Below are 101,157 nucleotides of genomic sequence, written 5' to 3' on the forward strand. Positions count from 1 at the left end.
AGTCTATTTGGTTCGTCTTCTATGACGTTTGTTAGAAAAACTGGATGTGCTATAACTTGGTTCAAGAAATGTAATTTCAGTCTTTTGAAGCCATGTCAAATATGTTGGGACGCCATGACTCCCATTAACGATCTGTTTGACGTCATTGTATAATATTTACTTTCTCTTGTACCTTGACCACAATTTAACATTTTTTGTTTCAATGCTTCTATCATATTTTAAATATTCATATAGTGTTTAGTTAATAAATATTTTAAATTAATAATAAAAGGTGTTGTAAGATTTTTAATTAACTAATGCATTTTTTAATAATTTATTATTTATTAAATAAGGTCATAAAAAGTATACAAATAAATTGTATTTTTAAACTCAAAAATATATTTGTTGTATTTTTTTATTTTTAAATATTTTAAATCCATAGTAAATGGGAAAGAGTTAGATTTTTTCAATTTATAAATATTTTAAATTTCTAAATATTATTATTTTTTAAATAAGGTGATAAAAGTATACAAATAATTTTTATTTTTAAACTCTAAAATAAATTTTTTGCATATTTTTTTAGTTTATAAATATTTTAAATCGATAATATATGGGTAAAACTTAAGAGTAAGATTTTTTAAATTTATAAATATTTTAAATCCATAATAAATGGGTAAGAGCTAGATTTTTTCTATTTATAAATATTTAAATTTGTAAATATTATTATTTTTTAAATAAGGTGATAAAAATATAAAAATAAATTGTATTTTTAAACTCTAAAATAAATTTTTTTATTTTTTTTAATTTATGAATATTTTAAATCGATAATATGTCTATAAGACTTAAGAGTAAGATTTTTTCTCTTTATAAATATTTTAAATATAATTATTTTACTTATTTTATTTTATTTTTAAAATATAAAGCAATAAAAAGTGTAACAATTATTTTTAATTAATAAATATTTTAATTGATATTAAATGGTGTTAAATAAGTAAGAGTTATTTTTTAATTGTTTATTAAAAAAAAAATTTTTTTTATTTTAGATATAAGGTAATAAAAAGTGTATTTGATTTTTTTATTTTTTTTAAATTATTCAAAATTTTATCATGTAATGACGTGTCAGATGATGTGGCAACCTTTGTGTTCATATGCAGTTTCGCACTGATGATGGGGTGACACATAAGCAGTCAAAGCTTACGTGTCACCATTGACTGTCTACATTTACAATGGACCGGTCAAAGTTCAGTAATTTTGCAAATAAGTTGAGGTGGTTGTTTTTATAAATAAATTTTTGAAACTGGTATTTTGGTAAAAAAACCCTCCATTTTACCCATCGGATTGTTTTGATCTCCTTGCTCTAACGAACTACTTTGAATCAAACAGGAAGCATTACCCATTCTATCTGTCGATGAGAATGGTTACAGAAAAAGTAAGGACCAAGAGAAAGGGATTACAGGGATCTAACTTAACAACAGAAACTTCGTAACCCAGATTTGTTGAGAACAAGCAGCCACCAAATTTTCTTCACATATGCATGGGTACTCCCCCTTGTCTTGAACAGCAGCAAAAAAGAATTCAAGGTAGAGAGGACCTGAAACTCCCTTCCTTTTCACCTCAAGTTGAAGAAAACGAAAAGCCCGATTCGCACAACGCTCACACCCACTTTTAATCCCTTTCGTCTTCTCTCGATTCAAGCAGTCGTTCATGTCATCTGGACCTCTCCCCTGCCTGTCTTCGGCATTGTCGAAGGGAACTCCTCCACGTCGAACACGGAATTGTGCTTCGAGTTCTCGAACCTCTCCCCATCTCCCCAAAGAGCGTACGCCTCCTCGCCGTGGATGGCATCGTCTCCGACTTGCATGTCCTCGTCAGAGAGGCGGAGGGGCACTATCAATCTAATCAGAAGGCAGATCAAGCTGGTCATGACGACGTTGACCGTGACAATGAAGAGAATCCCACCGAGTTGGAGACCCATTTGGCGGAATCCTGCCGAGGTCCTGCCGGTTTGTAGCCCGTAAGCCAAGCCAATGTACTTGGGGCTGTCGCCGAAAAAGAGGTGGTTGAGCCTTGGCTCGGCGAAGAATCCGGTGAGAATGCCGCCTAGGCTGCCGGCGACGGCGTGGGTGTGAAACACCGCCATGGTGTCGTCCACCTGCATCAGGAACTTGATATTCTTGTGTAGGACCATCATGGTGTACCATGGGATGCTTCCGGACATCACGCCCATGATTATAGCTGCCCAACCTTGCACCAGTCCTGATCTCACGGATAACCCATTTTTCCAATCCGTCAATCTCAACTTGAAGACTATAAAAGTCGTTTAAAAGGCTCATTAACTTTTTCAGTTTACCTGCTGCTGGAGTGATGCAAACGAGGCCGGTGATCATGCCCTGTACTGCACCGATGACGGACGGCTTGCCGAAGAAGAGGATGTCGAGAAAGAGCCAGACAAGGAGGCTGGTGGCGGCGCAGACGTGAGTGTTGATAACGGCTAGAGAGGCGTCAATATTGGCAAAATAAGGATCTCCGCCATTGAATCCTGTCCAACCCATCCAAAGCAGGCCGGCGCCGGCAAGCATGAGAATGATATTGTTCGGCGGGAATCTCTCCCTGTCCTTGGTCAGCCTCGGACCTACCTGTTTGTTTTGGTATTCAACAAGTATTAGAGAGTAATAAATAATTCGCGGAGTTTATTTGAACCGGACCCATCTGGCCCTAGACCGGACCTAATCCGTCTCTCACCATGCATGCAGCTTGAAGCTTGTGAGGTTCTTACCCAGTATGCAGCCGTGAATCCGGCAATGCCAGACGAGAGGTGGATGACGTATCCACCGGAGTAATCCATGACTCCGGCCTTGTAGAGGAACCCGTCCGGACACCAGAGACTGAAAGCTCCAATGGTGTAAGAGAAAGTAAGCCACAACGGAACAAATAGCATCCAAGCATGGAAGTTCATCCTCCCCAGGAGAGCGCCGGCGATGAGGATCAACGTGATGGCCGCAAAACAGAACTGGAAAAACACCATGGTGGCAGTGGGGAACATACCAGCGAAAGCCTGGCCGAGGAGGAATTTCTGGTCAAGGGCGACATCGGGGCGGCCCCAAAAGTGGACCAGCTTCTTTCCGAAGGACATCTGGTAGCCCCACCCCACCCAGCAGACGAGGACGGCAGCGAAGGCGTAAAGAGCCATGAACGCCGAATTGACGGCCCATTTCTTCTTCACGATGGAGCCGTAGAGGATGACCAACCCTGGCACGCTCTGTAGACCTACTAGCGTCGCTGCCACCATCTGCCATGCGTTGTCTCCCTTGTTCATCCATTCGGGGCTTGCCTCGGACGGGGCGAGGTTGGAAGGAAGGTGGAAGACGGGCGTAGCCATTGTTACAGAGACAGACAGAAAACAGATCGGAGGTGATGGTGGTGGCGCCTGCTGGCTCAATGTTCTTGATATATAAATCTTCTCTAATGAAAGTAGTCATGGTCTGCTTGCAGTTGTATATATAGTATAAACTTGGGACATTTACCAAAATTTATTTAGCTTAAATTTAATTTGACAATTAAATTTGAAAGCTGGGTATTTATTTAATTAATTTTTTTTCGAATATTTTGATAAATGTGATATCGTCTACGTTATTTCTTTTCTCGCCGGAGAGCTGAGTTGCCGTTGGCCAATTCCACCAAATTTGGCCCTTACTGTGCGGTCATCGAACATTTTTGAGCAACAGGATCTAATCCGTGTAAATTTCTCGACGGCCTAGGACTCACTGAGCTGCCAATTTTGTCTTCTTCACAGTTTTGGCGGAATCTTCAACGTTTAAATCGATGGAATCCAAAATTGTCTTCGGTTTGCCACCCCAATTGATACCAACAATGCTTCTTTCTCTTCTCCAAATGCGGAAACTGTTTCAGTAACTGTTCACAGCTTGGCCGTACTGATCTGTGACCATGCTTTCTTTCTAAGCAAATTCCTAGAGATTGGAGTTCTATAATACTGAAAAAGGTGTCTTCTTTGATCGTTTCATTCATCATATCATAATCGAACAGTTGTTCTAAAAGGCGAGGATGACTATGTCATTAAATAATAAATTATGAAATACTCTGGAGGATTGAGCAATATTCATATTAGAGCTTCTTGAGAAGGCGCTGACTTTCATTTAATAATTCGGGAAGATCGATCGAAAGCTTTAAGGATGAGCAATCCTTTCTGGGCGACGTTTCTCTCTCTGGTCAGAACAGTTCAGTTTCATTGCTGTCCTCAGCTGACCCTTTAAATTTTCAGATATTTCCACAAGAACCATCTAAAAAAACAAAAACATCTTATTCAGTATAGTTCTTGATTGGAATCATGAGGTTTCGATTACATCCTGATACTTCTACTATGCGTTCTTCTCCTAATTACAGAATAGCTAACAACTCGCGTTAACGCTATGCAAACCACCTCATGAGCGGCCCCGGAGGAGGCATAATCTTCCCGGCGGCTCGGGAGGACAAATATCAGGCGGGTTCTTGGGGGCAGAATTTCTGGTGTCTCTGGCGGCACGACATCTGGTGGAGGTTTGGGTCTGGCAGGAGCCGGCCGTAAAGGAATAGGCGGTTCAGGAGACTCCGGTCCATGGCCCGGAAACGGAGTTCGAGGTACGGTGTTAGGGACATTTTCCGGCGAGACAGATCTGACTTCTGGCTCTGTTTGAATACCTGTGATCTCATCTGGGGCAGTTTCGGGTATGGACGGCCGTATCTCCGGTGGCATTCAAATTCCAGGAACCTCCGGCGGACTCGTCGCTATTCGGAGTGGGTACGACGGTCTACCGGAACGGGAGAGCGAGAGGAACTTGGCGCTTCGGTGGTGACCATTGTTCTTGCGTGATGAAACTGGCAGCCATTTTGAGGAGCGAGACTGTGAAATCGAACACAGAGATATTGATCTCTTCAGATGATTGAGGGTGGAGAAAGAGAAAGCCATTTTCATTTCACGGTCACTCTTTCGATTCTTTTTTCCCGGCATTCTGTGCCGTTTTGATCTTAAAATTCTTGTTGTTGGTAATGGAAAGAGAAAGGATTCCTTAGCTCGACACGTGTTCAACTCGTCATCTTAATATACCGCGTGGCTGTAAGTTGGGAGCGGTAAGAGTCGTAAGACCATTTGTTTGTTTATTATCATTTTGAAATATTTTAAAATATAATTTTTTCGAAAATTTAAACTTTAGAAAACATTAAAACTTAAAAAATAAGTTTTTCATTATTTAATAAAAATTAAGTTCTTATTGTTTACTTCTTATTTTTAATCTTATTTTAATATTTATAAAAATTAATATATTTCTATGCAGGCCAAAATAAAATTCATAAATAATTTTTATTTTATTTTCTTATTTTTTTAATATTTTAAAAAATTTACCTATTTTAGGAGGTTATTAGTTTTTTGTTTTTTCCAATTTTTAGGAGACAAAACGAGGTACTAGTCATGAGCAGGGTCCCACAATGTCACATTGGTGGGATTCTCGGGTCCCACACAATGTTTCCTTCGCAAATCGCAGCTCCTTGTTTGCTTCCGTGGAAGGGTACTGATTGAGCAGCAGACTGCTGCTAGCAACCACAAGTCCTTCCCCGCTTTGTTAGCCACATTTCCTCTCATCTTCTCTATTTTCTGCTGCTCTTGTTCTCTTTCAATCTTCATCTTCTGTACTTGAGTTGCATTTCATAGACTTCTCAGTCGTTCTAGGGAAAAAGGATTCAACTGGTAAGTTCAGTTCACTTGTTTTTGTATTTTTTGCGGGATGTGGAATCATTTCTCTGTGGATTTAGAAAGTTTGGGCTTTCAGCTCCTGTTTCCGTCTTGTTTTTTCTCAGTGATCTCGGTTGGGGTGGAAAAATCTTTGAATTTCGCTTATCCTGTTTCAGCTCGCATTTCAAGTTCTACTGATTGTAGAATATGCTTTAACGTTTTTTTTTGTTTCATCTCTTATTTTCACTTACTGCTGCTACGGAACTGCTCGCTAAACTCTGGTTTCAGTGTACTGTTTTGCTCGCTCCATTTTTGGGTAATTGGGTTTATTTAGGCAGCAGAGTTCAGAACAAGTGCTCTAGCCCCTAAGTTTATGCTCTAGAAATACTGGCTTTGGGGTTCGCCCATTATGTAGACTGCCTTCTGGTGTTGATCATGAAGAAACCCTTGACCCCAATTGCAGAGATGAAATGAGTTCGCCTATAACTTTTTGTTTTGTCGATCCTTCTTCAACATATTTCTTACTAATTCTTCGGTCGAGTAACAAAAAGAATCGTTTATGCGCTCGTGACCACTTTTTTCCATTTGTGGGTGCTTGTAGATGTTCAGAAATGTAAGTGGAGTTACTAGCTAAAATTTTCCATTTCTTTTTTTCGCTCGCTCACCAAACAGTTGAAAGAAGACAACGTATTGCTTTTCTGATTTTCCCCCTCCGTCACTAAATGGCGTCATCCGTGTTCAATGGTGCTGAGACTCTCACTCTTATCCGCGGGAAGCATTCGAACAAGCTTGGTTTTTTGCAGTCTGATTTCCAAGGAAGATGTTTTTCCCAGATGGGTTTGGTTTCCTACGGTGGGTATTCTAGGGGGAGGACCCTAGCTCCCAAATGCAGTTTGTCATCCTCGAGGCCAGCTTCTCAGCCTAGGTTCATACAACATAAAAAGGAAGCCTTTTGGTTTTATAGGTTTCTCTCCATAGTTTATGACCATATAATAAATCCCGGACACTGGACTGAGGACATGAGAGACGACGCTCTTGAGCCAGCTGATCTCAGTGATCGAGATATGATAGTGGTTGATGTAGGAGGTGGGACTGGCTTCACTACTTTGGGAATTGTCAAGCATGTTGATGCAAAGAATGTCACTATTCTTGACCAATCCCCCCACCAGCTTGCCAAGGCCAAGCGGAAGGAGGAACTCAAGGACTGCAAATTTATTGAAGGTGATGCTGAAGATCTTCCTTTCCCAACTGACTATGCAGATAGATACGTATCCGCTGGAAGGTAATTTATGTGTTACTTGATTTCTGAATTTGGTAGGATTCTTTACCATGTTTATCTGTTTAGTGGATCTTGATGCCAATTTTTCCTCAATGATCTGTTTGTTGGCGAGGTTCAGGTTCAGTTATTTGTAGTTTAAGATATGACTATATCATTCATTTTACCTTTGGTTATGAGCAAATAACCTAAGTATTTGAAAGTGAAAGAGACCTCCTTTTCCAGAGGCAGTCTTACCCTTTTTCTCTCCCCTGATTAATTCCAATAAACATTTTTTGAACTGCTATTGTCTAGTTGTTCAGGTTACTATGTGATTATTCGTTTTACTCATTTTAATTTTAGGTTAATTTCTCTTATCCCCCTGAATTTCACAAATCATTGCACCCAACCACTCTCTTATTTGATTATTTGACAAAGAGATGACAAATCTACTCTCACTTTAATTTATTTTACAATGATTTTTTTCAAAATTTTAAAATTAAAATAAGAAGGGGGTGGACCTCTTCCCCTCCTTCCCTCCTGCTGTCAAGAGGAAGAGAGGAGGATGGGCCCTTTCCCCTGAACCATGGCAGGCAGCGACCCGCCACTGTGCAGGGGGAGAGGGGAGGATAGGCCCTTCCTCGTCTATATTCTCTGTAACCTTCTCTGTTTACTGAAAAGGAGGAGGACAGGACCTTCCCCCTCCCTCTGCATGGTGTGGGCAACTTTTGCTTAGTCTCCCTTGTGGTTTTGAGTCCTAAGGTATTACGAGCATATATGTTCGGTCTCCCCCCCTCAGCTTGCATGTCAGAAGGTCTGCAGACTGCTGCCATTCTGGCCGGTATCCACCCATTTCACTCCCAGATGAGGAAGTCGTGGCCTCCTCCCTTCCTCCCAGAGTAGGAGGGAGGGAGGGTTTTTTTTTTCATTTGTTGTTAATTTTTTTAATAAAATAAGTAATGATTTTATTGGTGAATATTAATAATGGTAGATTTATCAACTTTTTGAAAAAAAATCAAATAAAGGGAAAGTGTAATGATTTTTTAATCCAAGAGTGTGAGAGTAATTTACAAATTTGTGAAGGTTTTGATAATCTCAACCCTTGTTATTTCTATTATTGTGCAAGATTAACACAATTTAGGAAGACACACAAAAAGGAAATTTATTAAACTTGATTTTCATGCTTAATCCCCAAACCAGAACTTTTCTAGGCTGCGTTAACCTAGGCTGGTGGACTCATTGTATTGTCAAAACCTGAGTTTGATATATGATATCTGTTATTCTGAAGAAAGTCTTTAAAAGGAATTTCTCTTCATTTCCCACTTTAAGTTTTCCATTTTACTAAAAACCGATATGAATGTGCTTTGCAAGAAGATCAGACCATCTTTATTCTTGGAAGCAAATTCAATCAGCGAAAAGAAAATAGTAAATGTGAAAGCTAGTGAGTGTAGGGACCCCTCATTGCCCCCTTTTTTCGAGTGTAATGAGTGCTTTATTCTCACGGATGCAGTGTGCATGTACATCAGTAAGGCTTTTCAGTCATAAGCGTTCACTGAAACTTTTGTTTGGATCTGTGTTCTCAGCATTGAGTACTGGCCGGACCCTCAAAGGGGGATCAGGGAAGCTTACAGGGTCTTGAAGCTTGGTGGTAAAGCCTGTCTAATTGGTCCTGTATACCCAACATATTGGTTGTCACGCTTCTTTGCTGATGTCTGGATGCTCTTTCCAAAGGAAGAAGAATACATAGAATGGTTTGAAAAAGCTGGATTTAAAGATGTGAAGCTCAAAAGGATTGGCCCCAAATGGTATCGTGGGGCTCGTCGACATGGCCTCATCATGGGCTGCTCAGTGACAGGTGTGAAAAAGGCATCAGGGGATTCTCCTTTGCAGGTAGGCATATTTATTCGTTCAGGAGTTAATTTGCTTCATGTATTGAAAGCATTTTCTAGATGGAATTTCCTTATATGGTTTTGCTTGGTTTCTCTCATGGTTTTGAGTTCTAAGGTATTTTGAGCTTGATTGGCTTTTAAAATGTTGAAAAATAGTACATTTTCGAAGTCTATTTCTAGCAAATTTGACTAGTAAATCCCTAGTTGATGCAGATGTGACATTATCAGGTTTACTGAAACCAACTTAATAAGGGTTTGATTGCAAGTTGCTTGACATCTTGTTAGTCTCATAAGAAGAAGTTAGACTGTCTATTAGTATGATACATGACGTACAATCTACCATCGGTTTCAGCCACTTAACTTCCTAGAAATATGTAAATCTTTGGTATGGTAACCAATGCTGCATGGTGATCTTAGATGTTCTACTCTAAGGTATATATGAAGACATAGAAGAACCAATCAGTTGCAACATGAAGACATTTTTCTCCCGAAAACATTTGACAATTTACTTCTAAACCCTTGGATCTAGTATTCGGCATCCTCTTCCTTTTTGTTTTAAGGTTTACTTGTGGTGGATCATGATCTCTGCTCTCCTAGCAAAGAGGTTACTGTGATCGGATTTGGATGACATTGTCTGTGTAATCCAATTCTCTTATCATTTGAGAAAACATTTTGGAGCATCCACCTTATTGCAACATCCATCACTTGGTTAAATTATATTAAATTTAATGGCAGGAGCTCAGTAGACCGGGTAACAGTCAATCCTCGTACTACACAAATAATTAACTCATGCCAATATATTCAAAGATGTCTATCCCGATACTTGGAACAATGGTTGCTCTGTGTCCTCCAGTTTGTCTTCTTAGCAAATAGTTCACTAATGACCACAGCCATATTTATTTACAAATTCACATATTCGAATGCTGCTGCTAATGTTACTAAATCTAGCTTGCTTAACACTCCTACAACAACCATCTCTGGGTGCATTCTTACACTATTATATGAAATTTAAGATGCAGGAATTGAGAAGGCTATGACTATCAGTTTTCATAACAGAAGAATTGAACCTTACCAATACACCTCAAAAAAGGAAGAGACAAATGAAATTACTTTGATCTCCTTAACAACTGGAAACCCATGAGCTTTGAAAGGCTACCATTAGTATCTCCATGGAACATATTGAATACTGATCTAAGAAACAAATACAATGCTTACGAGGTAGAGTAGGAAGAAGGTTTATATTGGTTGATGGGTCCAAAACCAGCTAAGCAGAAGTGTAGGTATTTGTTCATTTTTTACAATGACAGTTACATTCTTCCTCCCCAATCCAAGAATTATCTGTAAGAACTGAATAAGCTCCGTGAAATTTGCATTTTTCTTCCATCAATGCTAATGATCTCTTTTTCTGGGTGCATTCACAGCTTGGTCCCAAAACTGAGGACGTGAGCAAGCCCGTGAACCCATTTGTGTTCCTCCTGCGCCTCATCCTCGGTGCCATGGCTGCTACCTATTATGTGCTGGTGCCCATTTACATGTGGCTCAAAGATCAAGTAGTTCCCAAAGGCAGGCCAATCTGAAAGCAGAAGATCAGAGAAAGCTGAATAGATGAACCAAAGCCAAAAAGGGCAGGCTCTGGTCTTCCCACCATTTTCATTCCGGTGTAACCGCAAGAAACAGCTTTTGTTAAGCCATCTCTGTAGCGTTCATCTTGTTCAAGTCACTTCTACTGATGACACTCCAGTTACATCTTCTAGGAATTATGTTTCAAGCAGCAGTATCATGTGTCTTGTGAGATATGCAATCTCAGCCCAATGTTATCTTGATCCGAAGACGGCCAAGCTCAGCTTCACCACTAAGATCAACCTTCTAAAAACACTCTTTTGTAAACATTTCTGTAGAGTCGATTTAAAAAACAAGTAAAAAAAACAAAAAAATTAAAATTTTGACTCCTTCGTCGTTCACCGACTCAGTCTATGAACTCTGTCTCCATCTCGTTCCACCAAAACCCATCGAATTCAATCCCAGCTTAATTTAAAGAGACGGAGCCACCTTGACTGGTGGCAGACGCTGTGAATTAAGTCCAGACCGGGGTTCTTAAAGAAGCAGAAGGAAAGAGATACGAGTAGGCGGATGCGCTCGTCTTACGTCCAGCTTATGTGGCTTTTCCAGATGTTGGGTCCAGGAATATACCGTATCAAGATTCTTTAATTATTTTTTTATAAAAATAATTCATTTTTTAATTTTTAATCTTATCTTGTTTGATAATTTTTAAATATATATATATATATATATTTTACCGGTTTATTAGCAAGTGATTGGGCATATAATTTATTTAAACATTTGTGAGAAGACCCTTTTTGTAGTCCGGCCCGGTTTTATAATACCAACTCCGTCAACCGGTAATTTAACTGTCCGTTGGGTCATATATATCAGCCCAGGGTCAGACCCGGTTTTACATGCGCATGTGGACGGTGAATTTTAGACCAGGCAATTGGAATTTTTTGAAAAAACGGGAAAAGCAATTCCGGTGCATCGACAGACTCAGTAGATAAAAAAAGCCAGAAATAAATAACTACAGAGACCAAAAAGAAGAACCGAAGAAGCCATCCCCTGTTCTCCTTTCCGTTTATTTATCCTTACCTTGGTTAACACGCGAGAATTAAACTCCTGGGAGCAATTCAATTGGAAAAAAGAAGCTTAAAAATGGACATTTGACTGTCGCTTTTTTCTTCCTATTTATTAGACAAATAATTCGCCCTACAAAAGGCCCTTAGAGGACAGGCTTCTGTGCATCTTCATCCTCTTTCGGAGTCTCCTCGTCTTCCTGCTCTCTTTTCCCTGCAACTCTGCGAATTCGTTTCCACTTTTCTTTTTTTCTCGTCGTTGTGCAGTCATGGCTGATGGTTTGACTAGAGAACAGACGGAGGAGTTTCAGGAAGCCTTTTGTTTGTTCGATAAGGACGGTGATGGTAATAATACTCTGCTCGGTGACTGCCTTCTATTTGTTTAGTTTTTCCTTTTTGCTTTTTGATAAAAACCGATGGGTCTGTGATCGTGGGTGGAATCGCGGAAAGATGGATTTTGTTTGTTCGAGGTTTGGAAGCACTGGGTATGTTTACTATGAAGAGATTTATGGTGTAAAATGAATTGGCTTTTGCTTGGAGATGATAAAATTCTTTTTGGGTTTGTTGGGGTTGATGGCTTTGTCATGTTTTCACCTCATCGAATTCTTTTCTTTCTTTTTTGTTGATGTTTGAGGATAGAATAGGAGTTTTTATTGGACTTCTCTTTGGAGGTTTTGATTTTTGTTACTTTGCTGATATGGGTATTTCGTTTCGTTGCAGGTCGCATCACTATTGATGAACTAGCCACTGTTATCCGTTCGTTGGGTCAGACCCCGACAGAAGAAGAGCTCCATGATATGATTCGGGAGGTCGATGTCGATGGTAATGGAACCATCGAGTTTGGAGAGTTTCTGCATCTCATGGCGAGAAAAATGAAGGTACAGAGAGAACAGAAACCCTCCGTGTGAAATATGAATGCCATAAACCAGCTCTATAAGATTATTGTCCGACAGGTAGCGTTGGTGTGCATGGAGTTTCAAAATTTTCAAACGAAACGTCCGAAGTCTTTAACTGCTGAAAACGTTGATTTGGGTTTTTCATCAAATTAGCGATCTGTTGATTGGGCAGTTGTTTGCTTCTATCCTGTCAAGGAAAAACCTACTCCTTTTGACTTTTGTTTTTTTTTTTTTAATTTCTTGCAGGAGACTGACGCGGAGGAGGAGCTGAAAGAAGCCTTCAAAGTGTTTGACAAGGATCAGAATGGTTTTATCTCTGCTAATGAGGTAAACTTACTAGTTTTTCATGACAGAAAGAAGAATCTGTTCTTCTTTGAAGGAGGGGATGAAACTCCTCCACAAAGTGCAATTATTGAGGCCTCTTATATCTATTTCTCTTAGGTGGCTGGTTGACTTCTGTGTTCAGTCATGAACAATTACAGGAATTAATCAATCTTCCTTGTTGAAAATTAAACTCATAAATGGGTTTTCGTTCAAGAGCTTTTTGAGATTGACTTGAACCATTTTATTGCAGTTGAGGCATGTGATGATCAATCTTGGGGAGAAACTGACTGATGAAGAGGTGGAGCAGATGATTAGGGAGGCTGACATGGATGGTGATGGGCAGGTCAACTATGAAGAGTTTGTGAGGATGATGATGACTGTTTAGATCAGATCCCTGCAACAAAATTCAGATAGAATCACCATTCCATTTCATTCCCTTTTTTACTTTGTAGATTGATCTAGTCACTGTATCTTTGATAGTCTGAATCCCACATTACCAGTTGAAGTTGTATTATCTTGTAATTTTGGAATCCATCAAAGAAATACACAACTAGGAAAGATATCTATATCTTTATTCATTTTCATTTCAGTTTTCAGAGGAATCATGAGCGTTCAATACTTTTCTCATCAACTTGGCAATCCGCAACTTCTGTAAACAATTGATACGATACTGATATATTTTTATATTTGATCTTTTTTTTGTAATCTGTTGTAGTAGACATTTAATATGGTACGAATTTGTAGTATATCAATATATTGTTTTGGATGATACGCGATACTGATCCGAGCACCCAAGAAGACTTCAAGCATCACCAACAGTCTTGTTCACAGCAGTGGTTTCGTGCCTCTGTAATAAGCCGACAACAGTGATGACTTCCCTAAGATTTGGTGGTTTAGACTTCACCGAGATGCTTCTTTTGATTGCAGAATCGTTGCACATGGAGGAGATTTTCTCATTCGTTACTGCCTCCTCCCGACGTTCCCTTTTTTATGCTCTGGGTGTTAGAACTTTTGTTTCTGCAATGGAGACCTTTATGACCAGTTCGTCCTCGCTAGGGTGGCTTCCTTCTTGCCCCGAGGTTTCGTTTTCACGGCAACGGGTTGAAGGAAGGTTTGACTCGGAAAGAAGTCTTCTATGGTAGGTTCCCAGGACAGTGGCATCGAAACGAAACCTGTCTGCTCTTCTGATTTTAATTTAACATGCGAGCAGGAGATTCCTGAACGAAATTGAAGTGGAGGCGTAAAATAGTATAAAAAAAGAATTGAAGGGTTCCCTTGTATAATTAATCTTCCTCTTGCACAGAATCCTTCTTCTCTGCTTCCTCGTCTTCTTCGTCTGTTTTCCCTGCACCTGCAAGTTGGGAGTCCATTTTCCCTTTTTCCCGTCTCTTAGGCAGTTATGCGGAAGTTTGACATGTGAACCACGATTATTGGATGCTCATTTGTGAACTCAGATGAGGATAGTGATGGTAACGATACTCTGCTCATTTTACATTAGATATTAGACTGTTCATCTTCTTTGTGTTTTATTTTTTCACAAGTAAAGTTTATTTACTTGTCTGTTTGTCTTCAATTATCCCAATGGTAATGTTGATAAAATTATCAAATTCTATCAGCTCTTATCTTTATCTCTATCACCCGAAACATCTTACTAGCCACGAAATCCAATTCTTGTTTCAAAAGTCTCAAAGTTTTCTCTTGATTACTTGCAATATATTTTGTAGAATTGTCGTCCCAACAACACAAGGTCCACACAATTACATACTGAAAGAGCTAACAAGCTACCCATTCAGCAACAAATTAGAATTCAGGTTTTATCACATACACTAGCTAGTTGCTGCTTGCATGTCTTCCACAACTTTGCAATCACCACATAAAGCACAGTTAGGAATAATACATGTGAAAACACTCAAGACACGATGGATTATTTAAAGACCCACGACATACCTCAATGCAGAGAAGACAATTGGTTGTGAAGTTGAGATTTCTACACAAGCCACACAAGTTATTCACCAAACAGAGAAACGAGATAGCTAATATACTACCAGTTCAGCCCTAGGCTGGAACTGGTTCACGCACAGCGCCATTGCCGGAGGAGATCAAACCCTCATAGTACTCAACCAAGACTTTCCACCCACCAGGGCACATAAATCCATCTGGAGGGTTCTCTTTGTTCTTTGCAAGGGTACGCATCTGGAGAGAAAAAAATTGTTCAACCTGACTGTCCATATCAAACATAAAGTAGCTAACAAAAAAAGAAACAACATGGACAGGAGAGGATTACCTTTGTCCCAGATATGAACAGGAAATCCTGGGGCCTGGCTGGATCAAAGAAGGCCATTTTCATTTTGGTCTTGTCATAAGCAGCTACCTGTGTTGATACGCCGATGCGAATACAATATCAATCTAAATGAGATTGTGAAAAAAAAAAATTTAAGTGCCTGGGCAAGTGAAATTACCCTGAAAGGGAGGATATTAAGCCTCTCGAGTCCTGGGGCCATACTGAGTACCATTTTCCCATGATCAGCATTATAGATGTCTCGCTTTTCAGTGGGATGGCCCATGCCAGCTGGGTCTCTGCCAACAATATAGAAGTTTGCCCCTGCGTTTATCCGTGCCTTTGCATGCCACTGAACCTCAGTAGGGCCAGCATAATGCATGGGAGATGGGAAGATTGCAACAACTGTTGTCTCTGGGTTCAGCACACCCTCTTCAAGCACCTGAAATATTTTTCAGTAGAAAACTATATGTCATGAATGGCATAAGAATCATTTGTTAATATAAGATGAGGTGAAAATTTTGTTCTGTGCAAGTTGATGAAATTCTGACAAGTTCCTGCGTAAAGGTGCCTGTTTGTCCACACCCAGTTTTTGTCGGAACACGAGCTTTCTGTTTCTAATAATTCAGTCAAACTTGTTTCAGTGTTAAGAGACTCAACATAGTCTAAGTGTGGTTACAGGAATAACTGTTTGATATCCTATTATGTGGTGCCATTTGTGGAGTTCCAGTAGACAAAAGATCTTCAAATATTATGATTTAAAAAAAAAAAAGACAAAAAGACACAGATAAATAGTTAAATTTTAACATGAAATGGTACATAACTTAAAAGGATGGCCAGGTTTTCAGTCCTACCAATACTTGGATCAAAGCCAATTCAGGGTGGACATAGTTCATGTGAACTGATATTGTTCTTTTCCCAAGTATTTGAGTAGAAGAAAATTTTCAAATGAAGTGTTCTTACCAACCTTCTCATGTTGCTTCATTCTCCAACTCAGGGGTATGTCATCTGCTTTTGTGTAGCCTCCCAAGGGGTGAAGCAAGAGGACCGGGTTCTTGTATCCCATCTCAAGAAGTCGCCTACGGGTATCAGTCATAAGCAAAGCATGCCCATTGTGCACAGGGTTGCGGAGCTGGAAAGCAAATACTGCATCAGCATTACGCCTAGTAAATTCTTCCCGGAGTTCAGCAGGAGAGAGCCGGTATTGATCGAGACCATCATTGTACTTTATTGATTCTATAACCTCTAAGTCACCGCCAATAAACCAGTCTCCAGCATGTGTTATTGTTTCTTCAACATATGGTAAGCCTGAAGCAGTGGTTCCCCATGTTCGGGCTATTCTTTCTTCTTTATTGTGCTTGTAAATCTCAATGCTGCAATGATCAAGCATAAAAAAGAAAACTACTAGATTTTTATCAAGATCTTGGTGATAAGAAAGTGCATAATTTCTTCTTTATTTGTTTGAGCTAGTTGATTATCTTGGAAAGAAGTTTAAAATTCACTACTAGAAGCTAATGACAGTGATATCAACATGTACAGGCACTCTTAAATGGAAATGAATTCCTTTCAAAGTGCAGTACCAATGACAATGTGAGCTCTTGGCGTATAGATCATCTCGATTATGGCCAACACCATTCCGCCAGACATACGTACCATTGCATTTTTCGATGATTGTCAAAGCCCTCTATCAATGCCAGGAAACAAATGGAGAGAACTATAGAAAGAACGTTGACTACAGTCTGTCTTAACAAAAAGTGTTTTGAGAAACAAAGTATTTGACGATATGTTAAAAAGAAAGTTCTTATGCAACAACAAACCATCCAACCAAGTTCTTAAAGTAGCATAATGTCCAGTAGCTAAGTAAAGTCAGGCTTCTACAGAAACACCAGGATGACATAGAAAAATTGACAACTTCTTCAAAAGAAATAAACTCATTTCACCAGGTACAGCCATCTTCAGCTAAGAAATCTACTCTTAAGAACTCTCCAGTCAAAGTTTTCACGATACAATGACTACTAAAGCCCCAAGGAGCACTGTACAACGAATACCACAGGAGAAACTCAGTTGTGCCTAGTGTTAGTCATTAAAAAAAGCATACAAAAAAATAGAAACCGAAATTCTATTCCTAAAAACAAGGGAAGTCGGAACCTTCAGCATTCCTAAAAGTTTGCCTCCATATCTCAATCTGTATAGACATATATCATGAATGAAAAGAAAATCATATAAAAGTGGCCTTTGACCTTACTCTCTCAAAATCGCGATTGGTTGATCGCGAGAATCAACAAGGGCGACTTTGCTGGCCTCCCCGATTTCCCGCTTCTGGGCATCGTCAATGGCCAGAACAATCGGCACCGACATGTTGACGCGTGAACCGTCATCCAGCAGGAGTGAGTTAAAATGAAGTGTTTGGAGGAACTCGGATTCTCTCATGAATCCGGATAGGGGACTAGCCCATCCTTCGCTGAGTACATGCACCCATTCAAGGTCGATCCTAGATAGCTTGATGCGCGGCACAGACAACGCTTCCCGGCGCTTCTGGTCCCGCAGCGGCTTGTCCACCACAAGGTCCACCAGCTTTCCCCCATCCGGCTCGATCAAACCCGCCGAAACCCAGAAGCTCTTCCCACCCCAATTTGCTTTCTTCCCCAAAACGGGAACCCTGACGGCCGAATTGAAATGGGTCTTCGAGGTCGGGTTCTGCAGAGCCGGAGCTCTGCACAGAAAGTTGCTTATGGACGCCATTATTGGCTGCGGTTAGAGCTCCTTGTGCCAAGGGATTATAAATGTCAAGCTGAGGGCCATTCCAGGAATAAAATATTTGAATTTCGGTTGGCGTGACATGGCGTCAGCAGACACAAGTCTCGCCTCTTCGAGGAGCCAAGCTTAAATCAAGAAAAAAAGACAAATACAGACCCAGATTTCTATCAGACAAACGAAGGACAAGAAGGGTATGCATCACTGGAAATCGAGAAACTCAATAGATGAACCTGGACACGTTTTCAATTTTTAGTTCCTAATAGTTTTTTATTTCTTCCGAGTAAGAATTGGACTAGTGTTTGTTGCTATCTGAATCGTCTCATGCTGTGAAGCTTCCTACCACCACTATAGAATTCAAAAATGGCGCACTCAACAGGAAAAAGGAAGTGCTGAAGAGTTTTTTTGCAACCTAACAATCGTAATGACGTCCACAATCATCGTAGTTGTCGCTGAAGCCTGATGGCAATGAAAATGGTAAAATCCTTTTGATCCAGGAGAGCTTTTCGTGTCTGCATGTCGGCCCACATCGTCTCCGAAATTCCTGTGTGTGTCAAAAGTGGACGAATTTGATTAGAAAAAGTCGAATTTAGAACTCGGAAGAGTTTTGCAGGGTAGGCTGATTAGTTTCAATAATTGCCAATCGTTCGTAATTGATTTAGGAAAGTTTTTACTTTTTATTGGTTGATTGTTAGGTGTGGATGAACGCCATGTACCTTACAGTTTTAGGTTTCCTTTGACAAGCTGCCAATGGTTCTAAGGGAAGCCCCTCTCCATAACTACAATTATATGAGCTCTGAAAAAAATCTTATTTATTGGTACACGTTTATTATCTTTTATTTATAATAAACAAATAAAATTAGTATATTAATTTACCGAGACGGGCAACCATGGTATTAACCGACACAAACCCAAAATCGTATGGAAAAGAAAAATATTTCATTGACTTCATTAACTTATTATAATAAAAGTACGTGAACCTTTATTTATAATAGAGGAACATAGTAAAGTCCAATTACAATAAAACTAACTTTGTCCCTATTACACCAAAACTCTAACACTTAAGGATAAGTATTAATATAATTAAATAACTCATATAAATAGAAGACAAACATAACTCAAACTATAACTCTTTGACGTGACCATAAGATAAAGATGTCAGCTTGTGGTTATCTTTATAAGTCCTTCTTGATCTTCCAACCGGCTTGTGGTTATTTTTTTGAGTCTTTCTTAATCTTCCAACTTATGTGATAAGGGACATCGTGATAATCATGGTGGGTTCTACTTTTTATGTGTTTGGCCAATCTTGTGGGTTCCTTGGTCGTGTGACCCATCTTATAATACTTTTAGATATGTGGGTTTTTCTTTGTCGTGTGGGCTTGAACCCATTTTCCAACAACACCGATGTGCAAAACTATCATCATATTATCTCCAATTACTCTTCATATTAATAATAGGGAATTTTACTAAATAACCATTTTCTTAACAAATATAACCATCTTTCAAACTTAATATGAAAATACCTAACTTTGATTGGTCAACTACAAGTGTATAATTTAAGATGACATGTCAGCTTTGACCGTGGTGTCATGTCATCATGCCACATCAGTACCCAAATGAATTAACACCATGTCACCTAACATGTTATCACATCGACACATCATCAAACATGTGTACGATATGCCATCATGACATATCATCACATGCCATATCAGCACTCCACGTCAACACACTTTTTTTTTCTCTTATTTTTCTTTCATTATTGATTTAAGTTTTTTTTCTAATTTTAAAATATTTTAAAAATCTTACACATTTCATTACCTTCTATTAAATATAATAAAAATATATATAATTGTTATTAATTATATAAAAATAATTTGCTTATGTAATCAATACCTTACATTATCAATTTAAGATATTATTTAATTTAATACAATATTTTGTAAAAAATAATTTAGTTTTTAAAAATCTTATTTATCGGTACTTATTTTATTATCTTCTTTTTTATAATATAAATATTATATTTGAATATTGATCAATTAAAAATCATATTCTAATTTATTTAACACATTTTATTATTGATTTAAGATATTTTTAAAATTTTAAAATATTTGAAAATTTTATTTATGTTTTTAAAAACCTGGTATGTATATATGTGTTTTATTACCTTCTATTTATTTTAATAAAACTTAAAATTTAATATTAATTAATTAAAAAGTATTCTCTAATCTATTTAACACATTTTGTTAGCGATATAAGATATTTAATTTTTTTTAAATATTTTAAATTTATTTTAGTTCTCAAAAATCTTATTTATTGGTACAGTTTTATTACTTTCTATTTATAATAAACAAATAAATTTAGTATATTAATTAATTAAAAATCATAATTTTATAATAAAAGGTAATAAAACGTGTAATGACAAATAATATTTTTGAAAACTAAAATATTTTTAAATTATAAAATATTTTAAATCGATAATAAAATGTGTTAATTACTTTAAAAATAAATAAATAATATATTTTTTATATTTGGTTACAATAAATGGAAGGTAATGAAATACGTACCAATAAATAACGTTCTTAAAAACTAAAATAAAATTTTTAACTATTTTAAAATTAAAAATATCTTGAATCAACAGTGAAAGGGTTAGATAGGTAAGAATATGATTTTAAATTAATTTATATACAAATTTATATTTTTCTGATATAAAAAGGGTTATAAAATATTAACAACAAATAAGTTTTCAAAAACTAAATTAAAAATTTGAAAAATATTTTATTAAATTAAATAATATCTTAAATCGACAATGTAAGGTATTAATTACATTAGAAAATCATTTTTAAATAATAAAAATATATATTTAATTATATTAAATAGAAGATAATGAAATATATAAGATTTTTAAAGCCATAAATTAATTTTTTAAAATATTTTAAAATGATAAAAGAACTTAAATCAATAATAAAAAGAAAATGGCAGAAAAAAAGGTATGCTAACATAGTGCATTGATGACATGTCAAAGTGACATGTTGTACACATGTTTGAATTTGTGTTGATGTGATGATGTGTCAAGTGACATGGTGTTCATCCATTTGTTTGTTGTTATAGCTTGATCATGTGGCACCACGTAAATGGTCGAAGTTGACGTGTCGTCTTCGTCTATACGCATTTGCAATTGAACGTTCAAAGTTGGGTATTTTTTATATTAAGTTTAGAATTTGGTTAATTTTATTAATATTTATTAAAAATAAGTAATTTAGTAAAATTCCCGATGCGATAATTCCAAGATTCCTAGACGACTTCACCTAGGCATACAATAGAGTAATTTTCTAATATTCTTACCTTGCAACCCCAACTTACTCTATAATGAAGTTGGTTTTTCAACTTTGTCCCAATAATCCCCATTATAGTAGTTTACTACTATAAATACATAAAATTAACAAAAAAATAATAAAAAAATAGTAAAAATTTGTAATTATACATTCTAAATCCCAACCCATCCCCACCTCAAATATGAGCAAGGTTTTATACTTCACCCACCACACCCCCACGAGATCAAACAATAATTCATCCCCACAAACAAGGAGAATTCTTGGGTTCTTCAAAATTTGGGTTGGTTTGATCAAGTGTGAATTTGTCCTATGAGTGATTTTTTTTTTACTTGACATATTTATTTAATTGGACCAATCCTGAGTTATCATGGGTTGGTTACGGGTTTATTCGCATTACTCGATTAATAAATGGGTTAGATTCGGGTTCGAAACAAAGCTCAATAAGTCTATTTTTATAAAGAGTAAAAATATAACACTTGTTTTTTAATATTTATTTATTAAAATAACTTGTTTACAATAAAATTCATTTATAAAATTTATATCCTTTGATTTTAGATAAATATATTATAATATTATATATTTTATTAATATTTGAAGAGGTTAATCTGAATAGGACCTGAACTCGGGTCAAGTTGGGTATAGGTCTACATTTTAAAGCTGTTTAATAAACGGGTCAAGGTCAATCCATTTAACAATAAGTTTTGATTGAGCTAACCTGAACCCAACCCACTGCAACCCTTTAGTTTGGCCCCTCAACTCAATTTGCCTCTTTGAAACACTGAGTGCACTCAACAGAATCACGAGTTGACTCACCTGACTTGCCTAGAATAGAAGGGTGAAGGGGAAGGACGTGACGCTGCTCAAAATTACCTCTTCCAGCTCTGGAAGTTTTAAATGCGCCTTCCACCATAGCTGGCAAAGCATGGCCACTCTTCATTGGACCTTCCAAGCAAGGAGACTCACAAAAAGTTGGCTCGAACATAGAGAAAACCATTCCCAGCTCTCCGTTTCTGAGCAAAGACAAAAACCCAAAAAAGAAAGAAGGAAAACGAAGGCCACAAAGAGAAAAACGACGTGACCAAACGTAAGGACTTTTCCTTTTAGCAGTTCTTACTCATATGTCGAAGCACCGTAAATGAAGACCCACCAGGTTATCTTTTGGGCGAGGCCTTTGTTTGGCAACTAAAATCGCCCTTTGCTAAGCAAAGGGATGAAAAGAGAATGGAATTGTTCCCCACGCGTGCTTCTGCTTGCGTTATAAAAAAACTGAAACATGAATCTCTCATCACGGAGATATATTACTATTCACACTCCACAGTGCTCACTGATAAAACTATGAGCGGAAAGTTTCCAAACCCATGATGGGTCTCAATTCCCAACATGCTCATGCTTCATCAAAACTTGTTTAATGATGTGGAATGTCTCAAAACAGGTTTTCTGAATGCACTCAGGATTCATGGATCAACTCAAAGAAAATTATTTCTTGCTTTGGCTGTTTAATATTTAGAGGAATAATGGTCTTCATGATGCTTACAGCTGAAGTGGTAGTGAGGTGATGGACCCCCCCTTACTCTCTGTTCGGATATTCGTTTTGTTTCTCTCTTGGATTAGATAATTTTTTTGGGGGGTTATGATCATTTAAACCCAATTTCAAGGTTATTATTGGATTGGAAAAAACTGAAGATCATTTGGTTGATTCCCATGATTTCATGGGGCTGCTGATGTGATAACCCAAGAGGGTAGGATTCATTCATGAAAATAATCATAGCTAATTATGAAGCACAAGAACCGCTGCTGAAGACATTCATGAAACCAAAGAGGTACATTCAAACTATAAGCATAATGCGGTTGCTTTTGAATGATAAGATTCTTCTCTGTATTACCCAATGGGAAGTACCAAAAGAGTTCTTTGATGGGTACTTCCACTCTCTCCAAGGGTAAAAGAAGGTTCTGCCTTTATAGAATTGAATTTTTGAATCTTTGGATCAATGGAAGCTGATGGGTGGAGGTAGCTGTTACTGTTGCTGGTACAAAGGAAGTGAAGAGATCCAACGAAGGGTCATTTGACCACTCAATTATTAGAAGTGTTGTCACACAGGTTGGGAGCAAAAGGGCGGTGGGGATGAAGGGTCAAACCATGAGAGCCAGCAGATTTAAGGGTAGGATTCTAAAGAAGCCTGACTACAAAGGGGATTTTGGTGGGATCAAGAAAAGAGGAACCGGAGGAAGGCTTTAATGAGAAAAGGTGGAACCTTTATATCCATTCAGTCTCCCTTTATACATGTAGAAAGTGGAGGCCACTCTCTCTCTCTCTCCCTTTCCTCTCAAATCCTCGGCTTTGGAGGCAGATGGGAATCAACAGTGTGCCCACGTCCCCACGCTTTTTCCTTTTTTTTATTTTTTGGTTTCTTTAATGTTACTCTCATGGCTCAAATATGCCTCTTCTTTGTCTTCCTGAGCGTGAACAAAACGCTAGAAAACAAAACCGGCTCATGCATCCAAGAATTCGCGATGGGTTGGGATATTGTCAGCAGCGGAGAAGATCCGAAGAGGTTATTTGATTCATGGGTTGCGCTTCGGAAGAAGTACTCGATTTATCGAAAGGAGAAATAGCAATCTCATTTCAGTCGAGTCGACCGTTACTTTTCTGGACACATGAGATTTTGCAGGGGAGAGAGAGGGAGGTCATTGAAATCTCTGCACACAAGGACTGCAAGTTCGAATTATTCTTCTTCGGTGTATGATTGCTTTTACATCTTGCAGTCCTTTTGGACGGTCTGTGTTTCTCTCTGCAATTAATTTAAGCATTATCTGTAGACGGGAGACCCTGGCTGTGCATTTATTTATTTCGCGTTTCTGGGGTTGCTGCGCAGACGGACGGGGAATGGGTAGGGAGAGAGAGGCGACAGGACCCACTCATGGCTTTGAAGAGATGTCACTAAAAAGCCCGTCTTGGAAGCCTTTTACACGTGATAAAGAAACCAACAAAGGCATTTGCATGCGTCTATGTGCTTCATCTGCTGACCCTCCGCTGTATCCATCTCCCTTCCATGCTTTTCGCCACCTCTCCCGTTGCAACTGCACTGTCTGTTGCTCAAATAAATACTTGGATTTTTTTGGCTTTTCGGTATTACTCATTTTGGTGAGCTTGGGTTATACTTATCTTGGTAAGTTATCAGGTTTTGGTATCCGTATCTATGTTTAGTTTCTTACTACCGAAGCAGTTTTTCCTCTTCTTCTTGGTTTCCGGGGAGTTCTATCTTTTCTGTGTTGTTTGAATTTCTCGGTTCACGGTCGGTGATTTTGAGCTGAATGATAGGGGAGAAATTTCGGATTTTGAGTTCTTTGTGTAGGTTGCATGGTGGGTTTTTCTGTTTCTGAGCTGCAATTTAGCCCGCAATTCTCGGTTTGGGATTTAAAATGCTATTTGTCATTTCTCCTTACCTTTTCACAAGTATCTGAGAAATTTATGGTGGACTGGAAACATGGATACTCTAGTTTCTGCGCTATACCTGAACTCTCCTTCCACGGATTCTTAGCAGATGAAACAAAGGAAAAACAAATGAGTAAAAGAGAAGTTATGGAAAGATTGGATTTTGGTTTTCGACAGGCTACGCTTCCAACTAGCTTTTTCCCGTTCCCCTTCAATGCTTTTGTTATCTTACTGTGGTTTTTGGTATTAGTAACGCGTATGAGGCCTCTGCAATGAAGTTTTCTTGCTGACATTTGTTTCTTCTCTTTTCCACGTTTTCGGTTTTCCAGTACATGCAACAGGGCCATTTGAGAAGACTGAAAGTGACGAAGCGGGTGACAAACAGAAGTATTTTATAGACACAACTTTTTCTTTTTGGTTTGAGCAGTATTTCGACCACCATGCCCATAAGGCAAATGAAAGAAAGCTCCGAGAGGCATCTTGTGATAAAATCCCCAGCTCTCAGCTCCATGAACGCAGCTGAAAAACCAAAAAAAACTGTTCAAAATGGCAAAGGTCCACCTGAAGACCCCCAAATTTCTATTCCATCTCCCGCGACAAGGAATAAAAGTAGAAGGAAGAGGAGAAATGGGGCCAAATCCAATGGCCAGGGTGACGTTTTAATGCGCCAGGATCCAGGTGTTTGCTCCAATAGTTCGATGATCCTCCCTGCAACGGTAATTCAAAATAGTTATTCGGAGGTTGGAGATACAGCGTGTCAAATGGAGATGACTTATCCTTCTTCTAGCAAGTCCCTTAGGTTTCCACCAAGGCCGGGGCAGGGACAAGCTGGAGTAAAATGTGTAGTAAAAGCTAACCATTTTTTAGCAGAACTGCCGAGCAAAGATTTAAACCAGTACGATGTAAGCCTGCATCATTTGTGTTCCATTTATGTTTTTTGTTTTTAATGTTATGTGAATTTAATTACTCGTCTGAGTTTTCATAACAAGAAGGAACTCTGTTGATGCAACTGGTGCAGTAGGATGGCAATTGGCCCTTAACTCTTAGGGTATAATTTTTCTCTCGCAGGTCACTATAACACCTGAGGTAGCGTCAAAAACTGTCAATAGAGCTATCATTTCAGAGCTCGTCAGGCTATACAGAGAGTCGGATTTGGGCATGAGATTACCTGCCTATGATGGAAGAAGGAATCTCTACACAGCTGGGGAGCTTCCTTTTGTTTCGAGGGAGTTCAACATCAAAATTGTGGATGAAGACGATGGAGTAAATGGTCCAAAGTAAGTATTTTGTAAGTTAATTACCATATTGCTGATACGCGTACTCCACCTTCTTGAGTCTTCTATATACTGTTTCTGTTGACTACTAGCAAGAATGAACGGGTTCAATCTAAATGAAGTTCTTCATATAATTATTTTGTTTCATTTTTCTGCCCCTGTTAATTCTCTAGTCCAGAAATAAACTGGTTCCATTTATTCATTATATTTTTAGGAGGGAGAGAGAATACAAAGTGTTGATCAGATTTATTGCTCGAGCAGACATGCATCACTTGAGTCAATTTCTTGCTGGAATACATGGGGAAGCCCCAGTAGAAGCTCTTAAGATTCTTGACACTGTCTTGAGAGAACTATCTGCCAAAAGGTTTGTTCTTGAAATCTGGTGTGTTCTTTGCATATTCTTCATCTTCCTAATGACTGCAATGAACACTTCAATTCTTACTTATACTGTAATCATTATAACCGTATCCAACTATGTGGAGGTCGAGTGAGTCTCACTTATACTGAATTGCTGAATTGTAAGGTATTGTCCTGTTGGGAGATCCTTCTTTTCACCTGATATTAGGACACCTCAGCGGCTTGGTGATGGTCTTGAATTATGGTGTGGGTTTTATCAGAGCATAAGGCCTACACAGATGGGCTTATCGCTTAATATAGGTAATTGCTCATCACTAAACTGTTTCAATTATAATTGTATTGCTTCTAGTGTTTAGTTTCTCTAATTGCTTGCGTCTAACCATCTAACAGATATGTCTTCAACTGCATTTATTGAGCCCCTCCCTGTCATTGATTTTGTTGCTCAACTTCTCTCCAAGGATGTTTTGTCAAGGCCACTATCTGATTCTGACCGGACAAAGGTATCACTTAATAATAATCACTAATTCATGTATACCAAGTTTGATTGGTGTGAATAATAAAAGGGATTTCTGTTATTGCACTGGAAAAATGTTGGTCAGGTAAAAAAGGCCCTCAGAGGAGTGAAGGTTGAAGTGACACACCGTGTGAATGTTAGAAGAAAATATCGAGTTGCAGGATTGACATCACAGCCCACAAGAGAGCTTGTGTAGGATTCTGTCTTGTTAATGCTAGACTTCATTGAAAGAGTTCTCAGAATGATATTGTTCATACTTCCGTTTGAATTTTCAGGTTTCCTGTTGATGATCACTCAAACCTCAAATCAGTTGTTGAATACTTCCGTGAGATGTATGGTTTCAATATCCAGTACACTCATCTTCCATGCCTTCAAGTTGGAAACCAAAAGAAGGCTAGCTATCTTCCAATGGAGGTACTAATTTGGCATTTAACATCCTCATAGAGATGATTAAATTAGGTGGATTCATATCTAAGATGCCAACCCAGAGGTTTTGATTTGCTGCTAGGCCTGCAAAATTGTGAGGGGACAGCGGTATACTAAAAGGTTGAATGAAAAACAAATTACTTCTCTCTTGAAAGTTACTTGCCAGAGGCCAAAAGATCGAGAAAATGACATTTTACAGGTTTGCAAAAGTATTTCTTAGTCTTATGTCATTTCAGTTGCTTACTCTGACATCAACTCTGTGTCCTATCCTTATGGTCGTTTATGCATTTGTATGTTTTCTTGAGTGTGCACAAGGGCTTAATTTGAAGCAAGAGTCTCACCTACTTAATTATCTTTTTAATTTACTTGACAGAAACAAAAGCAAGGGAAGCCTTTTTTTCTTCTATCTGCTACTGATACCTTTATATAGTACAAGTATTCCTTGCATCTCTTGCACTTTATTGGTGTGGCTTCTGCTGTAAAAAATTTCTACTATATAGTCCTTGACCCAAACCAACCCACATTTTAAATGCTGGATCTCACTTAACTCTCTGGAAGACTCGATGTTACATTAGTAATTATTCTTGTCTGGAGTAGGAAATACCAGATGTTACCCGCGGTTAGGTTTGTTATATGGTAAATCATGTCCTGGCAGAAAAGATTCTGGATGTCTTAATTTTTTTTCCCTGTCTTTTCTTAATTGTAGTGCTTCAGGTTCATTATCGCTATCTATTTGAAAAATGAAATTCATTAGTGTTATTTGCAAAGGGTTACATTCTCTAAATTCTTTGTATTCAAGTATTAAGCATCATTTGATCTTTTCAAGTTACTGGTCTGACGCACTGCATCATCTTCACAGCTAGTAATATAAGCATTCTAAGGGTGTTACACAAACTGTGCATGTACATTTGGATGGTTTCATACTTTATCTGCTTAAAAGTTTCAATGTTTATTAATATTGAAATTAGAATGATACAGAGATATCAGATACAATCGAGATGCTTCATCTGATGGCTCATAAGAGAGATATCATGTTAAATTTAAATGACATATAGAAGATTAGCATGATCCCTGCACAAGGACGACTCACAGATATCTGGAAATGGTTCAAATTTTTTATATTAAATAAAAAATGGTTACAAATATTAGCATTTTCCAGCTTCTGTCTCATTTAAATATTTTCATTTGAGCAGACCGTTCAGCATAACGCTTATGATCACGATCCATATGCAAAGGAGTTTGGTATCAAAATCAGTGAAAAGCTAGCATCTGTGGAGGCTAGGGTTCTTCCTGCTCCTTGGGTAACTTCAGCTTAGACTTTGATTTTATATTTTATACGTATGTATTTTTATTATTTACTCTTATGACTTTGATTTTATTATTTGACCATGTTATATCTAATATCTATTTGTGGCTCTCTTTTGTGTAGCTTAAATATCATGATACAGGGAAAGAAAAAGATTGCCTGCCTCAAGTTGGTCAGTGGAATATGAGGAACAAGGTACAGCATTAATATCTTCATTTGGAAATTCTGAAAGGACAGAGACCGTATTATATTATCATCTTGTGGACTCAAACTTCCTCATTACCTCTTACATGCAGAAAATGATCAATGGAAGCACTGTCAGTCGGTGGGCATGCATCAGTTTCTCACGTAGTGTTCAGGAGAGTGCTGCTCGTGCTTTCTGTAGTGAGCTTGTTCAGATGTGCCAAGTGTCTGGCATGGTGAAGCCTTAATATCTTCAGTGTCAATCATGGGTTCTCTTTATTATATTTTTTTATATCATTTTCCCAACCAGCACTTACTAGAATTGTAAACTTGGTATTCATGGATTATTGCTGTAGGAATTTAATACTGAACCTGTGATCCCAATCTACTCTGCAAAACCAGAACATGTGGAGAAGGCCTTGAAGCATGTTTTCAATGCGTCCCTTAATAAGTTAAAAGGAAAAGAGTTAGAGCTACTTTTGGCCATTCTGCCTGATAATAATGGGCCTCTGTATGGTAGGTTGAGTTTCTCAAGCACAGATGATGGGTTTTTTGTTTATATGATTCCTTTTAATTCAAGGGTTTCTTTTATAAAATTATTTGAGACCTTATACAATGTTTTTAAATGCATTTTCAGGTGATCTGAAACGAATTTGTGAAACTGAGCTTGGTTTAATATCTCAATGCTGTCTGACGCAACATGTCTTCAAAAAGAGAACAGAATATCTGGCTAATGTCTCCCTCAAAATCAATGTCAAGGTGAGTTAAGATTTTGGAATTGCTTATCCACTTTTCTTGTCCGAGAAGAACGGTTGATCCAATTTGTCTACTCTTTGGGCATGTTGGATGGAGATTGGTATTTTCTTTCATGAAGACAGGATGTTTGATTGCTATCACACAGCATGTCTAGGGAGCCAACTTCATTTTGGTGGTTGGACTATCCTTGTTATCTGAGAGATGAATTTCTATCTCAGTTGTTGACAACCTTGCTTAACCATTAGTCTAAATGTTACTGGTCTAAGACAAGAATTTTTATGTGCGGAGCATTGGTTCTGTTCAACAAAGCCGGATGCTTCATGGTGGTCTCAATGTTGCTTTGACATGTATCCAGTTCCCAGTCAAGAGTTCTTAGGAGAAGTCTAAAGATATCACATTAAACTCACTTCAATCACTGACATAGCCATTCATCAGTTAGTGATGAAAGCTGTCTTGTAACTTTGTTCTAAAAGCAAACCTCTGAAGTCTGCTGATGACCTTATCCACAGCTGTTAGTGACCCCGTAACTTTGATGACATTAAAGACATTTTGCAGCCATTGATGCTTGATAGCAATATATGTTTTCATGGTTTCATAAGGTAATTTTTTACTTTAGTTCATTCTGGAAACTAATAACTTGTGTGCTTTATATGATTTTTGTGTCCTTTTTGCAGATGGGAGGAAGAAACACTGTTCTTTTGGATGCTATCAGCTGGAGGATACCTGTTGTTAGTGATATGCCAACTATTATATTTGGCGCAGATGTGACCCACCCTGAGAATGGAGAAGAGTCCAGCCCTTCAATTGCAGCTGTACTTACCTTACACCACCTCAAACAATGGTGCTCCTCAGTGTCAGTGCTCCCTTTTCAGATACTTATGAAATTCGGCTTCTGATGTAGGTAGTGGCCTCCCAGGACTGGCCAGAAGTAACAAAATATGCAGGATTGGTTTGTGCTCAGGCTCACAGACAGGAACTCATACAGGATTTATTCAAGACTTGGCATGATCCAGTTCGGGGAACAATTAGCGGTGGCATGATACGGTATTAGAGATCTTCTTGTTACCTTTCATAGATTTTGAATGATAAAAAACCCATATGATTTCTCATGACTCTGAATGATTTGGCTACAGCATGCTGTCTAAGCATATAATTACTTAAATTCCTTATGTATACATATGAATTTTGTTGTCTGCTGCTTTTCTTTTCTGAAAAATGTTTATGTTAGAAGTCAGGGGTATTTCAATAATTCACGTGTGGGTAATTCAGTAATATTATTGTCAGGCTGTCCAAATTATTAGTTTATGGTTGGTGTGGTAGAAATTGTAATTTTCTGATGGCTTTAAATCTTTTTATTCATTGATGTATAAGTCCATTTCTGAAGAGCATTTCTATCCTGTACTTATGTATCACTTAAGTGAGATTAATAAAAGAGAATGGGGGTTGACTTTTCTCCTCTCTCAAGTAGGCTGCTCAACACTGTCCTCTCTTCTTCATTCTTCTTCTTCTTTCTTCTTCTTTCTTCTTAATTCTTCTTCTTCTTTCTTCTTCTTTCTTCTTAATTCTTCTTCAATCTATCTATTTTACATGGTATCAGAGTATTCCAGTCCGTAAATTGAAGCCTAAAGTTAGAGTTTCTTCCTTCCTGAAGCGTATGACCGCTCTCCAGGCTGGACTTTTCAATTGCTTTTGTTGATAGAACTCACAGGTTAGTTCTTCAAGTAGGCTGATCAACGCAGTCCTCTCTTCTTCATTCTTCTTCTTTCTTCTTCGATCTATCTGTTTTACTTGGTATCAGAGTATTCCTATTCGTAAATCGAAGCCTGAAGTCAGAGTTTCTTCCTTCTTGAAGCCTATGACCTCTCTCCAGGTTGGACTTATCAATTGCTTTTGCTGATAGAACTTAAAGGTTAATTCTTTATCAACTTTTATGCCTTAACCTAAGGGTTAATTGCTTCTGTTGATAGAACTCACAGGTTAGTTCTTCGAGTAGGCTGATCAATGCTGTCCTCTCTTCTTCATTCTTCTTCTTTCTTCTTCAATCTATCTGTTTTACATGGTATCAGAGTATTTTGTTTCGTAAAGCGATGCCTAAAGTCAGAGTTTCTTCCTTCTTGAAGTCTACGACCTCTCTCTAGGTTGGACTTACCAATTGCTTTTGCTGACAGAACTTAAAGGTTAATTCTTTATCAACTTTTATACCTTAACCTAAGGGTTAATGATGTGTGCTGCTGTCTATGCAGTTATTATGTGCTCTTTTTTATCCTATAAGGATATAAGGAAGTCGTGAAAAGCACTCTGGAGGTTTTGTGCCTGTGTCACTTAGTCTGGGACACAAGTGTCTATGCAGACCTAATTGGACTCTTATATGGTGTTGTTCTTGATTAATTACTGCAATTGGTTTTCATAGAAGATTGTTGAGTATCAAATCTGATTTTTATGGAGGTCGGCCCTCCCCAGTATGTTGTATATTTTCTTTGTTGTTTTTTTTAATTTTCACACATTTTCCCAAAAAAAAAAGTTTTTTTTTTTATAAACCCAATGGTTGGTTTTGGATATGAGAGAGGAGGCTTATACCATTTGGATGCTGTTTGAGTCAATCAATAGACACCTTTTCTATTGTGACACCTTGCTTGTGGCATCTATGACAATGACATCCATCTCTTTGAAGTTATATCAGTTCTGTCCTACCTTACCTTTTAAATTTATCTTTTCAATGACGATCGTGCCAATGTGGAAGGTACCAAAAAAGTTATTTTCCATTGAATAACAACCATAGTCAAATTCCATCTGAATTAGTACATGCAGATGTTTGAAGTCCTTGTAGGTCTTCCAATTTGTTTGACTTTCAACAATTTTTTAACATTTATCTATGATTGTAGTAGAGTCACCTGGTATATCTCCTTGGGGAGAAATTTGAAGTTTTTGATGTATTTGTCAACTTTTTCAATGAAATAAATGTAAAGGACTATGGACACTACCTATCTCCACATTGGTGTATGATATTGTCCACTTTGGGCCTAAGCCCTCGTGGATTTGCTCTTGGGTTGTATCCCCAAAAGGCTTCATACCAATAGAGATAGTGTCCACACTTATATATCCATGATCCTCCCCACTGCTAACCAATGTGGGACTTTGGTCGTATACCCAACATTCCTCCCCTCGAACAAAGGACCACCGAGCCTCCCCTCAAACAATCATCCATCCGTCCACTCTCTACCAACCCGGATTTTCCACTCCAATGTGTTGGAAGCACACGCCTTACATGGAGTACCACCTGTCTCGAGAGCATGCTCTATCCAGATCAACTCCTCTTCACTGTGTTGGGACCAGGACACGTCCATGAAGAATCCGAAGCACACCACATGTCCAATAGAGCACATCCACGGATCCTTTTGCGATCTAATTCGAGGCCCGCCACCTTCGTTCGGCATTCAGAGGATTCGTCCACCATGGCTAACTTCAGGGCATAACTCTGATACCATTTGTAAAAGACTATGGACACTACCTATCTTCACATTGGTATGATATTGTCTACTTTGGGCCTAAGCCCTCATGGATTTCCTCATACCAATAGAAATAGTGTCCACACTTATATATGCATGATCCTCCCCACACTTATATATGCATGATCCTCCCCACTTCTAACCAATGTGGGACTTTGGTCGTATACTCAACAATAAAAACTCAATTTGATGCTTCCATTTGTATTTTCTATTCACATAATGGTCTTGAGTTCATGAACCATAAGTTTTCTTCATTTTGTACTTCTCATGAGATCGTTCATTAGTCGTTATATTTGTATACCTCGCAAAAAAATGGGTGGTGGAATGTAAAAATCGACATTTGTTGGAAGATAGTGTTTTGTTCCAGATGAATGTCCCAAAGTTGTATTAGGAAGATGTTCTCACATCGTGTTTCTTGATTAACAAAATGCCCTCTTTGGTACTAGGAGGAAAAATTCCTATAAAAGTGCTTAAGTGAGGTTGTTCTTTGTTTGGTTCACTGTGTTTTTGTTCATTCTGTTGGTCGACAAAAAGATAAATTATTTCCTCGTGCTAAAAAAAACTATAAATGTTTTTATCCTATTAATAGAAGAACTTATATTTCAGCATATTTGACATTTTTTGAAACTACACCACCCCTTTTCCATGCCTCATCTGAGTCTATCTCCTCACGTAATGGTTTTTGAGTCTCCTATACTTCTTCTAGTTATGGATAGTCCCACTGTGCCCTTCCACTTCTATTCAAGATAAACCTTTTCAGGTATATCAATGCAAATAGGTACGCAAGCGACAGTCCAACAATGAGGTACAACATCTAGCTTCAAATATAGCTCCCTTTGATACGTTTGGACCATCTTCCTCCAAGCCTGTGAATCCTATCTTTTGATGATTTGGATCATCTTTTTGCTAAAAGAAAAGGTACACGCTATCCTATATCCAAATATGTATCTTTGCATTGTCTATCTCTAACATTCAGGTCATTTGCAACTTCACTGTCCGATGTTTCTATCTCTACTAAAGTGCAGCATGCCTTGTGCTTTCCTAAGTGGAAGAAAACTATGGATGATGAGACAGATGCCTTGTAGACTCCACAAACTCGGACCTTTGTTGATTTTCTCTATGGATGCCACTATTGTTGGTTATCATTGGGTGTATACCACTAAATATAATGTTGATGGGATAGTTGAAAAGTATAAGGTGCAATTGGTGGCTAAGGTTTATACCCAAACATATGGAGTGGCTCACATGAGTACTATTGTTCGTATCTTGATATTTGTTGTAGTAATTAAGGGTTGCCCTCTATTTCAGCTAGATAGTAAAAATGCATTCGTATATGGCGATTTGTAGGAGGAAGTCTTTATGGAGCAACCTTTTGGGTATGTTATTCGGGGGGAGAATAGGAGGGTTTATAAGCTACATAAATCCATTTATGGTTTGAAATGAAGTCCAAGAGCCTGGTTTGATAAAGTTACTAAACTTGTCACAACTTTTGGATTTTTAAGAAGTCATTATGATCATTCTTTATTTGTTTTTCATTAAGCATTTGCGATTGTGACTTGTGGTGTATGTAGACAATATTGTGCACTTTGGAAGTGTTACTAAGGGGATTGAAGAAGTAAAAGTATATTTAAGCAAACACTTTCAAACGAAGAATCTTGCATCCTATAAGTATTGGGGATTGAGGTGACCACAAGTAAGCGAGACGTAGTATTGTTATAAAGGAAATACATTATTGGAATGTTGCATGAGTATGAGTTATTAAGAGCTAAATCACTAGATATTTTTGTGGAGGTTGGTTAGAATTTTTAGGGTGATCCTTTACTGAAAGACCGGACTGTTTATAGAAGATTGGTTGTACAACTGATATATGGGACTGTAACAAGGCCTGACATTGTTTTTCCTATCCGTGTAGTAAGCTAGTTTATGGAGTCTCCTCGTAAAGTTCATCTTGAAGCAGCCTAGAGAATATTTTAACGGTATTTGAAGGGATCCCTGAGCAAAGGGCTATTCTATACACCTCAAGATCACCTCAATAGAGAAGGATATGCAAATGCAGATTATGCTGGATCTAAATTGGACAGAAAATTCACCACAGATTTTTGTATTTGTTAAAGGCAACCTCATTAGTTGGAAGAGTAAAAAGTAGAACTTAGTGGCACATTCTACTGAAGAGGTAGATTATCGGGCAATGGCTCATACCATGAGCGAAATTATGTGGATTCAACTAGTCTTGAAGGAATTTAAATTTGCCTTTGAAGACCCTATGGTGCGTAGATGTGACAATTAAAGAACCACCTTTATTGCCAGTAATCCTCTTTTCTATGAGAGAACAAATCATATACAAGCTGATCTTCACTTTGTGCAAGATGCATTAATAACTGGCATAGTTACCCTTATGTTAGGACCATAGAGCAGATTGGTGATATTTCTATAAAGCCTCTTGGAAGGGAGACTTCGGTAATTTTTGTACCAAGCTGGGATTACTTGACATACATGCTCCAGCTTAAAGGGTAGTATTAGAAGTCAGTGGTATTTTAGTAATTTCATGTGTAGGTAGTTCAATTATATTATAGTCAAGGCTGTCCGGATTATTAGTTTTAATTTTCTGATTGCTTTAAGTCTTTTTATTAATTGATGTATAATTCCCCTATTGAGGTGCATTTCCATCCAGTTGTAAAGTATCACTTTAGTGAGATTAATAAAAGAGAATAGGGTTCCGCCCCCCCCCCCCCCCCCCCCAAATTGAGTAGGCTACTTAATTTTCCATTCTTCTTCTCATTTCTTCTTAATTCTTCTTTAATCTATATATTTTGCAGTTTTTACATAATTTTCCACAAAAAGTTTACATTCTTTGAAATGATAAAGATGGTTGTGCCAATGATAAAGATGGTTGTGCCAAATTGAGGATTCTTGCTTCTTGGGATTTGCTAAGATTGGAAATATCTTTCAAATTCCAGTATTTTGTAATTTAGGCACCATCTACCTTACAATCGTCATGTTCCTGATTCTGTTTCCTTACTGCAGGGATCTATTGATTTCATTTCGGAAGGCGACAGGGCAAAAGCCCCTGAGAATTATATTCTACAGGTTGACATGCTTATTCAACTTGTGCTCTGTATGCACATATATATAATACATAAAATAAAGTAAAATATTAGTGTGCCCATTAAACTGTATGATTTCTCATGGGAGAACCTTGTGAACAGAGATGGTGTAAGTGAAGGGCAGTTTTATCATGTTCTACTATATGAATTGGATGCGATTCGGAAGGTAAGGCACATATTATTACAAATTTCGTTATTAATTGCTTCACTGTTACTGATGTTTCAAAATGTTTTTGGAATGTCATGAATGCGGATCTTAACTGAGAATAAGTGGTTTATACAGGCTTGTGCATCTCTTGAGCCAAATTATCAACCCCCAGTTACTTTTGTTGTGGTTCAAAAACGTCACCACACAAGACTCTTTGCTAGCAACCATAAGGACCGAAGCAGTACAGACAGGAGTGGGAACATCCTACCAGGTAAACTTTAGTCCAGTAATAATTCAATTTTTACTGTGAGCTGGTTTATGAAATATCGTTTCATAACCTGGTATGGGGATTATGTATATGTGAAAAAGGGTTTTGTTTCACAGGCACAGTGGTTGATTCTAAAATCTGTCATCCAACAGAGTTTGATTTCTATCTCTGCAGCCATGCTGGAATTCAGGTGATCTAATTTTCCTTAAGCTTTTGGGACTAGAAAGAGTCATTCCTGTCCAGTCCTATTTGTGAGTGAAATGGAGGGGAAATTTGCCTCACCTTGAGACGAACGTTTAGTAAGGACTTTTCAGTTCATAGTAATTTTTTCATACCTAAAAACTAGTATAATGGTTTAAATAATCTCAATTTTTCGTAAAGTTCATACTGAGAGATGTGCTACCTTGGACTCAGTGTTCACTGATGTAACTCAAAAATAAAAAAAATATATAAAAGAAAAAAATGAGTGTCAGATATTGGCTAGGGTTTTTTATAAGAAAACCCTTCAATAACTCTTTACAAAAAAAAAAAAAAAAAATCCCTTCACGAACTGGAGATCTGTTGCAACTATTTGGGGATTGTACTGTGCTGACCTGATAAAATAATTAGTTTTTGCTTGTAAATAATTTCCCTTTGAGTTCCTTTTCCCTCTTCTTTGAGATGTTTGTTTCTCAATTTGCAATTGTCACCTCTGTACTCTTTCGCCCTCAGGAGCTTTCTTCTTTTGTGTTTTTGTTTTGAGTGTAATAGTTTTGTGTACTGGCAACATATGTATAGCTTGTCATGATTATTGCTAGTCTTTTAATAGGTGTTTGGAGAAATGCAAGATGACACAGTTTTCCTTCAACATTATTGTCCATTGTCTTAAAAGCAAATGCACTTCGGATATTCAATTTAAGCTAGTACTAAGTTATTTCTGAAATTAATGTACATTTAATACCCTACTGATATTACATCTAATAGAACATATTTTGAGGCAATTAAAGTTTCTTTCCTGAAGATATATCTTGCTTCTTATTTTCTTTTTAAAGTAGTTTCTGTGTGCTGTGGCAGGGCACAAGTCGACCAGCTCATTACCATGTTTTATGGGATGAAAACAATTTCACTGCAGATGGAATCCAGTCTTTGACGAATAACCTCTGTTATACGTATGTATAAGTCTTCATTAATCTCTTTTTCATTTTTGTTTATATCATGAAGCCAGATGAGACAGATGAATTTGATTGATATTGGACTCAGAAATTACCCCATTAGTGGGGCAATATTTATGGTCAACAGGACTGCACATTTGATTGATAGCTGAATGACCCCTTATGTCTTCTCTTCTCCTAGTCTTTGTTCCTTTTACCGTGTTTTCACTAGGAATTGTCACTTTCATGCTTTGCTTTTCACATGCTAATTATTAATTTGCAGGTATGCGAGGTGTACGAGATCTGTCTCTGTAGGTGTGTATCAGTGCTTAATGTTTGCATCACTTAAGATTCTAGTTGAGATTGCATTATCTCATTCTAAAACTGAGCTCTGTAGGAGCCGATTACTAGAAATTTTGCTATATCATAGTGGTGGATTAACCCGTAATCATATTAGTTTCGTTTAAGAAACTTTGTTATATCGTAGATGTGGATCAACCCAGTAATCGTAGTAGTTTCGTGTAATGTCCAAGGAGTCCTAAAGTGCTGCACTTTCACAAATTCAAGCCAACCACATGAAGACTTTTTATACCACTCTTTGCAGAAAACAATACCCTATAGATAGTTTTGTTCTCAATATGGAACCGTTTTTGCAAATACTGGCTCCTTCATGCATTTATGTGCATTACCACTACAGCCAACATACTCTTAAAATTGTGATGCATTGGTTTTACTATTGTGGTGCAGTTCCTCCAGTATATTATGCGCATTTAGCAGCATTTCGAGCTCGCTTCTACATGGAACCTGATCTCCCAGAAAACAGCTCACTGGTTGGAGGCATGAATCCATCGTCACGCACCCCACATCCAGTGGAGTCAGGTGTGCGGCCTTTGCCGGCACTCAAGGAAAATGTGAAGAAAGTGATGTTTTATTGTTAAGATGATGGTGAGGCCATTATCAATTCGATTTGTTTTCTGTAATCTCTCTGTGCATGTGTTGTAGAAGCTCATAGGGGCTGGCCTCCTGTTTTTGGGTCATTGATCTCATGAGATTAGTGCATGTATAGTTTCGTTATGTGGTAGCCCATTTTTTTTCTCAATGCAGCCTCTGCCCTGTATTCTATTTTGATGTTGAGATTCACTGAGAGGGTTCACAGAATCTCCATCTGCGTTCCTTTTGTTTTGGGGAGGTACCAGGTTTTTCCGTGTACACATTAAAGGAATATGGTAAGAGGCCGTGCTGATCTTTAATGAATTAAATGTCTGTTTCTCTCTCTGTTCTTTCCTTGAAGCTAAATTTATTAAAACGACGGATGTATTGAAGAGGGAAGGCTTAAAAACATTGAGGGAAATCGGAGAAAGTCAAGTTTTTGCTTTGAATTAACTGTCATTGGAAAAGAAAAACTAGTCTTACTTTGAAAAACAGGGAGAAGAAAGCAGCCGTGTGGTGTCAGCAACGAAATAGTCAGAAACTTGGATGTTTTCTCGAGTAGTGGATGTAAGATCAGCAACCTGGATGGAGAGTTCTTTTCTCTATTAAAAAAACAGGGAGGCACTGAGCCAAATCGATTTGCGCTTAAGTTGGCATAAAAAAACTTGGTTTACTTCAGGTTTTCTTTAAGTTCAAATTTGGAATGAAGTTCGATTAGTATAATAAGTCAAACTCGAGATTCTTCAAAGATTGGTTAGTTATTATATTTTTTACCCAAATATCTCTCATTACTTCTTTCTTTAGTTGGTTCATGATTGATCTTATTTCCCTCAAACTTCGAAGATGACCAACTGTTCAACCCTTTTAGGTCGATGTTGTTGTTCGCCGGCCAATAAAATACTCTATTGATGAAGAAATTTGTTCTTCTATTAGGTTTATTAAGTTGGCTATTGTACATCGGTATGCTTCTTTACGAAGTTTTAGGTTTCTTTGCAATATAGCATGTAGTTTTCAATGTATATAATCTTGAAAATTTTGAGCTCAAATTTGAAGTTATCAAAATTAAGTCAAGCTCAAACCTGCACAAGTTCAAGTTTAGCTTGATACCACCCCCTACATGTAAGACCTCTTTGGTTCACATGTTCCTTTTTAAGTGACTTTTTTCATGTCCCTTGTGGTTGAGGTTGGAAAAACTCGTCCTTGCCCTAAATTCTCATAAGTTTTTATGTCAAACCGACTTACATATAAGTCTATACCGATAAAATAGATTAAGTATTTGTCATTATTATGGGGGTATATTTATTTATTTTAAACAAGAATTAGTGTTACTTAATGGCAATTAAAAGTATGATTATATATGTTGATAATTTCATGATATTAGAGGATTTGCAGGGCATTTACTTAATGACTCACTTCCTCCCCAAGAGCAGCTCTTCTCATTCTACAACAAGAAGGAAAAGAAAAAAAAAATCGATCTTTCTCTTCTAAGAAATCATAACCAGGTTTAGTGTCCAAATGAGAAAATTCGACGATTTTCGACTCATAATATTTGATCAAAGCAGGTTGCAAATGCCTTAAGTTGGATGAAGCTTTAATTAAGTTATCTTAAATTTCATAATAAATCTGTTCTACATTTTTTTTTTTAAATTCTTTGTGACTTCATATTTGATGTCTATTTAGTCTCTCAATTGATAATTGTATGGATTTGAATCAAACACCATGTATTAAGAGATGAAAAATTTATAAATCTGATAAAAACATATTTAAGATGACTTGATTTAAACAATCACTTGGCACTCCAAAACCTAATCTAATCACCTTCTTCAACCTTATCATTCCCATGAAGTCTAATGAACTCTTTCCTCTTTCTTGGGTTTTGTTTAAAATTGTATCTAAAATCTTCTAGGTCAAGCTGGAGACAGATAAGCACGAGTGATGACTATATTGGCAAGAGATGAAGAAATTCCTGCGCGAAAAAGACCTCCATTATGCTGTCTTCTTTCTTCTTAGATTAGACTGGTATGACAGCAGAAATTCTTCTGTGACAAAAGAGAGATTATGGCTAAATTAAGTGTTGATCTTCATAGTTAGAGACAGACAACATAAAAAATGTTTTTGGGTTTTGTTTTTCTCTTCTTTCTTTTCTGAATATCAATGGCCGCACAGGAACGAGTCCCTGAAGCTTATCACATCTGGAAAAAAATCAGATTTCAAAGAGATAGAAGACAGAAGAAAAGGACAAGGACAAAAAATTATCACATTTCCTCCTTTCAGCACCGATGTCTGTCTCCTTTATCTATTCTGCAACCAATCTAATTTTAATCCATAAAAGACCTCAACCGTATTCTACACAGCACTGCTTCTGTGTTCTGTAAAGCAGAAATGCAGAAAAATAAATCTCACCAAACTGTCTATGTCCAGTACACTGTCATCATTCTGAGTTACTTGATGCTTATTTGAAAGCAAAATTTCATCCTTACAGCTTAAAATCAACTTCACTGAGACATTTGCAAGTCAATCTAGCAGTCCTTGCCAATGGAACGCAACAAATTTCTAAGCAGCAGATACTGCAAGTAATTACAGAATTATCTGAGGAAGAAGGAATAGACAAAGAGTACGAGGACTGCACCTGTGTCTTACTTACCAAACAGATACGATCATTCAACGTCTGCAAGATGGTAGAATCCCCAGAATAGAAAACTCAGAATCTCTCCTTTTTCGTCGTCACACTTTCTTCCAAAACCCCACGTCAGTGGTTTGCTGTATCATGGTCAAGAGAGACGGAGAGCTTCCACTTCATGCGAAGGGGGGATGAAAAGCCGGACGTGACGTGCTACCTTGTATCTTTGATGAAACGATGAAACCAGATGCCACTGAATCAAACTGGGTGACGTTAGGGTTTCGTTTTTACCTGCAGAAAAAAAGGTTTTCAGAATAGAGAACGCAGAAACGATAGCGGGACCACCGGGAGGGTGGTCCTTCACCTGGTCCAAGGGCGGTGGGCAAATTCAAGAAAGAGCCACGGGAAGAGAGGAACTGCAGATTTGAGTCTTGGAGGGAAGATGAGCTTGTTCAAGCGTAGTAAAAAAACGGAGAGAAAAAAGTTGCACGAGTTTGGCCATTGCTGTTTGAGCTTCGAGAATTCAAAACCTGACTTTAAGATGCAGATTTTTTTATCAAACAGAACGTAGAATTTCTCCTTTGGAGAGAAAGAGAGAGAGAGAGAGAGATGGCTGAGCTAACTTTGTTTTAGGTGAGACCCTTTATGGATTATACTCATAGAGGCCTGAGAGAGAGATTGAAACACACAGCTGAAATGGAATAGTCCCTAGAAAAAACCATTAAAGCTGCAATTCTACTTACCAAAGCAAGAGAGAACCAACTAAGCTTTCTCCGTTCCACCGTTTTCCTTGCACTTGACACAAAAAAAAAAAAAAAAAAAAAACAACACGGAACCATCTGTCTTCACTGAGGTTTTGTAGAGAAAACTTGGCCTTCATGAGTGCGCCTTGAACATGGCATGTGGTGAAACAGTACCTATCTGATGATCGTAGCCTAGGCTGTAAAAGGAACTTAACACAGTTAGGTCAGTCAGGTTCCAGCCTGCCAGTGAACATCGATCTTTTAAACCATGACTTTTAGCCGATTCATTTGAAAAAAAATGGGGTTTACAATGGACCTTATTCAAATCTCTGTATCATCTTAGTTTATTATATATGGTAGATCTTCAGTCTATTGTATCTCTGCACCATTGATCACATCAATGGCAGGAATGTTCGACCGTTCAATGTATCTCCAAGTGGGTGTACTTCACAGCTGAAACAATTTCTTAAAGAGCACGGTTGGGTAACCTATAAGACAAAGTTATGAAATTTTGCATAACTTGAGAGAAATTGGATGAACTTACGAACTTTTCTGGGTTTACAGGAGACAGATTTAAGACCTGCACCAGACTCACAGGGAAATAGCTCTTTATCTTCAAGTAGAATTCCCTGGCATTCGATGAAAAATCTCTTGTTTCACTTAAACTTCTCTCTTTTACTTCTTCGTTTTTTCTCAAATGCAGTGAGTTTTCTTTTAGATACATCTGTTTATATATGTTTCTACCCTGATTCATAAACATTTTCCCTATCTTATTGAGTAAAAAAATTTCAGTCGCATCAGTTCTCTCTTTCTTCTGCTTCATATTTGTTATAGGAAATGGTGCATTTTCAGAAAGAAACGGGACGATTACTTACAGTGTACTCCGAATCTGCTGCCGGTCTGAAATATCTTCAATAAGACAGTTTCTGTTGTTGAGTCTGTGGCTATGACTTGTCTTAAGAAACTACAATATACGCGCTTCCTGTACATTTCTGTCTTCAGATGGCTCGATTGAATCAAAGAAATATCATAAACCAGTTCAAGGTATATTCTAGGAAGCCATGAATTTCAAACATTAGAAAGCTTTCGACAAATATATGAGTATAATCAAACCTGCAACTTAGAATCTTAAGATGCATTTCCAAAGCAAGTGTAGATTGAAACATTACTCGGAGAGAAGAAGAACTAGAGACCAAACGTTAGTTTATGCCAGTGAATGAGAAACTGGAAGATGCATGTTTAATTAACTAAGAAGTCATAGGGGTCAGATATGCATGGAAGAGAAAATGAAAAGAGGTGATTAAGAAAACTGATAAAGACGACAAAAGAAACAAAGAAAAAGAAAAAGAAAAAGAAACACTAATATTGATCATGTTCAAAAAGAGATAAACAAAGAAGAAGATGAAATCAATAGTCATGAGAAGATGTTTAGTCCGGTCAAGCAGGGTAAGCAGAAGCAAGAAGTTGAGATGGAGTGCGATGATGAGTAGGAAAAGAAATGGAAAAATTGATATCTGCAAGCAATCCATGGAGGAAAAATTAAAAACATCAAATATGAAACAGAAATCTAAAAGAAGAAGAAGAGAAGCAGATGAAGAAGAAAAAGAGGATAACACAGACATCCATGAATCTTCACGTTTATGGTATCATAAAAGATAGATATGCACCAAAGTTCAGGCGATAAGCGATTCTACAACATCGTTACAGGGCTATGGAATCAGAATTTTGCTTTCCTTCCCGTTTCATCAACAAACCAAGTCTACCCAAAGAAAGAATAAATCCGAACCCATCAAGGCAAGACAAGATCTGGAAAGCACAGAACAACGTTAACAGGCGCAGTCAACGATCTCACCAAACTAAATTTTCCCATAACAGATCAAGGAACAACACCTTAGAAATCCATGACACTTTAAAGAACAAAACCGGAAGTATAACGAAGATCAAATCGATAGAAAATCACAAACCCTTGTACCTTCTTAATCGCCATGAACCGAAACAACAACCCGCGAATCGAAATTCAATATGCTCCCATTGAACAGGTGAAACTGCCGCATGATCTGGTTTTTTTTTCTAGGCGAAGTTATACGGCCAGATCATGCTGGCAGCTTCAACTGCTAGTGGTGCAGTACCAATCAGGGAGAAAGAGCCGTCGCTGCGCTTGTCCTTCCTCCTCATCCTCCACGATCTCCTCCATCAAGAGAGGGTATAGAGAGGGAGGTGGAGATGAATAAATAGAGGTTGTTAATGAAAGCAACAGCATTGCTCTTTTTTTTTTTTTTTTTTTTTTGCAGCAGTAATATTACAAAACGATCCCTACTGTAAAAGCTGTGGTCCCAAAAGTAAGGAAAATTGAATATTGTCATACCCAGGCCACTACCATGCAGGCTCTTGAAGGTTTCCAAATTTACAAAGGGCTTTTATTAACTTTAAAGGTGGACGAAGGGACCCCTTTCATACATCTCCACTTCTCCCTCTAAACAGCATATGCTCTCTCACTCAGAAAACCAGGGGGACCATCTTTGATAACCTTTTAAGAGGTGAAGAGGTTCACAAAAAGAAAAGGGGACAGAAGGGCATCTTAACCTAACAAAGATCATGTGATCCTCTCCCTTTCTCTATCCTTCATATGTGATCAGTATTTACTCCCTTCCTTATATACCCTTTTTCCATGCACAGGGCTCAATCCCTTTTTGTTCTATCTCAACATTTACTCATCACCTGTTCTCTTCCCCATTTCTTCTGTCTCCGTCTCTGCTTAAAAAAAGGGCTCTCAGCCTGTATTGGGTAAAATGCAGAAGTTAGCTTCCCACCAACTCCCTTTTCTCTCACATTTGATTGCGAGATCTTGACTGCTTCAATGAAACTTTACTCTGATTAACTCCTTTCTTGCGCATTTCATCAAACACTGAACCATCTCTTGTTTCTTTCTCTTTTGTAAATGTTATGGTCGTTCTTAACCAGTTCAACTGGCCCCATGGAGACGAACTGATGAGCTTATTTTAGTCTCTCTCTCTTACGCAATCCATATGCCCACTACTACGTGGTCATTTTGTTGCCATATGAGATTCATTAAGAAATATAAACTTACTGCAATTAGTCAACTCGATTAGGCTCGCACAACTGGAGAACCCTTTCGGGAAGGTATTAAACAAAAATATAAATGCACAGGTTGTTTGAATTAGGTGAGGGTTGGGAGTTATTTAAAACAAGTGAAAGGATTCCATAAATGGAATCTTGAGTTAAAAAATAGGGCGAGACTCTGAGTGTCCAGTGAACTAAAAGAAGCAGTTTGAAGAACAAGTGACCTAATGTTCTTCTCAGGTTGAGGTAGGTGACGAAGACTGTTTGTTGTAGAATCACTATCTCATAGAAACTGCTGCCCTGCAATGACAGCTTTAGTTGTTTACTACGTAGACGTAAATCTCTACAACACCCAAGGTTTTCTAGAACTGGGTACATGGTATTAATCGACAGTGCTCGGATTTTATGCTCTGTTGAAGCACCTCTAATGGCGCTTTTCTATTAGTGATACAAGAAAACTACAGAAACGCAAACAAGTTAGGATTATCTAGAACTGGGTGCATGGTATTAATCGACATTCCTCGTATTTTATGCTCTGTTGAAGCACCTCTAATGGCGCTTTGCTATTAGTGATACAAGTTAGGTGCAACCAGCGCTTGGAAGAAGTATCAAGAAAACGTCCGTTGTGAAACAATGGGGAGGAGAACGGGTTCAGATATAAATAAATTGCAGAAAAATTTACGAACGAGAAGATATTAAATTATCTTAATTAAAATCATTAATCAAATTTTAGCTACTAATCAACCCATCCCCACCCAACCCGACCAGCGAGGAAACAGCGTAGTTAGCACAGAAGGCCGGCCCAATTTGATAAGATCCGACGGATATATCGTACATAAGATCCGAGTAAATAATTGTTCCCCAACCGAATCTGGTATATTGGCGGAGCAGAGTTCCGGACCCCGAAGCGTCGAAGATCCGGAGAACAATGAAGAACAGGTTGAAGAATGCCCAGATAAATGCGACGCTCCTCGGTTTGGACGCAGAGATCAGCATCTCCTGCTAGATACAGCCAAAAAGTAGAAGTGAAATAATAATAAACAAACGAGTACAAAGTAATGTCGGTGAATGTTAGCACATGCATGAGAGACAAGAACTTACAGGGATTTTGCATCTCTTTGGATCGTCTGCTGGTGATCTCCTACCGGCGAGAATATCTCTACGGTGCCATCTTTAAGGGAAAGAGTGAGGCTGTCACAGCATGACCTAGCAAAGCTTGTCCCCGTTTTTTCAGAAAGATACTACTGAATATTTTCTTTCAGGACAATGAGAGCTAGATCATGCTGGCAGCTTCACTTGTTCCCTTAGGCACTCCTTTCAAATATCCAACGTGCTGTCCTCCATGTGAAGCTGTTTTCTTCCGACGAGTAAAGGAAGAACGGGGGAGAAACACATGGTGCAGGGCTTTTTTAAGCAGGGGAGACACTTCGAGAGCAGTGATGATTTGATCCTGGGCTGCCCGCTGCCGTGAAGAAAGAACTAGAAGAGGAAGTGCTAATCCCTGCTATGGAACCTAGCAGATCGAATACAAAGACAATGACAAGAAAATCACATGAGATGAATGAGATTTCCCAACAGAGTTCTGAACTCCAGATTGAGAGATCCAAAGTGGATAAAAGATGGGTCTGAGAGGAAAACAAGAAACGAAGGAAGAGAGGCCAAAAAATCGATAAGCACCGAGAAAGAAGGAACCAATGTACTCCGCATACTTCCCACATTTGGGTGGGTGTAATTTATAAGAAGAGCAGATGCATCGTCCAAGGGAGGGCCGGTGTTCCGAAAGGGACTTGAGATGGGGAAAGCGAAGGGAGAGAGTGACACGCAGGTAGGCGTGGTAGGGGATGAAAGGGCTAAGTCTGACTAAGGCGGCACGGCAGCGGTGGGGGTCGCCAGAGATTGGTGCAGGAGAAGACCGTACACCAGGTTTCTCTCTCTTTTCCGGAGCAATTATTGGATTGTAGTATTGATACTCTCGATGCAAGGATTGAGGCAATTTAATGGCCTTAAAGCAGTCCCTCCGTCCAAAGCCCCATCGCTGGGTTTTGTTTTCTTCCTCCTAGTTACTTCCTAGGGTGGCTGGACTGCCTGCATCTGCTTCTGCTTCGTCTGCTTCTGTTGCTGCTGCATGAGCCTCCCCACCTGCTCTCTCCCCGTGCCAAAGCCAGAGTAATCCAACTGGCTGAAACTGGACAATTGGGAGGAGGGAGAGAGTAAAGTACCAGCCAGGCAATGGACTGGACCATCGACAGAGATCACTACTGAGACAACAACATGATACCGAACAACCGCACTCTGCTACTGTTCTTTTGAATTTCCATGCAACAACACTTCAAATCACATCACTGCATTTGATAGAAAATGAACAGTGACGAAGAACAGAGAGAAGAGCTACCCAAGTTCTTTGTAGCTCTATGAAACCCAACGCAAACCCAGCTCTTCACCTATGAAACCCGCCCTATGGATCTTCATGCCTGCTGTGGTGAAACAGACGCGTGTGATGATATTCTTTTAAGGGTTTTGGCCAGAAACGAGGTCAAACGTAGGCTCAAGATTGGATGTTCTAAATAGGTTTTTACCTACATTATCTTCGGTCAAGATCGCAGACTAAAAGGATTTCAAATATGCTTTGGGTTCAGGGCCTCAAAAACACACGAGAGAATCTTGTTGAAAGTTGAAAATTAAACCTCTCGAAATCCGTCCCTGGGATCTATGTAGGAGTCATAAACAGTTGATCCATCCACTCTTGATATGAATCCGATGTTGTAGATGTGGTTTTTTATACGTTTTTTTTTTGTTTGATTTGCGTTTGATTGTCAAATTTTTTATGTTTTTGAATTTTGCACGCGTCTAGGACTGTAAACCCAGAATCTAGAATAGGATTTCACCAACTTTGAGTCGATTTCTGAAAGCTTCTTAAATTCCAAAACGATTTGATCTTCCGTTATCTAAGTTTTAACCAATAAACTAGACAAAAACTCCTTTTTCTTTTGGAGATTGTATAGGTTGGGCATATGAACGATTTGCCCAGAACAGTTCTATCCCTTACGACCAACGAATGAAAGTGCGTTTCAATCGTCTTCAAATTTACGCCATTCGTACAGACCTCGCAACGGAGACGTTTTTGTTAGTTAGTGACTGGATTTTTGCTTCAACTTCTCTCAGGTCTCATCAAATGAAATCCGTTTCTTTACGTTTATATATTGAATAATTGCGGAATAAATGGTCAAGATTTCAAGATCAAGATCAAGATCATGACCGAGACTATAAAGTTGTTCACGCATCATTGTCATCAACGACTAAGAGATCGAGGCGGTGAATACCCTAGACAGCGCGGTACCAGAAAGAATGAACATGTTTTACGGAGTGGTCCTGCCTTTGGTGGTCCATTTCAGCTGCTTCACCTAGCACTCTTCACAGAATGAATACTGAAAATGCACTCTCTCTCTCTTTATGATTTTGGCATGCAGGGTTGTTGTTTTCTTCAGGTTGCAGATTCGGGGAAGTTCGGGAAATGAACAATTCACGAAGTAAAATTTCTGGAACGAAGGATTACAGCCATGGACTGAACGTTGCCATCCTACACGATAATGTGAATAATAAGATGTAATTGAAATGAATTTTCTTTCAACAATCTACTGTCAACTAGCAGACGAACAAAGATGAAAATAAATCACAATTGACTACTCGGATGCTGCTAAAGATCAGCTCTAGAATTCCTCCAATGGGTACATTACTATAGGTTACAAGGTTACAATTTTGACTGCCTCTTAGGTTAACTAAAAAATTATACAGGCCTGTGTTGGAAGATGATCTGAGCACCGTCTCCGTGCAGGAAATTGTTCTTTTTCTTCTTTTTACATTCCGTGGTCAGATCGGCCTCCAGCTCAAAAGTCTCTATACAAGGTTGGAGGTGCACCGATTCCTTTTATTATTTAATCAGAAATTAACGAATCTCTGTTTGGGGCAAACCTGCAAAATTGTGGGTCTCCTACAAACTACTGACTGATGCTAGAGCTGCTTTCGCTCTCGAAATCTGGTAGAGAAGAAACAGCATTCTGTAACTTGTCATAAATATGAATGGCTGTTGGGCGCTCTGCAGGGTTTGGCTTCGTACAGTGGTAGAAGAGATCAACCAAAATTTTAAGGGCTTCAGTGTCCGGCTCCGATAGCCCGGTTGGTGACACTGAACCAGTCATAGCTGGCTCATCGGACAACACCAATGTGTCAAGTTCAGCAGGAAGTGGAGGACGCTGCTTTGTCTGCAGACCATCCAAATTATGGTTAGAAGCACTCGAACACATTCCGGTGATGAAAAGCAACTAGAGTCACAGTGGTGAATCAAACCAGCCTGAGAGACTTGTGGTCCATGATGCCACCTCCCACTGGCAGGCTATTCCTTAAAGTCTTTCAACTTTCCAGTCTATCTAAAGTATTCGCATTTAATTTCATAAAAAACTTTGAGAAGGACTAACCTCAATGAGGTGCTTCAATTCAGCTGGAGGAAAGGAAGCATAAGGTATTTGCAGCGTTAACAACTCCAGAACGAGACAACCAAATGACCAAATATCAACTTCCTGCACCAAACATATGTTAATGGGAGATTAAAAAACAAAAAAAAGAAAAAAACTCAGGGAAGTCATTGAATATTAAGCACATGAAGAACTTCAGAAAAAAAATTTATTAAAATGTCCAAGCAACCAGTCCACGTGCTGCTCCTTACTTCCTGCTATAGAAGAGCATAGGAAGAATAATTCCCAACAAAACATAATGTGCAATAATAGATTAGTTTAGAAAAATAAATGGATGAGGGGTTTTTAGTATTAGGCATTGGGTTCAAGTCTCACTATGGGGGTTCTTCTAAAACCCAAACAAAAAATAACGCAACCATAAAGTACCTAGTTTAAACAAGAATGGGTTAAGAGGATGGTATCAGTTCAGCAAACATAACTTGCCTCCATTCACAATCAGATAAAACTTACAACACAAACAAAATACAACAAAACACATTTTAATCAGCAAATGCTAGTAATTGTAATGTAAATAAAAATTCCATTGCTAGAACTATAGAAAACACTTAAAACACCTCCGTAGTGAACCTCATCTGGAAATCCTAAAAAAGTGACCTCAAGGACTTCAGCTACAAACCCATGCTTAACACCCGCAAAGAAAGGTATATATGAGAGAGAAAAGGTAAACTTGCATAGTGGGTAATATACTGAAGAGCATCCATTCTAACCACTTTTAAGTCAAAAAATTCGAGCTCTCAGCCAAGACACATGCTTTAAGCACATGTTACTATAATAATAAAGAATTAAAGAAAAAACTTACCAGTCCATATCTGCTCCGTGTATGCATAGCCTGCAGCACCTCCGGAGCCATCCAGTTAGGTGTTCCAACACAAGCATCAGGTGGATGAACACCATAGTGACGAATACAGCATGTATGTGAAGTGGATTGAAGAGGCACAGCTCTGTCAAAATCACAGAGCTTGACAACAGGCATTCCATCACTTCTTTTCGTATCCAAATCAATTAGGATATTTTCAGATTTGATGTCACGATGAATAATGAGCTTTGAATGCAGTTCTACCAACGCACAGGCAACATCTCTAGCAATAGATATTGCCAGCTTAACTGGGACATGCTTCTCACCCGTTTTTGATAATTTCTCCAAATAACCCTATTCGGAAGCAGTTCAGAAGAAAGATCAGACATCTAAGAGAAATTGTCACAAAAAGTGGATGGGACACCGAGAGATAAGGAGACTTGAAGACCAAACAGAAAAGAAAATTCAGTTATGGAGACAACTCACCTTCAGGGAACCCCCTTCAATGTACTCCATCATTAGTGTGAATTGCAATAGTCGACTCACTTTATTTCCCTCCTCTGAAGATACCCACTTTGAAGACAGTCGGTGTCCATATATGTCCACAATGCAACTGTGGTTCCTTAAGGCACCTAACATCCTAACTTCTCCTAAGCAAGAATATTCGAATTCCAATTTTTTCTCCAATGAAGCCCCCAGTGCTTTAAAAGTACGCACCTGCATCATGCAAGATAGAACACAGACGCTCAAGCAGCAGCAACTTGGCATCGGATGACAAAAAAAAACTAAAAAGACATTATTCTACCTTTGCAGCAGCTATACGTTTGCCAAACTTGCACTTGATGACACAACTTGATGTCGATTTATCAGCTTCCTCACCTACTGAAACAGTAGGAAAGGTACATGCAGTGGTCTCAAAATGTTCACCCACCACATCAACATGAACCCAAGTAAATGGAATATACCTGATAACCAAAGAAATATGTTCATCACTATATCAGTGTACTATCACCATTACTAAACAAATGGTTCTCAACATGGTGCCTTGCAAAATGAAATATGAAGCCTCCAAATATTATATCGATACTTACCATACAAATAACATTATTTTTATTTATTTTTGAATAGAAGATAATATCATTTTGAATCCATAATACTGAAGCTAATCCTATCCACAATGTTCTACAATGAGCATTTGGTTGATATATACCAGCACTCTCAAGTAAGTGCTTACATACATCCAACAAGAGAATGAATGCAAGGGAACCTAGTAAATAACTGGAGTTTACAGAAGAAACAGTAACTTACCGGCAAAAATATTCTGGATCTGTCTCTTCCCTTATATCAGTTGGATGACAAGCATCAACGATCATGCGCACCCAAGAGTCTCCTTTCTTCAATAGAATGGAATTCCAAGCATGAGGCATGTAGTCCAGATATCCTCTTACAAGTTCACAAGGAATAGGTGGATCTGCCCGGTCACATAAATACTACAAAAGATTTCAGAAATTCTATCAGTCACATCTTAATGCTATCATAAATTAATAGAGCCTGAAATAGAATCTGCCAAGAAAGAATTACAAAGCATAGCCCAACAAAAGAGACTCACTTTCATTAGCAATGCCCTGTGTCTGCACACACCAAAACGTAGAGTTCCTATTGGGACAATATTTGAATTGCGAGCCTCCTTAATGAATCGCAAAGATTTGTTGCACAGGTCAGAAATCTGATCAGAGCTAGTTTCACAATCATAGTTATCATCATGACTAGAGCATGTGCAAATAAAAGGTTTTTGAACATTTGAACCGGCAACAGCTCTACGCATCCTTGCAACAGCATCAGCCCTGTCGCTGCCACCAAAAAAATCTGAAACAAAAAGAGCCAGCACTGAAGCCCGTAGCAAGTCATCAATGAAAGATTCTTTTCTTTCTTCATATGAGCTGTGTGACTGCTTCAAACTGGAGACCAGCATATGAGCAGATAATGCTAATGCATCCAGCTCCTCATCCCTTTCCCTAAACAAACCAACTTATCATGTTAAGAAGTTGAGAAAACCAAAACCATGCACAAAGTTGTCAAAACAGGTTCAGTGCAGCAAATTCCATGATCCATTCAACATATTATGTGACTCACTGAAACCCAACATTAAAAAAACACAATATTAAAACATGGAAATGTTGATCATTTTGAAAGGATAAAAAGAAAAGGGAACACCAGTAATTAAATCAGCCTTGAAAATATGCACACCCAAAACAAGAGGATTCACTAACCTGTCCACAAGAATAACTTCACGTGACTCAAAGGACAAATATTGCTCATAGTTCTGCAGGGGCATGAAGGGGCAATCACGACCAGCATCATAAAACCCATCAGGTAGGTGGTCATTAAAGCCACAAACTGATTCCTCACTGTATTTGCTAGATAAATAGTAACTTTCATCAATAGGTCTCTTACACTTGCTGGGTTTGGGATTGTCAAGAGCCCTGTCTGAATGCCTTTTTGGTTTTAGATTGTTAGATGATGCCTCTGGCAAGGCAGTCGCATCCAGCTCTACATTGTTATCTATGGGAGTGTCTTCAGTTTGGCAACCTTCCTCATTGCATTTGAAACCAAACTCTTTACTCGATATCACAGAACCTGATCTACTATCTAGGTTATCCCTAGCATGATTGAGCACCCCCTGAGAATCAGTTTCTCCTGAATTTTTATCTGCAGCTACATCTTCTTTTCTCACTATTGATTGTTCACTACACTGTCTGACCACCTTATCTTGGATACTTTCTGCTTCACACTTTCTGCTGTTGTTTAAACACTCCTGGCGAGCCCTTCTCTGACGAGCCCATCCTTTTTTCAGCCTCCGAGAAATAGAACACCTACTATTACTTGATGAGATGTCAGATGATATAGTTCTCGAAGGCATGCCATGTCCACCTATTATTAGGTCAGAATTAGCACAAATTACATTGAAAATAAGAAGAATCATAAAAGTAACCATGAGTGACACATGTAGATCCTTCACCTTCATGAGAAGAACTTTGATCAGCATCAGGAATTGTTACATCAAATGCATCCACTTCAATAAGAGAAGAGATTATCTCTTCCGAACATGCAGTGTCTTTCCCATTCCCTTCCAAATTGCAGCAGATCCACGAAGGAATTTGACAATTGACAAGCTTATTGTACTGAAATATACAGGACAATTAAGTGAATAACAAACAAGGAATTTGACAATTGACAAGTTAGGGGTCACCACAAGACATAAATACGAAGACAAAATAAAAAAACATGAAAATATAATGCATCATATATTATCTTTATTATCCCACAACTTTGCATCTGATAATCCCTTGGCCCATTTCAGTTTTTTTTTTCTGTCAATTTGGACCATTCCCAGAGAGTTCTAGACTGATTGACTGAATCTCTGCCTGTCGAACTGAAATTGTTTTACCCACTTTCTTTTTTCTCTAAGATCCAGCATACATTAATCTGGTATTCATTAATCATGTCTGAAGGATTGTTTTTTTTTTTTTTTACTGAAGGATGAGAAAGAGACTCATTCAAAGAGGGGGAAGAAACAAACAACAGCCCTCACAGATCGAGGGGGCAGGTCAGAAACAGGAGAAAGAAAATTAGACCCGACAAAGCAGCTAAAACAGATACACAATCAAAGACAAAAAGCCCAAGGCCTAACAACTAAACCAGGGATTAAAATCCCTTCTCTAGCAAAGCTGTCAGCAGTTGAATTTGCACTGCATGGAGTGTGAAGCCAAGTAACAGAGGAATTGAGCCAAATCAACCCTTCTTCCATGTGAGCCAGAGACTCCTAGGGGGGTTACCTGCCGCTTGCACCACGTAATTATTAGAGAAGTCACCTTCAATTATAGTAGGGCAGCTGAAACGCTAATGGGCAAGGCAGATGCCATTAAAAAGAGCATGAGCTTCTGCAGCAAGAGAGTCTCACCAAGTGGTCTGGAATATGAAAGGATTATATTCCCATCATGATATCAGACAACCCCACCAAACTCAGCAGGCCCCAGGCGACCCTTCACACAACCATCAAAATTCAGGCTCACCTATCTACAATGCTACTATAGAAGAGGAGATTTCAGAGATGAAACCTCAAGATACTTGGGAGTTTACCTATTGGCTATCAATTTGTAAATGGATGTACATTGTGAAAAATCATCCTGACAGCTCCATTGCAAAACATAAAGTGAAAAATCATCCTGACAGCTCCACTGCAAAACATAAAGTGAAATTTGCTGCATGCTGGTTTTACACAAATGTTGATGTAAACTTTTTTAAACTTTTTCTCCTGTAGCAAAGCTGAATTCCCTGTGTCCTAGTACCACTGGCTATTTTCAGGGATTGGTCTGCTTACCAACTTGAAGTAAAAATACGTGCTTAAATGGGAGAATGGATGGAAGAAATTTTTATAGAGCAAACCCCAGGATTTGTTACTCCAGGGGAGTCCGCCAAAGTTTATAAACTCAATAAAGCAATATGAATTGAACCAATCTCTAAGGGAATTCATCTTTATCAAAAAAAAAAAAAAAATCTCCAAGGGAATTGTTTTAAAACTTAGTGAATCATATTAAAATATGAATGTAAAAGAAGTTGTGTTGACCATTTTAATTTTGCATTACATTGGAGCACTGGATCCATACTTCTGATAATTAGATGATATTATCTCCTTGGGAGATGATTTAGAAAGTATTACTAACATAAAAACTACACAGCAAGACATTTTGAAACTAAAGATCTTGCCTTTTTTGATATATTCTCAGGATTGAAGTGCCTAGGTCTAAAGAAGGGGCCAATCTTTCCAATGGAAGTATTTTTTTGAATCTCATTACCTAAAGGAAATATGTTTTGGATGTTTTGAAGAACCAGGAACGTTAAGATGCAACCTGAGTGACACACTATTAGATCTCAAAGAAGGCACAAGAAGAGTGGTTTTTGGAAGATTCTACAGGGTATAAGCAATATATCTGTAAATTGATTTATCTACAACAAACAAGCTAGACATCTCCTTTGTCGTTGGGGCTGCTATGTGAGTCAACCATTCAAAAGCTATTATAAGGATTTTGAGTTATCTGAAGAAAACACAAAATACAAATGTCACATGCATTAACATTGTTACTTACTCTGATGTCAATAGGAAGGTTATCCATCAAACAGAAAAGATGGACTGTACTTATTATACAATGGCAGGTAGGAATTTGGTGACTTCGAGAAGTAAATGTCGTTGTTAGATCAACGGCAGAAACGGAATATTGAGTGATGGCTCAAGCTATATGTGAAATGTTTGGATAATAGGTCTATTGACTGATTTTGGTGTGAAGATAGATCAACCAGTCCCTCTTTACTGTGATAATTACACAACATCTCATGTTGCTAATAATCCATTATATCATGAAAGGACAAAACATACTGAGGTTTACTGCCATTTTATTTGATAAAAAATTAAAGCCAAATATATCTTTACTCCTTATGTGTCATCCAAATATCAACTGATTGAAATCCTTACAAACCTCTCAGAAACAAGTAACTTTAAGATGCCTGCAACAAGCTGGGAATGATTGATATCCATACTCCAGATTGAGTGGGCAGTTTTAAAGATAAAGTTTCATATAATTTTTTGTATCTTGTGATTATTCTTGAATTTAGGGACCTAAGAGCAATCCCAGGAATATATGATTTGTTTGTAATACTGTATGAAGAATAAAGGCAAACTCATCCTTTCAAGTATAAAAAGGTTTCTTTATTCATAAGAGAATTAATCAAGTAAAAGATGGTCCTCAGTGTTACAGGACATATACTATGTTTTACCATAGAACTTCATTCACAAATCCATAATTTATCTTCAAAATCAATTCAATCTTGTATTCGTTCAAACTTATAAGGGCATCTTTATTTTTCTTATTTTTTTTCTTATAATTGCTTTACATCCATTACAAACATTGCCAACACAGCAGTAGTTAAAATAAGAGCATAAAAAGAGAGAAAAGGCACTCAGCCTGTTTTGGGGCATTATGAAATCCTTTATGGTTTCATATAATTATGTGAATGCTTCTAAAGTGGCAAAGATGCCAAGGCATATAAATGAATTTTTTTTGTTTGGATGCTGATTACACATGTACACCATGACCAACATGAACTCAAGACCCTCAAAAGAACCTCCCTCCCCTCCCCTCCTCCCAAATGGAAAACAGCATTTCTTTACATTTATTGACTTCAGGGGGCAGGTGGATTAGCAATTTTTTGATTGACAGTTTCAAGTGTCATGGATCCCCACATGACCTTCTACCACAAGCACACTCAATTTACCTCAAACCAATGAAAAAAAATAGCATTTAGACAATAGAAAAGTTCAGTCACAGGTGAACAAGACATGAATAGAAGAAGAGGAGAAAGAAACATAAACAGTAAATAACATATAGTAAGTTGACAGCTACCTGAAGATTCAAGTTGCTTAGGGCATGCATAGAATTAAGTTTGAGAGATCCCAATGTGCTCAGCCTATTATGGGATAAGTCAAGAGTCTCAAGCATTTTCAGAGAAGAAACAGCAGAAGGCAGATCCACCAATTTATTATTAGCCAGTCTCAATGATCTCAAGACACTCAATAGAGCTATTTCATCAGGTAAACTTTTCAGCTTGTTAAATGACAGATCAAGATCCTCAAGTTTATTAAGGGATCCAATTTCTGGAGGAAGGTATCTGCAAAATAAATAAAATTTATATTAATATAGGAAATATGTAAGTAACACCATTTTCCATCACTACATGCTGCAAGGTCTTTAAAGAACTGTTCATCTCTCTCTTTGCAGCCAAAATCCATAGCGAGACAAACAGGAAACAGAAAAGGATACTAAAAGAGCTTTAACCAGTAACAGAGGCTAAAATCTCAAAAATTGCAAACTGAACTTTTCTAGAGAATAACTTGTTAGAGGACAACTCTTATATTAAATCAAGCTTATCAGATCTAACTAATTCTAAGAAAAAAAGACTTGATATATAAATAGAACTGTGTTCTGAGTCAGATCATATCACAACATGGGACCATACCAAAACTCAATGCTTCAGCCTGTGGAGAGGCTGCCCATTATAGTGATCTACTCTTCAGAGACAGTGTGTCTTTAACAACCATTGACAACTTTTATCTGGTCAAAATGCAAATTGAATATTTCAATGGGAGTTCCTTCACCCTCCTCTTAAAGTTGGATCAAGGTTATCCCAAATTGACTAGCCAAGTTAAAAACCTCTTCCCAACTATTAAGTACTAGATCTTTTTACTCTTTAATCTATGTGGGACTATTTTTAACACTCACTCTCATGCAGATGGCCTTGTTATGGCTCCTACACATGGACAATTTTTTTGGGTGGAAGCTCACGTAAAAATAACTGCACCAAACCATGTAAATGCAAGCTCAAGGTTCATTTCAAAATGACTAGACAAGTTACGAAACCCTATCCCAACTAATAAGAACAAGATCTTTCTACTCTTCAAACCATGTAGGACTATTCTTCAAACAATATGGGACTATTCTTCAAACGATGTGGGACTCCCCAATCCCTATATAGATTTCCTTCACCAACCAAACCAAAACACAACTTTGTCACCTCATATTTACTAATTAAAACAATCATCACTACGGAAAGGAGAGGGGTATGCAAGACAGAAATGTATACCAATGCTATATTGATATAAAGTGTATGCTCATGATAATGTACTTACTCAAAATGGAGAAGCCTTCTCTGTGCTGATTTAGAGAAGATTAAGGCATATCCTCCAACAATGAGCACAACACAATAAATAAATAAATAAATAATCGCGTTCAAAAATGTCATTTTCCTACTTCACACGATAGTTTGAATTTTGCAGTACTTCAACAGAATGCACTACACCGAGAACCCTCTACGAGTTCTTTTTTTTTCTGAAGCCGACCCCAGCCAGTCAAGAAGATGGAGCAACCCAGCCAAGTGTGAAGCAAGAGTTGGTTCCATCGCAATGTATCCCAACTTTTTCTTGTTCCAGCCATTCACGGAAAGACAATTACTCTAGAAAATTGTGTAAAGACCTAAGAGGAGCAATAAACTTAATAGGCTGCTAAATTACCGAATAGAAAAATGGCAAAGAGAAAGTTTCGTCAGGATCTTCAAACTCGCAATCCCCGTCAATAGGGAGAACTCTGACAATCTCGGAGGCACCTTCCGCAGCTCCAACTCCTTCAAAGACTTCAATTTCAAAAAGGGAATCTCTGAAATACCTGGAGACGAAACCTTCACCTGCAAGCACTCAAGCTCCGCCAAAACCCCCACCTCCATGGGAAAAACATTAATCTCATTGGCGAAGAACTTGAGCGTCCGCAGGCCGGAGAACCCCCCGATCGCCCTAGGTATCAAGTTGAAACTATTCTTGTAAATATACATCGCATTGACGTTTTCTTTCGGGCGATTAATGAGAGGAAGCTCCATGATTTCCTCCGAGACATCAACCTCAGTCTCGCTATCTCCGTCCGACTTGACGGCAAGATGCTGCGGCGTATCCGCGCCGTCCATTCCGGCGGAGGAATTCGTCGGGAATTAGAGACCAGGGGGTGGCAAATAATCATGGAAGGGAAACAAGCAAAACCCTAGTAGAGGGAAAGGGCTTTGCTGCTTTGAGGAGGTTCTACTTTCTACGGGCCCGCTTTGGGCTTTGATATAATAACAAAGCAGGTAGGGAAGCAGCCGGGACGAAGGGGATAATTACTTTGAAAAATCCTAAATGATTTGCTTGATGACGGAGGAAAGAGTAAATTAGAACGCGTCTTATGACTGAATTGACTGGATGGGACTCAGCAATGGTAGTCCCAAAACTGATCTTTTAGGAGCATTAGTACCCCGTTGTTTCTAAAAAGGTATATATCTCTTTGAAAAAATGAGACATGGTGGTCATTCTCTCTCCCCATGTTTCCTTCGCTTTTTTTCCCCTCCACCTCCCTTTTCTCTTCCTCCTCCTTTCTCACTCTAATCCTTAAGCCTTCTCTACTATCCATGTGAAAGAGAGAAGGGGGAGGAGTCCCTCCCTCGTTCCCCCCTTTGTCTATTAGGATTGAGGACCCACCAAATAAGAAGGAGAAGGGCCAACATGTTATGGTCCTGGGTTAAGTATTTATATCTTTCGTTCCTAACAGGTCGGTCTTTTTGGTAGTATTAACTAGGTGTTTAATATTTGGTATCACAGCGGGCTCCCACCTCGCGAGTTCGATTTCCCGGGGCGCACAAAAGCCAAATTAAAATACTGGTAGGTCCTTGTGTTAAGCCCTGGGTCAGGTCAGTGTTGTTGTGCGGGCACAAAAGCTGGATTAAAATATTAGTAGGTCGCGTCTAGGTATTATTGCGGTCGGGCTAGTGTTGTTGCGCCACCGTGGTCGTCGGCTCACGAAGGTGGGGTGTGATGTTATGGTCCTGAGTTAAGTACCTATGTCTTTCACTCCTAACAAGCCGGTCTTTTGGGTAGTATTGACTAGGTACTTAACACAACACCCCCCTAATTACAGGTGGAGTGAGTACAAGTCGGGTTGGGATTAAATTTTTGAAAACCTAGACCTAACCCCAAACCCTAACTAAAAAACGAGGTTGGAAATCCAACCCCATCTCTACTTAGTCTTTGTAATCCGGATTCATCCCCACTTAGGCCTATATGACCTATTAAATTTTTGTAGAAAGAAAAAATATGAGAAATTAGAGTTTACATATCTCTCTCCCTAATTTATAACTTAAATAATATAAAAATTACATCTATATCATTTTTTGCATGTAAACCCTAGGAATTTAGTTTCTAGTTAGAAAACATTTTCCTGAAAAATAGGTAGAACCTATTTTACACCTTTTAGCACTCCCCCTTGAGCAAGACCATAGAACTTCAATTTATTACATAATTTGCCTCAGAATCCTATAATGGTGAATAATTAGACACTCCCTTTAGCAAAATGATAGTAATCATCAAGAGGTCACACTTGCCAGAGTCCATAGAGGATTCCCTCTGTTAATGAATTCCACATGAATATTTTAGTCTATGATTCGCGTCTCCTAAAATTCCCTGTTTCAGCTTTCTCATCCACTTTTCCCTCTTTGTTTGTTCCTGAATCTGAAAAACGAAGCCAAAAACGAAGATGATAGATTACAGGTGAGAGATTATATCAGGCTTTCTTTTCTAGTTTCAACTGGAAATTTGGCTGAGTTGCTAATGATAGCGAGGTTCTGTGCTTGGTTTTTATCTCAGATCTGAAGCCGAATGTCAGCTGCAGCTTGTGGAACGAGAAGATGCCTTCGAAGCCATCGATAAATGTAATTTCGACTTCTTTGTTCACCTTTTATCATATGTGGATCTCGTTGTAAATTCTTCTACAGTTCGATTTATCGATCCAGTCTTGAATTGAAAAGTTACTCGTTTAGATGTATAATTTGTATTTCTGTTTTCTGGTACATTTAGTTTCGTTTTATAGGATTTTACTTCGATTTTCGAAAATCTTGCGGCTACAATTAGATTTCTTGTTTTTCCTTTGGCCGATACAAGCAGAAATTCTGTAATCAGTATATGAGAAATTCCTTGTTTTTCATCATGGAGTTCTGTTTTACCGCAGTGATATCTCAAGGCATAAACGCTGGAGACATAAAAAAGCTTCAAGATGCAGAGGTTTGATGATGCAAACGAAGAAAGTACGCTATTTCACGGTTTTGAAGTCATTATATTCTGTTATTTTCAAACATCAATGTTTGGTTTTTCTTACAGAGTTTGACAAGCATGAAGGGTTTGTCGGAGGCAAAAGTCGACAAGATATGCGAGGCCGCTGAGAAGATCGTGGTACGAACTCCGTTCATTCCTGAATACCGACTAATCTGAATTTCTACATCCTCACCAAATATTAAGCCTGAAATAATTTTCTGGCAATGTATTTTCGTCCTCAGAATTTCGGATACGTGACTGGAAGCGACGTTTTGCTTAGAGTAAGCTCTAATTTGTGGCGACTTAGCTGTTGAAGTCACGACAGGATCTAGTTTGGCGAAAAATAAGCTTATGATCGGAGCCGCATGCTGGAGTCCATTAGCTTCTTGCCCGAGGCATGGGATTGCGTGACTCCGTTTAAGCGCTCAACGAGGTTGCGTTACTAACTGCAATTGCTCCTGTGTCTGTGGACAGCGGAAATCGGTGATCCGAATCACCACAGGCAGCCAAGCCCTCGACGAACTCTTAGGAGGTAAAGTTTTGAACGACGAAACTATTGAAATATTTTCAATCCTTGTCTACATCTTAGGAGGTGGGATCGAGACGCTGCAAATAACGGAAGCCTTCGGAGAATTTAGGTCGGACATAGCTACCTGTACAAAATATTATTCATCCGATTTTGAATTTGGATGCTAATCAGTACTTCTTTTACTTGTTACCTTGAATTTGCCATTTATTTTAGTTATTGCTTATCATTTTCTACTTCTCATCGTCAGATCGGGGAAGACGCAGCTAGCACATACTCTTTGCGTGTCGACACAGGTAAAACAATCTTTGCGCGACTCCTGCTGTCCTTAATGCTGGCCCGATAAAAGTCAGCATTTCATAATTTGGCGGGTAACAGGAAAAACCAAGGGGCCATAAATACCCCCAAAATAGCTACATACATATCAATCACTACTTTTCCAACGTGTAATATTTTCAATTCAAAATTATAGTAGATTGGATCCACTGTTAGAAACTTAGAATTGCTCGCGAAGGTCGGACTCTGCACCCGACTGGGGCAATAGTAATCTAGATTGATTGGCTGACACCTTCTGCAGCTTCCACTAAGCATGCGCGGAGGAAATGGAAAAGTTGCATATATCGACACGGAGGGAACTTTGTATCCTTTTCGGAATTCTGTTTCCAGTCTTTTCTCAACACTGCAATCGACAGCCTCAATCTTAGCTGATAATTTGGGTAAAGAACATCCGCTTCTCCGTTGATAATGGCCCTACCTGTTCATCACCATTCAGCACGTAACGGAAAGGACAGGGCCTCAATACACTGCTCGTAGGATGACCGAAACTAAGCCGATTCTGAAATGCTTAAATGATGTTGCCCAGCATTGTGACGATTCATTTGGTTTCTACTCCTTAACTTGCCTGCCGACCAGATTGTTGAGCACGGTCGAGTCTTGTCCACACGTGCGAGCAGGACATGAAAGACATTCGTGATTTTAATTTACCCTTTGGCGTAGGCTACACTCAAGGGAAAATTAAAATCTCCCTCCGTTCGATTTCCTTTTCTCTCTTCGTGGTGTGTCTTCGGGAAACAAAGAGCAAAAGAGAAAATCGGGGCTTTGACGCTGTTGCTGGAAATATAGAAACGTGGGACTCAAGCTGCCGCCGGAAGAGCGAGGTCGTCACTGTTGCTGCCCAGAAACAGCAGCTCGGGACCGTTCTCGCCGTTGCTGGAAGAGAGGTTGTTGTGCCTCGCCGTTGCTGGAAGAAAGGTTGTTGTGTGTTGCCGGAAGAGAGGCTGTTGTGCCTCGCCGTTGCCGGAAGAAAGGTTGTTGTGTGTTGCCGGAAGAGAGGCTGTTGTGCCTCGTCGTTGCCGAAAGAGGAGGCTGAGAAGGACAACACCATTTCTGCAGAGAACGGGCTCTGTTGGTCGACGCTGCAGAGAAGGGTCTCTGCTGGCTGTATAAAAGGTGAAAAGAAAGATACTGGTCCCACTTGTATTGTGATTCCTTTGATTGAAGAAATAAAAATCCTCTGCAGCTCCCGTGGACGTAAGCAATTTGTCGAACCACGTAAAATTTTGTGCCGTGTGATTACCTGTCTTTTTATTGTCATTGGTTTTTTCATAACAACTGGTATCAGAGCAAAGGTTTGGCTGAGGGAAAAATGATGGCTGGAGACGAAGTGAAGGTATCGGAGATCGAGAAGTTTGATGGCAAGGACTATGGATTCTGGAGGATGCAGATAGAGGACTACCTCCATGGGAGAAAACTCCATCTTCCACTGTTGGGGAAGAAACCGGAAAAAATGGAGGAAGACGATTGGAATCAGTTGGATCGACAGGTTCTGGGGATTATTCGGCTAACCCTGTCGAGATCCGTTGCACACAACGTTAGTAAGGTAAAGACGACTATGGGTCTCTTAGAGGTCTTGTCAGGTATGTATGAAAAGCCTTCAGCGAATAATAAAGTTTATTTGATGAAAAAGTTATTCAATTTGAAGATGATAGAAGGTACATCTGTTGCACAATATTTGAATGTTTTTAATACTATCACAAATCAATTATCATATGTTGAAATTGAATTTGACGATGAGATACGTGCACTGATACTATTGGCTTCATTGCCAAATAGTTGGGAAGCCATGAGAATGGTTGTGAGTAATTTTGCCAGTAAATCAAAGTTGAAATATGATGATATTCGTGATTTGATTTTGGCTGAGGAGGTACGCAAGAAGGATTCAGGCGAGACTTCGGGTTCGAGTTTCGCATTGAATGTTGATTCTCGGTGGAGATCACATGACAGGAACTCAAAGAGAAACAGATCAAAGTCAAAGTACAGGGGCAAGAGTCAGTCAAGGCCTGGTTAGCAAGCAAATTGCTGGAACTGTGGCAAAGCTGGCCACTTAAAGAGAAACTGTAAAAGCCCTAAGAAAATCGAGAATGATAGTGCAAATGCAGTAACTGAAGAAGTACAAGATGTGAGAGTGGTTCCGTCCACTCTTGGAAGCGCTAGCTTTCCGTACCTAACAGATCGGTCTTTTGGGCATATTGGCTAGCCGTTGTCATGGTATCAGAGCTGGGCACGCCACGTCCCGCGTTCGAATCCTGTGAGAAAGCGGTCAAGAATGAGCGGGGTGGGTGTCAGAGTGGTTCCGTCCACTCTTGTAGGCGGTAGCTTTCCGCACCTAATAGATCGGTCTGTTGGGTTGTATTGGCTAGCCGCTAACATGGTATCAGAGCTAGGCACGCCACGTCCCGCGTTCGAATCCCGTGAGAGGAGGTCAAGAATGGGCGGGGTGGGTGTGAGAGTGGTTCCATCCACTCTCACACAAGATGCATTATTACTTGTAGTTCATAGTCCAGTTGATGACTGGATACTGGATTCAGGGGCTTCATTCCATATATCCTACCATCAGGAGATAATGCAAAACTATGTTGCAGGTGACTTTGGGAAAGTATATCTGGCTGATGGAGAGGCCTTGAACGTGGTATGGATGGGAGACATTGACATTGCACTTCCTAACAAGAACAAATGGACCTTGCAAAAGGTCAGGCACATTCCTGAATTGAAGAAGAACCTCATTTTTGTTGGGCAACTTGATGACTATGGCCATTCAGTGGTGTTCTCAGATAACACCTGGAAGGTCACCAAAGGAGCATCGGTACTGGCTCGGGGTAAGAAAATCGGTACACTCTATTCGACTACTGGTTTGATTAATACTATTGCTACTACCGTTGCAGAAAGTACAACAGATTTATGGCATTGCAGGCTTGGCCATACGAGTCAGAGGGGTATGACAGAACTGTTGTCTAGAGGCAAGCTACCAGAACTAAAATCAGTTGATCTCAGTATGTGTGAGAGTTGCATTATGGGGAAACAGAAGAAGGTCAGTTTTTTAAAGGGTGGCAGAACACTGAAGAAAGAAAAACTAGACCTTGTGCACATAGATGTGTGGGGACCTTCCCCAGTGGCATCCCTTAGAGGTTTTCGTTACTATGTCACGTTCATTGATGATCATAGTAGGAAGGTATGGGTTTATTTTTTGAAGCATAAATCTGAGGTATTCAATGTGTTCAAAATTTGGATGGCCATGGTTGAAACAGAGACAAACTTGAAACTGAAATGTTTGAGGTCTGATAATGGCGGTGAGTATATTGATGGCGGGTTCAAAGAATATTGTGTAGCTCAAGGTATCAGAATGGAGAAAACCATTCCTAGGACACCACAACAAAATGGAGTTGCTGAACGTATGAACAGAACCATCAATGAGCGTGCTAGAAGCATGAGGTTGCACGCTGGATTACCACCTACTTTCTGAGGCAGATGCAGTCAATATTGCAGTTTACTTGCTCAACAGAGGACCATCAGTTCCGTTGGAGTGTGGATTGCCAGAGGAGGCCTGGAGCGGGAAAGAGGTCAAATTTTCTCATCTTAAACTTTTTAGTTGTCTTTCTTATGTTCTTGTTGATTCTAATGCTCGTAGTAAACTTGAGGCCAAGTCAAAGAAATGTTATCTTATTGGCTATGGAAACGAGGCATTTGGCTATCGTTTCTGGGATGATCAGGGTCGAAAGATTATAAGAAGCAGGAATGTGATTTTCAATGAGAAAATTGTATACAAGGACAAGTCCAGTACAGTTGCTGAAGCAGCTCCTCAGGAGTCCGAGTTCGTGGGATTGGATGACCTACCAGAGGCCACAGTGCAGTGCAGAGATGCGAGTGACGGGGAGAGTGGGTCCAGTGCACCCACTCCTATTATTCCTCAGTCAGATCCAGAGTTGTCCACTCCTGTAGCTGCAGTTCGCAAGTCAGTTAGGACTATTCGGCCTCCACAACGTTTCTCACCTATTTTGAATTATATTTTGCTGACAGATGGTGGAGAACCGCAGAGTTATGAAGAAACCTTGCAAGATGAAAATTCTAGCAAGTGGGAGTTGGCAATGAAGGAAGAGATGGATTCCTTGTTAGAAAATCAGACATGGGAGTTGACTGAACTTCCACCAGGGAAGAAGGCATTGCACAACAAGTGGGTGTACCGAGTGAAAACTGAGCATGATGACAGTAAGAGGTACAAGGCTAGACTTGTTGTAAAGGGCTTTCAGTAGAAGCAGGGTATTGATTACTTTGAGATTTTCTCTCCTGTGGTGAAGATCACAACCATCAGGTTAGTACAGTCCATGGTTGCTACTGAAGGTTTATGTCTTGAGCAGTTAGATGTGAAAACAACTTTTCTTCATGGAGACCTTGAAGAAAACATTTACATGCACCAACCTGAGGGGTTTGCAATACAGGGAAAGGAAGGTTCAGTTTGCAAACTGAAGAAGAGCTTGTATGGCCTGAAGCAAGCTCCTAGACAGTGGTACAAGAAATTTGACAGCTTTATGTCCAGTACAGGTTACATCAGATGTCAGGCAGATCACTGTTGTTATGTCAGGTATTTTGACAATTCTTACATCATTCTGTTACTGTATGTGGATGACATGCTTATTGCAGGGGCTAGTATTGATGAGATCAATAATCTGAAGAAGCAGATGTCAGAGCACTTTGCAATGAAGGATTTGGGAGCTGCGAAGCAAATCCTTGGTATGAGAATTGTCAGGGACAGAGTCAGAGGCACGTTGAGACTCTCGCAGGCTGAGTATGTGAAAAAGGTACTCAGCAAGTTCAATATGGATAAGGCCAAACCAGTTGGCACACCCTTGTGCAGTCACTTCAGACTCAGCAAGGATCAGTCACCTAAATCAGAGGAGGAACTAAATTTCATGAGTAAGGTTCCTTGTGCCTCAGCCATTGGTTCACTTATGTATGCTATGGTTTGCACTAGACCGGATATTGCCCATGCAGTGGGAGTTGTGAGTAGATACACAAGTAACCCAGGAAAACAACATTGGGAAGCTGTGAAGTGGATTCTGAGGTACTTAAAAGGCTCCTCAGATACGTGTTTGTGTTTCTTAGGAAAAAGCTTACAAGTGAGGGGCTATGTTGATATTGATCTAGCTGGAGATATTGATAGCAGAAAAAGTACAACAAGGTTTGTTTACACTCTGGGTGGTACTGCAGTTTCATGGGGTTCAAATCTACAGAAAATAGTTTCTTTGTCTACCACAGAAGCTGAGTACATTGCAGCATCAGAAGCTGCAAAGGAGATAATCTGGCTACAGGGCTTCTTGGAGGAATTGGGCAAGAAAAATCAGAAGGGCACTCTCTACAGCGATAGGCAGAGTGCCATATTCCTTGCCAAGAACCCAACACTTCATTCCAGGATAAAACACATTCAGATCAGGTATCATTTTATACGATCATTGTTAGATGATGGACAGTTGGTACTTGAGAAAATTTGTGGAAGTAGGAACCCTGTTGATATGTTGACAAAGGGTGTTACACTTGAGAAACTGAAGTTGTGCGTAACTTCAGTTGGTCTTCTAGCATGAAGACAAGAGTAGTGAGTTGCAGAGGTAGTGGATATCATGTTTGAGGAAGAGGGTGATACAGTGGGTGTACCAGTCTCCAAGTGGGAGAATTGTTGAGCACGGTGGAATTTGGTCCACACGTGCAAGCAGAAAATGAAAGGCATTCGTGATTTTAATTTGCCCTTTGGCGTAGGCTACACTAAAGGGAAAATTAAAATCTCCCTCCGTTCGATTTCCTTTTCTCTCTTCGTGGTGTGTCTTCGGGAAACAGAGAGCAAAAGAGAAAATCGGGGCTTTGACACTGTTGCTAGAAATACAGCAACGCGGTACTCAAACTGCCACCGGAAGAGCGAGGTCGTCACTGTTGCTGCCCAGAAACAGCAGCTCAGGACCGTTCTCGTTGTTGCTGGAAGAGAGGCTGTTGTGCCTCGCCGTTGCTAGAAGAAAGGCTGTTGTGTGTTGCCGGAAGAGAGGTTGTTGTGCCTCGTCGTTGCCGGAAGAGGAGGCCGAGAAGGATAACACCATTTCTGCAGAGAACGGGATATGTTGGTCGACGCTGCGGAGAAGGGTCTCTGCTGGCTATATAAAAGGTGAAAAGAAAGATACTGGTCTCACTTGTATTGTGATTCTTTTGATTGAAGAAATAAAAATCCTCTGCAGCTCCCGTGGATGTAGGCAATTTGCCGAACCAAGTAAAATTTTGTGTCATGTGATTACTTGTCTCTTTATTGTCATCGGTTTTTTCATAACACAGATCGAATCATTCCGATTGCAAAGAGATTTGGGATGGATGCAGGAGCTGTCCTCGAGCATTATAATCGAGCATAGTAAAAAGATTTGGGCTAAGCTTTACTGGGAAATTCTTTGAATTAACCTGCTCCGGGTTTGCTTTTGAACAAGAACATTTAGAGGACGCTAAAGTTGCTTATTGTATCTCAACGAATTGCTTTTTTTCTTTCAAACGAGAAGATCCTCTATGCACGGGCATACACTTACGAGCATCAACACAACTTGCTTCTGGGCCTCGCAGCAAAAATGTCCTAAGAACCTTTCAAACTATTGGTGAGTATTAAACGTGGCCAGCAGAAAAGGCTTCAAATTCGCCCAAGCAAACAAGAAACGTTGTCGGCAGAGACGTTTAACACTTAGATCCACTTGCAGATCGTGGACTCCGTCATTGCTCTCTTTCGTGTGGATTTCACTGGCAGAGGCGAGCTCGCAGAGAGTCAGGTGCGCCTTAATTAACAAAGACACCGAAACCCTTTTTCTTTTACAAGCAGCCCGTCGAGCCCGAGGACTCCCTACGTTAAAACTACTGATAAATTATGCAGCAAAAGCTGGCGCAGATGCTGTCTCGGATAACAAAGATAGCCGAAGAGTTCAATGTTGCGGTTTACATGACAAACCAAGGTTTGACAGAGCAATAAACTCTCCAGGGTCTTCTCCAACAAAGGAAGACACCCAGTTTTGTTACGTAGAGTAGAAACGGGACAAAGCCGGTTCCCGAGCCAACTCTCATTTTAGATATAATGAAACATATACCGAAGCTTTCCACTGTTTGATCTTGTGATGCAGTCATTGCGGATACTGGAGGCGGAGTCTTCATATCAGACCCGAAGAAGCCGGCGGGAGGCCACGTACTGGCACACACGTCCACAGTTCGGCTCATGTTTAGGAAAGGCAAAGGTGAACAGCGCGTTTGCAAGGTCTTCGACGCTCCAAGTCTCCCTGAAGCAGAAGCTATATCCTCATTTCCCTTCTCTCAATTCTTTCAATTAATAGCTCACATTATCAGCTTCTCAAATGTGATTTCCAGACTCATTTGGCTGATTATAAGTTGGATTTGCTGGTTTGTTGTTATCTCATGCAGACCAGCAAATCCATACTTATCCTCGAATTTCAGTTAGGACAGAGCAGCAAACTGGTTTTTGGTTTGATAGGGCTTCCAGGCTGACTGATTACTCGATTCGTTTCCCTTAACGCAAACACGTCTTCCAGATTACTCCAGGAGGCATTGCCGACGCAAAAGATTGAAGATGGTAGATCGTCAAATTTTAGGCATACTGTAGCAGCACTAGACTTACTACATCATACTCCCTGTTTCAATTACGTCTACTAGCACCAAGGAGAGTGCCGGAACTATCAGCACAAAGGTCAGACTTTGGCTGGACTATGTAGTTTATTACCGACTGCTTTAATATAAGATTCTCTGTGTAGCAGATATGGTAAATCCAAACTCATATCCCGTTTATTGACCAGAGTCAAGAATTCTGTTATCTTAAAAGTGCACTAATGAAGATAAATACATGGAACAAATAGTCATGCTTAAAAAGCGACTGGAAATCGTCGAAATATGTCATTATCATCTCGAGTTTTGTCCATGTGAAAATGCTTCAAGAGTCTCATGGTGCGGTAAAATAAGGTAGAACAAGACTGTTAAGGGAAACCATACATAAGTTGACTCAAGTTAGTAACCTGAGGACCAGTTAGCCGCACTCCCGACTCTAGGCATGACCGGTTCTTTCTTAGATTGTGCATCAACGGTGAAGTCGGCGCCACAGACCTCGCCTTTGCTGTCAACCCTTGGCACAGGCTTCACCTTACTCAGTGGGTGCTCAAAGCTCTGCAGGCCTCCTGAAGATGTGAAGAAACATCCTGGGAACACACAAACAAAGTTCATGTAATTTTTTTCTGTTTGTAGTTTCTTAGTTTATTTTTTCGGAAACTCATTCTGCTTGTTAACATTTTGTGAGATAAGAGGTATTGAAGTGTAAATCCCTCATAATCTAAATTCAGCACAAACACCATAGATTTCATTTTATTTTTTATTTTAAGAATGTAAACACCAGAAAAGAAAATTTTCCATTTGTACATTTTTTCCTATTTTGCACACACATTAAAAAGTACCTTTTGGAAAAGGTGCGTATGAATTTCCACAGCCCTTCTTTATTATCTCAATATCATCAGAGAGCAGAAGACTGTCTTCTGAATTGGTCCCCCAGAAAAAAGGAACACCCCCATCAGCATCCTGAGTCCATGAACCAAAAGAATGTTAAGAACAAACAATGAGGCAAAAAATGAAACAGAACAGTAGCATATGTCCAGTTAGCGAATATTGAGAACTAGTATCACCCAAATAGTGATCCAAAAGGGTTTTGAGACTGAATCACAACACTGTTTGCTTGGACCGGCTTTGTATCCTAATATAGTTGATTTCTTCATAAAACCTCACAATTCCTATGTTTTGATAGAACCACAAACATCTCTTGAATGCTGCTGGAGTTTTGTAAAAAAAAATAATAATAATCATCCACATACATTGTTGGGTTGGTTCAAATAAGCCACTAGTCTGAATATTGTTGAAATGTACAACTCCTTTCAGTAAAGCAAGTACAATGAGCATTAAGAAACTGATTTTGTATTAGCAATGCACACAAGACATGAAAACTGAAAACCCTTTCAACGGTGCTTGAAACAGTTGGAAAGAAAAAAATTGCACAGTTTACTTACAGCAGCAATAAAGACAGCTTTTGAAGAACTGTCAAAGAGAACAAATGCGAACTTTCCATGGAGATCCCTCACAACGTGGTCAGCAGGATAAGGCCCTCTGTCCCTCAAAGTCCGGTAAGCTTCTATTACTATGCTAACTTCCGTAGCGTTCTTGCTTAATCCATACTGCTGTTTCAAAAGAGGAATGTTTTCGATATGCCCATGGAAGAGGCAGAATATGTCATCCACAACTGCAAACAATCTGAAAATAGAGAACAAGAAACATGAGTTCTCCGCAGACGGTTTATTTCTCATAGGGTATGTTTGGAACCCATGGAAAAGTAAAGAAAAGAAAATGAGAATTTGACAGTTATTATTCCCAAAAATAGTTAGTGATAAGGAGAATTTGATCGTTATCTCATTTTTAATAACTATTTTTTGGAATAATAATGGTCAAATTCTCATTTTTATCTTTTCGTTTACCCTTAGAGAATTATAGTAAAAGTACTAATTAACCAAAGAGTAGTATACCATGACATTTTGAAAACATTGTGAGAATGATGCAAAGAGAAGTTGTGTAAGAAGGGTCTTAGGGCTTAAAATTCTAATTCATTGTGAGGAGAAATTACAAGCAAAAGGTGGGAATGATGAGGCCAAAGGATGGTTTTGCACAAACTTCCCTTGATCCAAAACCACTATGATGTTCCATAACCAGAACCTCTAGAATTATTAAGGCAGATAAAGACAGAAACCGTATAAACCAATGAGATAGATCTTGTGAATGATAAATTTCCATGATTAAAGAATAATCAAACATATAAGTCCAACAGCGTCTGATTACAGATGGGAGCAAAAGAACAACAGACAAAGGTTAAAATATTGTCATCAGTGATTCTCATTCTGAAAAGAGATTACGACAGAAACAAATGCACGTATCTGATTTAGACCTCCATCTTTCCCAAATTAAACTCAGAAATTGCCAAAGAAAACATATAAAAACACTTTTTTTTTGTTTTTGTTTTAGTCGCATTCTAAATATAATAGAACAAAGGGAGAAGATCGGTAAGATCCTAACACAAAATGGAAAGAAATATCTAAATTTCTCTGCCGGATGCCAAAAACTTGAAATAAAAAAGTAAAATTTATGTAAAAATTGAACAATGGATAAAGAGATTGATTTGAGAACATAATCCTCTTACCTCGGAAGAAGCGGGTTTTGCTTTTCCGTAGCGTAAGCCATTGAACCAGAAGATCCAAGATTCATCGTTACAGCTCCTGGATTCAGAGAAGAAAAATGATCCGTCAGAGATCCACCCGCCTCGGCTTTAGGCGTCTTCAGCCCTTCTGGGTACTTCGCCACCGACTTGTCAAAGATCGCCAACATCTTCTCGTTCAACCAGACCACAACAACTCACCCTTGCAGAAAAAAATGAAGGTATGTGCGCTAACGAAGAAGAGAACTCTAGATTTTATAACTTTTGAGATTTTCGCACTAATTATTGAAAAAACTCAAATTAGAGAATGTCCCTTTTTCCTAAACTACCCTTATCATGGCACTCTTCTTAGGAAGAAGAATACGACTATTTAGCATATGCCGAGGCTCGATGATCGGAGGATACAATGGCAATTTCGTTATAATCGGCTAAAATTTCGAGGATGTTTTGACCGAGAACCTTCGTGCTTATCCAAAAGCCCCGATCGCGGCGACAGTGACTGTGCAAAACCCATTAAATAAGAGGGAAGAGGAGAGAGGAGTGGGTAAGAGAAACGCAGGTCAATGATTTATTACACGTATCCAGATCATTTTCTTAACCAAAAATAAAAAATAAAATACAGGATACCATCCGATCATGATCTCACTCATCAAATCAACGGCTGTCTTAGCTATTGGATCATGATTGAATGGTTAAGATATCAACAACTGAGTGGCCCCCACAAATCAGGAATAAGTCAATGGATAAAGGTTCAAACCGGGAACCGGCTTATTCTAATCAAATGGATAAGCAGGCTGAGTAAGGTCTTAATCACCAGAAATCTCCACAAGAACAAGTACCATTCTCAAAATGATGGAACCTATTACTGTCTCTGACCACAATTTCTCGTTCATATAGCTTTGACACAAGCTTGGTGAATTGATGACAGTCACCACAAACGCGAAGGTTCTTTGTGATTCGAATAGGGGTACCCTTGTTGGTGTTGATCAGGCCAAATGCAATGGCAAGCCTCTCACTGTGTCCAGAAAGCCTCTTCACCTTCTCCTCCTCGCTTAAATCATGCAAAACATACTTCGTATCAGCCACATACCCACCTTCAGTTTGCAGTTTCTTTGTGATTTCACCCAATTTGGAATAGATTTCTGTCGTCTGGGGATGGGATCGGTCCTTGACGACGAAAGAATGGACCTTGTTTCCCACTTCAGTCCAACTACAAGCTGGACTTTTCTTTAGTCCCCTTTTCTTCATTGTTAGGCGTATCTCTTCCACTTCTCCCCATCCTTCTTTGGCTGCAAAGAAGTTTGATGCAAGCACGTAGTTTCCTGGGTTCTCTGGGTCTAACTCGAGGAGCTTCTGGGCAGCAACTTCTCCAATTTCATGATTTGAATGGACACGGCAAGCCCCAAGAAGAGCACACCATATCTCAGTAGTTGGAGCTATTGGCATGTTTCTGATAAACTCATAAGCTTCGTTTACACAGGCAGAGCGACCAAGAAGATCAACTACACTGGCATAGTGCTCTGGCCATGGCTCTAAATTGTGTTTACTTTTCATTATTTCCAGATATCTTTTCCCTTCTTCGATCAAGCCCGAGTGACTGCAGGCATAGAGAAGAGCTAAGAAGGTTATGTGGTCAGGTGCCAAGCCTGTTTCCTCCATTCGGTTGAACAAATTGATGGCTTCCTTGCCTCGACCATGCATCCCACAAGCATTTATCATACTAGTCCAGGAAACCGTATCTTTACAGTTGATCCCCTCAAACACTTTATAGGCATTATCTACATTCCCACAGCTTGAATACATATCTACAAGTGAACTACAAATAGATCCATCCATGACAAAGCAATGTCTGATTACAAATCCATGTATCTCTTTTCCTTTTCTAAGAGCAGATAAATTGGATACAGCTGATAAAAGACTCACTAGAGTTACCGAGTCAGACTGTACACCGGTTTCTACCATCTGATGAAACACATTAAGAGACTCGCTGGCGAACCCATTGTGAACTAAACAAGATATCATGCTTGTCCATGATACAACATCTCTAGTAACCATTCCTTCAAATAGTCTACATGCTTCCTTAACCTTCCCACATTCGCCGTATACGTCTAACAGAGAATTCTGTAACACAAGATCAAACAAGCCATGCCTAATAACATATGCATGAATTTCCTTCACATGAGAAACACACTTCAAACCACTTAGAGCAATTAGAATGCTTCCTATCATCATGGAATCCACTTTCATCCCCTCCCTCTGTACCTCCCTAAACAGCTGCAAGGCCTCAAAATAAGAACTGTTCTGTGCATGTGTGGCTATGAATGTGGTCCAAGTTATGAAATCCTTTGTGGGTATTTTAAGGAAAATGCGTCCAGCATAGTTTACATAAGAACACTTACCATACATGTCTATCAGTGTGTTTGCAACCTGCAAATCAGAATCGAATCCGTGTTTTACAGCAAATGCATGAGCCTCCATTCCATTCAAGACTTTCCCAAGTCGACCTGATGCCGAAGCAATACTTATAACTGAAACCTGGTCAGGTCTGTGACCCATTCTCTGAGCATCATGGAAAAACCCAAGGGCTTCTGTATAAAAACCATTTTGTACATAGCTAGATAGCATTGAATTCCATGATACCTTATCCTTCTCATCCATTTTTTCGAATACTCGAACTGCCTCACCCATTTGACCGGCTTTAGAATACATAACAACCAAAGCATTGGCTTCGAAAATATGAAGTTCTCTACCAGATTTTAAAAGAGAAGCATGAATCTCCATTCCCAATTTTACCAAGGAGAGTTCTGCACAAGCTTCAAGAACACTCACAACTGTGTAGGAGTTCACCGAAGTTCCAATTTTCTGCATTTCTCTAAACAGCTGCAAGACCTCAACATATTGCCCATGTTGCAAGAGGGCTGACATAATTGAATTCCACGAGACAACATCACCTTTTTCATTCATCCCATCAAAGAGCTTCATCGCCTCACTGATGCAGTTACACTTGGCATACATGGCAACAAGAGAATTAATAACAAAAACTACTGAAACGAACCCTGACTTAATTGCAAAACCATGAATTTCTGTCCCAAGATCAAGATCTTGAACTGCCCCACAAGACTTGAGTATCAACGGGAACGTACATGAATCTACACCAACTCCAGTTTCCCGGATTTCCCTATATAATTCTATAGCTCCCAGAGGCCTTCCATTTGAGGCATAAGCTCCAATGAGAGCATTCCAAGTGAAAACAGTTTTCTGAGACATTTCATCGAATAAATATTGAGCCTGAGGAAGGTAACCACATTTTCCATACATAAACACAAGCTTTGTACTCAAAAATTCTCTGTCAAGAGCGGCACCGGAAGAGACAACACGAGCATGGATTTGTTGCCCTTGGAATACTGCCTTTTGGGCAGCACAGAGGTCCAAAATTGATCCATAAGCTTCTTCCAAAGAGGAACGATAAGAATCTGTGCTATTTTGGTCCGTTAGAAGATCACTGACAGAATTGAAAGCTTGCTTGAGGGTCCCCTGTCCGCAAATTTCCCTCAGAGAGGCGGCGGATTTTTGTGAGAGTCTAATGATTTTCGGAGGATTATTTATGTGGGTGTTGGCTGAGGAGGGAAGGCAATGAGAGTGGTGGAGCACTCTGGCCATGGCGGCACTTGAACACTAAGCTTGTAGCTTCTTATTCAAGAAGACTCTTCGAACTTCCTTATGTTGTAAAAAGAATTCAACTAATAAGAGTATAAGAGCTGACTATTTGTTCTGCTCTAATTTCCAGGAATATCATCGATGGATTTGCTTCACTGGCAGACGGGGATTCCAATTTCTTACCGGTGGTTAGGTGAAGTTTATGAATCTTTATATGAACGTCAAATTGTATACTTTGGATTATTTTTTTTCTTCATTGAATGCGCTCTTCTTCTCCTGTTTTCCTCTACCTCCATCCATCTCTAATGCTTTGGCCTGTTCATCTCTAAGTCCTTGCTTTATCTTCAGAGGGAATATTATCTTTTCAGGTTCGAAGGCATCTAAGGAGAAAGCAGCAGGGTAATTCTGTTAAAAGATGGTCATGTTATCTTTAAGAAAGAAGGAAATTGAGGCTTGGGTAACTGTGAATTCTGAATTACTAATTTTTGTCTTGAAGCACCGAAAGTCTCAAGCAGCAGCACTCCAAACCTTTTTCCATGGAGGTAAAAGCTAATCTCCTTCTCTCAATTTCATCATTTTTTCATGACTTTGGGTGAGTTGGATTGGATTTGTCGGGCTGGGCGAGCTGAGTTGAGGGATGGGGCTTGACCTTTACCTGATTCGGCTGATTTTATTCAAATTTTCATTTGTCCGAGTTGAGTCCTGAGTTTGAATAAAACAACCCTTTTGAAGGCTGGAATCTTGAACATGGAAGCACCAATTAGTGATTAGATGTTATTTGAGGCATGCATAACTGCCATGTTGAGAATATAATTAACAGTAAATAATTATTGACCATAAAGATGAAGAGGGGTTAAAACAAACAATTTTATGTGATATGGTTTCAAAAAAACTGCAATTGGAACAGCTCTCTACTCATTTCAGAAATTCCTGCAAAACACGTTCAGGAGGAACGAAGATCCTTGATGAAACGTATGCGAAAACATGCTTCCTAGATCTTTCTTTATAAAAATAAATAAATAGATGCAGATGAAGGATGGAAGAGATAAAAGATTTGCTTCCTAGATCTTTGCTTATAAAACTATCGAGGACTGCAGGGATGCAAACCTTGATTGAACCCAGAGAGGATAATGAAACAATTGCTTGTAACAATTATATTGAAGAGGGGTCTTTGCACACAGCGGTTCGTTCCTCTGCAGCAAAGGTGTGCAACGGATGCGAATCCACACCCATACAGACGGGAAAAGGGAATAATTAACAGAAACAAACAGGACACAATCACCACAACCAACTCCACTGAAATCCTTTCAACCTTTCTTCCTCGCTCTATACATGTTTACAAATGTTAGTTGACGACGACCTATATACACCAAAACTGGTAAAAATCTTAGTGGAGCGAAGACCTTCCCTGTGCTCCTGCACCAACAAAATGATGCTCCTTGCTCCCACAACTATGGTCAACCGAGCTGTCCGCATACCCACAAGGGTTGAATGTTTTGTCCATGTACCAGCCTAAGGGAGGTTGTCTGCTTACCAGCACCGTAACTGAAGGGAAAAAGGGTTTCAATGGATGTCAGTATATCTTGGTCAGCCCATCCCTCTATTGTACTTTCGAGTGTCTTTGTTGCATAATGGTGAAACACCCTTTCTGTCAAGAAACAACCATACCCAGGTACCCAATTTTCCTTATGGGACGAAAGACTTGAAATAGTGATTACCCACTATCATCATAATTATCCTCCATGATTGAATGAGCCCTTCAAACTCTCCTCTGGAAGAGTCCAGGACATCAGATTCCCACCTGAATCCCCACTCAACAACTGCCTCAGGTCATTTGTAAGGTGCAAAGCTGTGACCGCATGCATATGCCACTTGAGCACCTTATACAGGACCAACCTGTATTCAGGACCCTGGCCAACCTGCCCCAAATTCCCTGTACCATGATTGCCCAACTTGCTTCTGCCACTCGCTTCATCATCTGTGTGATGGACCATGTGCCACACCTTGATCGCTCCACTCTGGTGGCCTGTTACATACCAGTTTGTCTCCCACCAATCGGAAAAAGTTGTACTCGTAACTGAGAGAATGAAGTCTGATGGCAACTGTGAAGTGTTCACAACAGCCAAACAATCCCCATTGATGCTCCAAATAGCAAGAACCACCCCAGCCGCGGTCACAATTTCCCCTGTCAAGTCATTAACATAAATGGCTGATATAGGAGCAGGAAATTCTGGGAGCTGCTTCACAAAGACCAAGCTGCTTAGATCCCACAGGATCACAGTACAGTCATCAGATCCACTCACAATTAAGGTGTAAGGCTGACTAACATAGAGACAAGTGACCTTGGCTGTGTGGGCACAGAGGGCTCGCTGCAAATTCAAGCGTCTCTGCCCACGGGTCCCATTCCCATCCTCAGTGATCCGCCACACAGACACCAACCCATCATCACCACCTGTAACCAAAATTTGCCCATCTTGGCTGATTCCAGTGCAGTGGATTTGGTTTCCTAGATGTAAATTCTCATGGGTGGAGAGGAGTTTATCTTGGTCATAACTCAAAAATCTCAAGCTGCGGTCAGGGAAACCCCATGCAATATACTTACTATAAGTGATAGGTTTTAGCAAGTTGTTTGGACCTGCAACAAGGACCTTGTCACTGAAAGTCCCAATCTGTGAGATGGATGAAGAGGTTCGGCGAATTATATGCGGCTGCAGGTGATTAGAATGACGAAGTGGATGAGGAAGCTTCCTGTCTGATCGTCTCTTTACATGAGGCTTCCGAAATAGCTGCTTCGGGGTCTGTCCAAAGTGATTAATTTGGGCCAAAATGGAAGCCTTCATAGCTGGATCTGAAACTGCATCTATATCTACATTACCTTCATATGTGTAATGATAGAAAACATTTACAGCTTCTTCAGCAGCCTGTATTTTCACAAAGAATCATTCCAAGTAAGCAGCCAACCTCACAAACAAGGTATTGCAGACACCAGAAACATCAAATTGGGAAGACTAGATTTATTTCCAGAACTGGGAGAAGGAAACAAAGGTGAACTATTAGTAGGTTAGGCTCACCGTTTGGCAGGATGAACAATTTACCATTTACTTCAGCAGTTTTATGCCATAAATTGCTTCCTTAAGTCTATAGCAAATGGTGAGAATCGTAGGCAAGTAACTAATTATTCTGGGAACTCCATAAATGGAGGTTCAGCTGATACTTACATGCTTAAAGTCCACAGATATCCTTAGGTATTCACAATGTCAAAAACACAAGGAATCGCCCAATGGATATAATTGAAAATGAGAATAAATCAAAATACTTATAATACTCACCTTCCCTCGCTGCTTATAACCAAATATAAGATCAATCCAGTGATGCAAATTTTCAGAAACATAATCAGATTCCAAAGCTTCTCGGTGTTTTTTAATAAACTCCCTGGGACTTCCCTTGGCCCATGGAGGCAGCAGAACATCACCAACCTGGAAAAATGAAACCATAAGACTCCCCAAAACATTACGTGATCAACTAAGTTAATATATAAACTGAAATCTTTTAAAACAAAACACAACCTTCTCTCCTGATTGTTTTATACCCAAGTCAAGATTGAACTGATTTTCCAAAAACTCTGGCATGTAAAAGAATTCAGGAATCAATTCCTTCACATCAGAAGTGTTACCCTTCCCTGCTGCACTTGACCATGTATCTCGCACACTGTTGAAAAGACGGTCCGCGTGGTCAAATTGACCTCCTTGTAGTTTCAGGTTCTCTGTACTAAATGGTGGCAGGCGTAAAAGGTAGAAAAGCACTATCCCAGCACTTGAATAATGCGAACCATAGTGAAACTTTGGAACATCAGGATCATCCCAGCTCTCGTATCTGAGATATGAACATTAGCCAAACTTTGTGAATACATGTGATGAGCCAGATCCAAATTAAGTTTTCTTATGAATGGTGATAATTATAAGGAACAAAAAAATACAAGACCTTCATCACCCAACAAAAGAAAAACAATGGACCAAAAAAAAAAAAAAAAAAAACGCACACTAAAAGAGCTGGGGGTAAACAAAAAGGAAGTAACAATAGATGCTTCAAAAAGAGAATAACTTGGAGAAAAAGAAAGGAAACCTTTTCTTGAACTCTTCCTCTCCCTCAGGTGTCTGGCATCCCATTGGTTTATCAAGCTTACGGAATGTTTTCGGGTTTGTCAAGTCAAGAACTTTACTCTCATAATCTGCAAGGATCCATGGAAATACTGGATACTGGGTAAGATCACTATATCCACGTCCAGCAAGTGTGTTGAGATGCATGAGGTACTGGAAGTTGCTAATTTCACCATTTTGCCATCGTTTTGAAAATGACTTAGCCATGATCTTAAATAGACGACTACCTTCATTACTTTCTTGCTTGGATGATCCTGAAATAGTTATGTCTAACCTGTAGCATGAAGTATGTTCACAACCTTTAGCTCCTCAAAATTTTCAATTTTCCAACTTCAAAGAAAAAGAAGGGAGGCACAATAAATTTGAAAAGGAGGAAATCAGAAAATATTTGAGACCCTAAACTTTTGTCAAATATCATTTCACATTAACAAATTTCAAAACAAAAAATACTGGCAGTTTGACAAATAACTGACTGGGTTCTAATTTCGACAACAACCATAAAATCAAGAATTGTATCACACGGAGGCATACTCATTAAATGGAAAAAATGTTGGGCAATCCAGGATCAAGCAAACATGTTGGGCACTAGAAGCTTACCTTCAAACAGAAGCTGTCATACATTTCAGATATAAAAAAATGGAACAGTCCATGCATTATGTCAATGGTGAAGTTGCATAGTAGCTGTGGATTTGAAACAGAATCTCCCCAACCCACCACCAAAGTGGACTTTATACTCCTAACACATATATCAAGGAGAGCCAGGAAAAACCAAAACAAAACCCATCTTTTTCTTTTAATCCTCTAACCAACAATAGGCACAAGACAGCATAGAAGAAACTCAATGGTTCAATTTGGCTACAAGCATGTAACGAAGATTAGCTAGTGTATTAGATTCTTAAAACTTGAAAAGAATGATCTTAATGGTCCCTCAAAAAGGATGTCAATTAAAGGTGGAGAAAGCACAAGACTCATATCTACTGGAATGAGAGGGTAAGGAACCTCTGTTTGCCATGCCCCAAAATTAGGTTACCAACCATAGTTGGACCCAGATGAAACATGCAATTGGCATTATGAATGCTGCAAAGTAGAGATAGCCAAAGCAAATGCTTTACAAGTAAAGAAAAGAAATAAATGGGATACAGAGACACAAAGGATGAAAATGCATACATTCTGTTCCGTGGAAGATTCATAGCAATCAAAGTTCTGAACACTTCATCCCTTTCTTTCTTGTGGAAAACCAGAAGATCATTACACCCATCCATGCTAAATATCTCAATTGCAACAGGACGGAGCTGGTAGTCTCGTTTCAGAAGCTCATGAACACTATCAAGTTTCCACATGCGCCACAAATGAAGCATATTACCACTACTGCAAACCTTCTCTTTTCCCCATGCTCCACCATTGTATTCCCAAGCTCTTCCCCCAATGGAGGTTTTAACACCTTCACTCCATGAAGGAGGTGGAGATTTTGACTGGAATTCAGAGCTGCCAGTAACATCTTTTTTGACACCCAAAGCTTGATCAATCACAGAGAGTTCATCCTCACACTGCTTTTCACATATGCATCCTGAGTTGTCAATATAATAATTTTCTATGACATATAGACACAGTTCCCCTATGAGAAATATACCATCATGCTTGTCAAGACCAACAACTCTTTCACAGTTATACTTAAACCTAATCTTCTCAAGAGGCTCCAAATAAGGCCTAATAAGATATTCCCCGTTATCAAGAAGCTCCTTCTCTGGCTTATCTTCAACAGGTTTCACTTCATCAGTTCTCACAGAAGAAGATTGCCAAGGAAAACCAAGATCAGATTTTGCATGCATGCTATCAGTCATTTGAAAAGAAGCAACGCTAGACTTCACCCCAAATTCAAGAGCTGAGTGAAGACTTGCTTCATTTACACTGCTGCATCTGTCATCATTCAACCCAATTCGAGCAGAAGTTGAATCACCATCCTTAAAACCTTCAGCTTCTTGGAATGAAGAGTCATCAAATTCGGGTCCATCAAAAGAGTTCTGCTTGGATGCATCTGCCAGGAGATGAAGAAATGAACCAGAACATGTTTCAGGATTACTCTCATTTTTCTCATTAACCAGCTCGGAGTTTACCCAATCAAATTGTTTGCTAAGAATGCTTTGTATAGTATCAATTTTTAAAGTGCAACGCTCAAGCTTTTTGCGCATACGGTAGGGGCCTTCAATAGGACATAGTTGCCACTCCTCTTCAACACTCGAGGAATTGTTTCTCATTGGAAATAGTCCTCGCTCGTGCACAAGTTGCTGGAGATGTGTTTGCCACTCACTCTCTGCATGTAGGACCCACCCATATTTATCCTGACGAACGACTCTGAGCTCTGTAGACATGGCATCACGAACCAACTCCAGCGCATACCTACGCTCATTGATTTGTTCCCAGTGTCTCAAGTCTAACTTAGCAGCATCTCTTGATCTCCTACTCATCTCTCTTTTTCTGCGGCCTTCCATGCCCTTTATTCTCACACCAGGAAACTTTGCAGAACCAGAGATATACTGGACCCACATGATGGCAGCACACTGCTCCAGCACTTTATTTATGGCCTGTTCAGAAGACTGGAGCCATTCAAAAAAATTTGAGCTATTACCAGTCAGAAGCTTATCAAAGCCTCCATGTAAGACATCCAACTGTTGCCCTTGGTTCGGTTTGGAGACAAGTAACTCCTCAAGTGATGCACGGCGGTGCAAGAGTAGATACTTGATTATCTCTATTGCCATATTCTGTGCACTTCTCCGTGCATCCCACAGAAGTGATATCAAGTTTATGCAAAGACAGCAAATGAGATCTGTATCAAGATTGCTTGGGCAGAGTACAAGCCTCTTGTTTGCAATTAATAGCTGCAAAATAGTACAGATATTTACTCCTGATTCATCCTCTGAAGAATTAATGGGTGGACCCATCTTCCTGGCCTCGATCTGCAACCCCAAACATGAAAGGAAATCATCTTCTCCAATTGTGCTTAAAAAAGAAGGCAGGAAACAGTACAATATCATGCGATTTGTATTCTTCAGAAGTGCCTGTACATAGGTATCAAGCTGGCGACTTCCTCTTTTTATGGATAATAGGCCTTTCCCAATAGGGGTCACTTCTTCAATCCGACCATCTTTGTTGACAAGCTGTAACATAGACAGCAAAAATTCCAAGGTTCTGAGTACCCCCCCAGGCTGCGGGAAAGCTCCCATATATACACGGTCCACAATCATCCAGCAGAGATTATCCAAATTAACAGACCAGCGATTCTTATCAAGTTTTTTCTCCTCTTCCTCATCATCACGCAGGAGGCGCCTTTCTAGAAAATTCATCAATCTACTGAGGCAAAGACCCTGAAAGACTAGTGCTGATTCGGCATCTACATATAATGGAATGTTTTCAAGAACCAACTCCACAATTGGTGCTGCTTTTATATACTCGGTAACAATATCAGCAAGAACTTCCGCTATGAAATCCAAGACAGCAGTGGCAGCTGAGGCACATGGGCCACCACCATAGCCTGATTCCTCTGTTTCAATTAAAAGCTTAGGAGTTATAGCAAAAAACTTATTGGCAGGAGAGGGTCCATGGGAGCCGGACTTCAAATCTGGAGTTGCATCAAGTTCAGATTGAGAAGCTGAAGAACCCACCAAAGGAGTAGCAGATATTTGAGTTTTCACTTCGCCACTCTTGCCAGCATTGCTGCCAAGCCACGATGTCATTGCAACCACTGGAGGTGTAGAAGGGGTTAGAACTAGCTTAGAGTCGGATTTCTCAGAAATAATAGGAGAATCAGGGACAACCACTGATGCTGAACTAAGGGAATCTGTCATTGGAAAGGCATCTGTAGTCTCACTGATGTTATTATAGTGACCAAACTCATGGGCACTGGAGGTCACAGAGGGGATCTTTTCAAGACCATCAAAATCAGTACTAGGAACAATCTGGCCCCGCATTCCTATTAAGGGCTCACTTGATTGCTGAGGAGGTGTGCCACATAGTTTGTTACATTCTTCCGCCAAGTCGTTATGGGATCCACCCATATCCTCAGAGCTAGTGCTTTTCTGTGCTGCAGGGAAGCTTCCAATGCTTATTGAAGTTTTTGAAGACTGTTCATGTTCTAGAGGTAAGCTGGAGAATGTGTGTTGAGAGCTGTGAGTATCATCAGAATCCTGCAGGTTCTTCTCATCAGGTACCCTTACAAGGCCTTTCGCCATCTTAACTGCACATGTAGCCCTGAAATGCAAACAACAAAGCCAGTTATGACAGAAAGACAGTTTTCAGAGGCAACATAGATTAACACTGACAAGGCACACTAGAGGAACCATTCATAACAAATTAGGAGATCCAAAGTATCAAGGGCCAAAATGGAAAGTACAAGTGACTTGTGATGTTTGGATGTTAGATGGATTCACTTAAAGTACGCAGAGGATACCATTTTTTTGTTTTTCTCTGATACTATAAATACTACCAGATAAAGTGAAAAAGTCTAGAATGAGGTAGAAGGAGAATAGACATTATTCATGGTTAGTTAATGTATATAGAGCAACCACCTGGCTCAAAGACAACAAAGTAATAATTTAAAAGAAACCCACAGTATTTAGACCATTTTTATTAGTGTCCCCAAAAGCAGTAAGTCTTAAAGCCAGAAAGACATTGTGAAACAAACCTTACACAAGAAAAATACTGGTCCACACAGCTTTCAAGGAATTCAAATCTCCGGCATACAGCAGAGAAAAGTGGACACATTTTTGCAAGATCCACCATAAAACGCAACACTGAAGTAGCAGTAGCTGGAGCTGTTGCCTCCCCACCCATCAACCGTGCTGCATAAGTCTTATGCATTAGAGCTTCTCCTTGTAGCTCTCCTGTCATGTCTGTTGTACCTTCCACAAGCTCAGCCACAAGGGTCCCACCAAATTGTGAAAGATTACCTGCTTGGTGGGCCATCATACACTGCATACTCAATCTATCAAATGTAGACTTTGCCATAGCAATCACAGATTCCAGCAGTTCCACAAACTTCAACTCTCCATAGCTTCCGTCACTTTGCATTAGGGCATGGAAGTCTAGCATCCGAACTTCGGGTAGTCTTGGATAAACAGGCTTGCCAAATATTAAACAGAAAAGAATGTAGTATATTTCAGGAGAATCATAAAAGCTTGGTAAAGTACGAGTCAAGCCTTGGTAGCCCCCACTGCTTCTAAATTTAAGTGAAAATGTTGGAGATGAAGCAAGACAAACCCCAAGAAGTGTCATAACCCATCTCATACTAGTCGGATGAACAGCTTCATCAAGAAAATATGTGATTAACTTAGACGAAACAATCTTATGCCATTGTTCAAGCAATTCTTCTGAAGTTATTGTAACCTGCAAATCAATCAGCATTTCCAGTAACATATTTCTCACTATAACATGTTTCCCCATTGATTCCCGAGTTACTTGTTGGCGAGATGTCAACTCTGGAGGATCAAATGTCATAATTACAAATCTCACAACATGTTCCAACTCTGAAGTTAAGAAACCATCCTCCAGAATGACTCCAAGCAATATTATCAGTTTTTCTATAACAGGGACCTCCACATCACCCCTCTGCAGAGTTACAAGCAAATGTTGAACAAGATTGATCCGACGTAAGACTGTAAGGTTATGATTCCTGTACCAGTGCATAGAAACCAAGCGCTCAAGAAACCCCAGAAGTTGCACTTGAATTTGAACTGGAGCTATTACCCACAATGTCCAATCGAGTAAGACATGTTCAACCATATCTGCATTAGAAAGAACAATGCAGTTTGAAGTTTCTACTGCCGGCAAATCTACATTCTCAAGCTCCGAAACGTGACTGAATGAATCTTTCTGTACAGAAAAATCATCCAGATCCCCATGGGACCCAACTGATGACACTTCCTCAGAAAATTTTGACATGTCTTCATAGCTGCTCTCATGTGAAATGTCAACAGGAGAAGTGATAGCAGGAGCAATTGGTAACTTCTGTGGTTCTGGTAAAGAAGCTTCACATGCTGCAATCTGGAAAAAGATTTCAAGACACTGGTGGTCAAACAATGACATTCTACGATGCAGGAAGAGTGCAAGCAAATGATAACCTCTGTAGGCTTGCATATCGTGCACATTTTGAGGGCTCTGATGAAGTGCACAAGCAAGTAGGGCCAGAGACATGTGCAGCATATCCTTAGTCTCAGAAGCCTCAACCAATGCTAATACAACAGCCATCCCACCAATAGTCCGAATGCTATCTCCAATCACACGTTGACCACAGATGTAAATATCCCCATGAAGACGGCCAAAGCGTGGAATCCCTATAAGAGGAAAAGGACAAGAAACAGCAATTCAAAAAACACTTCTCTGATTTCAAAAGACGAAAGGAAATATTTAATTACAGAAACAAATCCTGGAAAAAAGAAAAATAAAAAAAACTCACCACCAATGGTAGAAGCAGCAGCTGACAATGGGTCTACGAGATTGAGCATTGATAAAATCCCAGATGCCCGAAAGGCTTCGGAAGATGTTCCATCAAAAGCAAATATAAGCTTTTTCCCAGAGAGCTGTGATGACAGGTTGGTTAGTCTCTCTAACTCCCAAACAATCCCACTACCATCTGCTTTAGAGCTGCTCCCCATTTTGCTGGGAACTTCAACCTTTTGCCCATTAGAAGCCGCAGCTAGCTCAATTTCCAGTGCATCCAAGATAGCCATGCTGCCACCACCACATGCTTGGTTGGGCACAAACTGCAGAAGATCTGTATCTTGGAAAAGTCCTCTATACCCTCGACCAAGAATGTACATGAAGCATATACTACCTGACGTGAGCACTTCGTCAAACAGATAGCAGCACCTAAGCCTCCAGGACAGTTCAGTATTTTTTGCACATGAAACTGGGGTACCTAGGGCAACTTGTAGTGGCTTTCCTACTGGGGATGGGGAGTAACCCATTTTGCCAGTATGTCTCAGCTTTCCATTGAGATAGACATAAGCTACACTAGCCTGAAAAAGTCCTGCAAGGGCATTAGGCTTGCTATGAACAACTGCAAGGTGTTGCCACCTACCTTCTTCAAGTTCAAGACCTGAGAAAGAAAGTGAGCAGGAGTTGCTAGTCGCAAGAGTTAGCACTCCATCTTCCTGAAGGTAAAGTTCAGCATAAAACATATTCTCCTCATCAGATGCACCAACAGAGAATATTCGAAGAACATTAGGCCTGGAAGACTGTTGCACTCCAGGTGGAGGCTTCCGTTTAGAAGGGCCCACCTTGCAGAGTTGTTCAGCTTCCTTTGTTGCACGGTTTTTAAGAAGATTACGAAATTGGAACCAACAAACAAACGAATAACCAGCAGCAGGAGGCCATGTTCTCTCCCCTAAAGATACTTGTACAGATGCATGACCAATTCTGCACATGTCCATCTCTACAAATGGTGCTAGAGAAATATTCTCAGAAGTCATGCCTTCCATCTGAACTAATCTCTCCATCATATCTATGAGAACTCGACCTGAACGTGTCAGCCTCATTTGCAGAATGTATCTGACAAGTATTCGGAGCTCAGAAGAAGATAGCCTGCAAAAGCAAGCTGCCACTTAGTATTCTCTTCAAGCAAGTAAATAAACATTTAATTGTTGAACAGATAATAGAATGTATGCATCCCACCTATATGCACCAAGCACCTTCACAATTTTTAAGGCATGTACGAGTAATGGGGAAGTACCCGCAAGAAATGGTTGAATAGTCTCCAAAAGAAGTCCAACACAACCTATTTTACAAGAAAATAAAAAATAAACAGGCAATTATTTGAAACTTAAAAGAAAAGAAACCGAAGTTGACAAGATAGCATGTTGCATACCTACAGAAGTCAAATTTTCCTGATTGAAAGGACCCGCTTGTGCAAGCTTCTCAATGAAATTTAGTACTTCAAGTTGAACCTTTGGAGTAAAGAGTAATAAACAACGTATTAACATTAGCACAGCACTGGCATTATATACACGTTCCCTGTCTGGTCTACAAGAACCCAAAGGAGAACTTAGGGGGAAAAAGGAGGACCCTGCTTGAATGATATCAGATGACTGGACACTTTCATCATGCAAGGCAGAGGAAGGAGGGACAACAATTTCCAGAGCAAGCTCCAGCAGTAATTGGATAACTTGCTTTTCACAATCCACACAAAGCAAGCCTGACTCACAGAGAAGATCATAAAACGTCTGGGATGATAAGTTTGTATGAAGCTCTAACCGGTTAACGGGATTATTGCATACTCCAGCAGTCACAACACGAAAAATAAAACTAAAGACTTTCAAGTGAACCATTAAAGGATACTCCTCCATGTCTCCTTCAATACTGTGGAAACTATTGAGTGTTGTGACTAGAAGGGAAAATCCAGTAGCTTCTCCAAAGACCCTCTGTGCTTGATGATTAACTCCAAGAATTCGCCATAAGGCCCCCAAAACATCACATTTTGCTTCATTGTGAAGTTTGTGCTGAGATCCAGAAATACTAGTCACCATGCCACTTTTTAGAACTTCAATCAAAGAACCCAATTCCTCTGGGTGAACCTAATATTAACAGATTACAGAGATCAGTATATTACTCATAGAAGAAAGGAGATTTTTTTTTTAAATGATAGAAGAATGGAAATATTGAAAATTCAAACATGTAAATTTAATTAAAACTATGTCAAATAATAAAATGTCCGCATTGGAAATATATATTGTATATATATATATATACATAAACATATAAATATATGCTTTCTCAAGTAATTTGTAGTTCTGTAAAGAATAATATCACCTACCAATGCCTGACTGACAGTGTGCACCTTGAAGTGAATACTGCTCACAAACAAATAATCCAAATAGTGTATCTCAATATAGTCCATTCATTCAATCTTATTAAGTGAAGGGTTGTTTCTTTGTTATGTAAACTGAAGAATTACGGATTGAGCAGTTACAAATTATGCTCGATAATTCCCTTCTTTTCCTATCTCATGTTCTGCCTTCCTTCTCAGACTCTCTCTCTCTCTCTCTCTCTCTCTCTCTCTCCTATTCTCTCTCCTCTCTCTGGTTTCTAACCTCTAAAACAGAAGCCTTTCCCTTCCTTTTCTTGTTTTTTGCCAGAATCTTGTAGAATATGGAACATTAAAACTTTGATACACTTGAATTTGATGCCAAACCCTTTTTAAAGGTCTAGTATACAGCCATATCGGCCGTACTCATACTTAGATTCATTCCTTTAAATACAGTACAGACAAGATGCTAGAATATTAGGATTGTTATTATTTCTGCGGAGAAAACATTTATTTGCGCTGATGTTAATATTGGCAGATGTCACATGGTAGAATGAAAAGAATGATCAAATTTTGTGTTGAAGAGAAGATATGGAAGGCTCTTACATGACTCTCAAAGTAAGAAGACTCACAGAGCCAAAATTAATATGATAGAATCTTACAAGAGTTTCACAGAAGAATCTCAGTTGAAAGGTGTTTTAATTATGTTAGTCTTCTATTTATTTTGAGTTGTTTAATTATACTAGGACTTATCTTTAAGTGTTAGACTTTGGACATAATTGGGACAAGGACAGTTTAATTGTAGTTGGATTCTACTACTTTCCTCTATTATAAATAAGAGCTCAAGTACTCAGATTACAAGAAGTAAATGAAGTTTTTTTTTTTTCCAAAAATTCAACATGGTATCAAAGCAAGTTCTGTGAGTTGACTCAGTCAACCCACAGAGATAATGTAATCCTTTTTTTATTTATCATCTCTAGTAGTTTATGTTCATATTCTATCTTTTTTTTTTTCTATTTTCAGTGCCAATACCCGTTGTTTTCTTGGCGTTCTTACCTCCATCTGAGTTTTTCATACTAAAAATTATATATTGATAGAAAGATTTCTGAGTCTACTTTTCACCGCAAAACGAATTTTGGCAATCAAAGTTTTCTACAAAGTGAAATCGATATTTGAAGCAACAAAGGTCAGACTACAAGAGAGGTTTGAGCAGCAACAGAAAGCTTCAACTTTCGAGGCATCTTATGCCATCAAGAATGAAACTTTATAGGGAGAATAATATATCCAAAGAAAGATCTTTAAATCCATTTTCTTACCTATTCAACCAATTCTCAATCTGAGTTTTTATATGGAGAATAGATCTTGGAAGAGTCAATGGTTATGCTGGTCATAGAAGAAATAATACTCAGTTCGGCCAAATTACAAATTCACCAACTCTATCAGCTTCATTTTCTCAAAAGAAGTATATTTTATGAAGAGAAGTTATACTTGGATGAAAGATATTAAAATCTAGTTTCAGAAGGAGAAATTTTCATGTGTATCTGATCTATATTTAAGGAGATATTTGCATTTGCAGTCGGCAAGGGTTAAAATATAGAATAAAGAGAATCAAAAGGTCATAAAAGATTCAAAAACGAATATTTTTATGCCATTTAGATATCAAATTAAAGATATTTGAATCTAGTTTCTTGATCAACAAACAGTTTGTGATTCTGACTTATATTTTTGGATACATTGATACCAGAAGTATCAAAGGTCAATTCTGCCGAAAATCTCTCATTTTTCCCTATTATCTCTCCAGGCATTGATATGATTTGAGTTTCTTTTTTCTCATAAAATTCGAGTTTTTTAGCCAAATTTGTCTTCTAATAAGAGAGAATGGTCCAACTTAATCACTCCATGATGTGCTCATTCAAGATATGCAATATCTTGCATCAATGTTGTTTTCAAATTTTGTGTTTTTGTTACTTGGTTGTATATATTCCGCATAGTTAATTCCAAAAAATTGTGATCTCCCCAAAATAGTTATACTTGGTCAAGTTTATTAAGTTTTACCATTATAGTCTCCCCTAGTTCTCCAAAAAGAAAAAAAAGAAGAAAAAAAAGGTCACTTTGGAAGTATGAGTGTTGCATAGTCACCTCCTTCTAGTTAAAGTTGATTTATTCAAGTATTTCTTCAGTTTACCATCTTGTGTTTTTTTCACTTCAGAGCAATGCCTAGACCCACTACCTAAAAAGTATAGGAGCGTGCCCAAAATCTAACTTGAGTCAAGTCTTTTATTCTTCACCCAAGAGGTGACTTATGTTTGAGCTACCCTTAAAAAGTGAATAGTCTCTTTTTTAAGCCCTAAAATTAGGCTAGTTTTCCGCTTTTTAAAATTGATCGAGTGTGTTTTTGACTGGTGTATGGAGCTTTGTCGTATGATTAGGAGTGATTTTCTTCTCCCATATTGTGTTTTGTCCAAGTTGAGTCTCTATGTCCTTATTATCCCTAACCTGAGGGGGAGAAGTAGAAGAAGAAGTACAAGAAAGAGGTATTTTGTTCCACATGTTGTGGTAATTTTTATGTGACCAAAATATTCAAGAAAGGGGAAGCACAAAAGATGAAATTTTTGTATCTATGAAGAATTTTTTGCGGCAAAGAAAATTGAAGAACAAAAATTCTTTTCACTACAAGCTGAAGTTATAAACTCCAACTTGTAATTGGACTCTAGTATTTTCCTCTATTATAAATAGGGGTTCATGTACTCGGATTACAACGAGTAAATGAAGTTTTTCTCTTTTCCGTAAATTCAACACTATATCTGATATACAAGCAATCAACTAACTGCATGATCACAAGCTACTCAAATTTAGTTGTAAAACATAGGGCTACATGGACAGATCAAGCAATCTAGATGCAAAAAATGCTCAATTAGTAGTCACAATTTTTCTTTTAAAAAAAAGAAAAAAGAAAAATGTATATGAAGGGAATATCTCATAGACAGACCCAAGCAATTAAAAGCATGACCTGGACCTATATAAGGTTAGACACACAAACTATGGCCATTTGCATGACTCAAACTACTAGGTAATCAAAGAAAACACTCATTTACTAGTGAAAATTGACAGTAAAATGCTGCTAAAAATGTAAAGGAGCAAAGGTTTATACCTGAGAAGTGTCTTCAATTATCAAGCATGATAACATCCTGAGAGCACCTGTACGGTGAATATCAGAGGCTAAAAATGGGAGAATAATGGTAACACCATTTACAGAGCGGAGAAATACTTGGTTAGCTTCAGATTTCTTTATCAAAGAAACAAGACAATCCCATGCAACAGCTATTGTTCCCTTGTCTTCAAAAACAGGGAACTTGTCTGAACCAGATCCCACCAGTTTTGGCGATGAAATAATTGCATCCTTGTCCTCCATGTGTTTCTGGAAACTGTCTGAGCTAGAGTTCCTTTCCAAAAGTCCAGAATTACTCTGATTCTGCTCTGAACCCAAGAGAAACTTATGCATCTTGAGATCATCAAGCAGGACCTCCAGAACACCTACCTCTCGTAATACCTTCTTGTATTGCTGATCAAAGGATAACAGTTTCACGAAAAAGGAAAGGATTGTATGCTTCAACTCGGTATTTATAGGCCGATGCAACAGAAAGCATAGAGTAAGCAATTCCTGATCAGGTACACAGTTCACAACTGTTACAGCATATTCAAGGATTTTTAGGATTATCTCCTGAAGTGATGGAGGAAACTGAGCCATATTGTGGATGAAGAGTGGCACTGTCCTTAACTGTTGACACAACTGGTAGTTGTCAAGGTGACTCGAAAATATTTTGAACATTCTATTCAGTACCTCTGCTTGCACTTCTACATTATTTGCCTTGAGAAAAATGTCCTGTAACATCTGAATTGCTTCAAGATCTCGCACCTTTGTGTTTCCCTTCTCCCATATTTCTTCATTAATCTTATCAGAAGACGAACGATTTCTGCCATGCATAATAATCTTACCAGCAGCTGTTTTAGAGACCCTACTGCCAACTGTCGTAGTGGATTCCATGGGACCTGTTTGTGCAAGAGTTACAAGAACATCAAGTAGTCTGGAGAGTGATGGAGAAAAATGTAGGGCAGAGGTATCTCCTTTTCCAGCAAGATTTTCTTGTGCTACACTGTAATTTGTGTGGAACTCATCTGAAATGGAGGGTTTTAATAAGGATTGTGATTGGATAGGTTGAACAACCTGGCTTTTTTGTGGGGAAGAAAGTATCAATGCAAACTGAACAAGGAACTGATAACCATGAGCATTATGGATATCCTCCCTAAGCCTGACACCACCAGCCTCTACAAACAAAAATTGAGAAAACTTTCCAGTCAGCTGCAAATCTAGATTGAAGCAGTTTCATACAATCAACAAACCTGTATCTAAAAGAGCAATGTCATCAAAACTTCATCATGTCAAGATGGTTAAGAGCAGAATGAATATGCAGTCATGCAAGTAGAAGGATTTCAATTACTACCACTGCTTACCAGGCCTGTATGATAATTCCACACATTCAAGTAACAAGTCAACTATGCCCATGGTGTATGCAGAGTCACCAGCATCAGGGTCGAAACTTTTCACAGCCATTAGAAGGACTTTGATCTGAAATGAGTGAAACAAGAGTAAGGGACATGTCCAACTGAAAAACACTAAACACAAATATCATTTGGTAAGTGTGACATGGGGATACAAGATGATGCTTGTGGATATATTTTGCTGTGCTTCCATTGTCATTGACCAGCAGCAGACCAAGTATCTGCGAGAAATGAAAGATGTCAGATAAATTACTAGAACAAATCTAACAAGCTGCTGTTTATTTGAAAAAAAGAGACGAGCTACTATTTAGGATCCTGGTCACACATATCGCGAAGAACATCTCTGCAATCATAACTTACCTGCATGGCATGACGATGAAGCTGGATGGCATGCAAAGCCACAAGACCCTCTCTAAACCGAGGGAAAACGATCAAAGATCCATCTACAACCATCTGAAACAGAACCTGCAGCGAGTCATCCTCAATCAAACTTTGTGGAGCTGAAGAATGGCTTGACAATGCTTTCATAATGTGCACCAGACTCCCTTCAACCTGCATCAACAGAGCATTTCAATACTAAAATACAGCAGACAATTACATTTAATCAATAATTCTTACAGATTAGAGAGGCATATTAAATAATCATATTAGAACATACTGACTTGCCATTTAATGGTGAATGTACACAAGAAATTTCTAAGCAGGCCCTTAGAAACAGGCCAGAAGAAACTTTTAGCAAATCCCCTCAGATCACTAGATAACTTTTTAAGTTCCTTAGCTTATGGAAAGCACCCAAACTCATCAAACTCTTACCAGATGTCATTCTCCACAAGATAATGATTTTACGAATGTCTGGAGAAGAAAACACCATTCCTTAAACTCTAAGAACACAAAATTATATTAACAATGGGTGGGTGCGTGGGTGTGTGTGGTGGTGGTGGGGGAGTAGTGGGGGGGATATGTTCAGAACACAATCATGTTGGAATTAGAATCAGACTTCAAGGTAATCCAATCTCATTTTTAAGCAATATGAGAGAATTTTACCATAAGTTTGTAGTTTGAACCTTTTGATGGTCATCTTTATACAGTGATATGATCTCCAAAACCATAAGGAGGAATTCTGAGAAAGCCTCTCTCAATTCAAACCCGATTTCTTTCCTTTACACTTCTCATACCTACTGAGACTTGAACACCAGACCCCAAGTTAAGAAACTTGGTTTCTTTCCTCCCGTCTCTTTCTCTCTTCCAAATCTGTCCTCTGTCTCTCAATTCTCCCTATTTACATCCTTTTTGCAGCAATTGAGTCAAAAATGTGGTAACTAACTAGATAGAGGTTGGAAATAAGCACAATGTTACAATGACAATAAGGGTAAATAAGGATGCATTTTATACTATAGTAAGTGAGAGGTCTAGTGAGGCAATCAGAGATTGCTATATTTAGGTACTTGCGTAAGTGACAGGTCTAGACATGAGACAATCAGAGTGTGCTATATTTAGGTACTTGCGTAAAGGTATCCAAATTCCTTTTCAATCAACAAAAAAAGAAGACTAAGAGGAATAACGTAGCACTGGTTTCTACTCTTAATCCACAGGGAGCCACACCTCAAGTCGACGAACATGAGCAGAATGGTCCTCTACTTTTGACTCGTCTGAGTTTGAAACTTGTCTTTGATTGGCCTCAGCAGGGAGTAGAAAGGCATTGAGGATATGTATTAGACTGCATAAGATGCCAGAGTCTAAAAGAGGTTGCTTGTCAATTGGCTGTAGAAAAAGAAAGAGGTAGAGAAAAAGAAAAAAAAAAAAAAAAAAGAAGAAAAGTTAGACATAAAAAGTCTGCCAAAATAGAAATCAGACTCGGTAGAAATGCTAAAAATAATTTTTTTTAACTCCAGAATATTTATCTTCAATTCTGAAAGGCCAGGCATACCCCAGAGACAAGTACTTCTACTGCATACAACAAATTTGAACCAGGACTAATGCCTTCCTGCATAGATGGATAGAGTTACCCATGATTAAAAGATGTAACCAAGTCCGAAGAGGCACAGGTTTGCAGGAAAATTTAAGAGGAGAGCTATAAAGATGGGGGGGAAAACCTTTGTGACTTCTGAAAAAAATCTCAGGAGTTTTGTAACATCCAAAGATCTTGTTTTGCTAGAGATTTTTAACTTCTCAACATCTGTCACAAATGCTCTCCCCACAACAAAAGAGAATATGTGGATTTCAACTAACCTGCAAAATTATGAGTGGCAAGAAGTTAGCTTACTTGAAATACATGTAAAATTGGCAGCCAGATTTAAAGAATAAAAACATTTATAAATGAAAGGAGAAAAACTCAAAAAAATGCCTGCATAATTCCCACAACATACAACTAGCAAAAGGTCAACTTTTATGTCTTTCAGATGAGCCATTCCTTGCTTTCTGCCACCAGACAAGCCCCCCCAGCAGATCCTTATTCATGAAAATAATCTCACGCCACATTATCTACCATTGTATAAAGTTGTCTTATTCCCATTATCCTTTCCTCTACAATTTTTTTTCTATACTGTCCTCTAAAGTCACTTTTTTTTGTTGTGGATTGGGACTTAGGCTCAATGGCCCTTTTTTTGTATCATTTACCAATGTGTGCATTTGCACTTTCATTGTTATCTGTAGGCCTTGCATTTGTAATTTTTTAATCCTTTTTCTCTCTTAATGAATTTTCACAGTTCTCAAAAAAATATATTTATGTTCAAGTAGAAACATATCACAGGTATAGGCCCATAAGAAATGGGAAATTGAGATCCTTAATATTCGATGCAGCTACAAATATGGTAGAAGCTATCAATTTGCAAGCTCAGAGAAGCCATGCGACTAACAATGAAAAAAGAGAAGCAGTCTCCTTTTAAACCGGTTAGCCTGTGGTATAAATTTGTTGCTGCTTAGACTATGCTCTTGACAGTTTAGAGGAACTAACAACTTGTCAGTCATCAAGATTATCAAAAAATTAAAGAGTAAATAAATTTCTAAAAAATGTGTCATATACTTCTTGCATTACAAAGACACATTACAAATTGAAGCCTTGGTCTACCAGAGAATAGTCGTTAAAGGACAGAGCAATGGAAAATATAGTTTTTGGCCTCGTGGCCCAGCATCTTGCAGCAAAATATTCTGCACAGCCATAGACTGGTATCGGTGTTTGCATTTCATGATGTTGAAGCGCCTTTTAGCTTTTGTTATACCATTGTAGAACCATTTTCAGCTTTGGGAAAGAGCAAGATTGAACATTTGTTAACAATCCAAGTGGAACTGCTCTCTTTTTCTTTTGAGTTGGTTTTGGGCTTCCATGTGGAAAAGCTGTTTCTGTCATGTTCAAAGATCTACCTGCTTCTTAGTGTTTGAACTACAGATCTACGCTCACCAGTTTTTTTATTGAATTAAAATGACCCAAGGATAATAGCCCACACAATTTTTTCCTTTTTTTTCAAAAAATACTCCACAAATCATTTATTTTCTTGTCATTCTGACATCTTAAAATAAAAATAAAAAATAAAAAATCCTTCCATGTTAATCTGTTGGCCATAATTTGGTATGTGTACTTCTGCATGTGGGTTGTATCAATATGTAGTGCAATTGCACTTCTGGTCTCCGTGCATGCTCTGAACTGGTGCACCAACATACTAATTGTCCAAAGAACCAAAAGAGAGAATTTGAGTAAGCAGTTTATTTTCTTAGGAGAAACTGTAAAACTTACGTGGTAACTAAATGAGCTATATTAGCTTGCTGCTTCACTAGTCTACAAAAAATTTCTACAGCCATGTTTAAGGCCGCTTCTTTCTCCTGCATACAAGAATTTGTAAAACCATCACAACCTAGAACCACATAATGAACAAAAAAAATAGTATGGCAACAGAAATATACACAAGCTGAATACCTTTTCGGAACCGGAAGAACGGAACTCGTCCCAAAATCTCTTAAAGTCCAACTCCAGTTCATGCTTGTCTCTGCTGTCAAAAATATATACCAATAAGAACAGGTAAATTGAGAAAGTGTTTAACCATCATCCTCAAATGAGAGAATGTAATCAGCTCTAACAGCATTATATCTTAACTGACAGAAAATCCAAGTACTACAGAGAGGTAAATAATAATAATAACTCAAAAAGAAAAAGGCATAAGCAGAATGAGATGGACTACAAAACTAAGGATCAACTGATGCATTCTAAATACTAATGCAAACTCAGACCATCCAAATGAGATACCACCCACTACGATGTGTCTGTCCAACACACGAAGCTTTATACATCAATTGTTAAAACAAAGAAACATGAAAGAAGAAGAAGAAGAAGAAGAAGAAGAAGAAGAAGAAGAAGAAGGTGATACAGCATTGACACAAACACATTTGTGGCAAGCTTCTTGCCTCATTTCATAAGCCATCTATGGAGAGTTTACAGGGACTTTAGGCAACAAATGAAAATGGCACAAAACTATGAGCACTACACTGTACTGTGACCCAAAATAAAGCAAACATTAGGAAAAAAGACAAACACAAACCACCTCCAGAAGCACTGAAATCAACTTTTCAAGTGGAGCAAATTTCATTTCTAGGAAATCTTTCAACAGCGATGCTAGCCACTTAAGCCACTAAAGTTAGCATACTTCGCAATGACAGATTTAGAAGCCTTTCAAATAGAATTGTGACAGACATCACTCCTTCAGGACAAACATATTCTAAGGTCCACTTTAGACCAACCATGGGATAACAAAAAGAAGTTGAAGCAGTCATTCTTCAGTACAAGGATTTGTTTTTGCAATACATGGCCAATTAATAGGTGTCAGGATCCAATAAGAATATCAACAGCCTACTGGAAACAGGAGTCATTGGTTTCAGATATACTTTCAATCATTTCTCACTCCTAAGACTACTTTGTATACCAAGGATATTACATGGTATGAGCTTCAAAATTTATGAAAAGAGTAAAGGGTAGCTTGTAATGCCGGTTATCAATGTTTCGATTTAGCATTGCAACAGCATTTCGATTGAAACGTATAGACAGAGAAAGAGAACACTTCCAAGTTTTCAACCACAAAGTTATATCCATCTGGCTGTCAAATTTGTTTGATTCAATTTTCCAAGCACGTAAAGACTTAATGGGTGACAAAAGACGAAACAGAATCAAACGTTATCCTATTGAGGAAAAAAAAATTGAAAAAAAAAAAAAAAAAATTTTCTTCAATCCGCAAAGCCGTGCTCAATCAGTTTTTCCATCAGAAAAACATCGTCGTAAATGTCCAAGTAAATCAGTTTTGAATTCATTACACCAGTCTAGCACATATACGAAGATCGGTCAAGAAATGGCGGACCTGGACGGCGACGAAGACTCGAAATCATTCCTGGCAGAAAGGGGTGACCCTCCAGCAGAAGTGGCAGTCGGCGACGGGGAAGCGGGTTGAGAGAGGCCAACCTTCTCCTTGATCTCTTTAAGCAATGAAGCCCATTTCATTGTTTTCCGAGATGACTGAAACATGTGAGGATCTCGTCATCCGAATCTCCTCGCAACACTCATTCCCAAGCCTAATGAATACAAATTCCTTCCAACATCCACCACAACTGGATCGATGAACCTGAAGACGAAACAGGATCGTCCAAATGGAGCAAGATCTGATTTTTCTTTTTCCTTCTCTCTTTTGCTGCAATGCTCTCTCTCCACCCAGCTGAATTTTCCAAAAGAAACTTAACACTTGTAACAGTTTTTCTTTGCTTTGGATTATTAAAAAAATTTGTGCCCTAAAAACATGAAAGATTGTTTAAAAGAAAGGAAATTGAAGACGCGGTTTCTGATGGGAGAAAAAGAAGGCCTGCCGAGCTTCGGACGGTCCTCTCATCGCGCCTGCAATGACGCTATATCCCCTCCGCGCCGGTGCCACGTCATCTCCCGACCTTCTGCCACGAGGCTTGTCCGGATCACATCCTCGTCGTGTGCCCCACGACCATTCGCTGATTCCTTCGAGCGGCCGATTGGTTCTTCCCAGTCCCCTCTTTCCTTCACCAAAACGACCGAAATATTGACCGCAATATCACGAGGATGAACGCTCCGTCGTCTGTGAAAAGACAAGACTACCCCGTTTTATAAAAGTCACCGGTCGACTTTCTTGGTGGAATTACTGGTGCAAAACTCGCCCTTTTGTCCCGCATGTGGACCCACATTAAAGCTACTTTCTTACGTCCCCACAGACCCAAGATCTTTGAGTCTCGCACACACGCGTGAAAAGCCCAAATAAATTTAATTCTTTTTTTAGAAGAAAATCTTTTAAAACTAACAACTATCTGGAAATTACCTAAAGAAGGAAAACGGGCAAAACTAATTGAAAATAAAATAAAATAAAAATTAATTTTTACCAAAAATATATTATATTTATTAAAATAAATAAAAAATATTTATTAAAAAAATTAAAAAATCAAAGTTGGGTGAAAACAAGGATGGACCACCAAACGTAGTTTCTGACCAAAGAATCCAAGCAGTAAAATGGGGGTTTGGTTGGTATTTGTACTTATCTACGTGTAAAGTAACGATCGTACACTTAACCTTTTTTAGGTTTCGTAGTCCCCAAGAAAGTCTTGGTATAACTACCACTCCGGTTCTTTTAATGCAGATCGCTTTTAAACTGACCCGAGTGGGTTTTTACCCAACCGGAGAAAAGCCGTAAGTGGTGGCATCATAGTAAATTTGTAGAGATCCGTGGCATTTTTCAGATTGGTAAAGATACTTTCGGTGGTTCATTGAATTTTGGCGGTCCAGACCGGGTTTAGACGAAGTGCAATAAATTAAAAGATTATGAGATTTTAATCAGTCATTAAATTATGGCGATGGTGACTAATTATCTTGTTTTATATGCCTCAATTTTAATTCTTTTAAAATTAATTTTTTTTATTTTTAATGTATTATTTTTTCTTTTTTTCTTTTTTAACTTTGACTTGATACATGGAAATTTGGCGCAAATTATTTAGAATTTAGATATAAAAATAAATAATATTATCATTAATTTTATTGATAAATATTTAAGAGCCGAAACATAATGTTTTGTTTATAAAACTGGGTGACAGATAATCGGGTAAGTTTATTCAAATGCATGAACAGGTAGAGAGTTTTCTTCGATATTATTTTATAATTAATTAGATAAAGCAAATAATTAGGTAAAATTATCACCACCTTGCATGCAGTTGGAGAAAATCCAAATTTTGCATCATGCAGCACATACAATTTGTGTAACGAAATTCATGTATTGATTTATGTCCGAAATTGGCCAATTCTTGTATTTTCGTTAGTGGAGTTTAAACGACACAATTGATCCGTGCACGTACCCGTCACCCGAAGTGACAAAGGAGAAAGGTAACGAAGACCACATGCCCCCACCCCAAGTGTAAGGTGGTCCCCACATCGTGCTCGTTCAAACGTGACTAGACGCGGGAGATACGCATGGAAGAGCGGGTTTGACTTTTGAACATTTTAAATATAAACCCATATCTCTCTCTCTCTCTCTCTCTCTCTCTCTCTCTCTCTCTCTCTCTCTCTCTCGTTTGATTGGGCTTGGGAATTGAGACTTGAGAGGGAGGGAGATTTGGTGAGACTCAGCGTAGACTCCTTTTTACACGTTCATAAATTCGGGATTGGAAAGAAATATTATGTTATTATCTGAAACATTTTGTACTGATGTAAGAAAACAAGACCTTGAACAAATTATTTTATTTATTTAATAATTATTATTAATTCAAATATTAGATTTTTAAAATCCTAAAATCGACAAAAAAAACTAAACGAAATGATCGAAACATAAAAATTTATGTGAGTATTTTTGGTATTTTATTTTTTATTATAAAAAATACACCCTTAAATTGAAACTCGAACTACAATTTACAGGTCTATTATATAGACCCCTTCGTAACAAATACATCAAAAAATACAACCAATAAATGGAGACATGGTATGGTGGGTTAGGAGTTGAAGGAGAATACGGT

The 101,157-nt window shown here is 38.9% G+C and overlaps 9 protein-coding genes, 1 long non-coding RNA gene, 1 other non-coding gene and 1 pseudogene across 13 annotated transcripts; 5 read left to right on the forward strand and 7 right to left on the reverse strand.

Annotated features, from left to right (window-relative positions):
• Positions 1-1,681: 1,681 nt before the first annotated feature.
• LOC137935460 (ammonium transporter 2 member 5-like) lies at positions 1,682-3,364 on the reverse strand. The gene is made up of 3 exons (XM_068780111.1): positions 2,756-3,364; positions 2,330-2,615; positions 1,682-2,235 (listed from the first exon to the last, which is right to left on the reverse strand). The coding sequence occupies exons 1-3, from the start codon at positions 3,356-3,358 to the stop codon at positions 1,682-1,684; spliced, it is 1,443 nt and encodes a 480-aa protein (XP_068636212.1). The 5' UTR covers positions 3,359-3,364.
• Positions 3,365-5,571: 2,207 nt separating this feature from the next.
• On the forward strand, positions 5,572-10,646 carry LOC137934191 (2-methyl-6-phytyl-1,4-hydroquinone methyltransferase, chloroplastic-like). Its single transcript, XM_068778459.1, has 4 exons — positions 5,572-5,716; positions 6,374-6,983; positions 8,540-8,846; positions 10,267-10,646. The coding sequence occupies exons 2-4, from the start codon at positions 6,424-6,426 to the stop codon at positions 10,420-10,422; spliced, it is 1,023 nt and encodes a 340-aa protein (XP_068634560.1). The 5' UTR covers positions 5,572-5,716; positions 6,374-6,423; the 3' UTR covers positions 10,423-10,646.
• Positions 10,647-11,650: 1,004 nt separating this feature from the next.
• LOC137934464 (calmodulin-like protein 11) lies at positions 11,651-13,344 on the forward strand. The gene is made up of 4 exons (XM_068778805.1): positions 11,651-11,814; positions 12,190-12,347; positions 12,612-12,692; positions 12,940-13,344. The coding sequence occupies exons 1-4, from the start codon at positions 11,739-11,741 to the stop codon at positions 13,072-13,074; spliced, it is 450 nt and encodes a 149-aa protein (XP_068634906.1). The 5' UTR covers positions 11,651-11,738; the 3' UTR covers positions 13,075-13,344.
• A 1,029-nt stretch (positions 13,345-14,373) lies between these two features.
• On the reverse strand, positions 14,374-17,820 carry LOC137934049 (ATP sulfurylase 1, chloroplastic-like). 2 transcript variants are annotated; one of them, XR_011109153.1, is made up of 6 exons: positions 17,213-17,820; positions 15,935-16,340; positions 15,149-15,409; positions 14,974-15,060; positions 14,637-14,882; positions 14,374-14,547 (listed from the first exon to the last, which is right to left on the reverse strand). XR_011109153.1 is itself a non-coding variant. In XM_068778246.1 (5 exons), exons 1-5 carry the CDS (start codon positions 17,707-17,709, stop codon positions 14,745-14,747), a joined length of 1,389 nt encoding a protein of 462 aa, XP_068634347.1. In that variant the 5' UTR covers positions 17,710-17,820; the 3' UTR covers positions 14,374-14,744. The 2 variants fall into 2 exon arrangements, 1 of the variants encoding a protein (XP_068634347.1); XM_068778246.1 differs by having other exon boundaries at positions 14,374-14,882.
• A 6,205-nt stretch (positions 17,821-24,025) lies between these two features.
• Positions 24,026-38,736, forward strand: LOC137967233 (protein argonaute 10-like). Of its 2 annotated transcripts, XM_068813753.1 has the most exons (23): positions 24,026-24,223; positions 24,819-25,391; positions 25,558-25,766; positions 25,978-26,127; positions 26,287-26,420; positions 26,511-26,620; positions 26,720-26,826; positions 26,910-27,048; positions 27,143-27,259; positions 28,254-28,361; positions 28,490-28,561; positions 28,663-28,785; positions 28,906-29,065; positions 29,187-29,308; positions 29,980-30,117; positions 30,207-30,349; positions 35,836-35,898; positions 36,018-36,081; positions 36,199-36,334; positions 36,448-36,521; positions 37,385-37,479; positions 37,745-37,776; positions 38,209-38,736. In XM_068813753.1, the coding sequence occupies exons 2-23, from the start codon at positions 24,930-24,932 to the stop codon at positions 38,397-38,399; spliced, it is 2,949 nt and encodes a 982-aa protein (XP_068669854.1). In that variant the 5' UTR covers positions 24,026-24,223; positions 24,819-24,929; the 3' UTR covers positions 38,400-38,736. The 2 variants fall into 2 exon arrangements, with proteins under 2 accessions (XP_068669854.1, XP_068669853.1); XM_068813752.1 differs by lacking the exon at positions 37,745-37,776 and having other exon boundaries at positions 38,209-38,357.
• On the forward strand, positions 28,073-28,177 carry LOC137935593 (U6 spliceosomal RNA). Its single transcript, XR_011109293.1, has one exon. It is a non-coding gene; the product is annotated as a U6 spliceosomal RNA (small nuclear RNA).
• A 1,896-nt stretch (positions 38,737-40,632) lies between the features above and the next one.
• Positions 40,633-43,407, reverse strand: LOC137934365 (uncharacterized). Its single transcript, XR_011109164.1, has 2 exons — positions 41,755-43,407; positions 40,633-41,302 (listed from the first exon to the last, which is right to left on the reverse strand). It is a non-coding gene; the product is annotated as an uncharacterized lncRNA (long non-coding RNA).
• Positions 43,408-48,495: 5,088 nt separating this feature from the next.
• LOC137935041 (uncharacterized) lies at positions 48,496-58,809 on the reverse strand. Its single transcript, XM_068779677.1, has 11 exons — positions 58,283-58,809; positions 56,619-56,883; positions 53,180-53,342; positions 52,431-53,091; positions 51,770-52,175; positions 51,469-51,650; positions 50,966-51,125; positions 50,647-50,877; positions 50,164-50,514; positions 49,308-49,409; positions 48,496-49,094 (listed from the first exon to the last, which is right to left on the reverse strand). Exons 1-11 carry the CDS (start codon positions 58,723-58,725, stop codon positions 48,831-48,833), a joined length of 3,228 nt encoding a protein of 1,075 aa, XP_068635778.1. The 5' UTR covers positions 58,726-58,809; the 3' UTR covers positions 48,496-48,830.
• Positions 58,810-60,160: 1,351 nt separating this feature from the next.
• Positions 60,161-69,248, forward strand: LOC137935461 (meiotic recombination protein DMC1 homolog; annotated as a pseudogene).
• A 368-nt stretch (positions 69,249-69,616) lies between these two features.
• Positions 69,617-72,221, reverse strand: LOC137934720 (stem-specific protein TSJT1-like). The gene is made up of 4 exons (XM_068779222.1): positions 71,983-72,221; positions 70,805-71,045; positions 70,202-70,322; positions 69,617-69,949 (listed from the first exon to the last, which is right to left on the reverse strand). The coding sequence occupies exons 1-4, from the start codon at positions 72,165-72,167 to the stop codon at positions 69,762-69,764; spliced, it is 735 nt and encodes a 244-aa protein (XP_068635323.1). The 5' UTR covers positions 72,168-72,221; the 3' UTR covers positions 69,617-69,761.
• Positions 72,222-72,556: 335 nt separating this feature from the next.
• On the reverse strand, positions 72,557-75,875 carry LOC137934595 (pentatricopeptide repeat-containing protein At3g63370, chloroplastic). Its single transcript, XM_068779032.1, has one exon. It carries the CDS (start codon positions 75,655-75,657, stop codon positions 72,808-72,810), a length of 2,850 nt encoding a protein of 949 aa, XP_068635133.1. The 5' UTR covers positions 75,658-75,875; the 3' UTR covers positions 72,557-72,807.
• A 907-nt stretch (positions 75,876-76,782) lies between these two features.
• On the reverse strand, positions 76,783-99,142 carry LOC137934594 (protein SPIRRIG-like). The gene is made up of 19 exons (XM_068779031.1): positions 98,505-99,142; positions 97,076-97,145; positions 96,896-96,981; positions 95,259-95,394; positions 95,093-95,149; positions 94,768-94,926; positions 93,526-93,717; positions 93,321-93,386; positions 93,118-93,232; positions 91,757-92,931; positions 87,670-88,375; positions 87,477-87,579; positions 86,260-87,386; positions 84,490-86,137; positions 80,979-84,056; positions 79,777-80,085; positions 79,221-79,527; positions 78,984-79,130; positions 76,783-78,575 (listed from the first exon to the last, which is right to left on the reverse strand). Exons 1-19 carry the CDS (start codon positions 98,666-98,668, stop codon positions 77,388-77,390), a joined length of 10,833 nt encoding a protein of 3,610 aa, XP_068635132.1. The 5' UTR covers positions 98,669-99,142; the 3' UTR covers positions 76,783-77,387.
• Between the last annotated feature and the right edge of the window lie 2,015 nt (positions 99,143-101,157).

This window comes from Aristolochia californica, unplaced genomic scaffold (genome assembly GCF_029961685.1).
Source record: "Aristolochia californica isolate CCGP_79_NKW_82.1479 unplaced genomic scaffold, dmAriCali1.0.hap1 SCAF_6, whole genome shotgun sequence".
Lineage (NCBI taxonomy): Eukaryota > Viridiplantae > Streptophyta > Magnoliopsida > Piperales > Aristolochiaceae > Aristolochia > Aristolochia californica.

Excerpts from the sequence above, each read along its gene's own strand:
- LOC137967233 (XM_068813753.1), top strand. The coding sequence starts at position 24,930 with ATGCCCATAAGGCAAATGAAAGAAAGCTCCGAGAGGCATCTTGTGATA. Across the intron at positions 25,392-25,557 it reads AAGATTTAAACCAGTACGAT|GTCACTATAACACCTGAGGT; the intron begins GTAAGCCTGCAT and ends TTTCTCTCGCAG. Across the intron at positions 28,362-28,489 it reads GGGTTCTTCCTGCTCCTTGG|CTTAAATATCATGATACAGG; the intron begins GTAACTTCAGCT and ends TCTTTTGTGTAG.
- LOC137935041 (XM_068779677.1), bottom strand. The coding sequence starts at position 58,725 with ATGGACGGCGCGGATACGCCGCAGCATCTTGCCGTCAAGTCGGACGGA. Across the intron at positions 53,092-53,179 it reads TCAAAGTTCTTCTCATGAAG|GTGGACATGGCATGCCTTCG; the intron begins GTGAAGGATCTA and ends ACCTAATAATAG. Across the intron at positions 51,651-51,769 it reads ACAGGGCATTGCTAATGAAA|TATTTATGTGACCGGGCAGA; the intron begins GTGAGTCTCTTT and ends AATCTTTTGTAG.
- LOC137934464 (XM_068778805.1), top strand. The coding sequence starts at position 11,739 with ATGGCTGATGGTTTGACTAGAGAACAGACGGAGGAGTTTCAGGAAGCC. Across the intron at positions 11,815-12,189 it reads GTTCGATAAGGACGGTGATG|GTCGCATCACTATTGATGAA; the intron begins GTAATAATACTC and ends GTTTCGTTGCAG. Across the intron at positions 12,693-12,939 it reads GTTTTATCTCTGCTAATGAG|TTGAGGCATGTGATGATCAA; the intron begins GTAAACTTACTA and ends ATTTTATTGCAG.
- LOC137934049 (XM_068778246.1), bottom strand. The coding sequence starts at position 17,709 with ATGGCGTCCATAAGCAACTTTCTGTGCAGAGCTCCGGCTCTGCAGAAC. Across the intron at positions 15,410-15,934 it reads GAATGAAGCAACATGAGAAG|GTGCTTGAAGAGGGTGTGCT; the intron begins GTTGGTAAGAAC and ends AAAATATTTCAG. Across the intron at positions 15,061-15,148 it reads TTAATATCCTCCCTTTCAGG|GTAGCTGCTTATGACAAGAC; the intron begins GTAATTTCACTT and ends GTATCAACACAG.
- LOC137934720 (XM_068779222.1), bottom strand. The coding sequence starts at position 72,167 with ATGTTGGCGATCTTTGACAAGTCGGTGGCGAAGTACCCAGAAGGGCTG. Across the intron at positions 71,046-71,982 it reads CAAAACCCGCTTCTTCCGAG|ATTGTTTGCAGTTGTGGATG; the intron begins GTAAGAGGATTA and ends CTCTATTTTCAG. Across the intron at positions 69,950-70,201 it reads ATACGCACCTTTTCCAAAAG|GATGTTTCTTCACATCTTCA; the intron begins GTACTTTTTAAT and ends GTGTGTTCCCAG.
- LOC137934191 (XM_068778459.1), top strand. The coding sequence starts at position 6,424 with ATGGCGTCATCCGTGTTCAATGGTGCTGAGACTCTCACTCTTATCCGC. Across the intron at positions 6,984-8,539 it reads AGATACGTATCCGCTGGAAG|CATTGAGTACTGGCCGGACC; the intron begins GTAATTTATGTG and ends CTGTGTTCTCAG. Across the intron at positions 8,847-10,266 it reads CAGGGGATTCTCCTTTGCAG|CTTGGTCCCAAAACTGAGGA; the intron begins GTAGGCATATTT and ends GTGCATTCACAG.
- LOC137934595 (XM_068779032.1), bottom strand. The coding sequence starts at position 75,657 with ATGGCCAGAGTGCTCCACCACTCTCATTGCCTTCCCTCCTCAGCCAAC.
- LOC137934594 (XM_068779031.1), bottom strand. The coding sequence starts at position 98,668 with ATGTTTCAGTCATCTCGGAAAACAATGAAATGGGCTTCATTGCTTAAA. Across the intron at positions 95,150-95,258 it reads TTTTTTCAGAAGTCACAAAG|GAAGGCATTAGTCCTGGTTC; the intron begins GTTTTCCCCCCC and ends CCATCTATGCAG. Across the intron at positions 79,528-79,776 it reads GAGGAAGAGTTCAAGAAAAG|ATACGAGAGCTGGGATGATC; the intron begins GTTTCCTTTCTT and ends TTCATATCTCAG.
- LOC137935460 (XM_068780111.1), bottom strand. The coding sequence starts at position 3,358 with ATGGCTACGCCCGTCTTCCACCTTCCTTCCAACCTCGCCCCGTCCGAG. Across the intron at positions 2,616-2,755 it reads GATTCACGGCTGCATACTGG|GTAGGTCCGAGGCTGACCAA; the intron begins GTAAGAACCTCA and ends CAAAACAAACAG. Across the intron at positions 2,236-2,329 it reads TTGCATCACTCCAGCAGCAG|GACTGGTGCAAGGTTGGGCA; the intron begins GTAAACTGAAAA and ends CCGTGAGATCAG.